Raw genomic sequence first — 144,179 nt, forward strand, 5'->3', positions numbered from 1 at the left:
CTACTTTTGGAACAGGCACATCCATAATGTGGCGTGGTTACACATGTTAGCAGGCGGTCAACCCTCCCCTCACCTTTTACACTGGTGTAACAGTACAACATAAGAACAAACTATATTAATCAGTTGAAAAAAACAAGATGCGGTATGATTGCCAATGACACAACTCTCCACAAGAGACAAACAATAACAAAGAAATTAACAACTCTATGTCACCGTACGGCCTTCAACTATGAGCAAACCCCGTACACATAGTCAGCTATAAAAGGCCCCGAAATGACAATGTTAAATAATTCAAACGAGAAAACTAACGACCTTATTTATGTTAGAAAATTCAACGAAAAACAAATATGTAACTATGTTGACTTATGTACCCGTGTTTTAGATATTATTGTCTATTTAATGTCTTTAAACGACAGCGAGAGGTCTAGCGATAAAACAATGCTTAATCCTCCATTTTCTACATAAAAATGCCTGTATCAAGTGAAAAATGTGACCGTTGTTTCCCGTCATTGTGGTATTGTGCTGTTGTAAATTTGACCTTTTATTTATCAACTGGATTATATTGAAAAAGGGAAGTAACTTTTTCTAACCAAGATATGTTTTTTAGAGCTTGATATAATGTATTTATGGATGTTTTTTGGTATGAGTAGTGATCAATTTTAAACAACTCATACCTATACTAGGAAAATATTTATTTCGACAAAAAGCAGAATTAGATAAAAAAAAAAAAAAAAAAGAAAAAAAAGAAGATCGGAATGTAGGCTGTTTTAAAATAAATCTATACTGTCTTTTAAACATCAGAAATGATTGAATTTATGGATTTTTCTTGTCGATCTTCCAAATCTTCCCGTATAATGCTCTGTAAATCTTAGGTTGTCCGAGCCTCGTTCTGATGACAAAACTACGATCAGTTCTTTCACTTCGACATACTTCATTATCCTTAGTAGTATCATCAACATAAAAAACACACAAGGTTTGGCGACCGATTCCAGTTTTGATCCTTACGTATGTGTTAGGTTCGATTTGTCGTGTATAAGTATATGCATCCTGCACAAGTGCAATCTTTATTGTGTTACCTGTTCCGTTTGCAACATGTGTGTAATGGAAAGCTGTAATAAAAAACAAATGATTAAAACAAGATGTAAAAAGTTTTTAATTTGGACAGAAGTTTCCTTCGTCTCTTCATTTCTACAGGACAAGGTTAACTAGTCATATACTTTCTTAACTATTATTTATTTGCCACATTTTGGGATCAAGCATCAATTTTGAGACATTAATTGTCGAAATGCGTATTTGGTACAGTATAATTGGTATCGTAAATGTTATCATGAAGATCATTTCGTATTTTGTATATTACAGAAATTGATATCTCATTATATTATGTACTAGTAGTTGAAAAACTATATTCCAAAACGACATGGAAATTAACAGTTACTCCTTTCGCCTTCACAAAAGAGTTAAGGGGTGCCAAATACTCGTTATTCGGGGACATTATGTATAGATATGGTGACATGTCATCTTGTTTATCATATATGGACATATGCATTATATAAAATTTTCGATAACACGACTTACCTCTCCACCAAGCCCCAACATCAACAAACATAATACAACATATCAACAGCAGAATCTGTGGTTTCTTTTGTAACATCCTTCTTGTAGGCGATATTTCCTAAAACAGTTATGATGGTTTCTTAGATATATTGTATAGTAGTTGTTTGTCACAGACTGTTTGCATTATAATGATTTTAAAATCTTTTATTTGAAATATGCTAACGAATATGCAGAAGTTCGTATCATCTTTTGTTTCAAATGTTAAAAGTGTATAGTTCGTGACTTGTCAAATGTTTTCAAACACATATTGACATAATTCCTCATCCCCAAAAAGCAGATAAAAACAAAGAATATTACAATGATAACAATTATCTGTAAGGTTCAAATGTCTTTTTAACAGGTTTGTCTTAATGAGATAAACACCAATTAAAGTGTATATAGAAATAATGCGTCAAAGTATTTACCTTCAATCAGTCTCTTGAGTATTGAAGGGTTTAATTGATACTCCATAAACTTTCCATTCATTTAAATAGTCGTAAAAAGGTGTCGTTGTCCTTTTCAAATAATTATATTTTCATCTTGTTTTGTTCATTAAAGATGTTACAGATCAATAACACAGATACTTATAACTTTTTTTTCGACAGCTTATGTTTTAATTTGCATAAAGACAGTTTATATCAATATGTGTTGTTATACGGTGTCAACATATTTCAATTTGATACTACTGTCACACAAGAGAGAGGTATAGCTAGCTTTAAACAAGGCTTAATAAACCATAAGAGCATTCTTGTACCAAGTCAGGAATATGACAGTTGTTATCCATTCATTTGATTTGTTTGAGCTTTTGATTGCTATTTGATTACAAATCCCGTTTTCAATTGTCGTCGGAGCTCCGTAATTTTGTTAATGTTTCTTTTTGAAGTCGTGTGGATAAAGAACGATAGCCCTCGAAGCATTAAATTTCAAATAATGAGTAAGAACTCAAATAAAAAGTTATAAAATTGCTATAAAAGTTAATTATTATTAAAGCGATGTAAAAAGAAACAAAGGAAACATTCTTTGAAATAAAAATTGAAATCATAAACTCAATACACTTACAAAGTTCGAATTACTGGATCGGTAATCCGAACTGTGTAAGTATATTGATTTTATGATTTAAATTTTTATTTCAAAGAATGTTTCCTTTGTTTCTTTTTACATCGCTTTAACCCCTTCCCGTTTCCATTGGTACTCTGTACCGATGGGCTATATTTTTGGGCAACTAGCTTGCGCAAAGTATTGAATCTTTGACATTTGTTGACGTACAGAAGTGGTTGATGGCTCAAATCAATCCCCTATATCACAGCTGTGTGATTCGTGGTGCCTAAAACTTCTTCCGAGTACGGTTTGGTATCAAATCGACCCTAACTGACAACGTTTTCTCCTGTAAAAACAGGGTTTTTTTTTTAATTTGAACACAATATTTCCGTAGAGTATGGGAAAATAAACTGTTGATTTTAGGGGCAATATAACTTTTTTTTATTAACTACGCCGTGTATTTTTGAGGGAAACTATTCAAAGTATGATAAAAACTTGTACTCAAGTGAAATAAGTGATTGAAAGTATACCAACGCAATCATTTACTTGAAATGCACACTCAATTTGTGGACAGTTCTTTCAAAATTAATTGGAAAAAAACACAAAAAAGACAAAAAGGTCATGAATTTTTTTTTCGAAGTTGAATTAGATGTAATAGAACATTGTTTCTGTGATTTTACTTTTTTCTGAAGTGCCTGGTTATGGAAATGTCGAAAACAATTTTGTTGAAATAAAGAAACCGGTAAAAGTTTAGAAAAAAATGCAGACTAAAGTATGATATCATCATATATTTGCTCAAAATAATGGATTTTACAACAATTATAGGTTATGTCGAGACTTAATTTCTAAACGAAAACAGAAAACAGGCTGATTATTTGATTACTCTCACTTCGTTCCTGAATGAAAGAGTTAACTACTAAAATTTCGATAATTTAAATTGGAACTCCTGTGGTGCAGTGGAAAGCTGCACTAGCCCACAGCAGAAAGATTGCATGTTCGAACCTCAAAGCCGGAGGTGAAAAAATAATTTCCTGTATTAAATGAAACTTAACTTAACTTTACTTTCAATTTCAAAAAGAGGTTCATGAATTCATACAAAACTCAACCTAAAAACAATGTTTGTATATTTTTAAAGAATGTGTGTCCTAATTACGCTCCCCCCTTTAAACTAAAACATCATAGGCCCAAAACACCAAAGTAATTATTGGTAATTCATTGAAACTTTACTTTTAAAGTCAAAATTCTATGTGCTGCTTGAATAAACATAATTTAACCTAAAATTTGTGTCAAGGATAAGATTTTTGACGAAAAAACGGCTGAAAATCATTATTTTGCATGTTGCGGGCATCAACGTTTGGAAGACATATAGCACGTATTTCCTCCAACTATACCATAATGGTAACTGTCCTGTGTCTATCAGACGCAGGACATTGCTTTGACACCAAAACTATATCCTATTAGCCATTATAAAAGTCTCCACACGACCTTTTTCGGAAGACTTTTGTATTTTTTTACTTTTTTTTCGCAAGTCACGTGACTTTTGGACAGATAACACGTAACTTCAAAAGTCAAAATTTCTGATATATTATATTTTTTGAAATATTTTATTAATTATCTCTCAAATGGACCCAAAACGACCTTTGTGTGAGCTTCAGTGCGAATGCTATATGCGATTGAACTTTGATAGTGTCTTTCCATAAGTTTATGTCCAATTTGGCGGAACGTGAAATGGTTAATAATAATTAACTTTTTTATAACTTTTTATTTGATATCTTAAACAGTTTTAAATTTTACTGCACCAGTAAACATCAAAGTATTTGTATTTTTGTTTGTTCAACCATTTACATTTTTAAATCATTTAAAAAAAATAGCGGATAAATGAGCTTCGACTAGCTCTTACTCATTATTTGAAATTTAATGCTTTGAACTTCTAGCTGTCCAAAACAATAGGTCATGGTTTAATATCCAATCCTCACAAGTAAGATAAACCAAACCAAAAGTAATATTTTAATATTTTTGGATTTTATTATCTTCTGTTTAATGTTGAAACGATTTAACAAGTTGGATTCACTTTGATTTGAGTTTCAACAGATAAAAGATGGTGAAAGATTTATATTCAGTCTCTTATTTGATTTAAAATCTAACAATTAAACAGAGAGTAGAAATAGTTGTCTTCCTCGGTTCACTAGACATCGGAACAAGAAAACCAAAATTCATGCACATTTGCATCTTATTAGTGATACAGGTATACACAATACTTTTCAAATTGTGATAATTTAAGAAAACAAATGCACATACAATCTAGCATAAACCTATATTAAATGCCATATGATCTAACTAAAAACCATAGTGATTCAAATATAAGATCCTCCATATAATATGTTGAAGCAATGCATTTGTTTTAAGGATTATGTACCTTTGTCATGCTTGTGCTGATTCAATGCTTAACATATGGAAATTTTATAAAAAAAAATCCACGGCCTTTATCCTTGTACTCTCATAATTAGCAATTCGATGACTGATATATATAAACTTATTGCATGCAATGCTAGCATTGATTTCCTTAAAACAAGTTTATTAATGTAGTTATTGGTTTAAAAAAAATGTGGACCAAATAAAGTACACTTTTAGGTGAGCTCGACTGTAGTGACTCAGCACAAGGTGTTTTGGAATTTACAGGTTGCTTAGAACTTTTTGTAAAAGATAATCACTAGCACATCATAGAAAATCATGTGAGTAATTTATGTTTCAAATTTTATAACAAAAATCTCTGTATTAAAGGCATTGGATTTTCTTTTAAAATCTTGAAATTTGCCACAAAGTCCTCTTCTTCCATTAAATGAAATGAAACAGTAAAAAATAATGTTTTGCATCAAGATTCCCTTTGGAATATGTACAAAAAGGCCTTTCTCTATTATTCATTATATCTGTAGTTTTGATTTAATTGAAGTTTGAAAATTTCGTACAAAAATGGCTACAGAAGGGGTCATAAACCTTAATGCCATAGGTGTAGCATCATATAGGGTGATGTGAGAATAGAAATATGGTCACTTGGTCTTTTTCCGACTGGAAGTACAACGCTTGCCAAAGTGGGGCGTACGTTTGGCTATGTAGGATATATCAAGTTTCTAGTAACGCCCGGTCTGAATGGGGATGTTAAATCTGATGTCTCGTGTAAAGTGCCACATCATTTGCAATTTAAAAATCCTTGCAACAACTCGTTGAGAGGTCCGTATGTGACCTGATGCAAGACAAAAATTCTGTGTAGATCAAATATACTAGTACCCTCATTTTTCAGTGGCATTCAAAATGTCTCCGACCATCATCCAGAATGACATCTATTATTGCAAGAACTTTATTGTTAACTTGTTCTCATTCTGGATATGCAAGGAAAATTTGTCAATTTGATGTTTAGATACCAACCGTGTAGTACCAGAATGATTAAGATACTATTCATTACTCGAGATTTCCGTATTTTTTTGGATAGGTCTTTTTAAAAACAATTTAAAGAAAAGTTGAGCATACGAAACTTCATTTTCCCCTGATAATCAATGCATATGTATGCATAAACTATATACCAATCGACTTAAGTATAAATACATCCAATGACATACATGATTCTTCAACCTAGACTATATGTGTGGTTCATTAGTATGACACATTTGTAAATTGACCACTTTCGAGCTCGTTGCATTTCCGTCAAAATCTGTGGTTTAAACAAACATTATCGCGTGTGTTGAGGTGTACTTAGGTCACATCCTTACCAAGTTGAGCTAGCGTTTCAAACCTATGATAATGACGATCACGACGAAGCATATTGAACCCAATTTGTAATTGCAAATTTGAAATCATTACCTATACCTGTTTTTTGGTCAAAATAAGAGAATAAAAAATACCCCATCGATGAATTTACATTTTACCAAACACATTAAAAATTGAATTGATCCAAAAAGGAGCAAACACAATCTTTCAAATAAAAAAACCCAACTACTGTACCTGTGAATCTTATTTTTAGTGTAAAATTTAAAAAAGGAACAACAGTGTAAACTTTACCTCATTAAAATAGTATTATGTTGAGATATTATTATTTCTTTCATTTTATAAAAATAGTAGAGTAAAACGCATAGTGTATTTGTTGAATTTGTTTCTACTATAGAGGAAAAACTATGTTATTAAATATTTTCTCTTGTTCTTTTTTCAGTGTTGGTATCAATGTTAAGAACTAACGTTGATCTTTCGCGAGAACCACTTACTTCCTTTTGAATTCTGCAGCAAAAAAAGTAAAAACAACTGTTATTTTCTTTTCAATCTACCAATGATTGTGAGTTTTTTTTCTCTTAATTATCACTTTTTTACAAGATATACAAAAAATGTAAAGTGATCGAACAACTCTAAATCTCAGTTTGACAACGAATATGAAACATTTTATGCGTTCATATTCATGATTGTATCCTATAGGCATTTTTGCATTAATAATTCTAAGTGACAATAATATTGTGTTCAACTGAAGGCGTAGCATCCATCATCTTGTATTGGAGATCAGTTATGCTGCTCAGGGTCTCTGTATATTTATTAATGTTTGAAATCTACAAAATTTAATCAAAACATTTAAATTTATTGTTATGTTTCTGCTGTATATTTGTTCAATGCAAGTAACACGGGTTCAAATCAGGTAACAAGGTTTTAAAGAGGGCACCACGTGTTTGAATCAGGTAACAGGGTTCAAATCAGGTAACAGGGTTCAAATCAGGTATCACCGGTTCAAATTAGGTATCACCGGTTCAAATTAAGTAACATCGGTTCAAATTCAGGTTAAAGGGAGAACATGATTGCTGTATTTTGAAGATACAAGTAGTTCATGCATATTAAAGACGAAAACAAGTTGACAATGACACTTATATAAAGATTCGGGAAAGTAAATGAACCAGTTGAAGGTTGGGAACATAATATTTGCTTGTCACTTGGAAAAAGTGTTTGTTCAATAGAGAAAGCAGAAACAGAGGGTTTAGTCTAATGCGATCGGTACAGCGTACAACAAAGTCATAATTGCGATGTCACAAAAGCATTAGTTCATATTCTCTGATAGGAACACATGCCACCCACGGACACCGTTAACAACTGCTAAAAGTGAGAAAAGAGAATAACTGCGACTATTCTCAAATCCTCAGGGGAAAACATTTTAGAACAAGTCAGGTTTAATGCCTATACAAAGTCAGGAATACAACACCTGTTTTTTTTAATTCGTTTGATGCTTTTGATCATATATTAAGAGACTCTCCGCTTGGAATTCCGTAGAACTCATGATTTTTGTTATTTTGCATTCTGACATTCTGATCCTTTTTGCACTTTACACTTTTGACATTTCAACTACAGCTTTTAAAACAATGAACGACAAGGAAATACTTATATACTAATGGTAATAACTATTATTAGAGGTTGATCAAGAATTCCTGTAATTTAATTTATTTGTAACTTTAATTTGTCAAAATCTTTGTCATTATAAAGTTATCTGTTACTTTTACTGTTTCTTAAAAACTTCCAAATCCTTCAGCCCTAGTTTGATTGTAATTCGTTCTTCGGTTTGTAGAGGAGAAGATATTTAAAAAAAAGTTTACACCAGACGATGAACTTTAAGGGGTGGTTAAATCACAAATGACACAATGCTGAATGCTGTTCCCATATTTTTTTTTACATTTATACCTATTATATGTCTTTGTTTTGTTCGCACATCGTTGTAAATAAAATGGAATTTAATACGACTGTCATTCACGTTAGAGGTTAAGCAATCTATAAAACCAGGATGAGGTAGCACAATACAACGATGTTTTCACTCTTAATCAGACAACTTTAAACTGATGTAATTCATTTCATCCTTCTTTATATTTTATAAATGAGGTACCAAAAGAAAGAAGAAAGATTATTCTTTCAAATTGTGATAGTTTCATTATTACATAATTATTACATAATTGATTATTATGTAATTAGTTGCTATATTGTGATGTCCACACTTGAATTAATTTAGCGTCTTTGTTCTTAATAGCATTCCAAAATATTTTATAGATTTTTGTACAACACAGCTTGACCTCCAAAACTATTTTTTTTTATTAAATGTTTTAAAATAGAATATAATAGATAAACTTGTTTCAACCCATATATGTAAATACTATTCTGACCAACCTTGCATCCAGTAATCTGAAATATTGTTATTTCTAAGTGTATTAGCTTTAAGATTTACTTTAAAGTATTGTACTTTCTTTCCTTTTGCATCGTTTTGATTTTGTTTATTCTTACCAACCGTGCATCCAGTAATCTGAAATATTGTTATTTCTAAGTGTATTAGCTTTAAGATTTAGTTTAAAGTATTGTTCTTTTCTTTCCTTTTGCATCGTTTTGAGATTGTTTATTTTTAGTGCAAATTAATTATTATTCATATCAAAACTTAAACGGTATCAGTTTTTACTGCATCAGTAAACTTCAAAGTATTTTGTTTTTTGTTGGTTTAACTATTTACTCCATTTCAATCATAAAATGTAATCCATTCCAGCGGAAAAATGTGCTTCGAGCAGTTGTTTCTCATTAATTGATATTTTATACTTTGAGTTTGTTATAGGTCAAAACAATAGGACAATCACTTCTTGAGAACATAATTTAGTATAAATGTACTGCAATAATCATTTTAATCATTCTAATCATTTACTCTGCTTTATTTTGTAATTCATTTGATTTATTGCTCAATTAAAGTGTAAAAAAAGCCCAGTAGTCAGCACTTCGGTGTTGACATAACTATCAATCATATAGTCATTTTTATAAATTTCCTGTTTAAAGTACAAAACGTTAAATTTTTCGAAAAACTAAGGATTTTCTTATTTCAGACATAGACCGTAATACTTAGTCGTATTTGGCACAAGCTTTTGGAATTTTGGATCCTCGGTGCTCTTCAACTTTGTAATTGTCTGGCTTTATAAGTATTTTGATATGAGCGTCACTGATGAGTCTTATGTCGACGAAAGGCGCGTCTATCGTACAAAATTATAATCATGGTACCTTTGATAACTATTAATCGTATCAGTTCAATTTCTAGCATTTCTGGAGCGCTAGCTGTACCTTCCTGGTTTGTATTTGATATGACAAAAGCTTCATTGTATGTGACATGAGGTGAACATAGTCAGAGATGACAAGTCATAACAAAATTGATATATTTATATGGTGACCAAAAAATTCGTGTAAGGTGACATGAGTTAAAAATAATCAATATCTGTTTTAAGGTGACCAGAGATACCCATAGTCAATATATGTGTGTGGTTATCAGAGCTTAAGAAACCAGTAGCTAGATGATATTGATAACTAAAAATCAACATATGTGTAAGTAAGGTGACCAGATCCTACCATGATTACCACAGTCAATATTTGTCTCAAAAGAATCATACCATAATTGTAACACGACCAGGTGTTAACATAGATAATATATGTGTAAGGAGACCAGAGTACACCAAAGTGAATATATGTAAGGTGACAACAGGGTACCAAATCAAATAATTGTATCATGTAATTAGAGTCAAACAAGTTCAATATATAGACAATAATAGTGCATTGACTTGACATATCAACAATATAAGGATTAGGCTTAGAAACGGGGAAATATGAGGCTGTGCCGAGCTATTTTCTCGTTTCAGGCCGAATCCTTATATCGCTATGTAATTCAAAGCAACCAATTTAATGAATCTTTTATATGCTATGACAAAATGGATGCCGATGAAGTAAGACATTGACGATTTCCCTTTTCATCGCCCATGAGTTTGGGTCCTACATTGATAGGATTTTCTCACAGTTGTATCAATAGATATTGCTTATGTAGATACACATGTTTTGATTAAAAGTGGGACGAAAGACACCAAAGGGACAGTCAAACTCGTAAATCTAAAACAAACTGACAACGCCATGGCTAAAAATGAAAAAGACAAACAGAAAAACAATAGTACACATGACACAACATAGAAAACTAAAGAATAAACAACACGAACCCCACCAAAAACTAGGGGTGATCGCAGGTGCTCCGGAAGGGTAAGCAGATCCTGCTCCACATGCGGCACCCGTCGTGTTGCTTATGTGATTACAAATCCGGTAAATAGTCTAATTCGGTAGGTCAAATTCATGAAAGGGAAGGGGATTGTAGTTGCGACGTAAGGAACATATCCGATATCATTTGTGAAACGGTTATTCCATAACGGTCAACCAACTCGTGATGGCGTCCGTAAAATTTACGAAGGGATGATTTCAACTTCACCATTTGGAACTCTTGGTTTAATAGCTTCCTTGTGAGCAGTAACCCTCTATCAAGAAAATCATGATAGGAAATGCAAGCACGGGAATATCGTATCAATTGGGAGATATATACCCCGTATGCAGGTGCTGCTGGAAAGTTGCTACTTAGAAATGGAAAGTTCACAATTGGAAAGCTGAAATCATCTCTTTTGTCGTAAAGTTTTGTCTTCAACCGACCCTCATTGTCAATTTCTAGATGTAAGTCAAGATATGAAGCCGACTTAACTGTATCTGTAGTATACTTTATCTCCAATTCGATGGGATAGATGCGATCCACATAGTCACCAAATTTTGAATTGTTTAGTGAAAGAACGTCATCTATATAGCGGAAAATAGAGTTAAAGGATATTGCTAACTTCTTATCTTTCTTCCTAAGAAGTTCTTGCATGAAGTCAGCCTCATAATAATAAAGAAACAAGTCAGCAAGTAGAGGGGCACAATTTGTTCCCATTGGGATGCCGACAGTCTGTTGAAAAACACGTCCTCCGAACGTAACAAATATGTTGTCAATCAAGAAATCGAGCATCTTGATAATATCGGTTTCAGAGAATTTTTTGTTTGAATCAGAATGGTTCTTTACAAAGTATGATTTATCCCTCCCTAAGACAAGATACTTGTATCTACGTTGGCCATTCTTTTTTATGAAGCAAAGTAATACCAACTCTTTTAATTTGTCTTTTAGTTTGGAATGTGGAATTCTTGTATAAAGAGTAGAAAAGTCAAATGTTTTAATACTGTTACAAGATGAAAGAGAGTTGGATTGTATGTACTCTAAAAGATCTTTGGAATTTTTAAGTATCCACATCTGATTCACGCCACCTCTAGAATAGGCAGTTTCACAATAACTTTGAAGCCCGTCTTTGATTGCTGATAAAATGGATGTTAATAATTTAGAAAGGGGTTTCGTGGAGCACTTGGAAGACCCAGCAATATACCGTTGTTTGTAAGGACACTTATGTAGTTTAGGTATCCAATACAGTGATGGAAGATCCAGTTCTTCATCTTTGGTTGAAATACCAAAGGAACAAAGAACAGACCTATGATTATCCAGGATTTCCTCTTTGGTAAGTGTCGTGAGGGTATATGTTGGGTTTCCAAGTGAATTGTCTATACCTAATTCGTTTATCAAGCAATTAATGTAATGACTTTTACAGATAAAAACGATGTTATTTGGGGCTTTGTCTGCGGGGACAACAACATATTCATCATGGAGGTCAGATAGGTGTTTAGCAACATTTGGATCTTTGAAGATTGACGTAGCATGGGCATTGATGGACCCATTCAGCTTCTTAATTCTAATTTGTATTAACGACCTCACTGCCTTAACCCATTCGGATAGAGTGTCTACGTCTTCCTTCTTCTAAGTAATGTCTTCCAAAACACCAGTTTGAAACTAAACAGGAAAGGATGGGCTGGGGTTGGGGTGATACACATCCATTTTCTAGTTATTGATAGTTTGATACACTCTACGACTAGACTTCTTTCCTTGCTAAAGTGTGATGTATGTATGACTGTGTTTTTATTTGGCCTTGCTAACTTTTTTTGATTCAATTTTACTCAATTTTGATTATTTTAAATACTAAGTCTTTTCTACCTCAGGCATTGATTACCTTAGCTGTATTTGGCAAAAAAATTTAGGAATATTGGTCCTCAATCCTCTTCAACTTCGTACATTATTTAGCCTTTTTAACTTTTTTGGATTCGAGTGTCACTAATGAGTCTATTGTAGATGAAACGCGCATCTGGTGTATATACAAATTTTAGTCATGGTATCTATGATTAGTTTATTTGCATATTTTGTAACATTCCTTTTATAGAACTAAGTAATGCATGTATCAGTAAAAGGCTTTGCTAGATGATAAACCTGTCGTTGGGTTTCTTGTCAACACAAGAAAAATGGAGGTCAAAGTTCTCCGAACTAAAAGGTGAAAGGTTTTAAACTAAACAAGATGTTTCTTTTCAATAATTGTAGTTTTAATATAAAAAAAAAAGAAGATGTGGTATGATTGCCAATGAGACAACTACCCACAAAAGACCAAAATGGCACAAATATTAACAACTATGGGTCACCGTATGGCCTTCAACAATGAGCAAAGCCCATACCGCCTAGTCAGCTATAGAAGGCCCCGATAAGACAATGTAAAACAATTCAAACGAGAAAACTAACGGCCTTATTTATGTAAAAAAATGAACGAAAAACAAATGTGTAACACATAAATAAAAGACAACCACTGAATTACAGGCTCCTGACTTGGGACAGGCACATACATAAATAATGTGTCGGGGTTAAACATGTTAGCGGGATCCCAACCCTCCCTTAACCTGGGACAGTGGTATAACAGTACAACAAAAGAATGAACTATAAAAATCAGTTGCAAAAGGCTTAACTCATCAGATTATATTTGACCTTTAGTTGGAAGCTCTGTCTTTTCTGTAGGACTGTTTGATGTTTCATTTCATGGCGTTTTAATCAATATTACTTTTATTTATACTTATAAGAAAAATATTTATTCTGAAACAAAAAGCAAAAAATTTAAGAAAAAAAAATTAGGTAAGAAATTATTTTAAAAGAATTTTAAACTGTTTTTTTTCAACATCAAAACTCATCACATTTACGGATTTTTCTTATCTATCTTCCAAATCTTCCCATATAATGCTCTGTATATCTTAGGTTGTCCGAGCCTTGTTCTGATTACAAAACTACGATCAGTTCTTTCACCTCGACAGACTTCATTGTCCCTGGTAGTATCATCGACAGCGAAAACACACAAGTTTTGGCGACCGATTCCAGTTTTGATTCTAACGTATGTGTTAGGTGCGATGTCTCGTGTATAGGTATTTGTTCCTTGCACCAATTCAATCTTTATGGTATCCCGTGTTCCGTTAGCAATATGCGTGATATGGTAAGCTGTAATGAATAAACATTAATTAAAAAAAAATGTCAAAAAACTCCTTGTTTGAGTCTTCATTATAGACAGAAATATCTGATTACTAAATCATCTTCATCTTGACTTATAATGAGTATGTAGTAAGAGACCGTATTTAAAAAAAAATGCAAGTCATTGTTATTTGTTTTTGAGACTTATACATGTTATACTAACGGTATTGAAGACTTAATCACTTTCTAGGCCACTAGTTTGAATTTCTCGTGTCGGTTAGATCAATTCGTTACATAGTGTACAAGTGACATAATACAATATATGGGGTCAGTAAATTTCAAATAGTGATTAGAGCTCCCCTCTCACCCCATTTAAATTCACTGAACCATATTTATCATATTAGGTCGCTTGTACACTTTTTTACCTCATTTTATATTCTATGTATTATAGATATTGACATTTCTTTATATAACGAAGCGGAAATGCTATATTCCTAGACTATTTAAACCAAAGACTTGAAAATAATTTGTTGCTCCATCATCGCTTAGCAAGTGAATTAAAATTGAGAATGGAAATGGGGAATGTGTCAAAGAGACAACAACCCGACCAAATAAAAAAAAAACAGCAGAAGGTCACCATCAGGTCTTCAATGTAGCGAGAAATTCCCGCACCCGGAGGCGTCCTTCAGCTGGCTCCTAAACAAATATATACTAGTTCAGTGATAATGAATAAGCATGTTATACGGAGACATACTGTCATATAAACGCTGTTTAATCTTCAATTGAATGGTTTACTGACATAAATTATCATTGAAATGGTTATATTTATAAATAAATTGTAATCATACTTTTTTTTATTTAGTTAAGTCTGCCAATTGATATTTTATCGTGTGTTTTTCTATGCTGTGATGTTATGCTATTGTTTCAGAAAAAGGGAGAAGGTTTGGATCCATTAAAATGTGTAATCCCGCTGCAAATGTTTGCACCTGTTCTAAGTCAGGAATCTGATGTACAGTAGTTGTCATTTGTTTATGTAATATTTACGTCTTTCTCGTTTCTCGTTTTGTTTATATAAATTAGATCGTTGGTTTTCCCGTTTGAATGGTTTAACACTAGTAATTTTGGGGTCCTTTATATCTTGTTGTTCGGTGTAAGCTAAGGCTCCGTGTTGAAGGCCGTACTTTAACTATAATGGTTTACTTTTTAAATTGTTATTTGGATGGAGAGTTGTCTGATTGGCACTCACACCACATCTTCCTATATCTGTTTACTAAATTTTGAATTTTGGGAAATACTAAGACTTTTTTTAACTCAAGCACATATTTGCTATATTTGGTAAAACTTTATGGAATTTTGGTCCTCAATGCTTTTCAACTTCGTACTTTATATGGCCTCTTAAACTTTTTTGGATTCGAGCGTCACTGTTGAGTCTTTTGTAGACGAAACGCGCGTCTGGTGTATATACAAATTTTAGTCCTGATATCTATGATTAGTTTATTTACTTGTCACTTTTTGTTAAACATTAATCAATAAACATTATGTCTGTAAAATAACAAAAAAAGAGAAAAGAAATGAAAAGAAATCAGGGATGTGTGGACAATTGACCATTAATATATCGATCCGATTGTGTTAGCTAGTCACTAATGCAAGGTTTAGGTAAGTCGATAATAAACATCATTATAAGGTAGCTTAAACCGATTGTCTTTTATCCCTGATTAAAATATCTGTATTATATCGCTTATCTTAAAATCTTTAAAAAAAAATGTTTACTCATTTAATACAAATTTAAAACTTGAGCCGGAAAAGATAAAATTAGATGAAATTTAAGGATGCTAGTTATATCATAGATAAATATAATGTCATTATAAAACATCCCCAATGATCATATGCTTATGTATTTCTTTATCGACATGGTTTCGTCACATATTTCAGAATAATTGACATATTGCAATACAACCATTAGAGTACTAAAAGTACATTAAATGTGGCTGATGTGGTTACCAACCGAATATTTCTGTTGACATGAAACATCACATTGTTGATAAAATGCTATGCTATTCTCAAATGTGTTCTTTATCTCAAATCTTCCTCAAGTTACAAAGAAAAACATACGCCTTTTTTCAAAGGAATGGTTGGAATATCTCTAGCTAATGTAGAAAAATAAACGCATAACAATAAGCACATTAAAATTCAGTTCAAGAGAAGTCCGAGTCCGATGTCAGAAAATGTAACAAAATAAAATAAATAAAATGACAATAATACACAAACAGACTACCAGCAGTTCACTGACAGGCCAGCTTCAGACCTCAATTAAAAGAGGGACAACAGATACCAAAGGGACAGTCAAACTCATAAATCTAAAACAAACTGACAACGCCATGGCTAAAAATGAAAAAGACAAACAGAAAATCAATAGTACACATGACACAACATAGAAAACTAAAGAATAAACAACACGAACCCCACCAAAAACTACGGGTGATCTCAGGTTCTCCGGAAGGGTAAGCAGATCCTGATTAAACTGATTGAAAGATGTCTTCCTCATATGAGGATATCACACACATGACAAAAGGTGTCGATCATCAATTCACTTCCTCAAATTTAGAAGTTATGTAAAAGTAACTTTATGCAGACACAAAACAGAGCTACATGGGTTGAAAATTGCCATATATAAGAGTAACACACATACCCGGATATACCTAAATTCTATGAAGTAAAACTTAAGGTAAAATATTCAGAAAGCTTTGGAAATTGGTTGAATAGACAAGGATTTAAAATTGGTAGTCTGAACACCAATCGCAGGTGTTAGCTTACAACATAAAGCATACAACAAAAACTAAATAGACGTCGACAATTTTTAATCGACGGAGCACGCGATCATTATGTGTATTTATCAAAACTAGAAAATCTGCAACATAAAGACTTACCTCTTCCTCTAAACCAAGCCCCAACATCAACAAACATTGAACAGCATATCAACAACAGTATCTGTGGTTTCTTTCGCAACATACTTCTTGTAGGTGGAATTTCCTATAATAGTTTTTTTTATGATCTATTGTATGGATTTTGATATAAATGTTTGTTCGAATGATATAAAATTCTTTATCCTTTACTTGCCAACGAATATGATATAGTCTGTTCAGTAAGTCTGTTCTTTCAAATAAGAATAGCTCGTCAAATTCAAAAGTTAGTTCACATACAGAAAAACATAATTCATACCCCCTCTCCCGAAAAGAAACCCATTACAAATCAGACAATATAACAATGCTAATTACAATCATTTACTAGACTGTTATGTTATCATGAGGGTCTGGATGGGGGGTCTGTTATTCTACAAACATTAAATTTTCACCCCTTTTTTCTCTAATCTTTTTAAAAAAAAAAACTTTTTTCTCTAATCTTCCAAAAATAAACCCTTTTTTCTCTACTCTTCATTTTTTTGCCCGTTATTCTCTAATCTTCATTTTTAAAGGCCATTATGCTTTAATCATTTAACCCCATCCAAACCCTCTATCATAACTTTTGTAAAAATGAGTTGAAGACCTTTTAAAGTGTTAATAGAAATAATGTTGCGAATTTTACCTTGATTCAGTCTTGTAATTTTTCTAATTTGTCTAATTGATTTTTAATGATTTTTTCGTTTACTTATATAGGCGTAAAATCGTGTCCTGTTAAATAATATTTTAAGCTTGTTTTATGCATAAAGGATTTTACAGTTTAATGATACGGATCTTTTTACTATTAACCTTTTTAATGTTAAAAAACATTTAATGTTTTAAAATAGAATATAATAGATAAACTTGTTTCAACCCATATATGTAAATACTATTCTTACCAACCTTGCATCCAGTAATCTGAAATATTGTTATTTCTAAGTGTATTAGCTTTAAGATTTACTTTAAAGTATTGTTCTTTTCTTTCCTTTTGCATCGTTTTGATTTTGTTTATTCTTACCAACCGTGCATCCAGTAATCTGAAATATTGTTATTTCTAAGTGTATTAGCTTTAAGATTTAGTTTAAAGTATTGTTCTTTTCTTTCCTTTTGCATCGTTTTGAGATTGTTTATTTTTAGTGCAAATTAATTATTATTCATATTAAAACTTAAACGGTATCAGTTTTTACTGCATCAGTAAACTTCAAAGTATTTTGATTTTTGTTGGTTTAACTATTTACTCCATTTCAATTATGAAATGTAATCCATTCCAGCGGAAAAATGTGCTCCGAGCAGTTGTTTCTCATTAATTGATATTTTATACTTTGAGTTTGTTATAGGTCAAAACAATAGGACACTCACTTCTTGAGAACATACTTTAGTATAAATGTACTGTAATAATCATTCTTATCATTCTAATCATTTACTCTGCTTTATTTTGTAATTCATTTGATTTATTGCTCAATTAAAGTGTCAAGAAAAGCCCAGTAGTCAGCGCTTCGGTGTTGACATAAATATCAATCATATGGTCATTTTTATAAATTTCCTATGTTCTGATGTTATGTTATTGTTTCAGAAAAAGGGAGAAGGTTTGATACCATTATAACATTTAATCTCTCTACAAATGTTTGCACCTGTCGTAAGTGAGGAATCTGATGTACAGTAGTTGTTTGTTTATGTAATTAAAACGTGTTTCTCGTTTCTCGTTTTTTCTATAGCTATATAGCCCTATATAGCTTGTTGTTCGGGGTGAGCCAAGGCTCCGTGTTGAAGGCCGTACATTGACCTAAGTATAATGGTTTACTTTTATAAATTGTAATTTGGATGGAGAGTTGTCTCATTGGTACTCACACCACATCATGTGATGGGAAACATTAGCTGAAAGAGCGAAGAAAAATCCAAATGTTTTATAATATCCAAAATAATAATGTTCCAGAATATTTGTCAAATTTAATTCCCCAAATAATACAAAGTATGACGGTCTATCCTCTACGCAATGGAAATGACATCATTATTCCATTCTGCAGACTAGCATTAACTAATGATTCTTTTATTTCATCAACCATTCGTCTTTGGAATAATCTTGATGATTCAACTCGTGATGTGGAATCAATTAATAAATTTAAAACTGAACTAAAAAACCGTTATCCTCAGAGTAATATATTTGTACCGAAGCAATATGAATTTGGAAATCGAAAATTGAATATAATTCTCACCCAACTTCGATGTTTTGCATCATCCTTAAACTATGAACTATTTAGGGTCAACATTATTTCTGACCCTTCCTGCCGCTGTGGTGTTAATCGTGAAGATTCCTATCATTTCTTTTTTAAATGTATATTATATTCAGACATACGAAATAAAATGTTTGAAAGTCTGCGCTGGCTTCCAAATGATTGTAAAATTAACATAGAACTACTTACCTCGGGTAGTTGTCTTCTTTCTATAGAGCAAAACCAAACCATTTTCAAAAATGTTTTTGAGTTTATAAAAAGTTCGGAAAGATTTTAAATTGTCTAAGACGAAAACCCTGATCGCACACACATAATCATCTAAGTAAGATTTCTTCTCCCTTTTTTGTCCTTTTTATTTTTTTCGTTTTTGTTTTGTTTTTTATTAATTTTGTTTTTATTTTTTTTTTTGTCTTTTTTTTTCTGTTTTCAAAATAATTTATTTATTTATGTATTTTTATTTTTATTTTTATTTATCTTTTTCTGTATTATTATTGTTTTCTTTTTCTTCAATTTTCCGTCTTTTGATCCATATTTATATATACATTTACGAAATAGATATACCATTCTTTACATAGATATAGGAAGATGTTGTGTGAGTGCCAATGAGACAACTCTCCATCCAAGTAACAATTTAAAAAGTAAACCATGCATGCTTATACATATATTTTTGTATTATATTGCTATAAATGTTAAATGGAGAAGACTTCATAAGTCCGTTTGACTCGTGTCTTCTAATTTGTACTTTAACAAATAAAATATGTTTAAACTAAAACCACGTCTGTCTATATCTATTGTTTTGTCAAAAACAGACCAAAATAGTACTTTGATCTTATATTTATAATTTTTGTATATGTAATGTTATTCTTGATTTATTTATATCTGATACGCGTCGGTTATTTCATCGTACACAGTAAGTGTTATTCAGCGAAATAGAAGGTTATTTAAAAATTGCTAATGACAAAACAGAAGATTATAAGATTAAAATTATATTATTCAAAGTATCCAATATCTGATCTTGATATCTGGACTGAAAGATCAGACATTTCATAAATATTTTATCAAGGAAGGACGGACCGTTACCTTTATTTGTCTAGAAGAACTTATGTTTTACTCATGTTGTGAAACGGAATAACTTTGCCACTTTTTTTCTGTAAAAAGCAGTTGTTTTAGATGTTAGTTATTTGGAATGCCCTGGATTATTCCGCATATACCTTCACATGGTACATGTGCGTTTGAAATACCCGGAACAAAAGAGCGCGTCATAACAGATAGTCGTCTTACCTATTGTTCTATTTACGAGTAATTTGATATTACGGTTTGACCTAACTCTCGTTGATACCCAAACACGTCTTTAAAGTTTCTAAAGACTTTATATCAGCAGTCTTTCAAGGTACTACGGAGGCATAGTGTCAACGAAATACATTTTAAGATATTCGATTTTTAAGTAAGAAAAAAAAACTGTAGGGTAAACACAAAATATCTGAACATCATCTAAGGTATTTTATCAACAAGAATAACAAAAACAAAAAGAAAATCAATCACAGGTTTTAATGACACCATAAAAATAAAAACGTTTCCTATGCAACAATTTTAGAACAAGGTACTGAATCCAGTAATAAACAAAGAGAATATGCGGGGTATATAATTTCACATGATTAACCTCGTTGTCAGTTACAGTTCTGACCATAGGTCATTCCTGCACGAGTAACCTCAGTTATTGTATATCTAAAAATTTAGATTTGCCTCTTCTGTGAGCATTTAGAATACTAAGATCATCAAATATGTAGTGCTTTTGTTGTTACTATATAACAGAAACAATATAACCTTTGTTTTTAAAACTCCCCTTTGAAGTTTCTGGTGCAAGTAAATGCGATCTGGACGTATGCAATTTATAAAGGTTTTTTTCTTTGTTTACAGGATGCAAATTATCTGTTTTTCCCCAACTTGTCACCAAAAATATAAGTTGGAGTTCTTACATTAGTCACCGAAATTTCTTCCAGCATGCTAGAGAGGAGCGGTTGTTAGATTTTTTTTTACTTTAGAAATTTGATGCACCAACATTTATTTCATCTCTCTCAATAGTTGAATTGCAATAACTCTATAGTTGTAATTTTTTTATTTGAGTTCAAAGCGTTTTTCTAAGGAGTAGGGGGTGGAGCATGAGGAAATATCCATCTTTTATTTGTTGCGAATTTATTTACCAATTTTGTTTACACATGATTTCGTCATTCTGTGTCCATCATTTATTTTACTATCGGTTTCCATGATGTCTTTTGCAATATGTTCTTATTTCTTATTACCAGAGATAATGAGCAACCTGTCACATGTGGAGCAGGATCTTTTTACCCTTCCGGAGCACCTGAGATCACCCCTAGTTTTTGGTGGGGTTTATTCTTTAGTTTTCTATGTTGTGTCATATGTGCTATTGTTTGTCTGTTTGTCTTTTTCATTTTTAGCCATCGCGTTGTCAGTTGTTTTAGATTTTTGAGTTGGACTTTGGTATATTTCGTCCCTCTTTTAATTATAACATAACATATTTATAAACTGAAGAAATTTTTTATTTCATTACAAAAAACATCATTATACAGATTGTCTTAATTTATATTCAGATATTTAATATTATAACATTGATAACACACTGACTAATTAATATACCACAAGTGGGTATTTCTAAAAACAGATAATATAGATTTTCAAATCAGCATTGTTCATTTTTTACCCTAATCTATTGAATGAATATCTCCATAGACAGATCTGAAAATCTTTAAACTTCCCCTATACTCATCGACGATAAAGCTTGTGTCGGAACCCGCATGACGACAAACAGAACCTACGCATAAAGTAATTTGCCGTACTTTTGCATATTCGATTTTGGTATATGATCCAGGCCCGATTGTTCGTCTAGTTGTATGACGACCATGACCTAACGCTACATCTATAGAATGATCTGTTCTATTAACAACGTAACTGTTATCTCTGCCTAAAACACAAAATAAAATTAATATATACATGATATAATTGAAACAAACCAGATTGTTTTTTGTGTCTACTGTTTCTGTTATATTTTTATTTGTTTGTTGTTCTCCTATTTCTGCGTTATAGTTTGATTATGTTTAACCATTATCGAGCTGCAACGATCTTCCTTATTATATTGGTAATATTGTCACATTTATCGTGCGGTCTATGGTATTTATTTTTGGTAAGTGTGGATTTTAAATCCAGCATCGTACAATATTTGGACATTTAGACGGGTAATAAACAGGTGTATTTTAATACTTAAATATTTATAACGTATGACCCTTTTGGTTGTCATGTCATTAAAAAGGGCGATATCAAAGGTCTTTTTTTATATATCACAATCATAAATTTATTATAAAAAAAAATAAGCAGTTTCACGCTTTGATTAAACTCCACAATCACAACTACAGTGAACACATTTTATACTTACGGTCATTACCGGTTCGTTATTACAAGGCAATGACAATATGTCGAGCTGAGCAATTAAACACAAGAAGTCAAATGTTTCACTAACTGACGACCGACTAAAGAGCTTACTTATTGACACCACAGAAGGACGGAAAACAAATACATCCAGATTTAGACAATATGTGAAAGACTATGGGTTTCAACATGTATGTCATGCTACGATATTTCAGATCTTAAGATAGATAAATGTTGATTATATCATTGCAACGTTTCTAATGCATATTTAAAAAAAATACCTATTTAGTCAGAATAACCAAACGAGTATATACTCCGACCATACGAGTATACATATATAGTCCAAATACTTATATGTTCCCGAACACGCAAATAGTCCCAATTACACATATAGACGATACATAGGTAGCATTTTGGGAATCAAGAATGAGAAATAAAATTATAAATTAGTTGAGAAGTGATATACTGCTATAACATTGTAGGAGGAAACGAGGATAAAGATTAGAGTTCAAGATTGGTATATTTTAAAAACAAAACCAAGGATATCATTAATGTGGAAGATGGTCGAAGATGTTAATTGAGATTGAAGTTTTCCTTATAAACCGAGAGATAACTATAAAGTACAAAAATGTGGACAAAAATGTTGGATAAAACAGGTCGGTTTTGCAAAATGATAAGGAGAAAACGCGAAGTCAAATGTCATTATGAAAACTTACCCCACCAAGCATTAGCATTCTCCAACCAGAACACACAGACTAGAACAAGTACAGTAAACAGCTTTGCCGTCATTATTTCTGTGAAGATAAAGTTCCTAATTGATGAGTAAGATGGCAAGGAAATTTATATAGTTTACTATATATAAATTACATTTTTTTCTTTATTTATCGTACTTTATCTAATATTAATTTTATCTCAATTGATGATGATTTAATTTGATATCATATCTCATATAATTGAATTTATATTAATTATGTTTTATCTAATTTTTCATTTTTTATCAGTTATATTCAAATCTTTATTAAATTATATTCAATTTTATATTAATCATATTTTATTTTATGTAATTATATTTTGTTTTCAATAAATATATTTTATTTTATGTAATTATATTTTGTTTTTAATAAATATATTTTATTTCATATTAATATTATTGACTTCAGATTAACTTTGTATTTTTTTAGAATTTCATACTTGTATTGTTATGACCTTACTTTTCTACATTGTCTAGAGATATTAAGGGGGTGCTGAGATCTCATAAACATGTTTTACCCCCGCCGCATTACTGTGCCTGTCCCAAGTCAGGAGCCTCTCGCATTTATTACTCTTGAATCCTTTTAATTTTAGTTTCTTGTGTATAATTTGGTGTAAAGTATGACGTCCATGACCAGTAAACTAGTATATATATATATTTGTTAAGGGCCACTTGAAGGACGCCTCCGGGTGTGTGAATTTCACGCTGCATTTAAGATCTATTGATGACCTTCGGGTGTTTTCTGTTCTATGGTCGGGTTGTTGTTTCTTTGACACATTCCCCATTTTATTGTATTCATCATATTTCCCTTATAATTAATTATGTTCGAATGTTATTTAATGCTGCAATAATTGGTGCATATATATGCAATTTTCGAAAACGTTTTAATTTATTTCCTATTACACTCAAATTAACAAGACAAATCTTATTTTTGAACCTATTTTTCACGAAAAAACTATTTGCATTATGAGTGCAAACTAAAAAAGGTACAAATGATGAAAAACTTACCAGAGTTCAATGATCATCAGTATCTGTAAATAAACTTATTTCACAAATACAGCAGTTTAAATAGTATAGTGAACAAGCACCTCTTCAGTTAAAAACGGAAATTGGTAGTTGAATTACATATTATTATACAAATAAGTACTTATATGTGATCATCTATTAGTGTTCTTGGAATCAAATTATGTCAAGTTGTATCTAAAGAGGTAAGAAATAGCACAGTGCCCACTATAACCAACCCTTGAAAACCACATGATAATAATTTCTGTTATTTTTCTGCAAAATACTCATTTTTACAAGTACAATTATTTTAGAATCAATTTGCGATACCTGTAGTGGTATAAAACTTAACACAATGATTGATCAACTCAGAAGACTCATATTCCTTACCTCTGATACTCAGTTAGATATTCAAATAAATCCACGTAATAAATTTGGTTTGCAAAGGCAGTTACAATTTTTAAAATTTTCAAACCCTTCACAGACACCAGAACCAAATCCTGCAATCACGCTAGACGGGCGTAAATGTTTTTTTTATATTAAGCTGATAATAGTAAGTATCGGATTCATAATTGTGTCAACCATAAACATTGAGAAGGAAGACACCTCGTATCATAATCTACACAGTGTTCCATCTAATTTAGGGCTTAAAAGCAATTAAACCGAACTCCACGGAAAATTCAAAACGGAAAGACAAAATCAAGCAAAAATGAAAGAATGGTAAAAACAACGCAATAACACAATAGCGGGATGTATAAATACCCGCTCACCCAAGCAGTCTTTTACCAAAAAAAGGAATAAACAGTTAAAAAAGTTAAAATATTGAGAAATTATTTCATACTTTTTTGAATGTTTCGAAGACTCCTATAATCATTGTTATAGTCGGTTATTAGTATTTGTCAAATACCACGCGTGTCCTTGTTTTATTGATGCATGTTATTAATATAGTTTACTTTACTATAAAGAAATGTATGTCAGTTCCAGGTATCCATTGATGAAAAATGGTATCATAAGATATATTTTTCATTAGACATAAACTTAATTGAAGTCAAGGTTGACTATTCGTACTGGAATATAAAAATAAACCCACGTTTCCAAAAAGTGTTCAGGCTATTGACATTAAGATATTTTTCTCGGAAAGTTATTGATCCACTAAAAAGATAATTTTCAAATATTATCTGTATGACATGTTCATACTTGAAACTTTTTATGTCAAGTGTATGTTAGGACGCCCTAAGGTCAATTCCGAGAGTATCTCATGATTATCCTAAAGACGAAATGATGGCGTACACAATTCCTGGTTCCTTTGATGAGTCTAATTGGATAAGTTTAAGCATATATTTTTACTTATTAGTACTAGAGCCCAGAAAACCATGATAATATAAAAAAAAACTTACGATAACAATTGATTGTATGTTATACTGAAAGGAGTCTGAAGATTTATTGTGATTTATTAAAAAAAAAGGCAGTTTGTTTTCTTCTGTAAAATATAAACAAGTAAACATTATATCACATAACAATTACAATTACATGATAAATCACACCAATATCTTTCTTTTATCATCAATTTACAAACCTCTATAGTGCAAAGTACATAGTAATAATTTATTTATCAATTCATATGATGAATATTGATATATATCAAAGATGTTCAATACACATCATCTTACAAAGTTTATTTTGCAAAGTCTTTAACGTTGTGTATGTCTACTACATCAGCATTCTACTCAACGGATAAATCCAACTAGACTTCAATTAAATTCATGACTTATGAAAACTAAATCTTATGAACCTATTTTTGATCCAAGGATATCTTGAAGTGTAAAGTGTTTAGTGAAAATAACATTATATAAATAACTTGTGGCCATTTTTGCAATGATATTCTTGCAACAATAAAAGAATATTTCTGCTATTTATATATAAGAAACAGACCAAACTAAAGACGGAAAAATGTAAATACCGATATCTATAAATCATTCTCCCACTTACTATGCTTGTTTTGTTTATGTTAGTTTATTTAGGTATTAGATAACTATTTTCATTTACTACAGTGAACAAAGTCTTTGGACTTTAACAATACTGATGATATATTATGCGGACAAGCTAAATGAATGCGTACTCACAGATAATACGGCCCAACAAAGGTCTTTCATCAGGGTCTATATAGATATTGATATAACAGCTAAAAATTAACTAAACTATTGCGTTTGCAGGTAAGCAACCATGACCAGAACAATTGCCAAACAATCTGTGAAACACTAAAACTGGTAAGAGATTTATATAAATGTGATTGGTGTCGACATTACATATTTAAAAGTTAGAATGTGTTACTCTGAATTAACCCATACATTCACGCAAGACGCACGGTGTATACACAAAACTCATCAGTGACGCTAGAATAAAAAAAAAACAAAGAAAGGACAATTAAAATATGAAGGAGAGGATCATTGATATAAGAAATTGATATTTTTACTTATGGTATAATTATTTGTTAAAATCTTTTGCGTAGCTTCATGAACATTTAATAGAGAAATATATATGAAACAAAAGAAAAGGAAGCCAGTGTTATTTGTGATAAAACCTGTCTTCCTTTTTAAGTGAAACAATTAGGAGTACCTCTCAAGTCTTGTAAGTGAAAGGAAACAATACTTACCATTAACCGTTTAATCCATTAAACAATAATTAGTCATAAAAAATCACTTTACGAAATATTTTTTTAATAAATATTTATTGAATATTTTTTTCTAAATATCCATATAATTCATATAACACAATTTAAAGAGATATGCACCTTAAGACATTGTAAGTTTAAAGTAAAAGAAAGTAACTGATTTATCCATCATGCTATTTCTTAAACACTAGTAATTGAAATTGTTTTAGCGAATAAGTATTTAGTAGAAGGTTCAGTAAGCATTTGACCTTTCTAAACAGGTATTCCCCATTCTAAACTAAACAAACAAATTGAAAGAGTTGGTATCGCTTTGTTTCATAAAAATGAATGGCCAAAGTTGAAACAAGAATCGTGTCTTAGGGAGGGATAATAGTGATCAAAGGTACCAGGATTATATTCTAATACGCCATACGCGCGTTCCGTCTACATGAGACTCATCAGTGACCTTCACATCACAATATTTATAAAGCCAAACAAGTACAAAGTTGAAGAGCATTGAGGACCCAAAATGCCAAAAAATTGTGCCAAATACGGCTTAGGTAATATATTTCTGGGATAAGATCATCCTTTGTTTTTCGAAAAATATGAAGTTTTGTCAGAGAAAATTTATAAAAATTACCATATAATTGATATTCATGTCACCACCGAAGTGCTAACTACTGACTACAGGGTTGGTGATACCCTCGGGGGATGAAACATCCACCAGCAGTGGCATCGACCCAGTGGTGTAGTTATTAAAGGTACCAGGATTATATTTTGATACGTCAGTCGAGCGTTTCGTCTACTTATCAGTGACGCTCAGATCAAAATAGTTATAAAGCCAAACAAGTACTAATACTACATTGTAAAACATCACTTTGATTCTAACAAAAAATTCTCTGAAACTGACATTATCAAGATGCTTGATTTCTTGATAATTGGTTACGTTTGGAGGGCGTGGTTTTCAACAAACAATTGACATTCCTATGTGAACCAACTATGCACTTTTCTTGTCGTCTTTTTTCTTTATTCTTAAGAGGTTGACTTTATAAAAGAACTTCTTTGGAAGAAAGAAGAAAGAATTTACTTTCCATTATTAAGTTTTCACTAAATAATTCAAAATTATATGACTATATAAAACGCATCTATCCCATTCAAGCAGAGCTTGGATGCGGCGTATATATCTCTCAATTGAGACGATATTCCCGGGCTTCCAGGAAGCTTAAAAACCCAAGAGTTACAAATGCTGAAATTGAAATCAACCGTTCGTAAACTTTACGGACTCCATCACGATTTGGTGGGTTGTTATATAATATCCGTTTCATAGATGATAACGGATATGTTTCTCATGTCATTACTATAATCCTGTTCCGTTTAAACGAATGTGTCCAATCGAAAAAGTCTTATAACCGGTTTGTACTAACATGAGCAACACGACGGGGCCACATGGAGCGCATGGTCCGCTTATCCTTCCAAAGCATCTGAGATACCCCAATTTTGGTGGGGCTTGTGTTGTTAGTCTTATGTGTTCTATGTTGTGTTGTGGGTACTTTTGTTTGTCTATTGGTCTTTTTGTATTTTTGAGCCATGGCGTTGTCTGTTTAATTTCGAAATATGAGTTTCAATGTTTCCGTGGTATCGAAATCGAATAGTAAGCTATGTAGGGTGCCAAAAATACTAGTGTAAAAACCAATCAAACTGGAAAACCAAAGGCCTTATCTATATCAAAACGAGAAACACTTATGAACCACATAATATGAATAGCACGTTATACGCGGTATATCTTAAACTGACAACAAGCATTCGACAACAAGGGAACATACAGAAGGCAACAGATAGTCTTCAACATTTATAAAACATTTCTTGTCATGTGTGGAAAAATGTGTGATTACCACATACATAACTTGAGATTTGATATGCTTAACATGTACATTGATGTACATGCATACATCTAATCATTATTCATGATTTTACTAATATTCTAACTAAAAATTGTGTATTCTTGTATCATTTTATTTAATACAGGTCTTGATAAACTGCAATAAAAGAATATCGCTTTCTGCTAAGCTAAATATTTTTTGTAATATTTCAGCTCTAAATCTAGCTACGAGATACATAAAAATATAAAACATAATTTTTTTTTCCCAAACATTTATGAAAGTGAAATTGTAGATTCTAATATGACGTGCTTCCAACAATGTAGACCGCAGAATAACGACGGACACCTCCAATGAATTTACGACATTACACCAGGACACCACCAGCGAAATATAAACCGGTGTTATATGAATGGATTAACGTCAGAAAAAGTGACGTTTATATTGATAGAGGTAAATTTATAAAAATAGAATAGATCTTTTTATCTATAGACACATGCAAGAAAATTTAATTGGGATTGAGTTTCTCATGGTTTTATGTTATGTATTTTCACACAATAACAAGAATATTTAATTGGGATTGAGTTTCTCATGGTTTTATGTTATGTATTTTCACACCATAACAAGAATATTTAATTGGGATTGAGTTTCTCATGGTTTTATGTTATGTATTTTCTTACCATAACAAGAACATTTAATTGGGATTGAGTTTCTCATGGTTTTTGGTTATGTATTTTCTAACCATAACAAGAATATTGGGATTGAGTTTCTCATGGTTTTATATTATGTATTTTCTAACCATAACAAGAAAATTTAAATGAAATTGCATTTTTATTTTTTAACCATGTCAGTTTTTTGTCATCTAAATCAAAACTATGTATAAACACGAAATATTGTGTATATAGTTGCTTTAAACTTAAAATCATATACATGAAGTTACTGCTTTTTAAAAAAAATCTTAACACTTTTATATATATAGAAAATAAAAAAAATTAACTGAAATATAAGCAAGACATGTCCAAACAGTTAACATACATGACAACAAACAACATAAAGAAAACCTTGTAGACGAACAACGAGTAACTCGACTACACTGATATCACTGTATTGGATACCTAAACTATATGCATAAGTGTCTTTACAAACAACGGTATTTTGCTGGGTCTTCCAAGTGCTCCACGAATCCCCTTTCAAATTTATTAACATCTATTTTATCAGTAATTAAAGCAGGGCTTCAAATTTATTGTGAAACTGTCTTTTCTAGAGGTGGCGTGAATCAGACGTGGATACTAAAAATTTCAAAAGATCTTATAGAGTACATACAATCGACAATTCTCTCAGCTTGCAATAGTATTAAAACATTTGACTTTTTTTACACTTTACACAAGTATTCCCCATTCCAAACTAAAAGACAAATTGAAAGAGTTGGTATTGATTTGTTTCATAAGAATGGCGAACGTAGACATAAGTATCTTGTCTTAGGGAGAGATACATCCTACTTTGTAAAGAATCACTCTGATTCAAACAAAAACTTCTTTGAACTGACATTATCAAGATAATCTTGATTTCTTGATTGACAACATATTTGTTGCGTTTGGAGGGCGTAGTTTTCAACAGACTGTCAAAATTCCAATGGGAACCGATAGTGCCCCTTTTCTTGCCGACTTGTTTCTTTATAAATATGAGGCTGAATTCATGCAGAAACTTCTAAGGAAGAAACAAAAAGAAGTTAGCAATATCCTTTAACTTTATGTTCCGCTATATAGATGATCTATTCTCACTAAGTAATACAAAATTGAAGACTATGTTGAACGAATCAATCCAATCGAATTAGAGAAAGGATGCTTCAGATACAGTTAAGATGAGTCTGCCTCATATGTTGACTTACATTTAGAAATTGACAATGAGGGTCGGTTGAAAGCAAAACTTTACGACAAAAGAAAAAATGCCAGCTTCCCAATTGTTAACTTTTCATTTCTATGTAGAAACTTTCTAGCAGCGTCTGTATACGGGGTATATATCTCCCAAATGATACTATATTCCCGGGCTTGTATTTCCTATCCTGATTACCTTGATAGAGGGTTGCTGCTCTCAGGGAAGCTATTAAGCCAAGAGTTTGTTGACCGTTATGGAATAACCGTTTTACAGATGATATCGGATATGTTTCTTATGTCGTAATTACAAAACCCCCTTTCCTTTTCACGAATAAGACCTTCCGAATAAGACTATTCACCGGATTTGTAATAACACGACGTGTGCCACATGTTGAGCAGTATCTGCTTACCATTACGGAGCTCCCGAGATCATCCCCGGTTTTTAGTTGGGTTCGTGTTGCTTAGTCATGATTTTTCTATGTTGAGTTTTGTATTCTATTATTTGTCTGTTTGTCTTTTTAATTGTTTAGCCATGATAAAAAAGACATGCGAGAAATCTACTAAAAATATAGAGTTCTAACGCCAAACGAAATAAACAAAACAAAAAATCAGCTCAAAATGACACACCGGACCCACACATACAAAAAGTAACAACAAAATGCCGGAAAGCGGGATATATAAATACCAAACCACGTCGTATCCACAGCGACCATCAGACTAAACAAAATATCCAACCATACTTAATAAACATTATAACAAACACGTGAATGCTATATATATAAATACCGAAACACGTCGGATATCAATGCGATTTCACAATCAACAAAACAGTCATTATCGAGTCACATTCGGTACTAAGCAGACTAGATAACGTAGACAGTAAACAACAATCTGAGACGTGGAAAAATTGTCATTAGTTAGTTAGACACAGACACATCGTAAAAATCAACCAATGCGTGAAGATGTCGATGAATTCTACGTAGTGTCTTTTTAATCTTTCCTCTTGATAACTCATGTTGAAGCAGACATGTTGCACACATATTGAAGCCTTCAACCTGCTTTTATCATGTCTATAGAACATTTTGAGGAATTTTTTTTCAGATTAAGACGCAAAATACATCAAAGACGGTACCAATTTTGCGTAGTGACTTTATTTACATTTTAAAACCTAGATGCTTAAAAATTCACTACATGAGGTTACACATATTGTATTTCCACAGCTGATGGAATTGTTTATAACTTTTTATTTTCAAATTTCTCAAAACTTTCAATACATCTAGACTCGACAGAAATTATCCATGAAATGACACAAAGTGAATGATTACGACTTTTCAATGCATTTAACACTGTCAGAAAAATCAAGGGTCATTTACAACAAAAGAGGAGCGAAAGATACTAGAGGGATATTCAAACTCATAGATAAAAAAAAATAAACTGCCAACGCCATGGCTAACAAAAAACCAGAAAAAAACCAGAACAAGAATGTGTCCAAAGTACACGGATGCCCCACTGGCACTATCATTTTCTATGTTCCATGGACCGTGAAATTGTGTCAAAAGTCTAATTTGGCTTAAAAATTAAAAAGATAATATCATAAGCATCAAGTGTACTAAGTTTCAAGTTGATTGGACTTCAGCTTCATCAAAAACTACCTTGACCAAAAAATTTAACCTACGGACGAACAAACGAACGAACGAACGGACGGACGGACAAACGGATGAACGGAGCCACAGACCAGAAAACATAATGCCCCTCTACTATCGTAGGTGGGGCATAAAAACCAGAACAACCAAAGACACAGCATATAAAACTACAGACTAAAAATTTTGAATACTGTCAAATGCAAGGGAATGTGTTTTTCGACTCTTTTTCGTACGAAACCAGATGTGACGTACTATGTTTTGATGGTATTACACCAAAAAGAAGACATGTTTTGATCAACTGAATGTGATTTGTTTCCCCTTGTAATACTGGTTATTTGATAAGTTTTGTCATAACCAGTTCAACAGTTTGAGAGAAATCAAGTATAATGTTAGACAACATTTACAAAATTTCTTCGAAAAAACCAAATCACTTCGCATCATGATAGAAGATAGAGTGGGCCAAAAGATGAACACATATTCTTCTCATCTGCATACAAACAGTTGAATATGATACAAAAGATGACTCTGAGATGATAAATGCTACTGATGTACTTTTTTTCCTTCATAATTTTTTTCCCTTTTGGTCCATTTATACCTTTCATATCTTTAAATTTCAACTTTTGAGGTTAATATATCAAAATGTGTGGGTAATTATCCATATTTATACAAAGTATTTAAAGTTTATACAAAGTGTTTAAACTGAATGAGCCATTCATAATAAAGTTTACTGACTCCATGGAGATTTCAATAAGTCCTAACGTAAAACTTAGGTTTACGCTGCTCCACAGAGACATAAAAAGCTTCCTCTTTAGAGAATAGAGAATAATTTGTTGTAGCTGCTCTAAAACCATTCATTTACTGTATTATTTATAAAATATTACTTAGGAAAACATTTTTTGTAATAGAAAAATATAGGAAATAAGGAGAAAGAGTCAAAAGAAGCTCTCAAAAACAGAATAGCTTGATCTGCTAACTAATATTTATGGTAGAGACAAATTTCAAGACAATTTTCTCTCCAACTTTTTTTTTATACTAAATACTTAATCCACTCAGAATATTTCATTTTAGCAATATTTAACTGAAAAAGCATAAACTTTTACCAAATGAGAGTACATACATTTTACCATTTAGAACAGAAGAATAGCTATCATTCCGAAAAGTCAATATTTGGCAAATAATCTAACGCTTATAGTGACAGGTCTAGTATGAAATTTCTATCCATTGTTTTATAATATCACTAGAAAAAAGTATTCGTTTTAAAGTTTTGAAGAGTATGAGATTACTTAATGATAACAAAACTTTTAAAAGAAACAAATATTTAATTTCAGTACAGATCTTCTAAATTGCATAAGATATTTTGAAATATGTCATAGATAACACACTCTCTTATTAAAAAAAACCATGAGTGCATATTTTAAAATACAGGTTATACAGATTTTCGAATCAGCGTTGTTAAATGTTTACCAAGCTATTGTATAGATGTCTCCATATACAGACTGGTAAAGGCTTACACCTTCTCCATTTGGTTCGACGATAAAGCTAGTGTCGGTACTCGCTCTACGACAAACATCATTCTCTACGCATAAAGTTAACGAGCCTTTTCCCGTTTCGATTTTAGTGTATGATCCAGCTCTAACTGTTCTTCTGTATGCATGGCCACCATATGCCAAAGATACTCTTATTGTATGATCCGTGTTATTGACAACATAATTGTTATCTCTACCTAATATAAAACAAAATCAAAAGATAAATAAATTAATATATGATATAAACAAACCAGAATATTCTTGTCTTCTGTTCGAGTTATATATTTGATCTTATGATCTTTGTCATTGTTCTTTTATTCTGTGTATTGATTTGCTTAAAGTCAACTAATGTCGATTTACAATAAAAAAAATCGGTTTCTATCGCTCATATTCCCATGACATAATGACATATTTACAAATGGTCCATTTTTGAATGAAATATAATTCTGTAAAAGTCAGCGAAGTTACATGCTGCTGTAGTGTTGAACGCGGAAACGAGAAACTATACCATAATTTATGAGGGGGTTAAATATAAAAAACATCAATGATTCAAATAATTCGACAGATCTTCAATTGAGATTGAAGATGCTGTAGATTTTCATTTAAATTAGAAAAATGGAGCTTTCCTTAAAAAGTTTAAATGGTTAAAAGGTTAATTTGCGCGATAAGCTAAAGTCATTATGAAAACTTACCCCACCATGCATTAGTATTCTCTAACCAGAACACACAGACTAGAACAAGTACAGTAAACAGCTTTGACGACATTCCCCCTGTGAAGATAAAGGTTTAGATAATTAAAGATGTATCTTCTGACTTTTCAGTCTCGTTCTGTCTCGTTGAAATCTCGTTCTTGAAATATTTGCAAAACATGTGATACAAGTGGAAAATATCAATGAATTTTAAAAATACTATAATAAAATATAACTGTGAAAAAAACTGTGTATTTACAATGACTGGTTTTTGGGTAATCCAGTTTTTCAAATTTTACGACCAATCAAGTCAGTATTTTTAGCCAAAATTTTGAGAAAATGGGTTAGGGATACAAAAAACGATTTTACAAGAATCATGTACATCCCATATCATTTTGATCTTTTCAAATTTCTTAGATATGTATTTTTTTCAATCATTTATGACAAAAAAGAAATAATATGCACTTTTTACTTATAACTAAGAAAAATACAAAAATACAAAATTGACAGCATGGTAAATTTTACACAAAAAAGCGTAAAATATTATAAAACCTTCTTGTATTAACACCTACCTATAGTTTTTTTGAAGTAAAATTTATTCAGATTGGTCCACTTCATTTTTATAGAAAGTATGAAAAAAGTTTAAATGTGGAACTGTGATTTATTTTCACGATAATAGCCCAAAAATAGGTAAAATTCGATGAAAATGGAAAATAATCAAAATTATGCATTTTCAAAGGGCCGTAGCAAAAAAAAGAAGTGACCCCTCCCCCCCCCCCCCCCCCCTTTATGATTTTTCTTCACCAATTATTTTGTTACAGTCTTATAAACCCAAAAATCAGGTTAACAAAAAAAGTTTAATTGTAGAAATTTTTGACTCCTCAGAGGTGTACATCGTTAAATGAATAAGATTATTATGAAATTTTATTCTACTTTTTCAATGTTTTTATTAACTCCACTTTACTTTCAATTTCTTGTATTCCAATATTTTTTACTTTTACAATGATTCAGGCATATAAAAAAGAAGATTTGGTATGCTTGCGAATGAGACAACTATTCATCAGAGATTAAATGACACATAATTAAACCATTATAGGTCACCTTCAATAATAATGAGCAAAGCCAAAACTGCATAGTCAGCTATAAAAGGTCTCGAAATGACAATTGTAAAACAATTGAAACGAGAAAACTAACGGCCTAAATTATGTACAAATAATAAACAATAAACAAACATGTAACACATTAACAGACGACAACCGCTGAATTACAGGCTCCGGACTTAGGACAGACACAAGCATACAGAATGTGGCGGGGTTAAACATGTTAGCGGGATACCAACCCTCCCCTTACCTGGGAAATAGGTGTATCGGTACAACATAAGAACACACTATTAAACTCAGTAGAAAAAGGCTTAACTCATCATGGGGATACATATAGAAATACACCTAACAAAACACAGAGTGGACGCGGCCGGATAGTTGCATAACCCAACAAAAAAAGAACACTTAGTACTTATTTGAGAGTACTGGTAGTTACTGACAGCTAGTTCAAAACCATTAATAGGTATGTATATTGGCGTTTTATTGAATCACATTTCACACTCAAACTTTTTTTTCATTTTAAACTCGAAAAGTTACTACAAATGAGAAAAAAAAGTTACCAAGGTTTTGAAGATTACCAATTACTGTAAATGTATCAAATTCACAAATACAGCAGTTTAAATAGTTAACTTAACAAGCACTTATTCGGTCAAAAACGGAAATTGGTAATTAAATTGCGTATCATCAGGCAAAAAGGTGCTTAGATATGAACTTCTATTAGTGTTCTTGGAATCAAATAATGTCAAGTCTGTATTAAAAGAAGTTTAAAATAGCACATTACCCCGCACATATGTACTAACAACCCTTGTAAACTATAATTATTTCTGTTTATTGTCTTTAGTTAAGATAGTTCTACCAAATACCTACCCATTTAAATAAAGGCAACAGTAGTATACCGCTGTTCGAAACTTACAAATCGATTGAGGAAACAAATCCGAGTTACAAACTAAAACTGAGGGAAACGCATCAAACAAATTTAAAGGTTATTTAAAGGTTATTTAAGAACAGGCATGATTGATATTAACAATTAAAGTTATGTCGCGCGTCAATTTACCTTTGTGTTTACCTAAAAATAATGCATTTATCAAATCATTTGATTCATACTAATATAGATATTAAATTAATGTCACGTGTACCGAAATTTTGTTTTTCAAAGTCATTAAAAAATTTCATGACTACTTAAGGGTGTTATATTAAAATTCGTACTTTATTTGGCCTTTTTAACTTTTTTGATTCGAGCGTCAATGGTGAGTCATTTGTAGACGAGACATACGTCGTGCGTAAATGCTTAATTTCGATTCTGGTAGATATGAAGAGTTTGATTCCTAATTGTTTCACAATTAATGAAAAGACATTCTATCATAATCAAATATGTTCTTTTTTTTTATATATGTTTTGGATTCGAGCATCACTGATGAGTTTTTTGTAGACAATACGCGCGTCTGGCGTAAATATAAAATTTAGTTCTGGTATCTTTGATGAGTGTATTTACAACCACTGGGTTGATGCCACTGCTGGTACAGATTTATTTCCCCCGAGGGTATCACAAGCCCAGTAGTCAGCACTTTTTGTGCTGACATAAATTATCATTGATATTGTTATATTTATAAATCAACTGTTTACAACTATTTTTTTCTACCTAAGGCATACATTACCTTAGCTGCATTTGGACACTTTAAGGAATTTTAAATCTAAATGCTCTTCAACTTCGTACTTTATTTGGCCTTTTTTAGACGAAACGCGCGTCTGGCGTATATCTAAATTTTATTCCTGGTATCTATGATGAGTTTATTTATCTAGAATTTATTTTATGCATGTAAAGTTTACCACAAGTTTTTCCAGCCATGATTGCAGAAAATAAAATATTTATAAATACAACACGAAACATGAAAAAAATGTAGAGTTCATATTGTGCACGTCACGTTTTGTGACATTTTTCTTTTCTTTCAGAAAATATATGAAGACTTTTGGAAACACTTAATGATTGTGTTTTCAGTATAATAAAACACCTAATGACAGGTTGAGCAATAGTTGGTATCTCAGGGACAACAAACTTGCTAGTACCGTCACACCCATTCAACAGGTGTATACTTTTACTTTCCAATTAATAGTATTGGATTAAATAGCAATTTTATGAAAAATATCATCCGTCACCAGAAATAATCCAGAATATATAACAGCGAGCATGTAAGAAACATCGATAAAGACCGTATTTCCTTTTTTCCTTTTATAAATATTTTCACTGACACGATTAACCGGGAATTCATTATAAAAGTTATAGTATATAAGAGCAACCAAACATCGTCGATAACGACGTTGTCAATGACAATTTTGTGTCGTTGTTCTCCTCTTATATTTAATGCGTTTCCCTCGGTTTTGGTTTGTTGCCCCGATTTTGTTTTTTGTCCATGGATTTATGAGTTTTGAACAGCGGTATACTACTGTTGCCTTTATTTATTACCTAACGATCGAACGTGATACCAAAAGAGTTATGGATGGTATCATTACAGTTTGTGAAAATTGAATTACTTAACTCCGAATAAACTCATCGTACATAATATGCTTATTTTGCGCCTTACGCGCATTTCATTTACTAAAGACCCAGCGATTATTAACAACAAATAAATAGGCTAAATAAAATATATTGAAGAGCATTGAGGACCCAAAATTTAAGAAATCGACAATTTTACTAATTTTATTTCAAGTTGTTTTTACCTTTTGCGTAGGCTAATGAAATTTTACATGAAGTAGTATGTATAGACAAAAAAAGAAGGCTGAAAAGGAAGTCCGTGTAAAATGTGATAAAAGCTGACATCCTTTCTGAGTTGAAACAATTAAGAATAGGGACTATCTCAAATCTTAAACGTGATAGCACATGTACTTACTTTTATACGTTTAATAAATAAAACACTTATAAGTCACATAAAGTTATACTGACTTTGCAAAACAAATGTTGATCAAATATATAACTTGTACCATTCGTTTTTATTCGTGTTTGAGCTTTTGATTTTTCCTTTTATAAAGGAATTTTGGTTTCGAATTTCTTGTGGAGTTCGGCATTTTTGTTATTTAAAAAATATAAATAAGTTTTATGACTTTAAAAATACAATGTAATTGCTATGCAACTGTAGACATTGTACATAGATAAAAAAAATTTTTTTTTGGTGAAATCAATGATGATTTTGTTTAGCAATGATTATTGTACTTGTTTAAGTAACTTAGTATTAAGTAAAACATGTTTAACAGAAGAAATATTCATGTTGCTCAATGTTGATATAATAACATACGTTACTCTAACGCAAAGATACATATTAACGGATCATTTCCGAGAGCAATAGAAAAAAAAAAATCTGAGGAGTGTTTTTGAAAAATGGATTGGGTTAGTGTTAAAAAAGATATCCCAGTTATCTATAAAGACTCAACATCTTTTTTATACATAAGTTTTAAACAAGTCAGAATGTTTATACATATAAAAATATTGTTATTCTAAACTGTTTCCCCAAAATTGATCACCCTATAGATCATAAAAAACATTTTATCAAAAAATAGTATGTCAATAAAGGTTTTGATTTTGTAAATATTGCCGGTACTTTTAACGACCTTTCTCCTAAAGGACAGATTCCTGGATATTCTTATAATACTAAGCTCCCTATTATTTGATTTATTTACAAGAAATCTACCCGGAAATTGTGTTTAAATATAGCCCATTGTGTAAAAATGTTAATATCAGTGAAAATACACCTACTTTATGTAATTGCAGTAATTCCGAATACATTTATGAACCCATTTCCCATGTTATAACAGGAGATCCTAACATTATTCAAGACCGAGAGTTAAAATCATTCCTCAGTAAAGGACCTAAATATTGTCCTCCGTCAATTATAAATTGGAAAGAGTGTCGTAATATCATTCACGACTCACTCCGTTCTTACTGTTTGAAATGGATAAAACGGAAAAAAAGCTGACAAAAAATCTTTGGACTCCTTTTTAATTCAGTAATGAACATAGTTGATATACGTATTCAACATTTTAAAGGACATTTTACTCTTAACAATAACCACAATAAACCTATTCCTCGTGTCAAACATAAACTAAAAAGAACTATCCAAGGAATTGGTTTTTGTCCCAGCAGATAAAGCTGCTAAAAATATTATTATTGTTTGACGAAAATTTTACATTGAGGTTCTGCAAAAAGAAGTCACCAATTCATCAACATTCCAACTAACTCCATTTTCAGAAAACGAAATCTGTAACAAGCATAAACTTGTAGCTACCGCAGAACCAAATACAATGAAAGTCCCAACTATGTATTGGCTTCCGAAGCTACACAAAACACCTTACAAATATAGATTTATTTCGTCTTCAAGCCATTGTTCCAGTACTAAATTGTCTGTTCTTCTTACCAGTACACTTGGTACAATCAAAAACCTGATAATAAATTGTTCAAATAAGGCATTCGAAAAATAGTGGAATTAATTACTTTTGGAGTGTCATGAACTCGTTGGAAGTACTTGATAACTTGCATGCTTATATTGGTGATTTTGAATCTGTTCAAAGATTTGATTTTTCTACCCATTGCCTCACATTCTTTTAAGGACAAATTCACACACCTAATTGAATGGGCATTGAAAAAGTCATAATGTGAATATATATGTTCAAACTCTTGTAGGTTATTTCTAATTAGCAATAAACAAACAAAACATATGTCAATTGGACATGCTTTGATACAATATCTGACACTACTTGTTAAAAGTATTTATCTTTAGAAGGTAAGTGTGAATTTATATATGTCAATAAAATTATGATATATTTCTGTTACTAAGTATTTCATTGAATATCAAATGGAAATTTGATCCATGGGACATATCATTTAATGGTAGAATACATCCGGATTGTAATCAGCAGAAATGTGCATTTTCTATTTTTTTTTAGAGTATAACTTGACAATCAGACTTGGATATAATAATATCGTACTGTTTTATAATTTTTGTTTATTTATTTTTTATAATAATACATATATAAAATTTAAGCAAAGCAAAGAAATTAATTTTTCAGATTATTCAAAACACTTGGAAAAAAGAAATATATTAACAATACCAATGATACCATCAAATTGATATAGTACGTAATAAAATGTGATTAACCAAGTATACCATGCCTTATACATACTTAAGTACGGCAATACATATATATTGTTTTTAGGGCACATACTATACCAATGTTTTACAATATACTGTATCAAATACACATCTCTTCATACTATACGCACACCCTCAGCCATTATTTCATCTAACAAGAGGTATAACGTTAGCATGTGTAAACCAATATAATAACAATATCCTTTATCAGCAATGGGAAAATATGTCTCAATTTGACACCACTTCGGCGTGGCGATTAATTCCATATCTAAGGAACGACAACAACTACTGTAAAAATATTTCGTATAATAAGACATGAGTTCTTTTTCTTTAATAACTTTCTATGAACGTTATTCTTTAAAACTTTATGTCATGCGTCACTGATGAGATAACGGATATTAATTGTCGAAATGTGCACTCCAATGATCCAACAAAATTGAAATCGTTAATACTAGCTCCAATATTCACTAAAGCTTACAAAGACAAACATATGTGCCCTAGTTCCCTGATTTTGGTTCTTTCATGAAATCGGGTTTTACTTTAAAGCACTGTAATACATTATTATTAGGCCCAACTATGGCAACTAAAATTACAAACATTTTGAGATATCTTCATTGTAGAGGTACAAACAATTATTTTATCCAATTGGTAGTAGAGCACTCTCCAGCTTTGGAAGCAGTTACTTAATTTTAATTTACAATTAGCAAACACGTACGGTTGATTCATTGGTGTTCGTTAGAGATGAATTTTCATGTTTTCGTAGGTACAGGAAAACCACGAATTTAAATGTTTAACACAATACAAATTTTCAGAAAGAATGCTTGCAGACTTTGACAAAACCACGAAATTGAATATCCACGATTATGTAAATCTTTCTTGAACCACGAAAAAAGGTACCCACGAAAATAAATAAATCCACAGTACTGTGAAAGTACTTCAATTCGTTGGTGCCTATTTTCGTGGTTTGAGCAAAAATTACATGTTTGTGGGTTTTTTAATTCTTGGATTTTAGTTTTCTAAAAAAAAAAAAGTTAAGAATTGATGACATTAGAAACAAAACTACAAATTGTCTTGATTGAAGGAAATTGCAAAGTAAACATTTAAATTGTTGCACCCATGTAATCGTCGTGGTGACACCAAATAACCCGAGATCCGTCTTAAATGAAAGTGACCGCATTCGTGTTCATTCAATATTTTGAAGTGTAAATTGTATTTGATAATATTAAATAACATATATAAAGGTAAATGATGAACTGTTATCAAAGGTTCCAGGATTATTACAAAAAACATATGAAAAGTGACGATTTTTGGCATATTTCATAGATTTTCATATTTAAGCTTGAATTGGAGCGTTTTAATGACTTAATCAATGAAAATCTTTCACATAAAGTATAAGTTAAATTGAAATAGAAACTTAGGTGTTTAAATAAAAAAAAAAAAATCTTTCGTTAGATGAACCTGAAATTGGAGGTCGAAATCGGCCCTTACCGGACCTACTCCTTTCGCCCTTTGGAAGAAATTCATAAAACAAGCAGTCAAAAACATACAAAAAGTATGTTTTTCTATTCATAATGAGAAAAGAATATGGTGAGGTAAATCATGTTTGAATGCGTGCCATCTCCTTCTATCCTGCGGGTAGAAGATTAACAGTTTTATTAAGATAAACTGCTAAAATTAGTAGAAAAGGTTATACGGTTTGACTTATGACCATGGTTGAAGAGCGTACGATGACCTATAGTTGTTAACATACTTATCCTTTGGTGGAGTTTGTCAATCATACAACATTTCCTGTTTTTTTTTATATTTTTTTAGATTATTTTTATTTCTCAAATTTCAGGTGGATTGGTCACTGATTTGTTCATTCTTTAACCACAACATAACACGTTATTTAGAGACTAGAGCCTGTGTGTGAAAAGGATAACTCTGTGAATGCAGTATATAATGAGATAAAACATATTTGAGTATACCTTGGGTAGAAGATTAACAGTTTTACTAAGATTAAGCGTTAAAATAAGTAAACTAGAGACTCTAAAGAGCTTGTGTCGCTCACCTTGGTCTATGTGCATATCATAAACGAATAACAATTTGCAAAATTTACAAAATTTATGAAAATTGTAAAAACAAAATTGACTATGAAGGACAATAACTCCTTAGGTGGTCAATTGACCATTCTGGTCATGTTGACTTATTTTTAGGTCTTACTTTGCTGTACATTTTTGCGGTTTGCAGTTTATCTCTATCTATAATAATATTCAAGATCATAACCAAAACAGCAAAATTTCATTAAAATTATCAATTCAGTGGCAGCAACCTAACAACCGGTTATCCGATTCATCTGAAAATTTAAGGGCAGATAGATCTTGACCTGATCAACAATTTCACTATCTGTTAGATTTGCTCTAAATGCTTTGGTTTTTGAGTTATAAGCCAAGAACTGCATTTTATCCCTATGTTCCATTTTTAGCCATGGCGGCCATCTTGGTTGGTTGGCCGAGTTACCGGACACGTTTTTTAACTATATACCCCAATGATGATTTTGGCCAAGTTTTGTGTAGTTTGACGCAGTAGTTTCAGAGGAGAAGATTTTTCTAAAAAGATTACTTAGATTTACGAAAAATGTTTAAAAATTGACTATAAAGGGCAATAACTCATAAAGGGGTCAACTGACCATTTTGATCATGTTGACTTATTTGTAAATTTTACTTTGCTGAACATTATTCCTATATACAGTTTATCTCTATCTATAATAATATTCAGGATAACCAAAAACAGCAAAATTTCCTTAAAATTACCAATTCAGTGGCAGCAACCTAACAACGGGTTGTCCGATTCATTTGAAAATTTAACAGCAGATAAATCTTGAACTGATAAACAATTTGACCCCATTTCAGATTTGTTCTAAAAGCTTTGGTTTTTGAGTTATAAGCCAAAAAACTGCATTTTACCCCTATGTTCTATTTTTAGCCATGACGGCCATTTTGGTTGGTTGGCCGGGTTACCGGACACTATTTTAAACGAGATACCCCAATGATGATTGTGGCCAAGTTTGGTTAAATTTGGCCCAGTAGTTTCAGAGGAGAAGATTTTTGTAAAAGTTAACGACGACGGACGCCAAGTGATGAGAAAAGCTCACGTGGCCTTTTGGGTCAGGTGAGCTAAAAAAAAAAAGGTTAAACGGTTTGACTTTTGACCATGGTTGAAGAGCGTACGATGACCTATAGTTGTTAACATACTTATCCTTTGGTGGATTTTGTCAATCATATAACATTTCCTTGTTTTTATATATTCTTTCCAGATTATTTTTATTTCCTTAATTACAGGGGGATAGCTCACTTATTTTTTACTCATATACCTTAACATAACAAGTTATTTAGAGATCAGAGTTTGTGTGTGAAAAGAATAACTCTATTAATGCAAAATATAAAGATGAAAGGACGTACGTCCAAATGTGTTTATAACTGGATAGAAACGTGTTTAGCAAGTTATGGTTGTTTTTTTTAAAGAAAATCAATTTTGATAAAAATAGCTACATTATATTCGAATATCTAACATCATTGTAAAATTGATAACATTCAAAAATAACTTTTTCTTAAGAAGTAGTTATTTCAAATGAGTGAATCTGAATTTATATTTATATTTAGGTACAGCTGAACACACTTAACAAAATAATTTTATATATATTTTAACATATATATCAAGATAAGAATCAATGAAACACAATTTTAAGGTTGTATTGCTTAGGTCAGGTAGACAATAGATATAACATTTCTTTAAATGTTCAGAGTATATTGCCCTTGAATGATGAAGACGTTATACTTTTATTCTTTAAAATCTTCGAGGTAGTACCGTATATATAGCGGGTTATTTTCGCGAGTGTAAAATTTCGCGTTTTTTATTGAATAAGGTAATAGTTTACGAAATATTTTAGCGGTCGTTATTTTGGCGCATTCAAACTTTTATCAATACCTTTGCATGTACACTTATAAATTTGAGGATTATTTGGGGGCAATTTTGTTTTATCTGCGCATCTTACATCTTACATCCCGCGTAAATAACCCGCTATAAGTAGTTACGCCATCTAGTTTTCTAGTTAGCAAAATGATTTACGATGAAGCAGGTGCTTTGGTTTGAGGCAACTGCATATAATCAAACTCCGTTAATCATTGCTGAAAATAATAACTTGTATAGATATGAACATAAGGTTAAAGGGGTTTGTAACAGTACGTTATAAATTACTTAAGATACACAATGAACCTTCGGCAACCATGAGGACACAAGCTGTTCTCCTTACCTGTTTTATTTGTGTTTGTTTATCATATACAAGTATGTTTCTATTTTATATATAATTGGCATAAGTAATATGTGATAGTAGTTCTTTTTTTGGAATAACGTTAAATAATTGGATAATTTAGTTCTAACTTAAGCACATACTGGAACAATATTTTCGTATACATTATTAGATATGTGAAGAAAAAAAATCTGTGAAGCAATAAGAATTAAAAACTATATATAGGATACAAAGAGAGTATATCGAATTAGTCTCGAACACAAGCGATGGACTGCTTCATTATTTTTTGCTTCAATAATTTTTTTACGGAAACTATTCATTTTCTAAACTTTCCATTGAACTTTTTAAAAAATAATATCAAAAGATGATTTTGAAACACACATTAAGTATTTTTCATTTATTTTTCAGGAACAGTAAAAGATTTGCCTAGCCGGGATTCATGGGAACATTTTGATTCAGAATCCTGGGAAAATTCTGATTTTGATTCATTTGACAGTTTTGACTCAAATATTTCGGAGAGGTCTGCAAATATAAATCACAGAACATCAGACTTGACCTCCAGACGAAATATCGGCTCAGATTTTTGGGAAAGATCTGATTCCGAATTATCAGATAGTTCTGATTCAAATAATTTGAAAAAATATGCACACCACAGTTATGATTCCGATGATAAATCTGATAAAGACGATTCTGATGTTTGGGATTGGGATTCATATGAGGAGTCTTATGAAGTCCGCAAAAACTCGGTAACGTCTGAATTATACGATAGTGGTAGTTGGGAAGATTCTGATTCTGATTTCAGTGATTGGAAACAAGCAACAGACGGCTCGAGACATGCAATAAAGGTAAATAAAAGAAAAGATAAAAGTTTCGATTCTGATAGCATAGACAGTGACAGGTACGATTCTGATGAAGAATTAAATGTTCTTAAAATAGGGTCTAGGAAGAGATGGAGCGGTAAAAGGTTAAGCCGGAATTCAGAGTTTGGTGAGACTGAAAGCGATGAACCACCTTTTTCGATAAAGCATACTATTATCAAACAACAGTCAAATAGGAAAAGGAAGTTTAGAGATGATGACAGATTTGACATGGATTCAGATGTTAGTGACAGACGTAACGACCGAACAGATAAATTAAACACACAAAACGTTATGAAGCGAAATCGTCAAAATAACGAAAAAGATAGATTTAACTGGAATTCAGAAAGTAGTGACGATGGCAATGATTCAAATAAATGGGGAAAACAAACCAATCTAAAACAAAGGTCTGAAAATGACGATGAAGATGATAGCTCTGATTGGGACTCAGATTCAGATTTTTGGACGAAGCCAAACAAAATAAGATGGTCTAATAAAGTAAATACTGTAGAAGGAAATAACAGATTTGATTTCAATTCTGCAAGAGGTAATACGAAAAGAGACGATTCCGTTGACCTGATTAAACAAAGCAGTCTGATTCGAATTAAGAATAACGGAAATATCAGACGAAATAATAAAAGGGTAGACATGGATTCAGACATCATTAACGACAATTCAAACAATGAGCTATACCCGATCATCAGCCAAGAATCAAATAAAAAGTATAAAGAAATAGAAGATAACAATTCGAACAATCGGTTAAATCCAATCATCAGCCAAGGACCAAATGAAGGACATAAGGCTATAGGCAATCATAATGCAAATAGAGGTATCATAAATATCGTTTTGCCTCACTTGAATATTCCGAAAAGGAATGGAGGTAATGGCATGTTTTTCAGAAATAAAAAAATAAATCTTTTTGAAAAAGAAAGTGAAGAAAGAGGAAATGACAAGCGTCAAATAATTCAAAAGCGGCCGAATTTTCTTCATTCAAGAAATAACAACTCGTTAGTTCGGGCGTCAAAGCTTGGTAAATTTATGTTTCCAAATTTGGTACGGAATGAGGGAGAGGAAAATGAGATCGAAGATGACTAACGCGATTTAGAAGACAAAGTCGTATGAAATTTTGTTTTAGCCATGACATGCATATACCATTTTGGAAACAGAAACTCCTAAATTCTGTACAAAATGAATGGAAAAATTAAGTTTATCCTTTTTCCTCAATATTAATGTCGAATATAAGCTTCACAATAATCGAAACACACAAATAAAGTTACAAATAATATTTTTTTTTCATATTGGTGCCATTTTGAAACAAGGATTGATTAGGATATCGTAATCGATGCTTGATTAAAGTTATATTCTGATAAATCACATTTGAAACCCCTCACAGAGTACTAGTATAAGTAAAATTTTGGTTAAATGCACCAAAATCAACATGATTAAGAAGTTGCAGTCAATAAAGTCACAAATAATATTTTTGTACAAAACTCTACAGATTCTAATGTCCCTCTCATTTACCGATGAGACTTGAAAAAAGTAAAACCACAAAAAATCTGAACCCCAAGGAAATTTAAAATCGGAAAGTCCCTAAATAAATGGCAAAATCAAAAGCTCAAACACTTGAAACGAATGGATGACAACTGGCATCTTTCTGACTTGATACAGGCATCTTCTATATAGAAAATGGTGTATAACCTTGTTTTTATAGCTAGCTTTGAAAAGATTGAAGAATTTCTCATTTTGACAATGTGAGGGCAATGACTGCTGTCAAATGCATCCTTTGCTATTATGTCATTTATTTTTCATGGCTTCAACAAATTGTGATGGTATAACTAAAACGGTTCTATATTTTATTTACCAGACATACTGAGTTGGAAATTAATGCCCGCTGTAGAAAATCTCAGATCTCACACGCTCCGTAAAACACAAAAAATAGATTAATTTGAACGCTGCCTGAAAACCTATATAAATGTATAAGGTTTTTTAGATAAAAAAAAAATAAAAAATTATGTACCGGCAATTATAAATTAAGGAACTATTGTATCGTTCGAAATGAGCATAGTATGCATCAACAAACGCTTTGTTGGTTCTCATGTTCAATACTCCTTCTTTACTTTTCTATGATTACAATGTAAAAAGCCTGTGGCGTCCATTTATTTGAGAATCTTTTTTATTGATTGAATTGTACTTAAATCAGTTTAAAACGCTAAATTGCGTTCTTTTTCTTTCGGATTTAACATGTTTTTACAAGTTATTAGTACAAATTCTTCTTTTTGTGTGTTTTATGCATATACTTGTGTGTGTATAAATCAGTTTTGGAGTATTTAGAATCATTTCAGTATTCATGTGACCTTATTCGCCTCTTAAATCATTAAATCAGTATCATTTCTTGTGATTAAAGTCAGTCTAGTCAAAAATGCTTTAACTTGATCCAGTGAAGCATATTTTTGTGTACTTTTTACTATATAGATATTCGACTATAGTATGTATTCATGACAGTTTGATTGATAAGCTAATCCAGAGGAGTCGTTCTTGTCCTATTTGTCCAATAAAGTCACGAGGTTTAAAATATAATGAGAACTTGCACAGACTTTATAAAAAAAAAAATTTTACAACATCAAAATGTGTATACAACGGTATTTTACACTTGTGAAACTGTCTTTGTAGCTTTTATATTCAAAACTGATTAACTATGAAAAATTAATCTAACCATACAGCCCAGCTCAAGGCAAAATAATTCATCAAATATATTTTTGGCCGTGATATCATATCTTATATCGTACATTAAACAATTTATAAAGCAATTTGACAAAGACATGAAAGAACATGAAAATGCCAGGTCTGACCCGGCTTCGCTGTGTTCTGAAGCACGACTGATGAATTTAGTTTAAAACAAACAACTCTGAAATTCACCTTGTACAATGAGTGTCGTAATTATTGACAAATACGAAGAAGCTGCAAGGCAGATTTAAAAATAGCCTTACATTCTACACCTTGATTTTATTAATATGTAGAACAAATATAAAATCATTCCATTTCAAAGAAAGTTATCTACCCAATATTTTTAAGATGACAAGACAGAATGATAGACGAAATTAGCAGTTATATTTACTGCTAATCCTGCTTTAACATTGGTCGACGTAGTTTAACAACAAGAAAACAAGAAGTCGAAACAAAAACATTAAAAACAACAGAGAAACTCAATTCTGACCTTGCAACTAACCAAGCACTTGTGTCCTATCAAACGAACTTTTATGGATCTGATTTTCTCCTGTCCAGAAAATCTGAGAAAATATGAATTAAACCTTGATTGTTTATTGTTGACAAATTAAACACCAGTATCACTTATATTTATTACCTTTGCGTTAAATATGACTGGATGATATGAAATAACATTCAAGGAGATATGATGGGGCAAGACATCCAACTAACTGCCAAAACAAAATAATGGAAAGCTGGATACGATAGAAAAAGATTGTCCTGATCATCTGCCCCTGTTAATCATTATCTTGAATACCAGGTCCTTTATAGAGAAAGGAGCATGCATTTTTTCTAGTTCATTTGTCAGTTTTGCAAAATGTGGACATGAAGCTTCTGGGAAATTTTAAATAAGACCTTTGTGCAATCTGATCAACATACAATTTAAATAATTTACATTTTAGTGTTGTGTCGTTGGTCTCCTCTTACATTTAATGCGTTTCCCTCAGTTTTAGTTTGTTACTCCGATCTTGTTTTTTGTCCATGGATTTATGAGTTTTGGACAGCGGTATACTACTGTTGCCTTTATATATTCCTTTTAAATCATCAATTCTGAAAACTTTCAAAACGTCATCCGTGTGGTTTAACAGGAGATTTTCAAATTGGCCAATCAGCATGAATGCTATATTTTTGCAGAACATTTTTTTCCAGAATCACATGATCATAGAAAAACAGTTTCATTGGTAATATGTGCAGTCAATACAGCAAGATTTTCAACACACAAAAATGAAACAAGGATTGTTTGTATAGGGTCTTAAATTATTCATCCTATAACATTTCTAAACATTTTTACTTTGCTACATTGGCTAGAGGTATAGGGGAGGGTTGAGATCTCATAAACATGTTTAACCCTGCCGCATTTTTGCGCCTTTCCCAAGTCAGGAGCCTCTGGTCTTTGTACAATTTGGAAATAAGTATGGCGTTAATTATCACTGAATGAGTATATATTTGTTTAGGGGCCAGCTGAAGAACGCCTCCGGGTGCGGGAATTTCTCGTTACATTGAAAACCTGTTGGTGACCTTCTGTTGTTGTTTTTTTCTAAGGTCGGGTTGTTGTCTCTTTGATACATTCCTCATTTCCATTCTCAATTTTATTACTTTGATCTTTTGATATTTTAGCAGTTACAGATTTCATTGTAATTACAATATATAAGATAACAACAAAACAAAGAAAAGAAAAGCAAATTCATATTCTTTTATAAAACAGACAATCATACAAAATTAAAAAATAAATAAGGGATGGTATGGAATTCTCTGATTATGAATAATCTCATAACATTGATTTCAATTATCCTAAAAAAATCTGTTAATAACATGATTCTCCTGAATTCTTCGCTTGCTATCAAACAAAAAAATAAATGTTTCTTTCTGAACACATTCTAAACAAAGCACTAATTCTTGGAACATTGTAAATGTTAAATATTTAATATCTGTGTTCTTCAATAAACCCTGATCCAAAAACAAACAAACTCACATACTTCTTTTTCACTCTTCCCAATGCATCTAGCATACACACATTCAGTCATTTGTGTCAACTTTAATCTTCATCTTGAAAAAAAAGTTTTAAGTAAGAAATAATCTACAGAATCTTTCTTAAGATATTTCTGTACATATCCTTTTCTCTAGATTATATATCAACAGTTAACCAACTCATTGTCTTACCAGCAACAACCAACGGAACTAAATAGTTAATAAATAACTAAGCAAAATGATCTTGTAAGGGAGTTAAGGAAATTTGACATTAATACCAAGACAATCATGTGTCCATTACAGTCAAATACCCCATGTTCTTTCTATAGATCTTTATAATTGCTTACAGTGGAATAGGATTGTAAAAAGGAGAAATTGTAGCTTTTTCCTAAACTTATGTTTTAATAGTCTTGCTTGTGAAAAGATAGGTCTACTGAGAACATTTTGTCCTGCTATTTAACACACTGGTATCTGAGAATATGTTGTCCTGCTTTTGAAAAGTTATGTCTTCTTAGAACGTTTTTGTTCTGATTGTTCAGAGACTGCTAGTAGAAAGACAGGTATTTTGAAGATTTCTAATGAAAAAAATGGATGTTTCCACTGATACCTGGAGAGTTGACACCTTCACACACTCATTGCATACAACTATTTTGTTTCAACAAACTATGACCTTACAGACAACAATTCAATTAACTATTTTCGTTATTGATAAGACATTTAGTGCAATATGTATGAATATAAAGTGCAAGGCAAATTACAGATTTCAATTGGTGCTAGTTACACAGATTAGGGAGGTGTGTTCTATAATATCTTTGTATGAAATTTGAGTTTTTCCACAAATCTATGAACTTATAGACAATAATTTACTTTCTGTTCATTATTGATAAGACATTTAGTGCAATATATATGAATATAAAGTGAGGAAAATTACAGATTTCAATTGGTGCTAGTTACATAGATTTGGGAGGTGTGTTCTATAATATCTTTGTATGAAATTTGAGAAATAAACTCTATTCTTTAAACTAAACAAATACAAATTACAAAACTTAAATTAAAAACTTTTCTTTTAGATGTGTTTGTTTTCAATGTCATTACCTGGAACTTTCTTTCTTTGCAATTACAAAAAGTATATGAATCTTTATCTCAGGAACTAAACAGGCCATAAAATAAAAAAGTAACCAATCAAAACATTTGTGACAAAAACTGTACAGACGGTTTAAATTGTCTTGGGACAAGAAAATGTTTGCATCCATTTTGCAATTTTTAGTAAACAATCAAAAAGTAAAGGCTCCAGGAAGCTGCTACTAATAAACTTTGCAGTATATGAAATTGATTTAAAAAGCAGTGCTTGATCCCTAAAAGGATTTTTATTATTTTATTTTTGAGAATGGTAGCAGACATGTTTGATGGTAGTGATTGGTAGTCAAGTGCAATCTTTTTCTAAGATAATAAAATTATAAATAAAATATATCATTTCAAAAATTGTTTTTTCCTTTAAGGTGAGTAGAATTAATGAAAAATGCAATGAAGGACTGCTGGATTTTTATGAACTTTTGTATCATGACCCCCCCTTTTTTATCATTTCATATGTCAATCAAGAGTAAAAGGATGGTTCACAATAGGGGAAAAATGTAAACTCATGAAAGACGTCAAAGATAACAGGTTTTCAACCTAATATGGCCACTACATTGGCCATGTCAATATTTCTGAATTGTCATGTTTAAAAATATCACAATAAGCTTTAAGATGAGTATATAGCAAAACAAATTAGTCTGTTGGCATGGCAACAGGTTTCTGCATGACAATTTTACATTTGATGGCTTTAAGCCTCTGCTTTGCAGGTTCAAATGTCGACTGTAATCCTAATGTTGATTCATAAAACATGGTGGCTTTATCCCATTGAGCCTAAAAAAGAAAAAAAACCCATTAACATATAAATAATTTACATTGAGGTTACCTAACTAATAATAGGCTGTATTATTAGTAATTTCCCCATAAATGAGGAATAACAAAATTTCATGAACTTATAAACTAAAATGTATAGCAAAATGATTGATATACGACATATACTGAAAATTCAAAGATTACTCAAATCTGCTTTTTAATGCAAAAGATATCGACATAATCAAATTTTTATAATACAAACTCACTCCATAAATTTAAGTAGTGATATACTTTCACAATTTTTTTTACAGTTTCATTAATTTCTTGACTAACAGTTTATCAAAAGTTTTGAACTGCATTTCTTTCAGTTTATAAAAAAAAACATTTGTTAAGATAACAAGCTTGAAAGATGGCACAAATAAAAAATTTAAACTACTCAGTTTTGACATAATTTTTATATTTCAGATATAATTAATGCAAAAAGATACAAAATGTATTGACTATGTATACAAGTGCTAGGATAAAATACATCCAACACAGCAATGGGGCATTTTGTTTTTTGTTGTTTCAGTCATTATTTCAAAAGTTCAATCAAAAATCAAGATAAATGACAAAGAATATGTATAATTTTTTTTACAATATTCTGTTAACATTGCTGTCCTTTGAAGTCACATTAGCATTTTTAATGCATTTAAAAGTATACAATACCTATTACATATAATATTCATATTAATAGTGATTATACCCTGTCGTTTTCTGCATGTGTTCTTAAAACAACAAATGACATTGTTGGCAGGTTTTACTACCTCTTCTCCATAAAATACATAAACACAAGTGGGAAGCTTACTCAATAAAGGCCTATTAATAAACAAAGATTTTTACTTATCTGGGTTTTTTTCCAAAGAAATTTGACCAAAAAATATCAACTTCCATTAACATTTTGAATTTGAGTTGTTGTCTCCCCTTATAGGTACTCTTAGTCTTATTAGAGTAGATCGGAAAGGAACAGGCTAAATAAATAAAAACTGCATGTCAAGATTTTGGTGATAATTACCTTTACAGCATACAAATTAGCCATGGTGAAGTGACTCACAGCTACTTTATTGGCAGTATCTAGAGCTAAGTTAGTGGTAAAAATAGCATCGTTGATGTAACCAGCTCGGTGAAAAATATTAGCAATACTGATTAATGCTGTGTCCTGAAAATATAAACATATATTTTACTAACATAAACATAAAGTGTTTTTTTTAACTAGAAATGAGACATTTTAAGCATCAAAACAACCCAGAGTATTATATTTGTTTCATGTGAATGTACAGAATTCATCAATGGAAATTACTCTTACAAAAATAAAAGTTACTTATTTAAATTATTATCTAGTTATCTGGGTGTTTACAGCTTATTCTAATATGACGTTCTTCTTCAGTTTTGGGTACAAAGCCATATTCTAATTGCAATAGAACATTGGCTTATGTGATTGACGTCACAATTGAAATCTGATGAATTTTGAACAATGCCAGATATCAAAATGGACATTTTTGTTGGTGTTGCTCACTAGGAAATTAAATAAAAACATTCTTAAAGTAAGTTTAAATGTTTCTATTCTTTTTTTATTGATAAACTTCTGATTTTCTACAACGTTTTTTGTTCATCAAATCAAAATGGCGACATTTCAAATTTCGACTATATTTATATTTGTAAACATTAAGTACCTTGTTGATTTTAACAAATATAATGCCTACCCATGATAAAATGAGCATAGCGCATGGCATGAAAACACTATTTCTTGATCAATCCATGTAGGTGATTTACTGCATCATTTAAACAATGACATTTATTAATCATAGTACTGGTACTTATCATATAAATATTATCAACAGATATGTCATTATTGTTATTGGTTTTTGACTGGTTAAAAAGACACATCTATCAATAAAATTTTCTTCAAAATATCTGAATATATATGACTTTGAATATATTTGCCCTTTTATTTCTAGGAGCTGTTGTTAACGACAGACGTAAACAATCTATAGCTTTCTTGGCATCCCCTTCTACTCTCCAATACAGGGCTGCAACATTTGTTAAAATCCAAGATGTCATATTCTGTAAAATAAAATAATCACATTTTCCAAGTGCCTTTCATTTTCCTTAAAAACTAATTACCAATAAAAGGAGATGACACAAAAAATCCAGTTAAATAAGAAGATACTTTCTAAATACATTTTCATTGTCTTTGGGAATTTTGAAAATTAAACACATTTTTCATATGAAAGCCAAATACATCATACAGCATCAAGTAAATTATAAATATTATCAATATAATCTTTTAAGATTATAACTATAAGAGTGGTACCTTTTTTAAAGCATTTGCAATCCTAGTTCCAATCACTTCCACACGTTGTGCTGGCTCCCCTCCAAGTTTTTGTAACACCTAAAAGAGAATTTTTCCATGTATCTGATGCACAAAAAGAAAATTACTATTTGGTAGGGTTAAACAATTTTTTAATTCACAATCCTCAATCTTTTGAAGGTTAACACAATTAAAACCATGGAAATATACTAATGTAAATTCAGAAATTATTGCAATTTTGTGATTTTAGACTAAAATGCGATTTTAATTTTTGCGATATTGACAAAAAAAAACTATTGAATTCATATAAAAATTTTAAATATTTAAATGTGAGTTTAAAATTATTGCAAATATTACCCTTTCGCATTTTTCGCAAAAATAAAAATTGAAATAATTTCTAAATTTACAGTAAATCATACAAGGTGTCAATATAGTATTTAGTATTTTAGAAATTTTATTTATTTCATATCTAGAAACAAACAAAATTTTATTTCTGGTAACATTGAATACTGCCGCCTGCCAGTAGTGAATATAATATGGTGCAGTAATGACAAAAATTCCTACATGTACTTGGCAAACACTGAGACTCTTCATTGGGTTTTTGACTATGTGATTACTGGGTTGTTTTTATAGTGATTATTGGATTACCAGATCAAATATTTCATGTTTATTTCCGCGTTTTGCATTTGCGTCGATCTGCATTTCATTTGCGCCGATTTTTTCTTTCATTTGCGCTGATTTTTTTTTTCATTTGCGCCGATTTTTTTACAGGTAAATTACAGGTGAAAAGATATAAGAAGAAGCGGTATGAGTGCCAATGAGACAACTCTCTATCCCAGTCATGCTCTAGTTGTTTATTCTTAAGTTTTCTATGTTGTGTCATGTGCTCTATTGTTTGTTTGTTTGTCCTTTTCATATTTAGCCATTGCGTTGTCAGTTTATTGTCGATTTATGAGTTTGACTGTCCCTCTGAAGTCTTTTGTCCCTCTTTCATTTACCATTGATCAACCTCTTCCGTTAGCCATTTGTACAAATGTTATGAATTTTCAATCATAACATGTATATAACTGTTGTCCTCTGCTCACCATGGGGTTTCAACCAAGATAAATCAATATAAAAGCTATATATTTACATACTTTAAAATCAAGAAGTTAAAACCTAAGATAAAAGCACTCTGTTAATGCTAAAATGAAGGATTCAAATCCATTAAAACGGAATACATTCAAATTATAAATCTGTTCTAATCGAGTATGTATAGGCAACACATCTTATATACTCCAATAATTGTCGATAACGAGGTCCATCTTTTATTTGTCTGGCTTACGTACTGATGAGGGCATTCCTAGAGTTTGCATTTTAACATACGTAACGGCCTGGATTTTCTTGATAAAATCTATAAAAACATAGAAGTTGGGATGCAGCTGCTCAGAAATGAGGTGGATAGCGTAACATTGTGCATATATACTTAGTCTGTAGGCTAAGAATGTAAGACATTTGTCATCAGAAGGCGCGTCAGACGTATTGTCAAACGTGAAGCAGTCATCGATTTCATTTGGGGGAAGGAAACAATGGTCACCAGAAAAAATGGGATAGCTGTTTTCCAATGTTGCTTAATTTGGCTTTATACTCTGTGCTAAGCCCATGTAAAAGTATTAACTTACCTGTAACTTACCTGTAAATCCAATTAGGAAAACAAATAAAATCGGCGCAAATGAAAGAATGAACATTTTCAAAATCGGAGCAAATGTCATACGCCCGTTTATTTGATTATTTGATTATCTTGTTTAAAAAAAACTAGAGGCTCTAAAGAGCCTGTGTCACTCACCTTGGTATATGTGAATATTTAACAAAGGACACAGATGGATTCGTGACAAAATTGTGTTTTGGTGATGGTGATGTGTTTGTAGATCTAACTTTACTGAACATTCTTGCTGCGTACATATATCCCCATCTATCATGATTGGCCCAGTAGTTTCAGTTGAAAGTGTTAGTAAAATTTACAAATTTTATGAAAATTGTTAAAAATTGACTATCGATTCGTCTGAAATTTTCAGGGAAGATAGATCTTGACCTGATAAACAATTTAACCCCATGCCAGTTTTGCTCTTAATGCTTTTGTTTTTGAGTTATAAGCCAAAAACTGCATTTTACCCCATGTTCTATTTTTAGCCATGGTGGCCATCTTGGTTGGTTGACCGGATCACGCCACACAATTTTTAAACTAGATACCCCAATGATGAATGTGGCCAAGTTTGGTTTAATTTGGCCCAGTAGTTTCAGAGGAGAAGATTTTTGTAAAAGATTACTAAGATTTATGAAAAATGGTTAAATATTGACTATAAAGGGCAATAACTCCTAAAGGGGTCATTTGACCATTTCAGTCATGTTGACTAATTTGTAAATCTTATTTTGCTGAACATTATTGCTGTTTACAGTTTATCTCTATCTATAATAATATTCAAGATAATAACCAAAAGCAGCAAAATTTCCTTAAAATTACCAATTTAGGGGTAGCAACCCAAAAACAGGTTGTTCGATTCATCTGAAATTTTCAGGGCAGAAAGATCTTGACCTGAATAAAAATTTCACCCCCATGTCAGAATTGCTCTAAATGCTTTGGTTTTTGAGTTATAAGCCAAAAACTGAATTTTACCCCTATGTTCTATTTTTAGCCATGGCCGCCATCTTGGTTGAGTGACTGGGTCACCGGACACAATTTTTAAACTAGATACCCCAATGATGATTGTGGCCAAGTTTGGTTTAATTTGGCCTAGTAGTTTCAGAGGAGAAGATTTTTGTAAAAGTTAACGCCGGACGCCGGACGCAAAGTGATGAGAAAAGCTCACTTGGCCCTTTGGGCCAGGTGAGCTAAAAATCAACGACTATGTAATAATACTGACAAAATATTTATGATTTTTTTATAACTTGGATAACCCTCTCAGAGGCCTCACAACTAAGGCTAACTAGGATTTATTTACAGTATTACCTCTCTAAGTCCTGACTCAGGCTGGTATTGAAGGTTGTCTCTGTTTATCATTCCAGGTAAGTTATCCAATTCTAAACTGCTAGAGAATTCTGTCATACAGACAGGCTCTTCATAGTATCGTCTTATAACTGTCTCAAAATCTATATGCTTCCTTAAACTTAAATTAAAAAAGAGTAAATAAACTTTCTAGATCTTTACTGTACACTATTCACTATAAAGTCAACCTTATTCAAAGGTTGCCTCAGTTAAAAAGTAACTGCTCTCTGTTCACAAGGATGAGCTTTAAGTACAGTTTTGACTATTCTTTTATAAATTTCAAATTTTTGTCATGTTTGTTTTGTTTTAACACTTCTCACGAGGGTGTCTCAATCTACAAAATCAGTACTTGTTTAAGGATTTCTTCAAGAAACAAATTTAATTCAAGTGAATTTATTAGGATACAAGGATACAGTAGCCAGAGTTAATCATCCAATTTAGGAAATATTAAGAATAAATCCCCACTGTAACAATAAAGATTTCTCAGGAATTCTTGCTTCAGAATATAATACTTACTCCACTTGTTTAGCTGTGACTGACAGGAAAGTACTGGTAAACTCACTAAACTTTATGTTTGGAAGGTTGTTACAATCCATAGTAGTGGGTGTGGCCATATGATATCTTTGTCCAATCTGATAGCTTGTATCTGAAACAGACAGATGAACTGGATGTCACAATGTAATAGAGCTGTCCATTCTGATTTAATTGTCTGTTGATTGACAGTCTTTCATTTTCTCAGTTTGTATGGACTTCCCCTTTTTGAATTTCCCTTGGAGTTACTTTCCCTTTTTGAATTTCCCTTGGAGTTGGGTATTTTGTGAAACTTTTTACAGCTTTCTATACAATAGTCATTTCTTTCACATTTTTTTAAATACAGTGAAATCTACTGTAAACCAACTTATTTTCGCGGATACTTAATTTTGCGTTTTACCCTTTTTAGACAACTTCGCAGCTATTTAATTTCGCGATTTTCTGAAGTTCAATAAGGAAAGATCCATGTATAACATATTCGCGTTATTTTTCTATTCGCGAAAGTCGCTAAAATAAATCGCTCGTGAAAATAAGTTGGTTTACAGTAGATTTCACTGTAATGAGTTCATATAATTATCATCTCTTTTTTTTTTGAAAAGGTTCATCTTGGGCTTTCTTATAAAAATTGATTAATTTATCTTCTTCTGAAGATTGAAGAAATAAACTGAACTGCTACCTGGTAGTTCTGAATCTGGTAACTGCTCTACTGGTTCCATTTTTACTTCTTTCCCATCATGAATATTTGGTTCTTGTGGGTTTTTAGATCTACTCTGTCGACGTTTAGTTTCTTTTATAACTTCAGGACCTTCAGGAGAGTTTGTAGATTTCTTTTCATCTTTTTCTTTTGCTTTTTTAGAAGCACATTTACTGTTTAAATGCTGCAGCAGAGCTGATTCTAAATTCTCAAGTCCTTCCTTGTGCTTATCAAATTCTTCCAACTAAAAATAGAAAGATACCAACATGACGCTCATATCAAACTATTTATATAGCCAAACAAGTAAAAAGTTGAAAAGCAGATGTTTTATGATTTAGTGCAATGTTCCCCAAGGTTTTCTGTTTTTTAATATAAAGTAAGAAGGTGTGATATAATTTACAATAAGAATCTAAATGAGGGAGGACTTATGCAAATATAGGTCATCAGTATAGTCGGTAAAAAAATATGAAACATATAAATTCTCTATCCTTAACAGTACAAAGTGCTTTAAGAATCTAGTTCTGGGTGTGTAAAGGGAGATAATTCATAAAAGTAATAGTAGTCAGATTCCTCAATTCTTTGTGACCTTTTATTAAAATGTTCAGTGTTACTATATAAAGAAGCTTTCAATGTATTTATTAGATTGGGTGACACAAACATACCAGTGATTTTACAGAGTTGTGTCTCGTATCCTTCAGCTCTACCTCTTTGAAATTTATTCTTTTTAAAGTATGACTTCAAAGTTGATGATAAATCATGTTTCTTGAATAATTCTAATAATTAAGACTTCTACGTTTTACTTATATGAATTTAATTTTAATTAATTTTTTAAAGCATAAATAAATTTTCTACACATTAAAAATTATGGAAAACTCATCACTGCTTAAAATTTCTCAATTTATTTTTTATCATTCAGTGTTTCAAGAACAACATGAACAAGAAATGGTATCTTATGAAATTTTATCTGCAGATTTAATCATATAAGCAGTAAAATGATGTGATTCTCTCATACATTACGTTTATAAACTCACCTTTATTCCAATGTCAGCATAAAATAAAAACATTTCAAAGCAACACAAATATAATTCACATTGCCTGATAATATCATGAATATATATGTAGAAATTATATTCTGCAGCAAGTGTCTATGTTGAACTGTTAAAAATTGAATATAAATCGTAACTAGAAGATTTTCACTTCAGTAAAGTGAAATGTTATGCAAAAAGACATCAGATACCCCTTTTGAAGTCCTTGATTTGTCTTAAACTCTGATTATATCTAAAATTGTCTCCCTGCACTATACATGCTACAGGTGAGCAAAACCTTATACTTCCTGCACTCCAGGTGAGCAAGTTTTTAAACCACTGAGATGATATTTACACTAAAGAAAGTTCAATCTATGACTGCCATAAGCGGGTGTTTTTATAATCTCAGAACTGACTGATATACAGACAGACAAGCAAATGGACCAGGTTATATGACAGCTGCAACAACATGTATCTCTTACAATCATTCAACATACCAAATATAATTGACCTATTAATCATAATAGGAAAGAGTTTTATATCCGTCACTGAACTATGGAAAATATGACAGAGAGAAACTTCATGACTTGAGAACTATATACATTTTTAAACATGTCTGAATAGTATTTATAAGCCTTGCATTCTAGAGACAAACCAAAAATCAAGAATAGCAACTCCTTCCAAAATGGCCATCTCTTTTATTTTCCAGATAGAGATAAAGAAACATAAAACATGTAATAGAAAAATATTTACTGATCATTATCTGTTTACAAAAGCAAGGAAGAACAAAATTAGTAACATGGCACATGAGTTCAACATTTGTTCAAAGGACATGACCTTTCAAAAATCACATGACTTGATATATAAATGATGAGTGACTAACAGTGCTTCCACAAATGCTAATCTTTCATCAGATGAGAACTATAAAGGTATATATCTACTTCATGTATTAGCATTACTATAGATTCATTTATTAATCCCGAGTTGATTAGATTTTGCAAAAATATAAATAAAATAAAATTTGTAAACTTTTTTGGTCAATAATTCAATATTCAAACATTTTTTTTAGTTTACAGATATATTATATGATAGCTTTAAAATCTTAAGTCTCTGAGTTGTAAAAGGTCATGACCTTCTCTGAAATCACATGGTACAAATATTTTTATTACAAATGTTATTATGATTCTTAATCTGAAAATAGATTTAACTTGATAGAAGACACTAACAGTTCTATCTGAAACACATATATCACATTTCAAGGAATAAATTAAACATTAAGTTGAAGAAAAAAAATGGAAATATCACCATTTACTTATCACTTAACTTTAGAACCAATCAATTAAGGCGGTAGAACAAGGTTAAGGGAAATAATCCTAAAATCATCAGTACGTTTGTGTCAACCATTTTCATAAGTATATTCTAAGCTTCTAGGTTACATAGATTATCTTCAATCTGTTTCAGGTAAATGCTTAAAAACATTGATGATACTTGACTTTTAAACGCGCTCAACTGATTTAAAGAGCTATCTCCCTGAACCAAGGTCTACCCCCTTAAGCCATGATTGTGAGATTACTATGTCTTTATTTCAGGCGATTGTTGGTTTCCTAATATATATATTTACTCTAAGAGTAATATTCATTTAACAAACTAACAATAAAGTGGCTCCCTTTTCAGACAATTAAGAATGATGTTTTAATAGTCAGATAATGTCTTTAAAAAGTTTTTGTTTATCATTCTTAAATCTAACATAGCTTAAATCACCATGATTGCTATAAATATCAAAATATAATCATGATAATGTTAAAAAAAAATTTAATAAAATTTCCTTTCTGACAGTGGTTTAAAGAAAGTAAGAAAGTAAGTTAGTGATTTTAATTTTTGGTTTGACATGATCCATAAATAGCTACATAGTTTGCTCATAAACATGTTGGCCTGGTATAAGTAAAATTGAAACAATTGTTTTGAACAGAATTTTGAAGATAGTAGTTTTAGTTGATTAAGAATGTTAAAGTCATTGAAAACAGGTTGACTCAACTAGGTGACAATGGTATTTCGTTTTCAAAATTTTAAAATAATTAATCCAAAAAAAATTGGTGGAAGGAGTTAACAAAATAGTTAAAATAGTAATAAAAATTTTAGTGGAACAACACAGTTAACTTGGACTTTGAAACCTTACTGTGAAATACAAAAAATATGCAGAATTTGTCAAAACCCAATTTAAATATCCACAAAAATAAGCAATTTTTCCTCAATCAACAAAAAATAGTTCCATGGAGGAAATTGAATCCACAGTAGGCATATATTCAAGGTAACAACATATGTACTCTACCATTTCATTTATAACACTTAATAATGGTACCAATTTTTAGCCCTCATTTACACATTTCTGTAAGAAATGTCACTTCAGTGATGCTTGTTGCCAAATTATTTGAAACCCAAACTTTATAAAAAATTGAAGAGTAAAAGTAACAGGCTATTGTTTGAACTTGGAATAATTATCAATTATGGAATTTACATAATTTCTTTGAATTTATTTTAATAAATTCCATGTTTATTCTATACTTTAATGTTCTATACTGTGCACAACACTTTCTATTACAAAGAAGATAGTACATTTTCAATAGAATGAACTGTGCCACGAACAACACTATCTATACAAAATACATTGTATGGAAAGTGTTATAAACAGCTCAAAACATCGAAATACCAAATAAACATGGAATCTATTAAAATTTTATCACAAAAAATTATGCAAATTCCATAATTAAAAATAATTCCAAGTTCAAATAATAGCTTGTTAAGTATACTATAGCCTAAGTAGAGCAAGTACTCAGAGATATGAATGAAGGAGATATATTCCTTAATTTCAAAAATTCTGAAAAAAAGATTTTTTTTATAAAACAATATCCACATTTTCATGCCCAAGTACCAGCTACTGGGCGGATGGTACCCTCTAAGACAAACAGTCCACCAGCAGAGGTAGTGACAGAAATAACATTAAAAATTGCAATTCAACTGCACTGTAATTAAAATTTGTCCAGATTTTTTTCTGACTTACATATTCTTGTAAAACCTACTTGTGAAAATGGCAGTACATACATTGTTCCCTCTCAATATTTTAATAAAAGAATCAGTCTTTCATGTGGAAAAAACGAATTAAAAGGGATGTAACTCTCTTAAATTTTGAAATTTGAAGAGAAGGAATTTTAATATATATAGGCACAATGCTTAGACAAAAGTTACATTTATTTGAATTATTAATCATAGTAAAATTGTCATTCTGAAATTCTTCTGCTAAAAATACATATGAAATCAATTTACAAAACCAGTCTTAGAAGTTTTTTAGAAGACTTTGCAAAACTGAAGTCTTAAAAGATTTTAGAAGAATTTAAGAAACTGAAGTCCAGAAATATTTAAAGAACTTATTGAGAATGAATAGCTTAAAACATCATACAAGCATGTGACATATCCCATAATTCATAGCCAAACATGGCATCTAGTTGAAAACAAAGACAATAAAAAAGTAATAATAATAAAAAATAAATCTAAACAATCTCACATTACAACAGTAGTTCATACCTGTCAATCAAAAATATCAAACGTTTCAGTTCAAATGTTAAAGTTTCCTTAATAATTTTGAGACTTTTTGGTTTTGAATTTTCTTGACACTTTTTTACCTTTCTGATTTTTTTACTTTTTAAATTACTGAAATACATTTAAAATTGCAAGCTCATGTGATTAAAATTTAAGGCCAAGACCAGTTCCGGCTTGCATAATTTAAAAAAAAAGACAATGGAGAATAAAATCAATTGGAAAAAAAAAATCTTTTTGTATATAACTTTTAATATGTAAATTTTCTGGCCTCTGTGTAATGGTTCAAGTTAGACTACTCATGTTCTATTACAAATCATTTTAAATTGACCTATACACTATTTCTATCATTAATCTTTCTGATTTTCCTTCAAGAAATCTATTCAATCAAACTTATTTTAAATCTTCATTAATTTAGATTGATCAGTTTTATTTTTGAAGTAAAATGTTACTTGTGTGCTATGTATATAATGCAAAAATATCAGCAAAACTATTCCATTTATCAGTAATTTCTTATACATATACAATCGATTCCTCTTGGGTTTATAATGTCAGAATGATTAGTATTTTGCCTATCTTTTGTCAACATAAAAACGTTATTTCATAATAAGCTTTTATAAAATTTTATAAATTGATTAGATTCAAGGTTTATAGATGAAAACATAATTAGTAGATATAAGTAATTTTCTGTAGACAGCCATCTGCAACTTGCATTGACAGGTATGGTGAAATTATAGATAAAACATCAAAATTACCGACCCCTTTCCTATTGTTGAGGCCGCTATGAAATAAAAGTGAATTAAATGCATTAAATATTTCTTTAAACTACTCATTGGCTCAATTTCTAATAATGGTATCTCTAATGTTTTAAATACAAAATTTCTAAATCTACACAACATGTTTTCATTTTTTTATGTTTAATATAACAAATTCATAATTCTGCAGTTGGATCTTTGAACCTTGCTCAATGAACCATTGAACTATGACCTTAAGATAAAGGGTGATATAAAATAAAAGGAATAATTTGTTGAAAAAAAATACTAGTGTCTAAAATCTATATATATCCCTCCATCTAGACTATATACCAAACCATTAAATAATCTAAAGTTAAATACTTACATAAGTTTTGAATTCAGGTTTATCACAACCTGGTGTTTTTGTTCCGTCATTAAAAATGACACAAACATCTAAATCTACATTGACCTCATCCTTAGTCTGCATGAAGATGAACTTTTGATGTAGAACTCCATCAATGAATTCCAACTTGATGTGTGGTCTTTGGTTTCCTTGCTGCTAATAGGTAACAAAAAATTAAAAATAAAAAAATGGTGCATTAATACAACGTTACACCCCAATATTAAAAAGTTTTGTCCTCAAAATTAGTCCCATAAGTTATATTTTTTTTAATAATAATATGCAACATGATACAGAAGACTAAATTAATCTACAGTTATAGTATGCAGTGTTAACTATTTGCTTTTAAAAAAGCTGACATTATTACCTTAGATAAATATAACAAACCTATGTGATGAATATGTAAGTTTTGCAGTGCCCTTTCATATTGCCTAGAAGTATTAATATCTGCATGCATTCAGTGTATTGACAACAAACATGAATGTATTTAGATATGTTTTAAACTATGAAATTTTGAATTTTTGTTTTACATCTAATAGCAAATTAATTGCATATTGAATCATGTTCAATATGAACTTGTTTTGGTATGGTTATAAATCCTGCTTTCTAAAAGACCAGCATGCTGAGCCCAATTTTGAATATGCTAGTTCACAAAGTAAGTCTAAAAGGTATGTCACTCTTTTACTTCTCATTCAATCAGTCTCTTTAAAAGCTGTATGCTATGCAAAGACTAGTCCACTTTAGTTTGAAAAAAATCTAATTTAATGTGACATATATATCAGCTTGTAAATTAGAAATTAAACTGTATGTGTTTTACAAGGCAGTGTTCAGAATCATATCACAATAAGTGAATATTGTTTGAATATGAATATAATATTTGCCACTGGACATTAATAAATTTTAAATTAATGGATCAATCCTAGACAGACCAATAATCAGCAGCTGACAAAGTTAAAAGTAGTTTTGTTTTATTTTCTGTATTTTGTGTTATATTAGTGTCTTCTAAAATTTATCAATAAACAGACCTTTAATAATAAAATAAGTACAATCAAAATTAAATAATGTTAAGTACCACATTCATATACAAGCTCCCCTTGAAGTTTTTTTTAGCAATTACTTGATCAATTAAAAAATTTGAAAAAGAAATTCATGCAAAAAAATTAATAGCAACTGTAAAATTTCTGGTATAATATATGACCAATCACCCATTCAAATAAGGCCTTCCTTTAATTTCATCCAAAGGTAGTACAGAAGGTATAGAAATAAAAAATTACAAATATTATTTGCTAGAGACTTTGCCAAAAATTACATTTCATGGTGAAATTGCTATGAGTTATTCCCCCTGATAAATGTTAATTTTTCTGAATACATTCTGTACACATGGTACAAGAAAAGTGTATCTTGATTTGTAAATATACAAATAAAGATAAATTTAAGTTAATATGATACAACTATCTTTGTAAGAATGAAATTCTAATTCTCACAAAGAAATAAATTTCTGCTTCAAAGTTTGCTTACATTTGTTCAAATTTATACAAATCATTTGCTGTGAAAAAATCAATAACACTCTGTACTTCCTTCAACTCAAAATCATTAAAAAGATTAATCATACATGTACTAGAAAATACAATGAGTATTTTCTAAGACCTGTAAACATAAAGTAATCCCTCAGAAACATTAAAACATGATGCTGGATTTATTGCAAATAACTTTCTGTCGCACTCTGAGTATTTAATTTTGTTAACCCTGATACCATAAATTAGAGCAACATTTTTTTTGTTTTAAATTTCTCTATACCTGTATACTGTTTATAAAAATTCAGAAAACATGCAAATAAAATGAATAAAAATGAAAATTACATTACGCCATATATTCTGTTTGAGGAAATCTCTTATATTGAACTTTTTCTGAAAACAACAGTATTTATCTTAGACTCTTAGTTGTTTACGATTATTCAACACTATCATAACCATATACAGTAATTTTCAATTTCATATTTGGTACTTAAGGAGCGGTCAAAATTCCTTCAGCAGGTGGATCACATTTTTAGAGCCCTGCATGTCCCATTACCCCCTCCTGAGATACATCATTCAAAATATGTAAACAGATACATTTTTGCAAAAATTCCACTCAAATGGATGCTAGGACCAATCTTAAACCGGTAGTATATAAAAAAAAAGAAGATGTGGTATGATTGCAAATGAGACAACTATCCACAAAAGACCAAAATGACACAAAATTAAGTTTTTTTTAACTCCATGTTGAAGGAGTTACTGTATCTTTGATATGAAAAACAGTAATATAAGTGCTGTTCCTTTGCTTTTGGGGTCTTTTTTGCTGTGCATGTACTGATTTTGTGCCACAATCCTTTGTTTTTCCCTGATATATGGAGACAAATTTATTTGATGTTTTGAACTCATTTAAATATTGTATTATTCAAAAAGAAATTTAAACATTCTAACACATGTAATATATATATATATATATATTTAAACTATACACTATCACTGAAAAACACATGCTTCCTCTATTCAGAACAAAACAAACTGTACCTTCATAAATATATGTCAAAATGTACAGTTAGACCTCTAGAAAGCAAATGAGTACAAAATTGAACCAGATGCTCCGCAGGGCGTAGCTTTATACGACCGCAGAGGTTGAACCCTGAACAGTTGGGGCAAGTATGGACACAACATTCAAGCTGGATTCCGCTCTAAATTTGGATTGTGATTAAATAGTTGACACAGCATAGGTTTCTGACACAGAATGAATGTATTCAAATGAACTTAAAATTTTTGTTTTCTCTTAGAGCAATTCACTATGCTGTTGAATATTAATCCTCTCAAAAAAATGTTTGAAGAAATTTTCTTTTTATTTATGAAATTTCAAATGAGAAAAATTGAACCCACTTTTTTAATCACATCCCCCTTTCCCTTATTCCAAAACTAATTTCAATTAAAATATTCTAATGGAGTTTGCAACAATTAATACTCATTTAAATACATCATAAAATATTAATATGTAAAAAAACTGCTTGTTATCACTGAATGGTAAAGATTATTTAAATTTATCAGTTGGTAGTAAAAAGTGAATATACATTGTATATTGTATATAACAAAGATTTAAGTTGATTCTGGACAAAGAAAGATAACTCCAATTATAAAAATTCTTGCAGATATTTCTTGCTTACTATACTGGACAAAGAAAGATAACTCTTAATTAAAAAAAAATTTGCTATTTCACAATATTGTGAAATTAGATATTTCTTGCCATTGCACAATACTGTGCAATTGAAAAGACTTGCTATTGCACAATACTTAATATAATAATTTTAGATCCTGATTTGGACCAACTTGAAAACTGGGCCCATAATAAAAAATCTAAGTACATGTTTAGATTCAGCATATCAAAGAGGCCCAAGAATTTAATTTTTGTTAAAATCAAACTTAGTTAATTTTGGACCCTTTGCACTTTAATTTAGACCAATTTTAAAACTGGACCAAAAATTAAGAATCTACATACACAGTTAGATTTGGCATATCAAAGAACCCCAATTATTCAATTTTTGATGAAATCAAACAATGTTTAATTTTGGACCTGGATTTGGGCCAACTTGAAAACTGGGCCAATAATCAAAAATCTAAGTACATTTTTAGATTCAGCATATCAAAGAACCCAAAGGTTTCAATTTTTGTTAAAATCAAACTAAGTTTAATTTTGGACCCTTTGGACCTTAATGTAGACCAATTTGAAAACGGGACCAAAAATTAAGAATCTACATACACAGTTAGATTCGGCATATTAAAGAACCCCAATTATTCAATTTTGATGAAATCAAACAAAATTTAATTTTGGACCCTTTGGGCCCCTTTTTCCTTAACTGTTGGGACCAAAACTCCCAAAATCAATACCAACCTTCCTTTAATAGTCATAAACCTTGTGTTTAAATTTCATAGATTTCTATTTACTTATACTAACACTATGGTGCGAAAACCAAGAAAAATGCTTATTTGGGTCCCTTTTTGGCCCCTAATTCCTAAACTGTTGGGACCGAAACTCCCAAAATCAATACCAACCTTCCTTTTGTGGTCATAAACATTGTGTTTAAATTTCATTGATTTCTATTTACTTTAACTAAAGTTATTGTGCGAAAACCAAGAATAATGCTTATTTTGGCCCTTTTTTGGCCCCTAATTCCTAAACTGTTGAAACCAAAACTCCCAAAATCAATCCCAACCTTTCTTTTGTGGTCATAAACCTTGTGTCAAAATTTCATAGATTTCTATTGACTTAAACTAAATTTATAGTGCGAAAACCAAGAAAATGCTTATTTGGGCCCTTTTTGGCCCCTCATTCCTAAAATGTTGGGACCAAAACTCCCAAAATCAATACCAGCCTTCCTTTTATGGTCATAAACCTTGTGTTAAAATTTCATAGATTTCTATTCACTTTTACTAAAGTTAGAGTGCGAAAACTAAAAGTATTCGGACGACGACGACGACGACGACGCCAACGTGATAGCAATATACGACAAAATTTTTTTCAAAATTTGCGGTCGTATAAAAAAGCCATTGAACCTAGGGGAATTTCGTTTCTTAAAATTTCTGAAATATCACCCATGTAAAATATCAAAATAGGTTGATCACAAAGTGAATAATAAACCCTTCCTCATTAATAACTGAACAGGTAACTCTGTAAACTCTACATAGTACTTCCTCTCAGTGGGCAGGACATTCAAATAAGCCTTGGATTTTGGAAAAAAATCCAACAAAATATGTAGAATACAAAAGCTTATTTCATTTGTAAGGTCTTCTTCTACAAAGGGTGCATCATTTAAAGAATTTCCCACTTTTTCCCCTATCCTGCTATGGGCAGGTTGAAAATTAAAGTATTATTGGGCAACAGTGTAAGAAGTGCAAACAAATCTTTGGCAAAACATGGCCAAAGTAACCTACTTCTATAAAGAAAATAACACTCACTTCAACAGATGAATATATAAACAGATATATATAGATATAGTGAAAAAGACAGACATAAGTAAACACATCTAAAAAGAAAAACAACAACAGAACAACAACAGTTTGTTTACCATGCACTGTGATGTGTGCAGCGAGACCGGGCGAATAAAAAGTTTAGGAGGAGTTACTATGTGGGCTACCAAACCAGTGTGGGTCTTCATTGGAATTAAACACTGAAATAATTTTTGTTAGAATAGTAACACACATATTATTAAGATTTTAAGATACAAAATTTTATCAGAATTGTCAAACAATTATTAGCAATATTCATAGATATAATTGTTTGTTAGAATTGGCATACAGATATTAGTGAGATTCTTAATAAGAAAATTTTTGTTAGAAATATTACACAAATACTTAAGCATGGAGTCAGAGTCGTATATAATACTTGCTAAAATTGTAACATTCATATTCAAATAGATGCAATGCAAAGATGATTTATGGAATAACTGACACAGAATTCTTTTATAATTCAGAAATTCATTCTAGAATAATTTCAATACACATTTTAATGATTTCTATGAAGAGTGTAACGAGTGTAACTCATATCTGAGCATTACCTAGAATAATTGTGTAAAATCTTTTCCACTAATAATTAAATCATAGACAAACATGAATAAAGTAATGACATTATTCTAGAATCTTATAGAATACAAAAGAATTACATGATAAAGTCAGCATATGTATAGATAATTTACTCTAAAATGAAGTACAAGCATCTATAAGGGGAAATAACTCTCAACAAAAAGGGAGTTAATTCATAAAATTATCAAAGTAATTCTTAAGAGTCAGAACAAAAATAAGTGAGAAAAAAATCAACATGATTGATGATTTAAACTTGATGTATCCTCAAAAATGTGAAATTGTACATTAACAAACTTTTTTCTTCCACTTCTAAATGAGATCCTGTGCTTAGTGAAGTATATAGATTCAAAATTAAAGGAAATTACAAACCAGTGTTCATACAAATTACTGCCAGGAAACAAACATTTAACTTCATACAGAAATATCAAAAGCTGTCAAAGGTCACAAAGTTCAATGTTATTACCTGAACTCTCAACTGACTACATTCCTCTCCTTCACAAAGACCTTGCTTCATATAGTGATCACTGACTTCATCAAGTTTACTGCTGAAATCCGCTGAAACTAAAAGATAAAAATTCAGTGAGATGATTTGGGTTATCTGAGCTCATTCCCTTATGCCAATATTTACAAACTCTGTATCATGAAAATTTAGAATAGTATATAATGCTTGAAATAAATATTTCATCAAGATAAACTGATCTGAATTTCTCAATCACTCTTTATTATTCAATAAAAAAAAAAGTACTGGCATTTTACACATTATTATACATTCAATTATTTTTCAGATATTTTCATGCCATGAATCTATTTTTAAAAACTAATTTTGACAAATGTAAATTTCTTAATTCAAATCTAAACAGGACTTAATGTAATTTCACAATTACCATGATTATACAAATAATATGACTATTAAATTAACAAGATTACATAATTAAAAAGATTATGTAATTCATAGCATTATGCAATAAACAGGATTATGCAAATGACAAGATAATACAAGTAACAGCTATGCTGAGCAATGCTGAGTCCACTGCATAATAGAAAAACATTGACACATACAAACAGGCTCCTCTGAATTAGGGTATGGTTGGTTTGGTCCTTTCTGGGAACATTGGGTATCTGAAACTGAAGAAAATAAACATTGTTAAATACAAAACTCTGTAGAAAATTATTATAAGCAACTAACAATCGATCATTCATCTAAATCCAATGGTTTTTAAATTTAAGGTCAAATTACAGTAAGTGGGCTATTTCCAGCTTATTTCTGCGTCACTAGGTCTCTTGTGGAAAGTTCCCTCATTAGCAATCATACCACATCTTATTATTGTAAGTCACAGATTTTGGTAAAATTTTGCATACAACTGTAGCTCATAAAAATGTAACTGAAAATTGAAGAAGAAAAAATGTATTCCTCTTGATTCATTTGAAATATTCAGAAATATCTGTACAAGTTTTTGTACCTACTTACCTGACGGTTGGTCAATAGTTATATCTCCTGTACAACTATCTAGTTTGATTGGTGTAACTGTACATGTTTGAGTACAATGGCCATTACAGTCAGACTTGCTACGGCTCCGTGTTTCAATAACACATTTTTCTTCACCATTCTCCTGAAAAAATCAATATCTTTCTATATAGAGATGGATGTGTTATCTTTTGATAGACCTGCATACAATTTGACCATTAAAAATCAGCAAGGGTTTCAGCACCACAGTTAAGCCTGCATGACACATTAATATGGAAAACTTTCACCAGTTTGGAACTTGGAAGACAAGATCATATTTCTAAAAACAGATTTCCTAAGGAAAAATCCCAGGGTAAAGCTATTGGCAACCAGGAACATCCATTACATCTGGAAAGCTAAATACATGATATATATCATAAGCTAATCCCACAATAAGCAAGTACTCTATACTTCAATTCAATCAACAAATAATATTCATCAGAAAGAAATATTCCTATGGTTTTTTTTTAATTTCACAGAAAAAAATATTTAAGTAATCTATAGGCTACTGACAATCTCAACTTTAGATAATCTGCAGATTAAATCAGCATAGGTATTGTGGCCTTACACTGCTTACATCTATGTCATTTGCTATCTGGTAAATAGTTGTTACATTGGCAATCCTATCATATATCTGTTCTATTTTGATATTAGTGTCAACAATACAAACTATAGGGTATGGGCTTTGTTCATTGTTGAAGGCCGTATGGTGACCTATAGTTGTTAATTTCTGTGTCATTTAGTCTCGTGTGGAGAGTTTTCTCATTGGCAATCATACCACATCTTCTTTTATATATATAGATCCTTGTGATAAGGAAACTTTTTCTTTTAAATGTAAAGATCAGCAAATCTATGTTTTAGCGCCAAAATATAAACAAAAGTTATGAAAAAGCTATTTTTCTCCCACTATAGCACTTTTCAATAAGTCATGTCCCCTTCTATTTAAGATGCAGACAATGACTTATTGGAAAGTACATAAATGCTTAGATATTTGATGTGTAATTTTTACCTGAACCTTTTCAGGTCTTGTGTGAACCTGAAAAGCAAGCACATGAACTGTGAACCCTGTCAAGAGTTATGCACAGGCAAAATGTTCTATTATGAACTCCGTCTTTAATGAATTTTTTGTCAGTTTTCCTGGGAATCTATCTGATGTGAAAGGATAATTCAAGAAAAATTTCAAACACTTCATTTAAATCAAAAATTACTTGCACATACAATTTTAATGTTATGTTTAAATGATGATATTCATCAACTCTTTTCTACAGGCAACTTTATAAATCTCATGTATGGCCATTTTGTTAAAAGGGGGTTCTAATCCAGGATAAAAGGGAGGGGGATTCCAACTATATACCCTATCCAATCATAAAAAAAGGTGGGGTTTCAACATATGAATACAACACAAATAGTAATTTATTAATATTTTAGGAAAATATTGAGTGAAATAAAAAAAATTAAATCATGTTAGTTTCATCTTAACTTAAATTTACATGTAGAATATTAGGCCTGACTTTGGAGGGAAAAAATCTGTTTGCCTGATTTCAGTCTTCAAATACTATTCAACATAACAATATTGAAATATCTATAATTTTCAATTGGTTAACTGAACTATTCATTTACACCAAATCTAAAAATGCCATTGAGATTTGTATAAAGACCTTCATAGCTAGTTTTTACTTTGAACTACTCATTCTCAAAGCAAGATTGTACAAGCTGGCTCTATAATCAAATACTGACTCATAAATGGCAGCTATTTTGATTTGATGAAGCCAAAACGTTATAGAAAATGAACTGTTTCATGATAAAATATATACAGATACATGTAAACTTACTTTTAAAATGATTTGATTTCATTTAGAAGCAAGCAATACCAACACAAATGTCAATTTTTATCTCCAGTGTTGATTAAAATACAATTGACGTTGCAATTTCAATTGTAACCTTAATCAAAAGCAGCCCGTTTAATTCTAAATGAAATCATGTCTTAATTGTTTCCAAAGCGAGGAAAGAACATCATATTGGAATCGTTTATATAAAAATTTTGACACTGCAAATGGTATCTTTTATATTCATAATTTTCCGTTTGATTTCAGCCTGACCAATGACAGTATAATGACCTGAAGATAATTTTTTGTTGGTTTGCTGTCGAGTTGGGTTGGTGTCTCTTTGGTTTATACCTGATAGTTAATAACAAGGAAACCACTTCAATCTTACTCTGAAAATGAGGTGTGAAAAACAAATCTATGCACTGTTCTGTGATCAGATAATCACTTGTCAATGGTATATTTAAACACAGTGTAAAAGAAGCGACTTCTTGAGTACAGAAAAAGCTGATCCTCAAACTGTTGCCAATTACTATAACAAACTTACACTCTCAACGCCTGTAATCATCTAAGAAAAAAATGGATCCTTTTATTTGATAGTTATATTATAATATTCCAAACAGTTCTTAAAATATGTAACAAATTTCTTTTAAAGATAATAATAACATAATGCAGCAACTCTTCAAATAAAAATCTGGAGTCAGATTTATTAAAAAAAAAACTAAAGACTAAGAACGATTGTAAGTCATGAACAATTCAGTATTCTAACTTATGACCAATCTTAGTCGTCAGTTTTTCAGTGAAAACTACTCCTTACCGTTTTTAAATATAGAGTTGGTGAAAAATACCAGTCTTGAAATGAAATTTCTTCCAAAAAAGATATATTTTGCAAATAATTTGTTGACAATATTAAAGATATATATCTTTGCCTGTTCAACACCTGAATATTGACCTCCATGATAAATGGGAAGTAAACTGTTCTTTCCTTGTAGACATTTTTAATAAGACAATAAAATAAATGAGGTCATATGTGTGTGTTTATACATGTGTGTACTCCGATTCGTATATTAATTTAGTTCATATATTTTCAGCTGACAAAAAGATTGTTTATTTGTCAAAGTAATTTCTCCTTTAGAATCAAAAAGGGAGTATGAGAAAGTTCTGATGCTTTCTCTTCCTAGTAACTTTGGTCTTAGTTTCAGTGATATTTTTGTAGTGATTTTGACATTTTTTATTAGTTTTGTTTAAAAATTTTGTGTTTTTTTTATACTTTTGATGTTATACATGTTATATTTGATGTGCAATTTTTTGTTCTAATTTTGTAGATACTTTGATCTAATTGTCCTACAATTCTTTTTTTTTTTACATTAAATGATGATTAATGAGTCTGATTAAGAAGATTGAAACATACATTGTGTTTGTGAAATAGAGCAGAACCAAAGTTAAACATAAGACACACAGTTTGTGCTCGGCCCCACTTACATTTTTACAGATAACTCTACTTTCCGTATCCTGGCCTTTGTTCTGAGCCCTCTGTGGACAGTTTGGTAGGTTGGGTTGAGACATCTCAGCAGGGGCGGCACTCTGGGCGGAATGATGATATTTGAGGTAACATTTGATAGCTCTGAGAGCATTGAAAGCCTCCTGGTGCTCAGGTTCTATGTCTATTGTCTTCTCATAATGTTTGACAGCGCCTGTGTAATTCTTTGTCACCCATAATAAATTTCCGTACAAAAAGTGAGAATCAGGCTGAAATATAGAAGAATTGATTAATTGATGTAGCATGAATCAAATTTTGATTATATCCCTCGTATAAACTTGATCTAAAAGAATGATCAAAACGGTGGACCAGAAAAAGGCCAAATTAAAACTGTTTTCACAGGTTTGAGTTTACAAATTGTAAAATTTACTCTACACAAAAGCAATTCACTTCACTTCACTTCATGGGCAGAGACGAACATTATCAAATTTAAACAGATGGTAACAAGCACAGATCTAGGATTTGATAAAGAAGTGTGGAACGGGGAAAACTCCTGAGAATTAGGGATCAATGAAACTAAATTTTTCCCTTTTTTACATTTTTTCATGACTGGAGATGGTGACATCCACTTCATTTTGAAATTAGAATGTGCTTATCCTCTTATTGCCAATCTATTTATTTTCATAGCTACCAATTTTCATTGATTGAATAAAACTTTCAGTTCTGTGGATTTCAAATGTTTCAAGGCAATATAAATTTTTTGATACTCTTAAAATGCAGAAGTTGGCAAAACCAAGATATCAAATATCCACAAAATGGAAAAAATTTATACCAAGGAAAATTTTATTCAGAGTATAACACTGTAAATATTTTGTAGCATATTATAGATTCATCCTTATTCATTGGATAGCAATTTTCGTGGTTTTTGTTGGTACAGGTTAACTATGAATTCAAATGTTCAACGAATTACAAATTGTCTATAAGGTTGTATACAGTCTTTGGCAAAACCACAAAATTACATATCCACGAATAGGCAAATATTCTGCAATCCACAAAAATTGGTACCCACGAAAATAAATGAATCCACAGTATTGTATTATTACCTCCAGATCATTAATTGCCAAAGCATCTTTCATAATTTTGACACCATCTTCAAACTTTCCCCACATGTATAGAATATTAGCCAGGTTAACGAGTGGGACATCTTTGTACTGTGGCTGTACAAAATACAACGATCGTCTAAAACATTCTATCCCGTGGTAATTGTTACCAATAACACGCCAATACAACCCAGCAACATTGTAAAGGATCCATTCTGGCCCAATTTTCTGTTGAAAAAAAACAATATACATTTTATAAATGTCTTAATAAATAATTCTAGATCAAATTCCGTACGAGTAAACTGCACTTCTGTTTTTTAAATTATGTCTCATTGGTGTATACCCCACATCTCTTTCAAGTAATTTTCCATAAAACATCTATTGATACTTAACCAACTTTAAAATTCATTCAGAGAAAAATTGTCCCTAAATACAATAAAAGTGCATGCATTTGTGTAGTAGGTATTTCTCACCTCAAACTCTTATTAAGCTGCTAAAATGTTACTTTTCAAACCAATGTTTGGGGACCATTGCTTGTCTTATCTTTTATTTTTTTTTATATTTTTACTCAGGTTCACAGCTGGGCTGTACTTTTAATAAATCAATAAAACTGTTATTCCTTCACCCCACCCCCACCCTAATTCAATGAAATGAACTAGCCTTTGCTATTGCACATTACTGAAATTGATAACATCTATTCACACAATTGAGGCTCCACAATCACTATAGTTTCATATTAATTTACCTCTTTCAATGCAGTCAGTAATCTTTGTCCAACTTCCTCTGCTGTTAAAATTCTGTCAGGAACATGGTTAATTAACCTCTGAAAAAATAAAAAGAAGATCTGTGATTAAACATATTTATAATGTGACCTTTTTATGAAATACGTGTAAAAAAAAATTATTTTAACATTTTTTGAAGAGAAAAGCATGTTAAGCATGACCATGAACTTATACAGTAAATAGTGATGATGTAGCTAGCATTGTGAACTAGAGCATGTTCATTCTATAAAACCCTTAGTGCTATATTTTGACCTCAATATTGGCATTTTATTTAAACTGCATTTAGTAATAAATTCAGTTGAACCATATGCTTCAACTTTCAACAAAGAAATCATATTTGTAAATTTCATCCATGCCAGAATGCTAAATCTATACCTCTGCATACCTCTGAGAGCTTAGCCTACTCAGTGTAAAAGGAATTTAATGAAATAAATTGATGTGGAGCAAAAACTTCACCATTTTAAAGACACTGAGTTCACCCCACTGGTATTCGGTGGGGTTCAGTTGTTTGGCTTTTTGTTTTTATCTTTTGCCATGGTTTTGTCTGTTTCTATTAGACTAAGTATTTATGATTGCCCCCTTGGTATGTTTTCTCTTTTTATAACAGATAATGCAAAGGTACAACTATTTTAAAACCATTTAATTTTCGCACTTATTGTCTTATACATACCTAATTTACAAGTAATTTTTGCTAAAAAGCTGCAAAACTTAACAAAATAACCAAATACTAAATTTTGGCCTGGTATCTATGATGAGTTTATTTCCTACCTTTTTTTGGAACTTGTCAAATAATTTGAGAGGCATTTTAACTCTTTGTTCTCTGCTGACAGCTGGGATGTGATCGTAAGTGGTGATTGATCCCTCAGGAATCTCCAATAAAGGAACACACACAGGTGGATACCATGGCAAGGGGTGCTCCTCTCCTGGAGGAATATTTTGTGCTTCAGATAAAAGTGCATTCACCCTATAAAAACAAAGAATAATATAATATAGAATTCAGTTTTTTTTTTTAACTTTTTATTATGCATATATATCTACATATAATTTTTCAGCAAACTTAGCAGTCACATATTTTTAGATTTTTAAGATAATTTAATGTCAATTGCAGGTCTTAACCTAATGATATGGAAGTGTGCTATGCTTGAGATATATTGTATATTTGTACTCGTTTTTTAAAAAATGTAAAACGTATTTTGACCTCTACATGCCTTTATTTTGCATTTTTTTAATTGCAACCTCATTGATACATACCTCACACCATTTTGTTATGTTTGTTTGTTTGTTTGGTTTTTATTTCATGAAGGAACATTGTTATCTTGAAATACATTTTCATTAATCAGGTTCACAACACTAGAATTCTTAAAAACTGAACTGCAAATTCATAAGTTTTTTATGGTATACTAATTTCGTGTTTTATATAGGTGATGTTGAACCAAAAAAAAATTTAAAAAGTGTTTTCCTGAGATTTTTTATTTCAAATTGTCTCATCAGTTATCATATTACTATTTCTATATTGTTCTATCATATGCTGATTATAAGTTAACCACAATTCAATGATCATCTGTCCTTAAAAATAAATGTCATTGAAAATAAACCAATCAAACTGTATAAGTATTTCTTTCTAGAACAAAGACATTTGTTCCAAAGAAATCAGAGACCAAACTCTTCCATTCATACATACTCAAATCCTTTATTTTCTGGTGATAAATATACAGTGCTAAGATTTCTAGGATCAGGGACTTTCTGTACATATGTATCACATTCTTCTCTAGACGGCCATTCATTCTCAGCGTCAGGATCACCAAACTGGAACTGAAAATAAAGGACATTTTTATTAATAAACAAATTTTATAGTGCTTACTATTCTTTTTTCTGTATTTTATTCATTTAGCCATTTTAACAGCTTCAGGATTTTAACCAAATTATCAGTTTTTATGAATTTGTAAGTTCTTTTTCCTTTCCAGAAAACATAGGATATGCCATTCAACCAAAATAAATTAGTTATTTTAAATATATGTTAATGGGTTATTAGATACACATTCTAACATAATATTATATTGGTCCATGCATAAATTTGTCAAATAATTTTCATATTTTGATATCAATTGATCACTTTTTTTGCTGAATCAAATTTCACAAAATTTAATAATCAATTTCCACCAACACCTCTGTTGCATCAGAAGTTCAATACTCTCATCAGGAATGTTCAAATCCCAAATTATACCAATATTCCTGTGTTTTAAAATACAAATTATGTGTAGCAAGTTGGTTTTTTTTTTAACTCAGATACAATATAATCTTTTGTACCATGTATGAATTTATGAAATGAAAATTTAAATGTGTGATTTAAATCATGTCAGTGCTGAAAGCATACTGTATGCATAGCTGTTTCCCCTTAGGGCAACTCCAAATCCAGATGTCAGTGCTCTAACCTCTGGTAAATTTTTATGGTTACTGCACTTAAATACCCATCATACCTTTGGTTTCTCAATCATTTTCTCCTTGGTGTAAAATGGTTCCCTGATGGGTTTAGAATAGTCTACTTTCTTTTTCTCTGATGCAGGCATATCTGCTGTCTAAAAATAAAGTCAATAACAAAGTCAGATTACATACATGAGAACTGTTTAAAGGTGGGTGATTTTTCAGACATTTTTGGCGAAGCTTTAATAAATACTGAAATACTGCAAAATCCAAAATTGATGCTACAAATGTATGTTTTAATTTTTTATACATTGTACTATTTTTCATGCAGCATTTCCTATAATTTTAAAATCAATCATTGACTTTTGTTCTTTGTTCAAACAGCACAGTAACCATTGCACACAAAAATATCTGAATTTATAGTATTCAGATTTGTGTTTCGTCTATTAAGTCTATTGTTATGAATCAAGTCAATATGCAAGTAATTTAAAGTGTGACAGTAACAAAATGGTTTGTTCCTATTCCAGAACCCTCAACATAGAACTTTTTTAATTAATTTTTTTGGGGGAGTCAAATATTATAATTTAGCCACTTTGTGACAGAAAGATTTTGGCCAAACTCATTACTCTCAAATTTCAGAAGAAATTTCAACTGTTATGTTTGTCCATTTTTACAACCGTTCTATAAACAATGATAAACAGTTCTTCAGATTTATTTTAAATATTTGCCCATTATCAATTTTCAGTCGAAATGTTGGCCATGATTAACAACAGATAATGTTTAATGTATGTTCAAATGGCTTTTTAATATACTATGTCAGTCTAATGGGGTTTTTTTCATTCAGGGCAATGTTAGAACACATTGTTTTCCTATTTTTTCTGTTAATGTGTGAAATGCAAATTAGCTAGAAATCAGTGTTGTCTATTATCAAATACATGTCAACACATTACAGAAAAATACAGACTATAAAGACAAAGAAACAGAACTTTATAGGTGTACATGATGCCATATATACAATCAGTTATATGTTTGTTTTCTTAAAACTTTTGAAATATATATCTATATATGATAGGAAAAGAAGATTTTTCAAGTCAAAAAGGAGCAAATATAGCAAAAAATTGAGAACAGGAAATTTGAATGTGACAAAGAGACAGCAATCCAACCAAAAAGCAGAAAAAAACCAAGTCCACAAATGGGTCTTAAACCTAGCAAAAACACCACAGCCAATGGTGGGTTTTAGTTAGCCCCCAAATAATAATGTATACTAGTTCTGAGAAAATGGATGGCATGTTACAATAACATTTCATAATCACAGAAAGAATTTAAGAAATATACGGTTTTTTTTAAATTGATTATGTTATAATAAATATATATTGAATGTTTAACATATATGAAGACTTAGTTGTCTTGCAGTCAGATAACTTGATGTTTTCATCCAGAGTTGTCCTAAATTATAATGACCATCCAAGCATAAATCTGATATAACACAAGAAAATAATATATTTGAGTTCTTCAAGCAGGGAATATAGGTCATATTTACCCAAATGTCTAAAAGAGGAGCTGAAAAGTGATACTAGAAAAAGAGTAAAAAATGTTTTGTACAAAATATTTAAATTACAACACTTAGGTTGAAAGTAGGTTACAGTGATCCAACACAATATGCACAAATAGAATGCAGTAGTTAATTCTTTACATAGTTCATAAAGTAACCTTTTTTACTTATTATACTCAGCAACTCCCAAAAATTGATTGTTCCTTTTCCACATAAATTAAACTCTAGTTTTTAGGGAAATTCAACATTTCAGCATTTCAACCACTCAGCCCTACCACTTTAAATCTTGTTCAGCGGAATGGCAAAAGATTGATAAAACAAAATACAGTTCACAAAAGGTGTTTAACTCTACTATAAATAACTGTATCCTGCAAAGCAAACACTAACATGTCCATCAAGCAACATCCTTATTCAAAGCATTTAATACAAACCTGATTTTTTTCCTCTTTTTTGGAATCGTCAAAGAAAGGGGCAAAATCTAATTCTACCGTGGAGGTATCTTTCTTCCCCCATGTACACATTAGTACCTGTTTACCATCTCTGTCAACCATCCGACAGTATTCTCCTGAAAAATGTAGTTAAAATTGAAAATCAGATGCCTTAAAAAAAGATGAGCAACACAACAGGTGCCAAATGTGGAAAAAGATCTGCTTACCCTCAAGGAGCACCAGATTTTTGGTGAGGTTCATAAAAAAATAAACTGTTATCACAGAGATATGTCTTGCCTTTTTGTAATTTTGATTATGCAGATGTTGAAATCCAAATAGCATTACTCTAACATCTTACACAAGTTATGCAAATATTCAAAGTCAATGAATCATGACGGAGTTATATGGCCAAACAATCTCCATGTAAATGAAATGTGCCAATGCTAATACAACTGCATACCAAATACCATTGACTTATTATAAGTCGTTCCCAAATCTAAATACAAACATTAACTTGTAAACTATGTAAAAATTTCAAAGTCAATGAACCATGAAGAGGGGGTGGGGCTATATAATCTCCATGGAAACAATACTTGCAAAAGCCAATAAATTTGCATAACAAATATCAAATTGACTAACATAAACAGTTCATCTTAAACTGATCTAATCACAAACTAATACATGTAAACTAGGATAAGTTTCAAAGTCATTAGACTGTGACTGAGAGGCAAGGCCAAATATTCTCCATGGAAATGAGATGTGCCAAAGCTTATACAACTGAATACCAATGAACATTGGCCTACCACTAATGGTTCCCCTTGAACTAGCCTAATCACAAACTAATACATGATAACTTAGAAAAAATTCAAAGTCAATAGACCATGACCAAGGAGCGGAGCCAAATTATCTCCATGGAAACGAGATATGCCAATGCTTATACAACTGCATATCAAATATCATTCACCTAACACTAGTGGTTCCCCATAAACTGACCTAATCACACAAACTATTACATGTAAAAGAAGCAAATGTTTTGAAGTCAATAGACCATGACTGAGGGGGCAGAGCCAAATAATCTTCATGGAAATGAGATGTTCCAATGCTTATACAAATGCATACCAAATATTGTTGACCTACCACTTGCCATTCACCATAAACTAGACCTAATCACAAACTTTTTAGTGTGGTTTATTGAATTATCCAATATTTTGGGTAACCATCATTAATCAATATATTTTTTTTTTGACTCATTTATGTATTTTGTAAAAAAAAAAGTATCAATCTACACATGCATTTGTTCATGAACTATTTAAAAATCTATGATTTAACTTATACCTATCTCCACTGCTGACTCCCTAAGTTTCATGTTCTCATAAGAGATATGTTGGTCTAACTTAACATCATTGGTAACCTGTTCAGATATTAGCTTCTCAGTCTGACTCTGGAATATATCATGTTTTCTCTGGTATTCTTTTAAATCATTCAGTGTTTGCTGCAATGATCTGAAAACAGATAAAATTATTTCATTACATGATTCAAAGAAGCAGAGAATGGAAGAGCAAAGAGGGTCCATTATTAGCAGATGAAAACTGTATAAATGTATATGTACCTGTATGTGTGATAAGAAGTTCTAGCACATATAACCATCTATCACTCAATCAGTATTTATATTGATATTATATTGACAGACAGAACTGCTAAATAGTAATTAATGAATAAAAGTTTCCCATGTGTAAACTCTGCCTTCAATGCTCCCCTTAGTTTTACTGGTGTATATTTCTTAGGGTTATTTGAAGATATCAATAGATTAAACTGTAGGGCCTTTCATTTTCATCTAGTTTAAATTATTGAACCTCTTAAGCTTCCTCTAGTTTCCTGTGATAAAACTCTTAAGTTTTGGCTAGTAACCCATGCATTCTAACTCTGAAATTTTCAATAGTTTCCCCTATGTTGATCCTCTAATCTTCCTCGTAGTTTACCTGTGTTGAGCCTCTAAAGCTTCCTCTAGCTTTGCATGACACAAAACAGCATGTTTTCTTTTAGCTGCAGCATCAAAATCTGGTTGTATTCTCAGGGTATTCTCAAAACATATTATGGATTTATTGTATTCTGCTAATACCTGAAACAAAACAGATGTTTTAAAAGGTAGAACTTTTTCAGTATCTCTTTCTTCATCTATAATTGTCATTCCAGTTAACTAAAGTCACAATAAGTTAATTCCAGCACTCTAAATTTATAAGATCAGGAGAGAGGGTAAAATTGACCAGCACTAGATTCTCTTTTGCTTTGTTGAGGCTGTTCAAATTTACTCCAGGATTGATGTTTAAGCTCTTATCACCATATCATGTTTAAACTTTGATATAAATGACATGTTGTAGGGTGTAAACAAGCGTCTTAACATTTAGTTGAAGCATAGTAAATCAACAGTACAGAAACAACAAATTCTTAAAAAAAAAAAACATAAATAAAGGGACATAACTCAACATCTATGAAAGTCAGTAAAATCTAAATCTTTATTAATCTTTGTTTCAGAGCATTTGATTGTGGCAAAGTAAATTAGAGTGTGGAAACAGCAAATTCAGTAATATTTTTCCATTTTATAAAGTAACATAACTCAAAAATTGTTAAAGTGATGCCATCCAAGTATGAATTTGATATGTTTATTGGCATGGTGTATTAGTTTTCTTATATTTGATCAAGACATACTGAAGTTAAAAGAACAGAAGCTTATTTCAGAACATTTGTACAGATGTACTATAAGGGTAAACCTTAAAGTTCTCTGTCGCAAGGGGGGGGGGGGATGAAAATAATTGTTTCTCAAACCTCAAAATTTAGAAGCCATACAAATAAATAAATCCACAGCATTTGGATTTTAAATTAAACACCATACCTATTTTTCCATTCAAAAATTGGAAACTAAAGAATCATAGAGCATGCTGGGGTCTTCATTGTAAGAATAAATCTATGATCCCCAGCTACATTTCTAATAATCATTCAATATCATTAACTTACAGCATAAATATTTCCCAGAGTAAAGTGATTGACATTAAGTTCTTTAGAGACGTCCAGGGCAGCATGTACAACAACAGCAGCCTCATTGGAATATCTGGCTCGATGGAGAATGTTGGCTAAACTTATCAAGGCAACATCTTTCTGATACCTGGAACAAAATTGATAAAAAATGTTAAAAAAAAGTATGCAAGAATAAAATATATCTGCTTGTATAAATACGCTTCATTTTACTTATCAAATTCATTTTCCCCTTCATTTGAACTAGTTAGTTAAAACTAACTTGTAAATGTAATACAAGTATTTGGAAACTCTGTCAACAATTTTGTATTTTTAATTGACTGCTTTAAAACAAATGAAGCTGGTGATATATGTGTTTTAATACATTTTTGGACTAAAAATACATTTATATATAAGAGTTGGTGACCCTGACTACTAAAAACATATTTTTAGTTGTGATTATTAATTGGAATATAAGGATAACTAATACTAAAAGTTCATTTGTTTGGTTGGAGTTCTTTTAAAAGGAATATTGGTGTTCCAGTTCCAAGAAATTACACATTGTAGTTTCAATTATGTGTTGAATTGACACAATTTACAATTTAGAATTACTTATTCATAATGGAGAAATGACTCAAATTAGAATTACAGCTCTAAGGTTACATTTGGTGATCATGTTTAATTTTTCAACAAGTGAGATGAATTAGGACTTGAGTGGATATATATCTTTTTTATTCAAAGAACAAACCTTGGTGAAAAATGTAAAGCTCTCCTGACACATTCTATAGCATGATACGGATCTCCTTTAATTCTCCAGTAAAACGCTGCCATATTATATAATATCCATGATGTCCGATTCTGAAGAAGAAAATATGATAATTGTTTAACCCAAGATGTCCTATTCTGAAATTGAAAATATGATTTTTGTTGAATCAAGATGCCCTATTTTAAAAATTTTAATATTATTTATTCATTGTTTATAGATCCATGGAAAGAATAAATTTCAAAGACTGACAGGTAAAATTTACAGAAATGTAAAATCTGTAACCAGCTATTTGAAAAATTAAAATAAAAAATTACATCAACTTGGTAAAAAGAGAAAATCAATGATGAACGAAAAGAAAATAACAAAAATACAGAACTCTGAGGAAAATTCAAAATAGAAAGTCCATTAGTAAATGGCAAAATCAAAGGTATATACACATCAGACGAATGGACAACTGTCACACTTACAACTAGCACAAGTATTTTCTTATTTAAAAAATGGTGGATCAAACCTGGCTCAATAGCTAGCCAAACCTCTCACTTTTGTGACAGTCACATACAATTCCATTATATTGACAATGATGTATTAAAACACTAGATAATGCTTTTGACAATCTGAAACAGTATAGTGATGGATGAGAAAAACACTATTTTCCCTATTTGCACAATTGCCCATATAAAGCATAAGCCTTGTAGATCAAAAATTGTATTTATCTTTAAAACTTATGATATGTGACCTAGTCCCAACCTTTTGCAAAGCCTCATATATTCTGTGACCATATTCATCAACACTGTCTTGGTATGTAATAGCATTTTTCAGTCCAAGTTCAGGAGTTCCTTGCAATGTCTCTCTGTCTTTCATACCCTACAAATGTACAAAATATACACACACAAAATAAATATCATGTACGAAAAGTATAAAACACAATATGTTTTATTCTATAAAATACATTATTTTACTTGGTGAGATCCTAGGTTTCCTTCTCAAATTAACACTTGTCACCAAAGAGTATAATGCCATTACAAAAACAAGAATTTTCTTGGCTGCATGTTATAACAGTGTACAAATCTACTTTTTTCAGTTTTCCTGAGGGGAACATAAAAAACCTTTAAAGCAGCAAGACTTTGAATAAAAGCATCTGACCATTAATAGGGGAGAATGCATATACTAACATAACAACATGAGCAATTCCACCCAGGAATTTTTGAAAAAGTAAAACCTTATATTGAAAAATAGTTTCATAACAATAAATTATTTGTAAGATTTCATAAAAGATTATATCAACCCAGCAATATGTGACTGGGTATATTTAAAAAATGTAAAAAAAATCAATATGATTATCGTTCATTTATAAAACAAATATATATGCAATTTTAAAAGTACATTGTTACAAGCTTCCAATATGTATATGGAAATACAAAATAACATATATATTTATGTGTATAACTAAAATCTGATATAAATAATTATGTTTAAAAGTATTTAATATCAAACCAAAATTCTATGTTCAAGAAAAATATACCAACCAAGGGAATAATATAACACGGGAATTCCATGGTGCAAATATTAATAAAATTCATAACATTTTGAAATTGAATAAAACAAACAGATTCATAAAATTTCTAATGCAAAAATAAAAGAAGACGAAAATGTAATATCGTATATTGAATTGGGATGTATAAATACAGTTACTTCTATGCTAATTCTTTTATATTTCAAAATTCACAAACCAAGATTGAAAGCTTAAGGGGAAGAGTAAATAATTGTAAATGTTAGTGCACTCACAATGCAATCTTCCATGAAATTTTATGTTTCCGATTGGTATAGCTCTACGAATAAAGTTAATCTGCACTGATTTTCAAACTTTCATGTATCTGAGACATGACTGATATAAACCTCTGATATAAATTTAACAGACTAGATGTCTTTTGTGTCAATGACAATAGGTTGTTGTCTAATGGTAGGCTATCTCCCATTTTCTTATTTTCAAATTACACAAACATTTTACAGTATCTATATAAACTTTGTATTATGTTACCTCAAGGTGTTCAAAGGCATGAAAACTGTATTCCAGTTCTGAGAACAGCCTACAATCTGGTTGGTGTAAATTATCTCTTGGTGTTATACTCAAATCTATATGTTCCTCTGGTCTGAAAAAGAATAAAATAAATTGAAAGCTTGAAGATAAGAAATAAATGGGAAAAGTATCCATTGGACACAGATGATGCCCCCACTTGCATTCAACGTTATGTTGATACATAACTCAAAAATGGTAAAAGCGACGCTACCCAAATTCAAACTTGATTTGAGTTTTGTGATAAACCTCTTTGTGCATAAGATTTTAAAATCAAAGCGCGATAGCGCTGTAAAGGCAGTTAATTACAGGTTGTGTGTATTTCTAGTCCAGTTATATCATTATCTTCCATAGAACAGAGGTGGTTTGTAGAATTAAAGTTTTAGAGTTCTTTTGTACCTTAGTTCACCTATATCTATAGTCTACTGTTTACAGTATATTTTCTGTGCCTCGCCATGGAATGCATTTTTAGCCATGGCCTTGTCAGTTTGCTTTAAATTTATGAGTTTGACTGTCCCTTTGGTGTCTTTCGTCCCTCTTCTTTAGACATATAAGAACTTTTCCTTTTCAATATAAATAGACTATTTTTAATTATTGATTGTATACGCATATTCTATGACTCCCATAAAAAAATAGTTCACAAAGATTGACTAGTCTCTGTACTGTGTGTATAGCAAGAACATCAAGTATTAGTAACATAATGGTAAATGTACATAGTAACATGTCAACTTTTTTGATGACCATACCTGCCAACTGTCAGTATTTGCAGAGTATTTCCCCCATCGAGCTCGAGGCTCCCAAATGGAAATTTTGTAAGAGCAATTTTGTCGACTATTTAAAGAAAACAATTAATTCAACAATGGCTATAAGCTTGTTAATGCAAGAAGAAGCCAAAAACCACATTAGAATATATTTGAAGGGAATCCATGACAATCGCCCCATTAGCAAATAGCCCCACTTTTTCACTAACTTGGAAAAAGATGTTATCCCATTGAATATAAGTTCAATTCCTTATATTGCATTATGATACAATTAACAGGTTTCTTTTCAATTGTTATGCAAATAACTAAGCTTCAAAACTTACATTTATTCTTCAGTATATATCAATAATAGTAATTAAATTAATTTTCGGTTTGTTTGTATTCTGTGTAGATTAGTTTTCATTAAAGTGGTGCGAGTTTTTATTTTTAATTATATATATATATATATTAATCTAAAAATTACCGTTTTTTTATAAGTAGGGCGAGTTGGCAGGAGTAATATTAAACAGGGTTCTCGCTAAGGCAAGTCCATGAGTCCTGGACTCAACAAAATCTGTCTGGACTCACCATTTTCAAAACTGGTGAGTCCACAAATACATGAATATTGAAATATTTTGTATAAACTGAACACAGTTACCATGACTCACCGTGGCCAAAAATGACCGAATAAACTGAACACAGTTACCATGACTCACCGTGGCCAAAAATGACCAGTCCCTGGACTCGCCTTCAAAAATCCTTAGCGAGAACCCTGATTTAAAATGATTTAACCAATTTCACATGTGGAGCGAGTTGGCAGGAGTAATATTAAACATGATTTAACCAATTTCACATGTGGGGTGATTTGATAAATCAGTTTGTGGTGTTTTTTTAAAAAGTGGGCCGATTAGCCAGTGGGGCGACTTGTCCTGCTTCCATTTGAAGGCCCCCTTGAAGGTTTTGTATGACTATATGAACCATCTTTCACGTAAAACCCCCATGTGCATTTTGAAAAGTTGGCAGATATGTTTCTAACTCCAGGCAAAATCTACCGGTATGAATGAAAAAGAAGTTTTCAATTAAGGCTCTGTGGCCATATAACAGCTGTCTCATTAGCATTTTAACCACTTCCCATATTTGCAATTAAAACAATAGAAGAAAATTATTCAACGCAAAAACAAAACTTACTTGTAAATATGAAATTCTCTTTACGGTATGAGTTTTTCTCCTTGTTTGAGATTGTACAGTAGTACCTGTAACTGCATATACCTATTTCTTATTCACTTTTGCTTGATAAACTCACTATAATATCATATACATTGTACCACATCTCCTTATTTTTATATGCATTCCAATAACATGAACAATTGTAATTCAATTCTATATACCAAAGCAAAATGAACTGCACCACTTTCATTCTCTAGTATGCATCTTTTGGCAAAATACAAGACTTTGTTCTTAGATGACACAATTATATAATATATATTTATTGATAAAAAAAAAAAAAATTTAGTATACAACTCTTTAACGGTATAAGAAAAAGCACAGCTGTGTCATAAATTGTGAAATCTGTGCTGAAAACATAGACATTGATGGTATTTGAGTAATTCCATATGTGAAGCTCAACATTAGCTCGTCAGTTGGTGGTGGACAGTTATAGTTCCTTTCTGCAGGCTAGGATGAATGACTTTTCAGGAAAACCAATTTCACAAATCAAAACTTTCCTCTAGTATGTCTAGATTTCTCCTACAATATTCATCCAGTTTAGTTCTTTTGTTTTAATTGGACACCGTCCTGATTTTTAATTTTGCAAACCATTCAGTCTCTTGCTTGCAAATGGTGCATGAAAATAGGATGGGTATGGCAGTAGCCAAGTCTCTTTAAAGTGGGTTTGTGCCCTGAAAAAAAGTTTTATAACTTAAGTTTAATTGAAACTTGTGCAACACATATACCTAAATAACTATATTACATAGAAGAGAGCATCATTTGTGTCAATGTTTTGTTCCTGTTTACATTGTCATTGATATTTTTTCAGAAAGCCTGAGGCATAGCTCATGAATTCCTGTCATTAGACATTACATCCTAAATTAACATAATTACTGCTAGAATGATTATCAGTATGATATACGTACACTATCATTGTACAGCCCAAGTCTTCAGTATATATATTGTTGCATTCATTCACTTCTGTGTTCAGTCGTTCAAAAATTTCTAAACATCAACAAATGAACTTTAATAACAACAAGAAAACACTAGCATGACTAGAAAAGATACGTACATACAACCCGTGTTTAAGTGTATTTGAAAGAGAAATAAATCTGGTTAAACGATGTAAAAAGGAGAAATATATCTGGTAAAAAAGGAAAAATTGTAGATATTGCATTACGATGCGTTCTACCTAATAACGTGGATATGTTTACATATTTAGACTTGACCCAGTATGTCACCGCCGTCGTTTAAACACTTGACTACAGTCGTGTGTAAGCTAGACAATAAAAAGCTTAAGCCTGTACTATTTGTGTGAAGTAAATGTGTTTGTTCTGTACATTTATATTGTTTTACCTGATAGCAAGAACGTATATCTATCCGTTTCCTTCTCAATTCACTTTGTCAAATTCTTCGAGCTTCTTCAAAACATACGTATTACTGCGCCGGAAGTGAAAAAAATATGAGAAATCCTCGTAAAATAATGCTATTTTCAATTTTGTGGAATCCATTTTGTTATATTAATTATACAAAGATAAAAAAAGTTACGATTAATTATGAATTTGCATATAATTATACGGAACGTTTATGGACTATTTTTTAAGTCGGTCATTTTGGCGGTAAATCATATACACATACACACGTAGATTGGCTGGTACCCGATTGTAATGTTACACATCAAATATATCAAATAGCTAATACCCGGAACGTAGTACCGGGAACCAGGATAATACGTAGATAACATACATAACTAATACCGAAATTGAAAACGCTTTACGGTTTCTCGTTCATAAACCGAATTCCGCTTTGAATTATAGAAGATGCAATATTAATCATGTTCAGTCGACTTTTCATTGTTATATCAACGTCTGAACTAATTAAAGAATCTTTAGATGTCGGATAACACTTGAAATTGACCCGACCTCTTTCCACACGGAATATACAAATAATGATAGTTTGTAGTCAGGTTGACTGCTTATAATGCAAAATACACACTTATAACAAGATCTATAAAACGAACAATACACACTGATCGTTTCTTTAGTCCCCAATGTAAATGAAAGAAACAATAACCATATCATACCATAAAAAGAAGAGGAGAAATTCGAACATTTCCGGATCTATTTCTGGCCAAAAGACCCCCAGCATGGATTGCGTATGAAAAGATGAACCTCATGACTTAAAAGTCAGGCCTTAAAGCACTGCCTTTAAAAATGGAATGTAGAGCTAAAAACAGTGTAAGATTATGATTGTAGCCTTTGCTTGTTTGTTTGGTTTCTAAGTATTTATAAAGTGTTCTCTCCAGTTTTGAAATTGCACCATTAAAGCATAGCGAAAGTTCAACAATACATGATGAACATAATTTGTGTCCTGTATTGTTGTATCACAATGTCTTTTCAAAACTGTGAAATACTATGCATGTCCCAATAGTTTCAAATTTGATAAAGTCCCTTCTGTTTTAGATTATAAAATATAGTGACCAGGTGCTTAAGGTTGGTAAAAAAAATGTTCAGCAAATGAAGGCATAAAAGCAATGTACTATTAGAATAAATGCATATTGGCTAGTTATATTTTTTATATGTTCTGGTATTCTAGTATTTTTTTATACAAATGATACATCTATGATCTTGTGCATTTCAAGATTTTTAAGACTTAAGAAAATCTAATCCCATTCAATTTAAATATACAGATATAGATGAATGCTAATATAATCAACGTCTATAAACATAAAAAAAATTACATGTAGATGAGAACAAGATGTGACCAAAAACAATCATAAGAGAAACATTTAAAATAGGATTGGTATGATTTATTCAAGTAACATGTTGCAATTCATGTACTGTGGATTCATTAATATTCCTTGTCTACCACTTTTCATAGATTATCGAAAGGGTGTAAATGAACCACAAATTCAAATGTTCAACAAGGTATAATTTTTCTATAAGCTTGTGTGCAGTTTTTTGGCACAACTAAAAAACTAAATACATGTATCCATGAAATTGATATTTCCTCTCAACACATGAAAATAAATGATTTTATGTCATTTCGCAGAATAACAACTTCAGCTTTTCGGTCTCTATTTATAAAATGTTTGAGTCTTTGGTTTAACCTGGCCAGGGATAAAGAAGAAATCCTCCCTCAATTGCTTGTCCAACCCTTTTTTGGTGCAATTAGTAAAAAAAAAAAAAGCAACGCTGTCCTGTTATCCATCTGTACTTAAAAACTTGCTTAACATATTATGGACTCTACAACACAGCCATGTATGCAACCCCTACTATATCCATCTTATGACTTCTATTACCTTATTATATGACCTGTTGTAGTACTTTATTCTTTAAACCTAATTCCTTTATTCTTGTATAACCTTATTCCCGAATTCTTTGACTCAATTTACCTTATTCTCTTATCAGAAGCAGATTTTTGGGGGTCGGGGCAGGCAAGGGTGCCCCCAACCCCCTTTTAATGAGAACATTTTGTTGATTAAATAGGGAATTACTGAAGCATGACTGGAGAGGGCCCTCTGTTAGACAGTCAGTTGGCCCCATTTATGAAAATTTTTGGATCCATCACTGATTATTCAATGACTTGTGTTACCTTATTTTATGACTCTATTACTTGTATTACCTTATTCCTTTATTTTCTAATGGTAGTACTGTACTGATGTATAAATCAAACTCTGGCAATGGTTTCCCAGCAGCCACACAGTCTATATCTGTTTTGTAAAATCTTTGTTCAAGACCTACAAAAAAGTACATCAGTTGTCATAATTCAAATGAACACAAAAAATAATAGGACTTGAAAATATCTTCATGATCTTAGAGGGATACAATCTGAGGTTTTCTAATAAGACTGAAATTTCCTTTTAAACGTAGTATACCTACATGTTTTCCCGTTTCAATGGTTTTACACTAGTAATTTTGGGGCCCTTAATAGCTAGTTGTTCGTTGTGAGCCAAGACTGCGTGTTGAAGGCCATATATTGACCTATAATGGTTTACTTTTTTAAAATTATTATTTGGATGGAGAGTTGTCTCATTGGCACTCACACCACATCTTCCTATATCTATGTACATATAATGTCTGTGAACTGTATCTTTGAAGTCAATGTGTTGATCACACGACGTCTTTTTTTGCTGTTTCTGGAATGGTGTCTCATTGATATCTTAAAGACAAAATGAAAGATTTGATTTATATTGTATAAATATTTGTACATCAATTAGCTTGTTAGTTTTCTTGTTTGAATATATTGTTTTACAAAAAAAATGTCAATACAGCGCTTTTTTTGTCATAGCTGACTATGCGGTATGGGTTTTGCTCATTGTTGAAGGCTGTAAGGTGACCTATAGTTTCTAATTTTTGTGAAATTTGGTTGCTTGTGGACAGTTGTCTCATTGGCAATCATACCACATCATGTTACATCTTCTTTTTTATATATAATTTCCTAAATAATTTTTATATTTTATTTTAATATAGTTCTACAATTTTGTTAAAGATGATTTCCTAATCTAACAAACCTGTATCCCTATCTTCATTTTTATCTATTTCTTCTTTCCTTTGTAATAACTCTCTTTTAAGCTGTAGTATTGTCCCTCCTCTGTCTTCTTGTTTCATAAAAGCTACAAGGTCATAAGGTCGTCGCAAATTAAAGACGGTGTCCAACTAAAAACAGGAAAAAATAAACAAACATTAAACTGCTGCCGGATAACTATATATATTACGTTTATATATTTATGTGACTTTCCTGAAAATCTGAGATTCATAATACCAATGCATATTGAAATCCTCTTTGTTAAAGGATTATTTTTCACTAGAGGCTCAAAGGAGTTTATCTGATAAATATATATATATATATATAAACAGAGAACTCACTCTTTCACAAAAAATATTCAGTTAATTGTCCCCTGTAATCATATATAATGAGTCCTTTCCTGAATTTTGGTAGTCCCATTACAAAAGCAAGGGTCCCATTCTGAATTTCTTTTGCTTTACGATGTTTTAGTTTATTGTGTTTTGTCAGATATTAAAAATCCTCTGGTGTTAATATGGTTAAAATAATAAATTTCTGTTTGTAAACAGTTAGTTTATAAATATGACCTTACCAATGATATAATTGGTATCAGAAGTGATGCCCTCACTGTCCCTCAGTGACGAAACATTCATCACTTCTGTGTCTACATGGTTTGGGTTTTTTCATTACTGAAAGCTGTAAGGTCAACTTTAATTGCTTATATTATTCAAATCATTTGAACTCTATTGGATAGTTCACCTCATGAATGTTTTCTCTTAGAAAATCTTGACTGTCTAGTGATAACAGTACATGTATTAGAACTACTTAGACCACTTGGCCACCTAAGCCCTTATGTAAGTCCAAATCATTATGACTCTTGAAATATATATAGGAAGATGTGGTGTGAGTGCCAATGAGACAACTCTCCATCCAAATAACAATTTAAAAAGTAAACCATTATAAGTTAAAGTACGGCCTTCAACACGGAGCCTTGGCTCACACTTGAAAGGCTATTTTATCTTTTTAAATTTGTCGCCTTACTGCAACAGTAAACATGGTAAAAAAATAAAATAGCCTTTTGTGACATCATTATTTGGACTACGTTAATCCTGATAAGGAGTGTACATGGGTGCCACTGTACCCTTGCAGCTTTCGAGGGGTTACTTGGATATCTGAGGCATTTACCAGTACATACATACGGTATCGGGAACGTTGGCCCTGAGTTCATTCGCCCAGAGAGTCCGTTCGCCCTACTAAAAAATATTTATTTTCAGGGCATTGAATTTGAATAAACTATTCAGATATTTCTATAGTATATATTCTTGAAATTTATGAAAACAGGGAAATATTTAAAAGTTTATGGCGTGTTTAGGATCGTTAATTGTTCAATGACAAAATAATTCAGATCACTGATTATTGTGATACTTGTCTTTTGATAAATTATTAATAAAAATTTGTAAGGGTTCCGCGGAAACCAGTGTCTCGCCTACTTTTGCTGTAAATTGTGGGCTCAACAACAATGAGGAAAAAAATCAATACAAATTCTCTTGATACCATCTTATGATTGTAAGAAGCTTATGTCTAAGTTTGGTAAAAATCTAGGAAAATTAATAAATCTAATGAATGTTTTGAAAACTTTAACTGCCAACTGTATGTAATGTAAACTTAAAGAAAATCTAAGTCCATTTAAAAATCAAATACAGAAAAAATAGAGTTATCTTTTTACAAAATTTACTTCTGGATACTATTTTATGATCATAAATAAGCTTCTGTCCAAGTTTGGTACACACCCAGGATAGTTTAAGAAAGTTATTAAAATTTTTAAAACTTTAACCACAGATTGAATGTAATGATTCCACGCAGAAAAACTAAGTCTATTTAAAAGTAAAATACAGAAAAAAATAGAGTTATCTTTTTACAAAATTTACTTCTGGATACTATTTTATGATCATAAATAAGCTTCTGTCCAAGTTTGGTACACACCCAGGATAGTTTAAGAAAGTTATTAAAATTTTTAAAACTTTAACCACAGATTGAATGTATTAAATGTTTCCCCGCAGAAAAACTAAGTCCATTTAAAAGTAAAATATGGAAAAATGGAATTTTATTTTTACAAAATTTACTTCTGGGTACTATCTTATGATCATGAACAAGCTTCTATCCAAGTTTGGAAGAAATCCAGTATAGTTTAAGAAAGTTATTAAAATTTCAAAAACTTTAACCACAGAGTGAATATTTGTTGACGCCGCCGACGACGGAATGTAGGATCGCTTAGTCTCGCTTTTTCGACTAAAGTCAAAAGCTCGACAAAAATCAAACGTTTTGTTTTGATAAAATATTCAGCTTGAAACACAATGATGTACGAACTGTTAATCATGAAACGGATTTACAAGTTCATTTATCATTATACCATTGTATACTCGATACTAGTCTCATACTGCATACATTCATGATTGACTGAATGAAATTAGTTTGTTAACAAATATCAATAAAGAGAAATATGATTGTATACCAGACAGTATTCTACTCTGTAAATCAAAGGGAAAATGACAAAATGATTACGGTAATATAAATATTCTGTCATTTTTTTTTTTAAACTTTAGCATATTTTGTTCAAAAACTTAAAATTATGCGACTGGACAACAAATAGAAAGAAAAAAAAAATCTAGGCGAATGGACCCTGGGCGAACAGGTATCAGAACAAACAGGTAGTATGGCGAACGCAAATCAGGGCGAACGGACACGGAGTCCATACATACATACTACATGTACTACATATCCATTGATATCATACATTGTTTGTAACTAAGATATTCTTTACAGCATGCAGATGTAGAGTTTATTCTACACTGTGTTCATCGAATGAACTGAATTCCTTAACCCCAAATTCCCAAAATGAAATCTGACCACAAAATTCAAGAAGTAGAAATCTGAAACTTTTAGCTACATGTACCGTACCTGTAAATGTCATAAAAGGCTTTTAACAAGTTATTTTTAGCTTAGGAGTGAATAGAATTGTCTGTAGAGCACATATTTTATAAACTCGTCAACATCAGTGTATAGCAACATGATGTAAGGTTAAATTCAACACAAGCTTCGAACGTTTAGCTAAGTGCAATGTCCAAGTTTCGTGTTTGTTTTAGATGTCTGTAAATGATTGGAGTAAGCTGAAAGATGTCTGGTCGGTATTCTAAATTACCTGAGCCTGGACTCTTCCATTTTCAGTGACAACCCAGTGCGAGGACCCATCAGAGAGATGTAAACAGCGAACGACTGCCAGCAAAATCACCAAAACATTGGCAGCCACCATATTTTAATAACATGAATATTCATTAGCGGAAGTTGATACTAAAAACCTAAACAAACCCACGTGGCATTAATCTGTTTGATGCAGAACCGATCGATTATCCGTCAGGAAATCTATCAGTAATTTATGTATTAAAATAAATTGTTTCATTTTTCCAGGAACTTCCCGATGATTTTTCTGTACAAATCCTTGGAAACACTAAATTCCTTCTTTTTTTCTTTTTCTCTCAGTTCCAATGAATGATCAATATGCTAATGTCTTTAATCTGTGAACATTATATATCTTTATATTTGTGTCTCTGCTTAAATCAATATTATTTCAAAATTTATTTTAATTGACTGTGTCAATATATGTCACTCATAGATTAGTAGTGTTAAAGGGGCACTACCCCGCTACGAGATACATTAAAAATATAAAACAATCTTTTTTTTGTTGAAGTAAAATAGTGAAACAGTAATTCGCTTTAGCGGCCGTATGGTTCAATTTTGTCAAAATAAGCTCAGCCGAAATAATGATGATGGATTATTATTAACTTGCAAGTGCATAATTCTTGTCTTATCAGTGAATCCGTATTCATGTGAAGTCCAATTGAACCCCTTATCAAGATATGGATAACGCAAGTATTGTGCGTGTTGAGTTATTACTGAAAGAAAAATAATGTCTTAAAGAAAAAGAATGTCAACATTTAAGATCGTTGAAAGTGAAACAAAGCTATATATATATAGTAAATCATTTGATTGACTATAATACGATCCAATAAATATCATTCTTTAATAAACAGGTAAATAATGGTTATCATATATTTTAATCTATAATATGAAATTAAACAGACATAGGTCTCCGGATGTCAACTCGACTTGCGTCTAAACTAAAATACACACGAAACGAAGTTATATATTATCGAGCCCATGCCCTGTAAATTGTTTATTTTAGACCTTTTATTATATGGATAAATGTTTTAACATAGATGTAAGTTAAATGTGAGATATCGATTCAAATCGGTGAACACGAATTTCACAGCGAGTAGTACCCCTTTAATAAAACTGCATGAATGATGTTAACGATTTAGGACTGATGATTACTTCCACGGGGGTGGGGAGAAACATATGATTTCCCTTATTTCTTCCAGCCCACACATTGAAGAGGAAAATAAGTTTAACACGTAATGGTCATTTATTGCTACTCTCATAATTTTTCATTTTTACAATCCAAGTTCAAACTTTGAAATTTTATCTGCAGTATTGACCGATCCGATCGGAAAGCCTCAAACGAATATTCCTTCTTTTTTTTAGGAAAAGGGGAGGCATTTAGTGTGGGTGACCAGACTCCACATCTCCTCGGCATGTCCAGGTGATAAAAGAAAATTATTCATAAAAATTGAGATATGTTAATTTTTTTTACACTTTACTCCTGCATATATCAACTGATCTAAAATCAAATGTTATAAAATAATTCTACTGAATAGTCAGATATACAATTATATACTACATAGATATAGTAGTTATAACATATTTATGCTAATACATATCATATTATTTAGGCGGAAGTTTCCTTATGAATCAAAAATATAGATCAATTCTATCGTGTCCACTCCCGACGCACTCAAAATACATTCAATATTTTACATGTAAAAAAATGAAGATTTTCAGATGAGGAAAACCTTATTATAAAATCCCGTAGGTGGACATAAATAATGCTATTTGATTAAAGACAACACAGTGATATATAGGATTATACGGATACGGACTCAAAAAAAGAGAAATCAGAAACTTCCAAAATTATTTAATTTCACTACACGTAAATTATTATGGCCTGTCACTTAGCAAACCACAATTCGGTAAGTGGTTTCATTTCGTATAACCCAGTGGACTTTTAGATCCAGGACAATGCAAACACTAGAAGGTTTAATTCATGTCTTGATTTGTTCCTTGATATTGACAGATGGAAGACCTAAAACTATAATCTTTAACAACCGTGATGATTTCAACTTTCCAATTGTCAATTTTTTTCAATCAATATCATTATGTTACTGTTATGCATATTCATACTATACAGACTTGCTTGGTCAACAACTATAACTTGTGTGCGCTTCTTACACAAAAACTGTTCTAACCGAGCTATTCATCGAGGATCATTCAGGAGACCTTTATTGTTACCACATGATCTGTTGGTGGACTGTACCTTCCAATGGGTACAACCTTGGTATTGGCACATACAAAAACCCCGGATATTGTGTTATTAAAACTTGCTGCTATTACATTTCTTGAAATTATTTTAGATAAGGAACATATCCTCCACAATTAAATCTCAGATTCATTGAGACCGACATTGGCTATACACCCATTTTTCCAATTTGGGGTATAAGCTGCTCTCCTATTCTTTCTTTTTAAAATAAGTTTATGATCTTCAAATATTTTGGACTCAATCGTCACTGACGAAACATTTATTGTGTGCATAGAACTTATCTTGTAAAGATTTTAAGACAGAACGACTAAAATTGAGTCCACATATAAAAAAAAAGTAAAATCACAAAAATACTGAACTCAGAGGAAAATCAATTTGGAAAGTCCATAATCACATGGCAAAATCAAAAAACAAAACAAAACGCATCAAAAACGAATGGACAAGAACTGTCATATTCCTGACTTGGTACAGGCATTTTCAAATGTAGAAAATGGTGGATTAAACCTGGTTCTATAGCGCTAACCCTCTCACTTTAATAACAGTCTCATCAAATTCCGTTATAATGGTTACTGTCACAATCAAGAATTGGTTGGTTGGTACCACGTGGAACCTCATCATTGGGTTTTTGATTATGTGATTACTTGGCCGTTTTATAATGCCGATTATTTGATTACAACACCAAATATTTCATAATTATTTGATTACAACACCAAATATTTCATAATCATTTGATTATTTGATAATCTAGGACTGGTTTTTTATTAGCTTGTTTGAAAAAATAGTTAATGATTACGTGATTATATTAGCTTAAAAATAGTGATTATGTGATTACTTGCATACCCCCATGACTGGCCTCAATGTGTTTGTTTCTGAACTCACAAGTGATAAGCATCTACCGCTCTATATTAGAACTTTAGAAACAAGAGTAGCAGTCTGATCTGTCCTTTTCCCGATTGTGATATTTTAATGGATTGATGATTGGTGCAGGAGACTTTCACCCTGTTTGCGCATCCGGTCACTCTGCCTTTATAGCTTATTTGGTTTCAACAGTTTTTGTTGTTTTACCTTTGTTTGAAACCTTTTAACCTATTCATGATTAAAAAAAATTGAGACCTTATAACATTTTTTTTAATTTTTTTTCTGCAGAGTCGTGCCTTAATCTTTTCTAGATTCTTTTATGGAGTATTTTTCGTTTTTGCTGGCCTGTTGTTGTTTTTTGGTACCTCTTATCTAAATATACACATTCCAGCGTGTTTTTTTTTTATATACATCGATATATATAACCCCTAAAGCAAGCTCTTGTGGTGCGATATTCTCTCGTGACATGTGTTGAGACCAATTGGTGGCCTTTTACTTTTTTCTGCTTTATCGTGTCTGTGGTCGGGTTGTCTCTTTGACAAATTACCCGTTTCCATTCTCAATTTTATATAAACATAGCAAAAATATTATTGTTATCTTAATCCAGAGACATATAATACTATAATACATTATTATATGTCTCTGCTAAATCTTAAAAGAAAGTTTTTTTGAGATGTGGTCAAAAAGAATGACCTGCCAGAGAAAAGTGTTCAGTTTGGCTTTTCTGGTGTGACATAGTTTCATTAATCAATATGGAGATGATGCATATGTTCCTGAGATATAAGTAAGACAAAGGGTATATACAAATATTCGTATATTTCCAGATGATGGAATAGCTTATAAAAATGGAAGTTCACATTTTCCACACGAGACGACGACAACGATAAAAGATTGATAGTCGTACAAATAGTTTTATAGTTATATTGGTGCAATGCTGGTCAAAGTGCAAATCAGAATTGACTATTGAGGGCCTCAAACTACATTTGCTGGTGGTCTTAAATGATTCCAATGGAGAAGGGACTATTAGAATTATATCAAACAACATCAATGCTGATAATCAAAGGTTGACTGATAAGTTTGTTAAAGAGAAAAGTGTATTATACACTGTGATGCTATCTTATTGTTTTGTTATCTTATATTTTTTTCCCGTGTATATATTAATTTGTGTTTTAATGCTTTCTTGTTTTAACCTTATTTTTTAATATAATTTTTCTGGCCTTTTTACAACTGGACTCTTTGTTTTTCAATTATGGATGTTCTTCCCGTTTTGTATGTGTAAGCTAATTGTCCAGAGTCTTTTCTCTTAAGTTTATGATTCGTTTAGAGAATTGGCGGTTTCTGGTCCTGGATATGCATGAAATAATTCCCATTGTAAAATCTTTTTTAGCGTCAATTTTCACAATATTTTTGCGGCTAATTTTAAATTTTAAATGTATTTCTTTTGCATTTACTAAAAAACTAAAAGAAAAATGTGTCCAAGGACACGAGTCCCCCCGCTCCAGCTTTTTAATTTTCCAAGTTAAAATGGGGCATAACTCTAGAATGGTTTAAATGACGTACTGCCCAAATCCAAACGTGTTGTTAAGCATTGTTTAGTTTCATAAAATTTGGATGAGTAAATTGTAGAGTGCGGAAAGGAAAATGGGACGGACGGACGGACGACAGAACGGTCAAGGGTATCACTTAATGCCCTCATTGCTTACGACGGGGTATACAAATGATTGATATTTTGATAATTTCAGTGTAACAAAAAAAACCACAGAAGACTAGTTTACGTGACGAAGCTGCTTTAGCCTTATATATTTATTTTGTTTAATATCCTCTGTTTTCTTGTTAACAATAATCACAACCTGAAACACAAATATATCGAACATTATTCATCAAAGTGTAAAAAAACCACCATATACTACAAATTCAGTTCACCTTGCAAATACTTTTCATCATTATCGTCCGTGAATGTTATCAACTTCTGATATAAATATAAGGAGATATGACTGCCAATGAGACAACTATCCACCAACGTTCAAGGAAAGTGTAAGCAATATTGTGTAAGTTCTTTAAAACGAATTAAGAAGTATATGCTAACCCTTATATGAAATCAATTTAATGAAAAAGGTGTTTGTCTTCGCTGTTCGATTATATGATATATCATTGCTCTACCTCGATTTTTATTTTCATTATTCCATTTTATGATTTGGTAACTTGACAAAATAAAACTTCAAACACATGCACATGGATTGAAAACTTAAGAAAAATACCTTGAAGTTCATGCATGGAGTTATTTCCCATCCATAACGAGCATCATCTCAGTATGACAAAACGCACAGCACTTGGTAGCATACTTCAAGTCGTAGCACATGAGAGCAGTGACACCACCAAAGTCGTTTATTCGAACGTTATAACACCATTCCATCGATTCAACGTTCTGACATGCAGACCTGGATATTTCTAAGAAGAAATAGATATGTATTTTATATTATTTGTATAAAATGATTTATATAAGGTTAGAAATAATTAAGCTGACAAAAATTAAAAACAATGTTGTACAAATTTACACGTTAATTTATATGTACATTCTGTTTTTATTTGTATTTTGAAGTTTTACTCACATTAAAAATATAGTTTTGAAACAGTGAAAAAATTATGGTTAATTGTAAACAAATTATTATTTACCAAAACTTGCAGTTTTAATTCTTGCAATGATTTATTATAGTATTATCCCATCTTTGTTAGCATATTTGTTTTGTTGTACTAGTATTTTCCAAGCATTGTCTTTTTTGTATTTTTGGCTACAATAAACTCATCATAGATACCAGGACTACATTTTGTATGTACGCCAGACGCGCGTTTCGTCTTCAAAAGACTCATCAGTGACGCTCGAATAAAAAGGTCAAAAAGGCCAAATAAAGTACGAAGTTGAAGATCATTGAGGACCAACATTCCTAAAAGTTTTGCCAAATCCAGCTAAGGTAATCTATGCCTGAGGTAGAAAAGCCTAAGTATTTCAAAAGTTCTAAATATTGTAAACAATCCAGCTTACGGATTTGAAACCAATAAATGATTTCATGTATTCTGTAATGTTCTAAAAGAGGAGTGATGAGTTTTCGAAAAAAAACCATTTATAAAACCTTCCATATGCTCCAAAATACGAAATATTATATTTCCATGCCTTTGTCATATAATACAACGCACCCGTATGTGTTCTCCACTGCACACCATGTTTAACATGTGAAAAGGGATCTGCTTACCCTTCCGTATCCCATGAGATCTCTCCCAGTAGTTTGTTGTGTTAGAGTTGTATTTCTGCTGTTTTTTTATGTGTGTTGTGTTTATTGAAAATTTACATGTCTTTTTTTTCTTTTTTAGCCATGTTGTTGTCAGTTCATTTCGACTATTGAGTTTGAATGTCCCTTTGGTATCGTTCGCCTCTCTTTTATCGACAGCTGTAAGGTGTTATAATTAACGCGTCTTTAAAAGAGGGACGAAAGATACCAAAGGGACAGTCAAACTCATATTTATCTAAAACAAACTGACAACGCCATGGCTAATATATAGAAAAACTAAAGAATAAACAAAAACTAGGGGTGATCTCAGGTGCTCCGGAAGGGTAAGCAGATCCTGCTCGACATGTGGCACCCGTCGTGTTGCTTATGTGATAACAAATCCGGTAAATAATTTTATTCGGTAGGTCATATTCATGAAAGGGAAAGGGATGGATTGTAGTTACGACGCAAGGAGCATATCCGATATCATTTGTGAAACGGTTATTCCATAACGGTCGACCAACTCGTGATGGCGTCCGTAAAATTTACGAAGGGATGATTTCAATTTCACCATTTGGAACTCTTGGTTTAATAGCTTCCTTGTGAGCAGCAACCCTCTATCAAGATATATATATATGTGGTTGGTCGTTTGCTCCGGCTATGCGGGATGTATCAAGTTTGCAGCCACGTCGTCCGGTCAGAATGGGGGCGTTAAATCCGATGCCTCATGTAAAGAAAGTGCCACGCTCTTCGCACGGAAAGAACCCTTACAACAACTGTGTAAGCGGTCCGTATGTGACCTGTTGTAAATCAAAATTCCTGTCCCTATCCAATATACCGTCTGTTTCCAGTGGCAGCCCAAATTTCATCGACCGTCATCCAGGATGTCTTCTATTACAAGACCTACCTATTGCATTTATTGTTAACTTGTTCTCGTCCTGAACATGCATGAAATATTTGCCACTGGACGTTATGCAACCAACAAACAAACAAACAAACAATCAACCGTTTGAAATGCTGCATCATGATAGTGTAACCGCTATGCGGTATTCTTTGCTTTTGGCTTTGTATTTTGTGGATACCTTCAGTTCTATCATATGCAGATAAATGTTAATTTCAAGCTAAAATACGGTATATATATATATATAAAGCTGTTAAATATTTTTCGGAAGATATAAAGTGCGAAGTTCGAATTCAACTTACCTAATCGCCGGTGGTGTGGCTTTGCTGAAACCACGCAGAAAAACAAGAAAAATATCGCTAGTTGTAAACAGACACGCATATTCATCCAGTAAATATTGAAGAATGACCACTATATTCGAATGACAACAGTGTTTTATGTATAACATGTAAAGATTTATGTCTATTAAGTAAGCGGAAAGTTGCTAATAGCTTCACAGTTTTTCTCCCATTACCAATCTTCCCCACGGTTTTTCTCATGAGTATTTTTTAATCATTAATAAGATCTTACAAAGTAAAAAAAAAAGTGAAAGTATAATCATTGTGTTTTAAGTAGGGTTATGTGTAGTCCCACGTACTGTTATATTGTGATCATTTGACTAGTTGATTGCTTGGTGTTCAGTGGCAAATATTGCGTGCTTACTCAAGACGGGAACATATCTACATTAAAACATCACAGTTGGTAGATACTCATAAGAGGGCTGAAAATAAATTAATAAAAGAAACGATGTTATTACTTATTCGTGCATCACCAAACTCAGTGATACAGCGTTATTGTTCTATAAGTCCATATTTCTCTACAAAAAAAAAAGCGCGTATCATTATTTCATTATTGTTAAGGAGTCATATATAAAACGTTGCAAAGATAATGTAAACATGGACTTCTGTAATGAAACCGGTTCCAATAAATATCTTTCTATGTGAGAAAAGAAATTTCTAATATCGAAAAGGTTTTCTGAATTCAAAGTTTTTTGGATGTGGTGTATTCATGATTCAAGCGCTTAAACTTTTGAAGTGATTGAATTTTAGAATACATGCATTTTCTCAAATTTTGAGATTGTGTGTACAAAAATTTAACAAAATGTTTCCCATGACAAGTGCATAAATATATATCATATGAACACATTTTTTTTAATTTGAATTTATCATATTTTAAATTCCCTGAAAAATATTTCTAATTGCTTTTCAGACGGACAAAGATTGATTTCATTTTCAAAATTTGTTTATAATATTTCCTTTAAGTCAATTCTGAAAATAAAAAAAAACAGGTTTGAAAAACACGAACAAAAACGATTTGGATTATTTCCCTTTGATCTAACATTGGACTATCATACCAAATTTGAGGTTAAATGTGTACTATTCAATTGTTTTTCAACCTTTGAAAATTTAAAGTGATATATAAATATATCAAATATTTGTAAGAGTACGTACGTTGTAATTTGTTTTATATTACATAAAACAAAAGTTATAAAAATCATTTCCATCATTGATCAAGTTTTTCCTGAAAAAATATATGATATTTCATTGGTTTCTAATACATAATTATAGCATGCAACCAAAATTTCACACAAAAAAATGAGATACAGTGACCCTGTTTAGTCGAAATCTTTTAATTGTAAGAGTTATCTCCCCGAACAATGTGTTCTTTGTGGTGAGATCTCCTCCGTAACCGTAAAAGAAAGCAACACAATGACACAGAAATTAACAACTATATGTGACAGTACGGTCTTCAACAATGATCAAAGCCCATGCTTCATATGCAAAAACTTTAGAAATAATTTATATATAAGAAATTTGTAAATCTTATCTAACGTATTCAAATAAATTGCGATCTGAAACTTCTTGCGTTTATTGAAAAGGTGCAGATCAAAACTGGAAAAGTTATATAAAAATGCTATAAAATACGATCTGAAGTTCCATAAAGATGTTACCGAAGTTTCTCAGATATACCAATAGGGAAAATGTCGATTCCATATATACAATCGATTAATATGTTGGTTTTTTTTTCACTTGCATTATTATTTTTTATCGTGTTCAATATGTCTTGCTGTCAGCTGTACATTCAGTGTTAACAGGGCACCAGTATATGTTTTTATTCAAGAAAACCTAGAGGTATTGACAATTACTGGAACTTCTATCTAAGATGTTCGCTACTCTGCTTCAAAATAACAAGATTTTCAAAAGACTGTTGTAAATTGATAGTATATAAATAAAGGAACTGAAAAAGCCAAAAATATGAAGGGTCCGTGTGCTTGTTTTCGAGATTTGTTTAAGCCTTTTAAAAAATATGCATAAAAGTGAAAGAAAACAAAAATAATAAATTTCACAGATAAAATCCGTTTCCCACATTTTAATTGAAACATTTACGACAAATTAAATTTCATATTCGTGTAACTTAATCGGCATTCTAAACAAAAAGCTGATGAAGTTTTGAAAAAATGGCAGACGACATGCATCTGTGTCATTATGCCAGTCTCGTGCCAAGTGCCCTTTGATGTGATTGGGGCAGATGGGTCACGTGTCAGAAATTGCAAATGTTATGTGTCCATTTGATTTTTTTTCACGACATCGCATTAATTGGAAGCAGAACAATGCTGACTTTATCCAGTCTATTAATAATGTTTAAAAGATGAACTAAAATGATAACAGATGAACTCAGAAAGAGGGTAACCAACGCTATGCCAAACATCTGCTTGTGGTCTCTGCATGGCTTCATCATGAAAAAATAATAAGCACAATTCTTGATGAAGTTATTAATCCAAATGCTTTTTAAAGACGCGGGTTTTTTTTCCGTGACTGGAGCTATGATATACATTATTGTATACTGTAATTTGTGATAAATTTTACACTGTTAATTTTGAATAGGTTCTATTTCTGTAGGTAAAATCTATAGTCACTTTTAACATTTGGTACTATTTCCTAACTATAAATTATTGTAATATTTATGTATTTTTCAGTACTTAATGTTTACAAAAAACTTTGAGACAGAAACAATTCCAATAGTGATCACAATACTCTATATTTGAAAATGATAACTTTAAAAGATTTGAAATAGTCAAACTTAAATGTTGAAAATGAAACGGTATAACAAAAATATGTAGTACTTACATTTGAAGTACAAATCAAGTACTGTAAAATATAGGTTTTCAAATATTAAAAGTAGCTGTGCACATGTCAAAATAATCGAATAATTTTCATACTTTTTGCACAAAAGTCATAATGTTGACTCATTCAAAGCTATATATATTGGTTAGCATACAAGAACAAATGGAAGTTTTGTTACACGACGTCACCTTGACTGGCTATACAGCCCTTGCACGGTTGGTAGTCACCGTAGCAAAATGTTTATAACAGTGCGTTCAGTTGCAAATGTTTCATGCAAATTCAAGATAAGAACAAAATTCGATCCATCGTATAGTACGTGTACGAAGAAGCTGAGATTAGTAGGTCGACTTACAGTTTATGTATTTTGCAGATGGAAGGATGGCGCTGAATCTCTTATAAAATAGCCAGCTGAAGGACGACTCCGGTGCGGGAATTTCTCGCTGCATTGAAGACCTCTTGGTGACCTTCTGCTGTTGTCTGTTCTATTGTCGGGTTGCTGTCTCTTTGACACATTCCCTATTTCCACTCGCAATTTTATTTGTATTATGTCAATACATTTTAACTGGACAATAATAATTAAAACATATGAAATTATGTTTTAAACTATTATAGATTTCCGTCTAAATTCCATATGGAGACTTAAAAAAAAGCGCTGCCATCAGCATACGCTCTATATGTGCATGGCAAATAAAACATGTAATTTGTTGAAGTTGAAGAGAAAAAACCCGAAGATAAACCAAAAATAGCAGTGTCCATCTTACATTTTACACAAGCTGGGGATTTAGCCTATATTCTAATTAGAATATCCTAATTTATTTAATAAGAAACTGAATTATTGATTGTCGAAAAGAAAGGTTAAACGACAACAGTACATACAACACTATTTGTTTGAAAATAAGAATTATATTCAGCATCATGAAGATTATTGTAACTGGTTGAATTGTTCTGATCCATTCTGGAATCTCGTCTGGAATAAAATGAACATGATTTACACAGACAAAAATAAATTTAAATAGTCTTTCAATTATTTCAAGAACATTTGTTATATAATCATAGTATATTTGTGTGTGAATGTGAATGCCATGCGGACCATCAAGGACCAGTAATTGAGGCAATACATAATCTTGTTCATGCACGTTGGTGCTCTTTTTTTATGTGTGTACGTGTTGAACTATACAACATGAAACTTTTAAGATTTACTAGATAAGTTTACTCATCATTTGTTCTAGCCTAGGCGTACGAGCGAGAGACGAAAATACACGCCCACACACAAACTCGTCGTGGGAAATACAGTTTTACTTTTTCATAATTCATTCATCATTTTTTTTTAAATCGGCGATAGTTAATCATAGTATCCATTATTCGTTTTTCTTCTATTTTAGTAAAAATATAATGTACTTTGAATTTTGATGAATGGAGTTTCAACATCACGTGATGCTCCGTCTGTCGTCTGCCCCTCCTACTCCACACCTGCCGTACAAGTGATGAATGAACCACTTCATTGATGAACTTTCAGATTATGTCATTTGTCGCCTGAGGATGTAATTCTTCCTTTCCATCCTGTTGTCTGAAAGTTTAAGAAAGGTGTGTCCTATGTATTCAGTTAAAAAAACTATTAAATGTTAAAAATCTAGAGATACACAGTCACATGTACCAGATGTTATGAAATTCTTGCCAGCTGCAACTATATATATGAACCGAAATTCAATGTTTCACTTTTTCGCGCTCTCCTGTATTCGATTAAGTTTCAAGAACCAACCATTCTTCTTTTTATCTAGGGGACATACAATTCTTTTTCGACAATAATAATAATAAAAAAAATGTTTCCCCCTTCGCCGGTTTCATTTTCCTTATATGTAACAAGTGTTAAAAAAACATTCCCTTTTCCACCATACTCAAAAGATATATAAAGTGTCGTTTCCTTATGTACGTACATATACTACAGCAAACCCCTTTCAAGTGAAATAATTTGACGACATTTAAAGATATTGCAGATATTGAACTTATAGTAGCAGCTGAAATCCTTCACGAGGGGCTATATGTCTATTTTTTTGTCTATTCTATATTTTTTTTGTCCTTTGTAATTATAACTCTTTATTTTTTTTTTCAAATTATTGTCTATTCTGTATGCGTTAATATCCGATTATATGTGACTGCTCCCTATATTTTCGGTCCATCCATTTCTAATTTCCAGTCAATATCTAATGTGTATAAGTGCATCTTTCAAGCTTATACGTATATACTATTTTAGAGGTATAGCTACAAAAACCAAAACTGCTCTGTTAGTATACCTGATGTAGTAAATCCAGAGAGGGCTTCAGACGCATGAATTTATAACGTGATGTTTTCACTTCTTTACTGCACTGGGTCGATACCTCCTCTGCTTACAAGAATTACTAGTGATATGTACTGCAATTCTGAATGTGGTTAACTTTCGTTAAATGCAACCGTTTGTGAACATGCAGAAGAAATTCCATTTCATACAACAAGCAACACAAATTAAGCATAAGCCATATTTTCAGATTATATACATGGCCTAGCTTCAGACCATTTGCAATCGGTAATATCTCCTTGGAAGTAAAAGTGTGACCCTGTCCTCATAGGGACAGTAGTGCAAAAAGGGGCGAAAGATACCAGAGGGACATTAAATTGATTGAAAATACCGACAACGCCATGGCTAAAAAAGAAAAAGACCAATATAAATACATTTGTAGTACACGACACATAACATAGAGAACATAAAGACTAAGCAACACGAACTCCACCAAAAACTGGTGATGATCTCATGTGCTCCGTAAGTGAAAGCAGATCATGCTCCACATTTGGCACCCGTTGTGTTGCTCATGTTATTACAAATCCGGTAAACAGACTAATTCGGTAAGTCACATTTATGAAATGGAACAGAACTGTAGTGCAAGCATGACTTTTGAATATTAATTATGATCTTTTTTAAGTGCTTAAAACATTTATGGGTAAATGTAGTCCGAGATTACTCTGACTAGGTAAATGGGAATAACAAATTTAGTTGTTTCAGAATTTTAATTTTTGACATCTTAAGTGCACAAAGTCAACCTCATTTTGAACACCTCAGGAAATCTTTCGTATACAGGGTAGCGGAATCTGTCGAGGTTTGCCGATTGAAACATGTAACTGTTCTTAATATTGATATCTACCCTACTTAAGATGTCCCGTCTTGCCAAATTTTCAATCAGTGAAAATAGGAAACAAAGTCCTTAGTTCGGAATTTACATGTCCAGGTACAAAATTCGGTATTTCATATTCTTGGACAAGAAATCACTTAACAGTTAGTGAAAGCACCCAGAAAATTTGTTATGAATCACAGCATAAAAGAACAATGGACTCCAACAAATAAAATTGACTTGTGGAATGCTTTATCCTTTTGTGCACCAAAATTGAATCATTCAAAAATTGGATAACAGCTTGTTGATGAAGGTAAATCATTGTGTCGATTTTTCGTTGATGGCTTTATTTGGAAACATCACATTATTTGTAAATTTTAATGAATGAAAAATTAACATCACGTGACGCTCCGTCTGTCATCTGCCCCACCCACAGCACACCTGCCTTTAAGTTAGAAGTTGTGAATGAATAAATTCATTGATGAAATTTCAAATTACCTCGTTCCGCCTTAGGTAACCTTGTAGTGTAAAAGTGAAGAAAGTGTCCAGTAGTTAGTTATGGCCTTGCATTTCAAAACTTTTACGGGTAGCTCAGTATTATGATTGTAGCGTTATGTTGCGTAAATATAAGGGTCAAGCAATACAAACAAACAATGATACGAATAAAAATGATAAAATGTAATACCGTACAATACATTAGAGCATATTTTAAAGGGGCACTAGCTGTCAAATTCACGTTGAACTTCACTGAATTGACTAAAATACTCATATTTGATTTATAACATATAAAAACGTTTATCAAATTACAATAAGTTTGAAATAAACAGTTAGCAATGCATGCACTCAATAAAATATATCATAGAATATATCATAGTAAAGTTGCGTAAGTATTTAAAGTCTAGACTACATCTAATTTGTAACTATCGAGATGATCTCCGATGACTGCCAATGCTCACATAACCCTATATAAACATAAATATAAAAAGGTAGCGAACTCGCGCAATCGAATTTGTCTATGTCTGTTTTATTTCGTATTTATGTTTATCAACGGATTACCTGTATAAGAATATGTATCTGAGGATCGAATCATTTATTGAACGGTCTACCCTTGTTCCACTCTCAATGAAAACATTATTTTCCTTTAAATAACTTAACATGCATAATTCATGCGTAACAATCTCTAAATATGGGGTTACATTAAAGTTCACATGAATACGAAGACATAGTATTTACTTGCAAGTGAATAATTAATCAACGATGTATCTTATTCTAACAAAATCAAACTAAACTGACTTCTAAAAGCGAATATTATTTCACCTTTTTACTTTCATTAAATGTTGAACAAAAAGAAATTATATTATATTTAATTTATATCTCGTAGCCAATGTCCCTTTGAGGAAGAGTTCACTCTACAAATTTATGTAAAAACATAATCATAAACTTGTCTGACATTGGTATGACCCCCTTAGTTCTAAAGACTGCTTAATGAAGTCTCATGCAATACGACAAATAATTTCAGGGGATGGGGTATTCTTACATTTTTATATCAGGTTAATTGTTTTTGTTGTATGTATGTACTTTGATTGCCAATGCCCTGCCATTATGGTTATAATAAAGCAGTTAAAGCAATAGTTTAAAGTATAGTACATGGAACTGTGTATAGGTTGCATTTCTGTAAATATTGACAATGCAATTTCCCATAGGAACTCATTTTACGGCTAAAACTGTTCCACTTTTACTATGAAGTTTTGAAACAAATCTTATCCTGGAATTGAAAGTTCATATGCACCACAATTTTTTCAAAGGTCAAAATATAGGGCTGTGCGGCATATTTTCAAAGTTTATATGCCCTGAACTTCTCAGAGTTTAAACTACACTAATTTTCTTAACTACCCCTACCTCGAATGAAAGGTTACCACAGAATTAAATGTAAACAATATTCACATGTATTTACTGGTCCCAAGTTATGTTTCTGTGAGATGGAACACATCTAGAGCATAACAGGGAACTAGTATGTAATCAAAATTAATTTTCTATGAATATTCAAGATCTCACAAAAAGAGGCGTATTTTGGGAAACAGCTGTATTTACAAAGTGCAGCCTTAAAAATATGACGAAAGCTGAAACATAAAAAGACGTTATTTTTTCTTAGTTTTAGTTTGCCGTTGAATGATAAAGGTACAACCGTCCTCCTTTTCCAGTTGTTTTATGTCTTTTATTTTGAACCGCAATTTTAATATGGTATGATTTATTTCCTTTTTTTCATTCAAATATAGAATGAGACGATCTATTTGAACTAAATTGTCTGGGTGTCCTAATTATCACGAAATCGCAAAGCCCTATAGGATGGCAATTATATTATTAATTTATAAATATGCTTAGGAACAGACTTAAACGCCAAGATCCATTCTAAAATTGGATGAATCTGTTTCCGGTCAGAACTTCTATTTCCGCTTTGCGTAGTACACGTGTCGCGTGCACGGCCTTTCGAGGTGAACGGAAATCAAACCAGAATTACTTTTTTGAACTGAATAAAGTAAAAGGCAATAGCAACTAATGAGAAAGTGAGGAAATTAATATAATCTAAATTAATTTAATTGTTATCAAAACTACGTCGCATTTCAATTCAATATGATCGCTATATATGAGGGGTCTGATTGGGGGGAAAGGGGGACCGGGGGGGGGGGGGGGGGTGTCTCATCACAATTCACGAGTTGATATTTGTGTGAAACTACAAACGGGAATCATTCTTAAGAAAGTTTCGGTAGATGTTCTCAAATATTTATATGTGACATATGGTTTTTTTTTATTATAATTTAGATTATAAAATATTATGAATACTATCAGAATTTCATTACTGTAACCTCATTACTAGGACTCTAGTAATGGACTTCTGGTACTACTTCATATTCTGTATAGTCTAAGAGCAAAATATGTTAATGTAAGTTCAAGACTCTAAATCATTTACTTGAGAAAAAGACACATGCAGCCTCCTAAGTAATCAAAGACGACAATCAAAATAATACTAGTAATTATAGTCTCTAATATCATAGTCACGTGACCGGATATTTAATGATGTGACAGCTGTAACCGTTTTTCCTCGTGGGAAATTCTAAGAATCCTCAGATCACATATAAAATAAGCATAAACAATATATTTATTTTATCTCTAAAACTCATGACTCATATAACTACTTTTAATCGGGAGTTGAAACACAGACAGATTTGACAATATTCAGGGAAACACTTACAAGTGAAACATACGGGGAGTTCAACGAATTCGAACCGGAAGGAACAGTGCTGTGTGAACAGAGTAAAGGGGAAATAACTCAGACAAAAAGTGATGATTGGGGTAATAACGATCTGATCCTACTGCCAGTGATCAGTTTTGAAAATTGATTAGACGTTTGTTACAATTTCCTCAATTTATTTTTGATAATTTATCAACTTCAACTCCATCAAAAGAATGTGTTGTCAGCTGCCAAGTGTTCATTTGGGTTTAGACCTAAGTAATATTGAAAAATAATAAGATTTTATTGTCCTACCTGACCTTTAAAACAAGTAGTAGGTACTTTGGCTTCTTGCTTTAAATTGTTTTATAGTATGCCTGTTCCCCCCCCCCCCCCTAATTTGTCAATATAACATTAACGGCATAGTATATGTTTGATATTGTTAGGTTTTATTTTGTATCACAAGTGAAGTTTGTATTTTGTTGATACTTTTTTTCCCCCGTACATACCTCAAAAAGTCGCCGGCCTGGTTGGATAGTACTAAAAGATCTAGCAAGAAAAAGTCTCTTCTTTTCAGGCTGAACTATTCAAAACCACCCTACTATATGGTGAGATCCTAAAGGTCAGGAATCAAACAAATGTGAAGAGCTAGATTTGAAATAAGCGAGTTGAAAAAAGCTAATTCAGCAGTTTTGATTGTACCAATATACTCGAACCGTTTCGACGTTTAACGTAACCTAAAATTGCTCTAGCTATAGTTTCTGTTGTTTATGCATAAATGATAGATTTACTATAGCAAAAACAGGGTTTTAGACTAAAGACTTTGTCAATCAATAACCAACAAGAACAAATTGCTGGATTGTTAGTTTACTTCGTTTACATCTCTGTACTATGGTGTTTAGTTTGAATTGCGATTGGTTCAAATAGTTGTCTCATATTACACATACTTAACATTCAAGTTTAATTTACAGATGGTGCATATAACTTGATATAACCTTTTTATAATGTACGTATCTACAAGATCATCTTGTCTTTAAACATGTAACTAATTTTAATTTCTCGATTGTAAATAGATTAGACCTTATTCTAATGTTGATGGATACGGAAGCGTATTAGCGCCACACATTTTTTTTTTCTTCCTATGTTTGCGTTATAACGCAAAACTTTGCGTTACAACGCAAACCTTTGCGTTATAACGCAAACCTTTTGCGTTGTAACGCAAACCTTTTGCGTTTAACGCAAACCTTTGCGTTACAACCTTTGCGTTGTAACGCAAACATTTGCGTTACAACGCAAACATTTTGCTTACAACGCAAACCTTTGCGTTATAACGCAAATCTTTGCGTTATAACACAAACATTTGCGTTTAACGCAAACATTTGCGTTATAACGCAAACATTTTGATTTCAATTATTCATTAAGTTTTGTATATATGTCCGTCAGTCATTCATTTCGGATGTGATTTACTAGTAGATAAAAAAAGAAACATACATACAAGGCCAATCATTATAATAAATATGCATAGGAATAATGGAATACTTGAAGTGCAATTATACACAAATTAAGACAGATTTGTGCATCAGAAAAGTATAGAATTTAACAAGAAAATAGATATAGTTTAGTATACAGTCATATTTAAATTGAAAGATCAAAAATAATGTCATACAATTGTGAAACCTCCAAGTCAAATAGACAAAATGATCTTTCTGCTTTAAAATGAATTATTAATAAGGAAACATTTTTTTTAAATCTCAGAATATGATCAAGATTCTTTGATAGAAAGTCATTGAATTTTCATTTCAATATAATGTAGTATTTTTAAGATGCTTGGGTAGCAATGTGAATAGAGAGAACATATTTGATTTATAAAACATCTTCATTCTATACATTTATTGCCAAAGGGTAGCTTATTGGAATATAACCTACTTTACACATTTCTCAAACGAGAGCTTACTTTGGAAGTATATTTATATTCGGTTATAGCTATATTAGCAGGTTTTTTTTCTTAGGTATAATAAACCTCAATTTACTCAATTTTCTTTGTAATATATATACTAGTAGTAACATGAATATCGTTTTTGGGGACTTTATAGTTTGTTGTTTTGTGTGAGCCAATGCTCCGTGTTGAAGACCGTAATTCGGCCTATGATGGTTTACTTTTACGAATAGTGACTTAGATGGGGAGTTTTCTAATTGGCACTCATGTAACCGGGAAACTGGCTACTGATTTGAAGTTGATAACGAGCTGCAACCCACGACCGATTGCAGATGTTGGTGATGCCAACATAGACGATAATGACTAGGATCTAGTCACTTGACTGAGAATACTCGCTTTAACTCCACTTGTAGAATTAGACACAAGTCCTATGCAGTAGTTAACAGTTTAATAATTCAGGATGGAATACATGTAGTTTCACAAATTGTTACAAATTGATGTACTTTTACATATTGACAAATCGATACAAACTGAGCGGATGTTGCCAGTACGAATGCCTGACTCTCACTGAAGTTTTGAACTTCAGAAAACATATTTAAATCAAGAATTTACATGGTGACAATTAAATAATAGAAACGAGATTACAAAATGACAATGAAATAATACGATAAGAATTAACAAAAGATTATTACAAAAATCTGTCGATTGAGCTTTTAGGCTAAATAGCGGCGTAATTGAAATGACTAGAGGATTAATTATTCTTTACGTTAGAAAACTTAAGAACTCTGTAAAGCTGTGACTTTATCTATTATTTACAAAAAGAATTATCTTGAAACAAATTTCTGACTTTGTGAAAATATACTTGACACTTAATTATTACTTATAATACAAAAAGCTTTACAAAGAAAAATCGTTACATCATAATGAAATTATTTTGACGGACAAATATTGCAAATAAAATGATTTCGATAAAACAATGAATAGTTTAACAATGAAATGACATTTTATGACCGTACAGTTTGTCAACGAAAGTTCAAAAGTATCATATTTCTGAAGAATACCCTTTTCACACAGTTCCAAATGAAGATGCATAATTTACACAAATTATCCCTATCACACTCATACCACACCTTCTTATATTATTCTGCTGATTATTAGTCATTGATATGATCTAATTATTCAAGCATTTTACTTTGCAATGACTACAAAGGTGATAAATTTTAATATATACAGCCACCTCCATTAATAACTACTGTTTCCTTTGAATCTTAACTAAGAAATAAGATAAAACAAATGTTTGCGTTAAAACGCAAATGTTTGCGTTAAACGCAAAGGTTTGCGTTTAACGCAAAAGGTTTGCATTATAACGCAATGTTTGCGTCATAACGCAAATGTTTGCGTTTTAACGCAAAGGTTTGCGTTATTACGCAAAAGGTTTGCGTTTAACGCAAATGTTTGCGTTATAACGCAAAGGTTTGCGTTGTAACGCAAAGGTTTGCGTTATAACGCAAAGGTTTGCGTTAAAACGCAAACATCAAATTCAAATTCAAATATTTTATTGGACAAAGCACATATGATACAATGCGTATTCCAAGATATAAACACATTAAACATGACAATTTATGCAAATACAACATAAAGAAAACATTTGAAGTACCAATTATATATATAATATCACAGTATTACATAGTATTATACTTATGGTAGACCAACTGACATTAGATTATTATTACGAGCTTCAAAAGCTTGACTTAAATAACTACATATTTGTCTGGTGTTAACTAGATTTACTGGATTAAGTAAATAGATCGTTGATTTAATATCATCATCATTATTTAGGTTTTTGAAAATATCAAACTTCTCTCGAAGGTCTTTATATAGAGGACAATGTAAAAGAAAATGAACTTCATCTTCCACTTTATCTTTACAAAGTTTGCAGTATCTTTCACTTGCTAAAATTTTTGGTTTGCTATACCTCCCAGTTTCAATTGCAAGTGAATGTGCACTTATTCTAATTTTTGTAAGCAGTGACCTATCATATTTTTTAATATCAAATCTTAAGTAAGCTTTCAAGTCAAATGATGAGCACATTTTACTATAAAATCTTAGTATACCTGTGTTATTAGATTTAATATTCTCAAGTTGACCCAAAATCTTGCATTTATAAAAGTTTTTCAGTGAGTCCTCAAACATATTATGTGATATTTGAAGTGAATCAAAGTTGATTAACTTTTTTAGTTTATGTAAGGACTGTACCCAGCAAGCCCTCTTTTGTGTATACAATTTTTTATCTTCAATGAATGCATATTTTAATAGGTCAAATTTTGGGTTGTTTCCAACTTCAATGTCAGTTAATCTAGCATAGTATTTAAACATTAGTATATATGATATAAAACACACTGGATATAGCTCAAGTTCTGTACGTAAAGCTAAATTGGAAGCCTTACCATGAACACCAAGAACATTTTTCATAATCATATTCTGAACCTTTTCAAATGGTAGTTTATCAGCAGTGTCAAGATTTATATTAAAATCTGAGATCCAAATTTCAGATCCATAAGTCATAATTGGTGAAATTAATGAGTTGAAAAGTCTTACCCATTTTTCCACTGCAATACAATTAGAATATGGTAATTTTGATTTCAAGGCGAAATATGCCTTACGTGCTTTATCAGCAAGATTTTCAGCTGATATATTAAGTTTACCTCTATTGTTGAAGACTATACCTAAGTATTTATATTCTGTAGCAGATTCTAATGGTTGGGGACCAAAATAAAAATAATGTTTATCTAATAAAGATCTATTTTTACTATTTGATAAAATCATAGTTTGTGTTTTCTTGGTGTTCACATTTAGGCCCCAATCAATACAAAAGGATTGTAAGGCATCCACACAGTGTTGCAAGCCATTAGGTGTTTCTGAAATTAAGATTAAATCATCTGCATAAAGTCAAGAAGATGACTAAAGTTATTCTGATTTAAATTAACTGGATCAGACAAAACAGGGTTGAAATAGGAATCTATGTCATCGACAAAAATATTAAAAAGGGTGGGGCTAAGACTGTCCCCCTGTTTCACCCCTAAATTAGCATGGAATGATTCACTAATAAATCCATCTGTTTTACAACAATATAATGTATTACTATACATATGTTTTAACAAGTCATAAAATTTCCCACCTATTCCCTTTTTGAGCAATTTATGTAGTAATGCCTTTCTTACAACACTGTCGAATGCCTTTTTAAAGTCCACAAAACAAATGTAAAGATTTTTCTTACACTTATTTAGATATTTATTAATTAAAGTTTTCATTATGAATATATGGTCACTTGTTCTATATCCTTCACGAAAGCCACCCTGATTGGCACTCAACAAGTCTTTAGACTCTATGAACACGGTTAATCTGTTTTGCAGTAATGAAGTAAACAATTTACCTAAACAGCTAGAGACACATATACCTCTATAGTTATTGCAATCACTAGGATCACCTGATTTAAAAATTGAAGAAATATATGACAGATTCCATGATTTTGGAAATTTTCCACATTGAAGTATTTTATTAAAAAGTTTTACCATAACTAGTACCATGGATGAGGCACTACATTTAATGAACTCATTCAATATCAAATCAGGACCACCAGACTTACCAGATTTAAGTCTAGTGATACCCTTTTTAACTTCATTACAAGTAAATGGGTAAAACATAGGAAGAAAAATAAAAAAAAAAAATGTGTGGCGCTAATACGCTTCCGTAGATGGAAGTTTCAGGCACAAAGTTTTTTTCCGACGTTGTCGGTATAGTTTCGGTTTGTGCCTTTTGAACTTAACGACGCTTAACTATGGCAACAGAATACGCATGCTCGAAAATCTTTTCTGTGATTGGACAAAATGCTGTCATTGTGGGTGATTTGGTTGTGTTTGAAAAAACGTCTCGAAAATTATATCGTGATGGAAAGCAAGTGAAAAATATAAATATTTGAACTAGATGTTACAAATATTTATATTTTTATTAAAATAATTCTTTCTCCAATAGCTCTTTGCATCCATGACAGCTGTTTATTCGGGACAATTATATAATTTTTAATGTAAACTTTGTTGTACGAATTTTGAACGCACCTACGCATGTGAGATTTACGCGGGGTTTTGGTCAATGTAAACAGAAAGATACTACTTATACTACCAATAGTTTCTAGTTAAACAGTAGTAAATGTATATTTGTTTCTTGTTATTTGCACTGGATTTTTTGACAAATAATTTTTTTAGGTGTCATCACAATATTCTTATATATTATTGCCTTAATATAACCAGACTTAGTAAAGAATTTCTTGTAGTTACATTCAGATGGAGATTTTGTTAAAGAGGTCCTGCATCATTAAGTCATTGTGCTTCTGAAGGTTATCGAAATGATAGTTTTAAACATATACTCAAATTTAAATACGTCGGATATCTTTTTTAAAGATAGTTCTTGTTTAAATAAGCATCTTGCCACATAATTTTATGTTTATGTCGATGGAAGTTTTAGGCGCGATGTGTTTTAAAATAAGCATTCATTAATTTTAACAGAATAATTATAGCTTTTGAAAACATTCATTTCTCGTGTTGACCATTATTTTTAATGTCTAAAAAATAAAGGAGGCGCGTGGTCGTAATTGGAACATGCACGTGACCCGCACGTGCTTGTCTTTAGTGTATCTTCTTCATTAAGGAATGCAATTTTTCTTGATGATTTCTTTGTTCTGTTTTAATAATTTGATGGTGTCGCGTCTTTTTACATAAAACATAGACAAAGGAAAAGAAGAAAGGGAATCTCAATAAAAGAAAAATGACTTAAATGTGTTGAATCAGTATTATTAATGCCTCAAACATATTTAAAATCAATAATTGCTGCAAACACCACGTAAAGACCACCAGAAAGTTCAAATTTTCACGATTTTTGTCGTTGCTGGCCATAGTCCAATCATAAATTCAAATAAAAAAGCTTCCTAGCCAATACACAAATATGTTGACTCTATGGTATGGATGTGGCGGATACGGAAATGGTTAGTTTTCGGGATAACCAAATTTCAAATTTATTTTTTAAATATAACAAGTGTGGACACAGATGAATGTGGATAGTATGTATGGATGTTTGACAGTGTCTTATGACAAAATGAGTTCTATGTTTTTTCTATATGGTGTTATTAACTATGTAGCACGATGACAACCAATCTGAGCATTATGAGTGTTATTTATTAAATTTTTTATGCCCCCACCTACAATAGTAGATAGGCATTATGTTTTCTGTTCTGTGGGTCCGTTCGTTCGTTTGTCCCGCTTTAGGTTAAAGTTTTTGGTCAAGGTAGTTTTTGATGAAGCTGAAGTCCAATCAACTCGAAACTTAGTACACATGTTCATTATGATATGATCTTTCTAATTTTAAAGCCAAATTAGACTTTTGACCCCAATTTCACGGTCCATTGAACATAGAAAATGAAAGTGGGAGTTTCAGGTTAAAGTTTTTGGTCAAAGTAGTTTTTGATGAAGCTGAAGTCCAATCAACTTGAAACTTAGTACACTTGTTGCATATGATATGATCTTTCTAATTTTAAAACTCATAACTGCTCCAAAAGTAATCTGATAGAATTTCAAGCATTTTAAGCCAATATTATCAACATCTACTAATGAGTCTTAATATGTCTACATATCTAAAAAAGTCATAGTATTCAAAAGGTAATGCAAAATTATTCCTTTTCATTTTTTTTGTTATATGGATACACATTTGAGTGATACATGTACCAATACAATATTTGTTGTGGTATGAAAGTGCAGTAATTAGCATTTACTGTAACTATGTTAATTCACACAAATTGAACCAGATGCTCCGCAGGGCGTAGCTTTATACGACCGCAGAGGTTGAACCCTGAACAGTTGGGGCAAGTATGGACACAACATTCAAGCTGGATTCAGCTCTAAATTTGGATTGTGATTAAATAGTTGACACAGCATAGGTTTCTGACACAGAATGAATGTGTTCTAATGAACTTAAAATTTTTGTTTTCTCTTAGAGCAATTCACTATGCTGTTGAATATTAATCCTCTCAAAAAAATGTTTGAAGAAATTTTCTTTTTATTTATGAAATTTCAAATGAGAAAAATTGAACCCAATTTTTTAATCACATCCCCCTTTCCCTTATTCCAAAACTAATCTCAATTAAAATATTCTAATGGAGTTTGCAACAATAACTACTCATTTAAATACATCATAAAATATTAAGATGTAAAAAAACTGCTTGTTATCACTGAATGGTAAAGATTATTTAAATTTATCAGTTGGTGGTAAAAAGTGAATATACATTGTATATTGTATATAACAAAGATTTAAGTTGATTCTGGACAAAGAAAGATAACTCCAATTAATAAAAATCTTGCAATAAGATATTTCTTGTTTACTATTCTGGACAAAGAAAGATAACTCTAATTAAAAAAAAATTTTGCTATTTCACAATAATGTGAAATTAGATATTTCTTGCCATTGCACAATACTGTGCAATTAAAAAGACTTGCTATTGCACAATTCTTAATATAATAATTTCAGATCCTGATTTGGACCAACTTGAAAACTGGGCCCATAATCAAAAATCTAAGTACATGTTTAGATTCAGCATATCAAAGAGGCCCAAGAATTAAATTTTTGTTAAAATCAAACTTAGTTTCATTTTGGACCCTTTGGACCTTAATGTAGGCCAATTTGAAAACGGGACCAAAAATGAAGAATCTACATATACAGTTAGATTTGGCATATCAAAGAACCCCATTTATTCAATTTTTGATGAAATCAAATAAAGTTTAATTTTGGACCCAGATTTGGACCAACTTGAAAACTGGGCCAATAATCAAGAATCTAAGTACATTTTTAGATTCAACATATCAAAGAACCCAACAGATTCATTTTTTGTCAAAATCTGACAAACTAAGTTTAATTTTGGACCCTTTGGACCTTAATGTAGACCAATTTGAAAACATGACCAAAAGTTAAGAATCTACATACACAGTTAGATTCGGCATATCAAAGAACCCCAATTATTCAATTTTTGATGAAATCAAACAATGTTTAATTTTGGACCTCGATTTGGGCCAACTTGAAAACTGGGCCAATAATCAAAAATCTAAGTACATTTTTAGATTCAGCATATCAAAGAAACCCAAGGTTTCAATTTTTGTTAAAATCAAACTAAGTTTAATTTTGGACCCTTTGGACCTTAATGTAGACCAATTTGAAAACGGGACCAAAAATTAAGAATCTGCATACACAGTTAGATTCCGCATATTAAAGAACCCCAATTATTCAATTTTGATGAAATCAAACAAAGTTTAATTTTGGACCCTTTGGGCCCTTTTTTCCTTAACTGTTGGGACCAAAACTCCCAAAATCAATACCAACCTTCCTTTTATAGTCATAAACCTTGTGTTTAAATTTCATAGATTTCTATTTACTTATACTAACGCTATGGTGCGAAAACCAAGAAAAATGCTTATTTGGGTCCCTTTTTGGCCCCTAATTCCTAAACTGTTGGGACCGAAACTCCCAAAATCAATACCAACCTTCCTTTTGTGGTCATAAACATTGTGTTTAAATTTCATTGATTTCTATTTACTCTAACTAAAGTTATTGTGCGAAAACCAAGAATAATGCTTATTTGGGCCCTTATTTGGCCCCTAATTCCTAAACTGTTGAAACCAAAACTCCCAAAATCAATCCCAACCTTTCTTTTGTGGTCATAAACCTTGTGTCAAAATTTCATAGATTTCTATTAACTTAAACTAAAGTTATAGTGCGAAAACCAAGAAAATGCTTATTTGGGCCCTTTTTGGCCCTTAATTCCTAAAATATTGGGACCAAAACTCCCAAAATCAATACCAGCCTTCCTTTTATGGTCATAAACCTTGTGTTAAAATTTCATAGATATCTATTCACTTTTACTAAAGTTAGAGTGCGAAAACTAAAAGTATTCGGACGACGACGACGACGACGCCAACGTGATAGCAATATACGACGAAAATTTTTTAATTTTTTTTCGTATAAAAATAAACAAATGAATGGACCAGATGCTCCGCAGAGCCCAGCTTTATACGACTGCAGAGGTCGAAGCCTGAACAGTTGGGGCTAGCATTGACACAACATTCAAGCTGGAAACAGCTCTGAGTTTGGATTGTGATTAAATAGATGACACAGCTTAGGTTTCTGACACAGAATGAATGTGGTCTAATGAACTTAAAATATTTATTTTGCTTTTGGGTTAGGAGCAAATCACTATGCTGTTGAATATTAATCCTTTCAAACAAAAATATCTGAAGAAATTTTCTTTTTAATTTCTGAAATGAGAAACATTTAGAGGAGACCAACTTCAGTTAAGAGATCAGAAACTAAAAAAATGTATAATTTTTCCATTTGTAAAAGGGCATACCCTAGAAAGTGCTTGCAATCACTGAATGGTTATTAATGACTGCTTTAATTTATCAGTTGGTAATAAAGTGAATATTGCATTGTATATTGTATGATTGATTTAAGTTGACTGAACAAAGAAAGATAACTCCAATTTTCAAAGAAGATTTCATAAAGCATTGGTATTAGGTAATTCAAGAACCATTCTGGACAAACTCCAATTAAGGGTCTTGAATTTACAAAAATGTTTGTTTTTGGTCCGTAATTATTAGACTGTTTGTCCCATAACCCACACAATATATCCGAACCTTCTACTTATGGTATTAAACATTGTGGTACAATTTCAGAACAATTGAAATACTTATACACAACTTTTTAAACCGACACTACATTAAGGCTTGTTTTGGGCACCTTTGTACCCCTTATTCCTAAACCTTAGGGACCATAACCCCCAAAATCAATCCCAAGCTTCCTTTTGTGGTTATAAACGTTGTGTTATAATTTTGTTGATTTCTGTTTACTTATAATAAAGTTATTATCCAGAAACCATCCATCTTTCAGACAGGATACCAATTTACGACCCCAAATTTTTTGTGGTTGTATAAAAATGTTGAACATGTGCAATGAAGTATAGTCTTAGAAATCGATTAGGGAGCTACCATTTGATTTTTATTGGGGGGGGGGCTAGGATGAAAAATTTTGTCCTGCCTTTTTTTTTTAGTTGTAATCTCTGTCCTGTTATTTATTTTTCAGACTATTCGATCCTGCCTTTTTTTTTCTTAGCTTATCCTGACTTTTTTACAACAATTGTCATCCTGCCTTTTTTTTTTGCCAAGTTACTCATCCTGCCTTTTTTTTTTACTCAAAATCCTGTCCTGCCTTTTTTTTCAAATTTCATCCTAGCCCCCTCCCCCATAAAAATCAAATGGTAGCTCCCTTAGACTGGATAGGCCTTTGCTTATAATTTTTTTCCCTCCTAATTGAAGGACCATTTACACTCAGGGCCGAGTCATCAGCAGGCAATACAGATGTATTAAAACAACCTAGCATCATATTGCTAGTAGTGGGAGTAGCATTGTCCGGTAAACTTGTTCCCACTTTTTTTTATAAAATGTATGGTTCAAATCAAAATAGAATGCTTTTATCTCCTGAATACTTACATTGTACATAGAGATGATACTACTTTGACAAATCCTTGTCCATTATAGTTGTCTGTCAAATCTTAATTTCACAAAGAATGAATTGCATAACAATGAACTGAGCTCAAAGCAAAGTACTTTAATAATACACTTAGACAAAGAGCTAAATCCAGTGATATACTTTGTACTACAGGTCCTTCATGACCATCCATCCACCCAAACCATATCTCAATAACATTCCATACTACATGATTGGATTCAGAAGTCCTGAAAAAGACATGACTTTTTTTTATCTTGTTTTAAGTATATATGCACAGGTTAAACCTTTATTGTGGATATAATCATTCAGTATCTAGCAACTATCAATTTGCTTCATGCACATATTGATATAGGTTGATTGCTCCTCTGTTGGAAATTAGAACACACCTCCATCTAATTTTAGTCAACTGACGAAGAAAAATTCAAAACTATATAAAATGTTATCTTAGACTTGTCAGTGTCTATTTCCTTTGCCACTGAATAAGATTCCATATTTACAACCAATGAAAATCAAATATCCCTCTAATAGACTTAGCATTGAAATTGTTTTCTAAAATGGTAGTTATGTGGAACCTGAAACTAAAAAAATTGAAACAATATATCTTAAATTTTTCAAATGCATGTACATTTAATAATTCTCCAAAATTCACTTTATTTTTCCTTTTTTGGTTTTCTGTTGGAGACTGTATATTGACCTCTATGTAGCCTTTTCAACTTATAAAAGGGGGGGATACATTTCCATAGAATTAAACTTTTCTGAAAGAATTGATTCCATTTATTTTCAATAAACAATAAATATTAAAGTCTATAACAGGCATCTAGGAACAGGCTCAACATTATTTCTAAACATGTATTAATATATACCAAAATGTGGACAAACCTATATTAAATATTCTACTTCAACGACTTTAATTAGTGGAGTAGATCAAATTAAAAAGTCACCATGGTTAAAAACTCCAATGGCAGTCTTTCCTGCTAAAATCTTGATGTGTAGAATGTGATATACCATTTTTGGGTCTATATACTGTCCTTTAAATTTAGGTCATTTTGACACGGCAAAATATGAAAAAAAATGTAAACTATGGTCTGGAAAGCACACAGTTTGTGATATTTTAAGGTATCTTTACTAAGAAAACCTGCAAATCTCAGTGGCAGATCCAGAACTTTTCAAAAAGGTGTGGGGGCTCTGATGGACCAGAGGGTTGCCCACTCCCATCAACCTTCAATGATTTCTTACATATATGTCATCAGCTAAATTTCCCCCACCCCCTTGGTCTGTCTATGCATCTGTTTATCATTCTGCGAAATAGTACTAATACTAATTTTTCCCCTCCCTTACCTGGCCCTAGACAGTTGCTTACCTTTGTAAACATTTTATAATTATAGTCAGGTATATATTGATTGAGAGTAACTTACATAGTAGTTAATGGGACTCTATTTCACACGGTTCTGTGAAATATAATACGGCAAGTATATACCCGTACATACTATCCGCATAACACAGAAATCTGATAGATTTTCACTCCTCTGGGAAAAATCAACCTGTGAAATGAAATACCATGCCTGGAAAAAAATTACCGGGACAAATTATCCTCAGGATAAAATATCACAGAGGACGAAATAAACCGTTACATTACATGAGAAGCCGGTTTGGTTACAAATAATTATGTCACGTGAAGGCGCACTGACGTCACAATTTGCATTAATTTTGCAATACACTACAGTTCACTCATACAGAACCCATTATCATGCAAACATGCAACGTGAATGTGATTGGTAATCAAATAATACAGAATTTATGCACGTACAGTTAATATAGAAGAAATTAGTTCATCAAATGTGAGTTCGTGATCTTGTGGTTAAGACCGATGGCTACAGTGCTGAAAGTCCTGAGTTAGATTCTCACTTGGGGTGCTAAAAATATCAGTACATCAGAAGGGTAATTTTCACCCTCTCACACACATCTTTGTTAATGTTCCGGGATTGTTGAAAACTTGCATATTCATCAATATTTGATTTTGTGGTTTTAACAATCCAGACAGACAAATAGCAATAAGGTGTTTAGGAAAACATGACCTAAAACCTCCTTCATATATATATGACAAAAATACATGGGAACTCATATTGAATGGTCAAATGTGTTCAATATGAAAATTGAAATTAAGATGGTAAAATCAAATATTAGCCGTTACTGTAAATGGACTTAAAGTATTGACTTTTCAGCAAATTTAAAGGGAAATGACATGGAAGGGGCCAAATAGTGTTCAAGGGGAGCAAATGCTGTTTAAATTAGTATGCAGGTTTTAAATATAGAGGGAAGTTGAGTCATCTTTTTGGGAGAAGTTAAATTCTGACTAGTGTGTGGGTCTCATTGGGTCTAAGCGTGACCAATATTGACTATTTTTCGTAAGCGTGAAACGTGAAAGTCAAATTATTGTGTCATGAAAACGGGAAATGAGGTCTGTCGTGAAAACGGGAAATGGGGTTCTGCAGGACCACGGAAATGACAAAAAAATGAAAATTGCTCATGTACATAGTGTAAGCGGGATATGGGAATCTGACAAAACAGTAAGTGGGATCTGGGATCAGAACCCCCCCAATGAGACCCCCTTATGTAGATTTACCTTCTAATTCTATATAAAAAAAAACACAACTAAGAACTACGTTTAAATGTCACTTTGACTACTGATATGCAAACCTAGAAATATTTCATAAAATAGTGATTGAAAGATTCATAACACTTTGAAAGGATAATTCAGACACGTGTTACGTGGGGAGCATGTTTTAAATTTGTTTACAAATAATAATGTCACGTGATCGCGCATTGACCTCAAGTTGCATCGCCCTTACAATTCACTAATACATGACCATTTTCATGCAAACATGCAACGTGAATGTGATTGGTTATCATATAATACAGAAATAATGCATGCACAGTTTAAGAAGAAATTAGTTCAATAAATCGATGCGATTTTCACTTTTGACACGAATAGGTCACGAATAGGTCGGGTTGACATTACTGTCATCGGAGATAATATTGAGATAAATGGGATAAAACGGACCGTCAAAAAGGTCTAGAGAAGCACATCAGTAGAACCTTAACATTAATAAGTAATACTTACCAAAATTTCTCTAATTAAAGAACTATATAACTGAAATTTCACAAAGATAACGGTAAACATTTTGTTGATGGTGATGATGCTATTATCGATCCGTTGAATTCAGGGTCAACGGAATTTTTTGCGTTGCGTCTAAATCATTGAGGGAGGCCATCTATTTTTATTACGGGTTCCACATATATAAATAGGAATTAAAGACAAAATGGAATGTTGTTAGCAAAATCAAAACAGAAATGATGAACATTGCAACATTTTCAGCAAAATATAAATAGGATGGAGGATCTGTGTATTCACATTATTTGTAAAACTCTCCTTATTCATGTGAAGCGTGTGCTTTACATCGAGGCTTGCTATGCTTATCATTGACGCCACAGTACTTCAACCAATCAGACAATGTTTATTTTGGGCATTTGACTTTTTTTAACTCAGATTTTGGAATATTTTAATCGAAATTATAGAAAAATGGAATGTTGTTAGTACATATAAAATAGAAAATGATGAATACTTTTAGCTAAAGATAATTTGGATGGGGGTTCTGTGTATTCACATTATTTGCACAACTCTCCTTACTGATGCCATATTTTGGAATTTCCGTGACCTAAATGGTTTGCGAAAATTAATATTTTTATATATAGTATAGTAACATTCTTTTTTTGTGTTAAATGAACATCAGTGGCATACACAGATCTTAAAAGAACACATTTATATGGTGTATTTGTCTTCGCCTAGCAGAGAAAAAAGTTTTCATGGGGTTTTAATATACCTTATATGTCTTTATTGCAAAATTACACCCATAAGGGTCAAGCAATACAAACAAACAATTATACATTTTAAATACAATGCCGTGCAGTATTCAATTTAAAGTAAACTCATCTCATCATCAGAAATTTAAATGCAGCACTTTCAAAAACCATGTATACAACATGGATACAACATGGCTAGCCATGTTAAATTTCTCATTTTTTTTTAATTTTTGCTTAGGGACGACATCAAAAGATCAATGTATTGGTCAAATATTGTTTCCTAAATTAATTTAAGAGGACGGGTGGGGGATCAGTGTAAAAACTTTGTGAATAAAGTTGTTTTCCTACATTGAACTTTTGATGTCGTTCCTTAGTGCCTGAGAATTCCGAATAGCTCACGTATATCAGAGACTTTCTGTACTAGTATATAAAGTCATTGCGTATATATACGGTTTTTATCAGTGTAAATCTCTCGAAAGGACATTATATAAACATAAGTCAGCTGTGTGCACAAATTAGTTAAGATGTTTAATATTTATAACGTTTGAAATAATATTTTCAAATTAAGTTTTCTGAAGTATATGTGTTAAAACGTTTTATACTTATATATCTATTCAAACACCATATGGCAAATAGCTACCTTTCATACCTATATAAAGACATCTATTATCAAATTTAAAATTTAAACTGAAAGGTAAGAAAAATAATGTATAATTTGATATTCAAATCTTATAATTAAAGTGAATACACGAAATAAATTTAAACTCTGGAAGCTTTTTCTCACGATAGGTATACAAAGGAATTTGGCAGCAGGTGCGATGAATCATTTATACCTACCTATGCTTACCTATGCCTACCTTGTGTGTCCTGGTGTTTGACACGCGACAGATGCTGTTGATCTTCTACGATCTAAAATATTCCCCATAAAAATAATATATGTTGTTTATTTTACATACTTCAGACGAAAGACAGCTGTTGGCATGCAGATGTACCCTCTTGGCACGTTTTTATGGACCATATTTACTTCTTTGTCATCTTTTGATTTACTTTTTGGCCTTTAGTTATATCTATATCAGTTTGCATATAAATGTATATATACTAGAATGGACTTGTTACACAAATTTCGACTCTATGAAACTTTTTATCTTGGTAAACTTTTGAACATTTAAAGGATAAGACGTGTTTGGTATACCCAAGTTAAACTAATATGGATTCCCTACGTTCAGGAGAAAACGTTTGAAATTCGAAATGTCATAACCATATGCTTAATACGTGATAGTACAGCCTAATTTTAAAATCAAAATGAATCAACGATGTTGACTTTTATTTTAATTATGGAACTGAATACGGTATACCCCTACCAGATCTCGTAAAATTATCACAAGAGTTAACCGTATAAGACAAAATAAGAATAAAGCATTAAAAAAAATGCACACGCATACCCACACACTTCGCATAGGCGCATATGGACAGACATGTTTGGGTGAGACTTCAAAAACTATCATGCAAAAATTTCCGACGAAGGGTCACATAAATAATTTAACCTTAAACCCTGGATCGGCCCATGCAAAAGATGAGTTAGTGTATTAAAGAACAATTCTGAAAACTTTATACCGATCGAGTCATATTTAATATTTATAAAGCAAAGTGAACTTCAAATGTAATGTTATGTATTTAGGCAAAATAAATACAAATAAGTAAATAAACAAGCAGATAAATAAATGATGTGGTTTTCACAATGTGACAACTATTTATTTTGTGAGGGCGTATATAAGTTGAATGTTTATATGTTTTACTTTTTAATAATAAAAAAAAGAGATGTGGTAGACCGTACAATTACCAAAGAGACAACTGTCCATCAGTGAAAACCCAAAGGACGAAGGATGTAAAAGACTACATACGTCTCCGTATGACCTTCAACGATGAACAAAATAATATATGTCTATCGCACATTATTTAATTGATAGTATAAATAGCGTATTGCTTTCCAGTCATCGAGAATGTTATGATAGAAAATACAAGAAAAAAAAAAATTTTTTAAGCCACTGTGTTTATACCGATGCTAGTTTGACAGTAGGTCAAGTCCAAGTAAATCTTCTTAAGACTTATAATAACATAAAATTCAACATTATATAAAAACTAACTTTTTGCTTGCAGTCAATTCAGTGTTGTCAAGACTATAGAAAACCAACTGTCTGTTTGTTTAAGGTCAGAAATGAGGATATAGAAAGAAAAAAAGAAATATGCATGTTTCGTTTTGGGTCAGAAATAAGGATATAGAAAAGAAAAGATATATATATGTTTCGTTTTATAGAAGATATCGATTCATCTGCTTATTAGAAGAGAAGAAAAAAAAGGAGAATTAAAGGCAAATCCAACGCTATTATACCTAAGCAAAACAAAATGAAAAAGGCACATGAAAAATATACAGTAAAGGTTGAGGTACTATGGAATTCCACTAAAAATATATATTAAATAACCAGGTTTTTTGTGAATTGCAATTCTAGTATTGTGTGTTCAATATATATTGTGGAAAAATACAAGATGAAGAAAAATACATATAAACTCCTCAATGAAACCATGATGATGTTTGAAAAGTTTCTCTTTTTATGCTTGGCCTTTATAAACAACACATTTTGCTCCTTTTCAGCGTATGGCCAATAAAACCATGATGTTTCGACCGATTTTAGAACATCTTATGACTGATGAATAAAGAAAATAATCGTTTATATAGTTATACTTCACAGAAGCGCTGACTACCAGACTGACGGAGACCCAACCAGAATACGTATTTGATAACTAAAATAAAATATCAATCATTCTTAAAAAAACAAACTTGCTATAGTTGCTAGCTGGATAATCATTTCAAACAGTTCTCGCTGACCTACATATCCACATATCTAAATCATTAAATCATATAAAGATTACCACAAGCACAAGATTAATACAAGCAATACAGCTTTAAACGGTGATGTTCATAGGCGACCTTAACGTTAAGCTATAAATTATTCAACATGTCATTTTAATAAATGGGTGTTGAATATCTACAGGTTGCTGAGGACAAGTTTTTAAGTCTTTAAAACTTAACAGACTATTTTATGGTGTGTCATTACTATAAATCAACTTAATATCGCAATTTAAAAAGCAGTTTGGGTGTTTTATTTAAAAGACATCATCGCAAAGATTTTAACTAAAAAATGTAAAAACGACAAAAAGATCATTCAGTTTGCTAAGTGATCGTTTATTCTATTTTTATTGATATCGTTTTATACAACAAATGGTCATTTCAAATAGCTAAATGAGTTTTAGCACCTGAGTCAGAAGACGACTATGAAATACTGAAGGAAATGGGGAAAAAATAAAACCCAACATATCATAAATTGCTGCATTACCTATCACACAGATAAAATAGATAACAGCATGAAGGAAATTAGCGCATTGATATTGACCTTGAATAATTGTTCATTCTTGAAAAACCACGGTAGCTTTTTGAAAAATTAATCGACCCTTTCAAAAGCTGGAGCCCTCAGATATATAATTGATAAAGGTTACCAACAAATTGGTATTAAATATAAAAAAATATGTATGCTATTCATTTATACAGTTTCGTTTTCTTTTTTAATTTATTTAATGTTTGTTGAGATGAAGTTGTATTTTTAAAATTTCTCTGCACAATGAATGTTGAAACAATTTTTTTTTGGAAATTGTATGACTTAACTGAAAGTGTAACACGTGACATGCTTTTATTATATTAATTATTGACATTTTGCATTTTTGTCGCATGATTTCAAAATTACAAATAGGATGATCGAAAAAGATGTTACAGAGTATATATGATAGTACTCAAAGACACATTTTCCCACCTCCGCTCACCTCTCTAATATATCAGTTGATAATTAAAATCTGCTGCCCTCTGGTGTCTTTCCCCATTGCGTCACCGCTTTTCAGTATGTTTTCATTTTGTCACCAATTTTATGTTAACTTTGTCACCTATTTCATATCGGTTAATTTGTCACCATTTTCATCACAGTGTGTGCTACTGTGAAGTTAAACGATAAATCAATCAATCAATTAATCAATTAATCAATCAATTAATCAATCAATCAATCAATCAATCAATCAATCAATCAATTCGTCCATTTTAATCAAATTCTTTCTTATTATGTGTATAACTGTTATTTGATTGACTCTTGCATTTTTATAACGTTATTTGATTTTCTCACCCACCTTTACAAGCAGGATGTATAACATGTATTTGTTGTGTTATCTGCCCTTGAGGCTTAAACCATTAGTCATCTGATCGTATCGGGGATGACTTATTACCGCCGATAATATCTGTGTCATCTGTGATTATTAAGTCATTTTAATTCCATTTAAATACATTAAAATATATATTTTAACACGTTTTAATATTTTTACCAACGCTAAGTGCCTTTTGAAATTATTAACATTCTAAATATTTAATCAAATTGTGATATTTTGACCATAATTAAAGCCATATGCTGTTGAAAAGTGAGAAATAAAGGCTGTTTTGTCGTGGTATTACCAACAGATTGAAATAAAGGTGTATAATTATCTATCTGCCGGTTTTCTTAACGTTATCTCGTGTCGTTGCATAAATCATTTTGATATTATTTATCTTTTAATTTATAAATTCTTCTACAGTATTGGCGGAGGTTCAACTTAAGTTCATTTGTCCCACACAAAGCCGCTTAAGAAAGACATAAAATTGTTTGAAAAAAATGCACTTATTAATTATACGTTAGATAACGTATTTAAGTATACAGATTTTTGTGAAAAAAAATAAGATATTCATGACTAATGTCATAAACAAATTTCTAAGGAAATGTTACTATCGAGTTGTTGCATGCATGCTTGCTAGTTTAGTTTAAACATATTTTATTTGTTAAAGTACAAATTGGATAAGACACAAGTCAAACAGACTTATGAAGTCTTCTCCATTTAACATTTATAGCAATATAATACAAAAATATATGTATGAGCATGCATATAAAAAATGGTATATCTATTTAGTAAATATAAACGAGTCTAAATTGAAAACTACGTTCAAACCTATGACTGCGTTGGATAAAAACCGCAGTTTTTATACGTGTGCATGTCAAACAAATTTCGTTGTAGAAGGGTCTAAAAACAGCACAAACAACATTTTCCAAAAGACCAAAAGTGTGAAAAAGTGTATTTAAACAAAACGCATTTGACTAACAGGTCGAACAACTGATGTTCTTTAACCCTGCTGACTGCCATTGACGATTGCCAATATATATATAAATATACAGAAAATTGAAGTAAAAGAAAACAATAATAATACAGAAAAAATAAATAAAAATAAAAATAAAAATATATAAATGAATAAATTATTTTGAAAACAGAAAAAAACAAAAAGAACAAATAATAAAAAAACAAATAATAAAAAAACAAAACCAAAATGAAAAAAAATAAAAAGGACAAAAAAAAAAGGGAGAAGAAATCTTACTTAGATGATGATGTGTCACTGTGTGCGATCATGGTTTGCTACCTAGACAATTTGAAATCTTTCCGAACTTTTAATAAACTCATAGACATTTTTGAAAATGGTTTGGTTTTTCTCTAAAGTAAGAAGACAACTACCCGAGGTAAGTAGTTCTATGTTAATTTTACAATCATTTGGAAGCCAGCGCAGACTTTCAAACATTTTATTTCGTATTTCTGAATATAATATACATTTAAAAAAGAAATGATAGGAATCTTCACGATTAACACCACAGCGGCAGGAAGGGTCAGTAATAGCATGCTTGCTATATATGGGGGATGTTTTTTTCGCTTTTTTTTTAAACCGTATGTTAAGGTATATAAGCTGTTCTAGCAAGTGGTTCTAGTAGTTTACGTGTATTTTCAAGGATATTTACGAAACCCCAGACTTATTTTCTTGTCTATATATTGAATCATATTAAGATGCACTTTATCAAACGTTTCTATTACTTTATATCGATGGATCGGTTTTTCAGTTGGTTCAAGGAACACCAATTTCAATTTTCAAGTATATATAAAAAAACAAATTCAAACGTTAAAACACTTCTATTAAAAAAACCAACGGTATATATATTTTAAATGTACTGAAGAAATACACAAACAATCGTCACAATTAAAGCTTTGATTTTGCGTTTTTTAATGATACATGTATCTTAATAGAGATTTTAATGGGATAGTGTATATGAAGTCATAAGCTACAATTGTCTGATCATTTCTATACATGTATATGCTGTAGATTTCTTTCAATAAACTTGTTTTGAAAACAATATATGGAATATATTATACACATATTTTTTCTCTCTGTTTCTTGCATTGATTTTGAAGATATGAATTACGAAAATTTCAAAAAGTAAAATATCGATCATATAAAAAAGAAGATGTGATATGATTGCCAATGAGACAACTATCCACAAAAGACCAAAATGACACAGACATTAACAACTATGGGTCACCGTACGGACTTCAACAATGAGCAAAGCTCATACCGCATAGTCAGCTTTAAAAGGCCCATATAAGACAATGTAAAACAATTCAAACGAGAAAACTAACGGCCTTATTTATTTAAAAAAAATGAACGAAAAACATAGTTGGTTTTTATTGAGCACAGTCACTCCATTGCATAGGATTTTGGCATACAGTATCGAGTAGCTCAGCTTTACGTGTTGTTTATATCTAGTGTTCTGCTTTACGTGTTGTTTATATCTAGTGTTCTGCTTTACGTGTTGTTTATATCTAGTGTTCTGCTTTACGTGTTGTTTATATCTAGTGTTCTGCTTTACGTGTTGTTTATATCTAGTGTTCTGCTTTACGTGTTGTTATATCTAGTGTTCTGCTTACTGTTGTTTGTCTGCTCACGAGCTCCTTTCTTCTTCTTTTTCAATGGTGCTGTTTGTCCTTTGGCTTATGGTCTCAGTTGATATATCGCTTTGATGGTCTTTAAAGTTGACATTTATTCATAGCAATTGCCGTTTGGACAAAATATTTAAAAAGTATGTTACAATATTTCCATATGCTGTTGTCCATTTAGAAATCCTTTGTCGGAAACATATCTCGTTTCTACCGTCGTTTGACCATGAAATTATATAGCGCTGGGGTTTTGTTAAGAAAATAATGACCCTATTAAAAATGCCTTAAAAAGTTATTGATGATACAAAACCATGATAGTGCCCCAATTTAAAAAGCATTGCTGATAAATTAACGTTAAATATTGGTAACAAAGACTTTTTTAAAATTTCTTTGTACATGAGGCGAAATATTCATGCCAAGTCATGTTTTGCCCCCAGTGATAAAATTAAGAAAAATGCATATTAAATCGACACCAAATATTTAGCAGAAATGAATATTTTTTATTTACCAAAAAATATGGATACCAAAAAGCACAATGTGAAAAAAATAAATTAATGTACATATAAAAACATTCTAGATGACGCTTTTTATTTGCAAACAACAAAAACAAATATGATTATCCATATTAACAAATAAATGGTATGTCACCTTTTGTACAATAAAATTAAAATTCTCATATTAATCAAATAATTTGATGGAAAAAATATCGGGCGTGTTTGTTTAACGATTTTCAATTACGCCGGATGGTTATTTTGAAAACGGAAATTAATTGTAATTTTGGGAACTTTCCATCTGGAATTTACAGCTGCACGAGAATGATTAGGTAATGTTTGATTTATCGGCCTTGTTTAGGGATACTTAATAAAATAAAGTTGGATTTTACGGAAGCAACATATTTTTTATAATTGCGTCTCTTTTACGGTTTTATTTCTAACCGAAACACACAAAACAAAGTACAATGAAATAAATTGTCCTTTTTTTACCATCCTTCTATTCAATATTCTATTCTTCACGGTTTTAATTTTTAATCTATGTTTAAAAAGAGCTTGAATTAAGGTAACAAATGAATATTCAAACTCATAAGTAGAAAACAAATTGACTATTTACACGACTGAAAGGCATACAACAGTCTACAAAACACAAGTGAAACGCAGAAAACTAAAGACTGAGCAACACGAACCCGACCAAGAACAGACTGCTCCGGAAGGGTAAGCAAAAATTGAGTAAAAAAAGTAGTTAATTGCTACAAAAGTACAGTACGAAATCTGAATATAATCACGTGAAATTAAACACTAAGAACCATAAAAGGAGAGACGATAAGGCAAAAGTTACCAATCATGGTGGGAAATATAAATATGCAGCCACGTTTCTTTCGAAACGTTCAATTAATCTTATGTCTTTTGCGCTACCCTCATTTTCTAGTGAAAGTCTACATTCAAGCCCACCTTTCTGGATGACCTTTCTCGTCAAACATACCCAAATGGTTGAATTGTTTAAGTTCTTTCGGCATGAATATGCATGCCATATTTGCCACTGAACAGTAATCAGTATGAAACACTTTATTTTCACGAAATGCATGATTATCTTTAGCACATACTTACAATAATTGTTCGTCCAATCAAAAAATATGTGCTAAATTAGATAGTCTATAGACAGGTACTAAGTAGTATATACTTGTTTATAGAAAAAACTTACACATAAAATAAAAATAGAACGACAGTGTCTAAGACTCTTTATTGGAAAATGAAAAAGGAAAACTGAAGATTTGGTTTTCATAAAAGATTAAAAAAATCACTTCAAGATATGTCAGCGTTACAAGCTGACACCACTGTTAAATTTTCCAAGACGTGTTGATGTAAAAATGAACAAGTGTTTGTTATTTGAATTCAAATATGTTTCACGTGACTTGGGGCTGACCCGAAGAATAAAACTTCCATTAGAACGCTTTTATGGTCAACGTATTTAGTAAACTTTATTGTAAAGAAACCTCGTCATTATAGTTTGGTAACATATTTAGCTGTAAAGAATAAAAGAAAATGACTCTTAATGTGAATTTTGAACACGGGTCACCGTTCCGTCAAGTGCATTTGTTAAATGGACGAGGACTATTAAGTCGGAGTACATTAAATGAAGCAGAAAGTCATATTTTTATGAAATTGCTGATATGACCACTCAATCATAAAATACAATAATAATAAAATTCCGTTGTATTTTCTATATTAGTATTTTACGACAATTCGGCTAATTTACTCCTGATGGACGGCAGATGGAACATCACATGTCCGGAGCGCGCCAAATTCAATGCGAGAAATCAGTAGCAGACGACCACTAATTCGAAAGTTTTTCTTTGTTCACGTTATGGCATATGTCACCAGGTTTAGACAAGAATATCTCACAATGATAGAGTCCATGCTGTCGCAAATTTATATCGCCTTATGGACACCAGATATCTCCAATAAAAGAAGTTCGACAGTTGTGTCCTTTTCCCTCCAAATCCCTGGACAGATTGTCTTTTTGACGATTTTTCTATAAAATTTTTTCAAATTTCATCCTAGCCCCCCCCCCCCCCCCCATAAAAATCAAATGGTAGCTCCCTTATACGATAACGAACAGATGGTTCTGTGTATGACAGTTGCCTCGGGGTAACCTTGCTGCAACCTTAAACCCGGTATGGCATGCTTCAAGCGTACAGAATGGTCGAATTAATGCAATGCTAATTATATTTTAATTCCTTCATTTATTGCAAGAACTTGTTCGTGTACAATAAAACCGCAATTCGGAAAATTGCAATATGCTCCAAATAATTGTACTAATGAAATTAAACTCTTTTTCATAGGGGTCATGAGGAGACACGTGTGTAAGGTTGTGGGGATCAGAATATACATACATGTAATTTCTTCATTTGAAATCGAATTGACGTCATTTCTTGTATACTACATCTTTGCTATAGAAACCATTTTATATGGACTACAGTCGCTGCAATGGCATTCTTCATGACATGAAGATTCTGTTTTACTTTCTACGAAAGCAGAATTGTACCAGACATTACAATAGATCATAATAGGCTTGGTAACACAATACTTTAAAATTACCGGATTATAACGTAGTTATTGTAAGACGTATTTCCCTAGTATACTTCCCTGTGTTCTCAATATCATATTTAAGGAAGTAAATGATTATATTGTTTAAATCTGTAAAACTATACATCATTTCTATGTTTAAAACACTAGTATTGCAAATAACATTAACCGGATAGGTGAGGATCCCATATTTCATTGTAGTTGATGCAAGGGGCGATTCTGAGAAGTAGTAGTTAGAGAAGTTATTCTTCAGTGATTCCCTACATGATCAACCAATTTTTCCCACGAAAAATACCCCCCCCCCCCTTTTCCTTGATCCGCCTTTAGAAGGAACATCAGTGCTGCTCTTACGTTATAATTGGTACATGTTAGTAGAACAACACCATGTAAACAAGGGAAGCTCGTATAAAATGGCAATGTTATCCAAAATAACTCAAAGGCAGAAAAGATAAAATGAAGTACAAAAAAGTCACTTCACAGAAATCAATACAGCAAAACCAAACACCAGAGTGAAATAGCATGCTCCAGAAGGTTTCCAATAGTCAATTTCTGCTGGTTTTTTTTTGTGCTAAGATCCGATTCAACAAATATTGAGATAGCACTTAACGATGGCTAATTTATATTTTATCAGGCACTCCCTGTACATTACCACATTTTAAACAATAGAAAAGACAGAAGTATGATCAATAAAAATGAAACAACCATTTGTAAATAAAATAGCCCAGAAAAGAACAAAGATAAATTAGGAAAACGCAAAACGAAACCAGTTTAAAAAAAAGTTAAGGCTGAACATGGGTCTCCGGAACGGTCATCAGTTTCTGCTTCACTATAATTCGGTTTTTGTAAATAGTTTTTAATGACTAGTTTATCCACCGAAAACTCTACAACAGAACAGATGATGGTTTTGGACGCATGTAATTTATATCTTGTTGATTTCATCAGAGACATGTACCTATGTCTCTGATTTCATATGTTTTCCAAACATTGTCAAAGAGGATGTTTAGTAGCAAGCAACTTTATATCTAGATCATAAGAACAATTATTTCAGAACGGACGTTCTGGATGTACATGTAACTGTACCTGCATAAACACGTGTGTGTCCCAATTCATTTTGTTTACATCCAACCCGTTAAAATCTACTAAGGCAAGAATATACAGACATGACCTTCATGTACGTTACTTAACATAAGTTATTTTGTTTGTTTTACAATGTATATAATACGGCATATATTGAAAAGGATAGGCGAAATATTCAAACCGTCACAAGTCGAAAATAAGTTGAATAGTTTTTGATTCATGTTTAATTTGATGTCTGAACGAGACTGTTGGATGAACTTTATTTATGGTTCGAATAGCGTCCGTACCAAATAGACTCAAACAGTCTTCAATGACCTTTCCGAAATACATGTAGAAGGTGGCTGCCTGAAAAGAGATACCTAATGACCATAAGATTTCAAATATTAACGCACCATCATGGACATGACATGCAAAAACAAATCCAAGGGCAGTTTTCGATGTGTCGATGTGATATAAAAATGCAATGCAACAATATAAGTTCATATGTTTTATATAATAAAATTCGTGTAAATAATTTGGCACAATTTAATTACATTAATTCACCATAAATCTAAGTCTCCAATGTAATGTTTGTCACGTGGTCTTTTAATGCAACCAAGTATCCAAATGTTGAATTGTCTGTAACGGTCCTTAAAAATTCTCATTTAGGACAACAAGTTTTCTAGTCATACAATCCATTAGAATATATTCCATGAAGTTTTAAACTTGTAATGTCCAATTAAAATAGTTTCATCTGGCAAATGTTCATTCACTTGAAAAATTCCATATCTTTGAAATTAACATCTGAAAAATAAAATGTCGATAAATATTAATTTGATTATGACAACATAACAACTCGACTAATGAAAAGGGCATTTACTTTATAAGGGATAACATATTCGAAATATTTGACATGGTTACTTTGATAAATTAGACAAAGATATTTTGACAGCATTGCACAGGCGTCTGTTTTTCATCTCGGTTCGCTCGGGGATAATTTTGCCTCGGCTGAAATTTCTTGATGTCATCTGGTTAACATCAATATGTGCATTATAGTTTGAAGACATCAAAAGTTCAATGTAGGATAAAAAACTTAATTCACATAGTTTTTTCACTGACCCCCACCTCCTCTTATCTTAATTTGGGAAACATTTATTGACCAATATGGATACATGTAAAAATCAATGTAGGATAAACATAACTTGCAGCAATTTTATCCCCCACCCCCAAACTTCTGAAATAAGTTTTTTTTTTATCCTACATCGATCTTTTGTATCGTCCCTGTCCCTAACTCAGTAGTTTAACGCTTACATTGTTCAGTCATATTAAAATATAGCTTCTCCATTATAATTCAAAACATTAAATTTCAACTTACCGAAATGTTGACTAAGTTCCTGTTATTTTCATCGAAATTGTTTTTATCTTTCGATGTCTGCATTACTTTAACATTCATTGGAGCCATATCACATTGCCCGTCTTTATCACAGTGACGCTTTTATCACATGGTATCTCATAGTTTTCCTGTAAATAGAAAACAAAATTTAAATATTTGCACATATTGTTACAAAGTTTACAAGTTACGTGTCGCATAAAGACCTTTTTTGCGTCATTTATTATAAATTTAAGTAATTATGCATACAATGACGACAACATAGTCTAGATTGATGGATCTAGCATATGTCAGATAGATTTAAAAGGTTTGAATGACCGCTTTACAGCTTAGCGTTAAAAAGATAGAAGTATTCACTATTTATCTCGTCAGTTGAAATGCCCATGAATGATTCCTATAAACTAAGTTGAAGTAGCCTCTTCCATATTAAATAGATATATATGGTAGGGCATGATTGGGAATGAGACAAATATCAACAAGAGACCAGATGATATAGTCAGAATATTTAGACTGCCGTACGACCTTGAACATGATTGACCAAAACCCACACTGCATAAACCCGACAAGTGAATTTGGATTTAAGCACAGGTATACCATAATAAAATCGTACTTGAAAAATAAAGATACATACCTTTAACTACAAGTGTTTTCTGTCTTTGTTGAGGCGTAAAAGGAAGGACGGCACTTTCTGTTGTTTTTCATATAACACTGGTGACGGTGCTGGTTCACGTCGTAAAAAGTTGGCGGGAAACATCGTGTGGATAAAATCTTGTATATTATGAGTTTGTACGCCCTCTGAATTTGGAAAACCTGAAAACAAAAGAGAAATAGTTATGAATTTCTTTTTTTGGAAGTTGTTTTATATCAAAGCAATTCAAACCAGAAAATGTATTACGTTTTCAGAATACAAGTGTTGATGTAAGAAGATACGTTTTAAAATAGTTAGGCTTTGAAAAATAATATTTTTGTTTGTTTGAAAACAGGTTCAATTATAAAATGTTGATCAGTTAAACGTTGTCCAGTGCTCGCAAGTAAGAGTTAGACCTTGCACGTGTTACATTAAAAATATTTCTAAAATTGATCTCTGACATCAAAATAATGCAAGTTGTATACTTAAGAATGTTTTGAAGTATTTGACGTAGAACTGTAAAGAACAAGTCTTTCCACACTCTAAAAGCACCTATGCTATAAAATAATTGACGTCAAACATATAACATTGTACTTTATAAAAAAACAACTATTTACCTTTATTTTGCATTCTTTCCATCAAAGCCTGGTGTAGTTCGTCAATGTACTTTACAGCCTCTTCAATTACAGTTACCTGGAAAAATAAAATGACAGGTGTAAATAATTAGGTTAATCATAGCTTGTTTTCTAATATGTCAAAAATGTAATTAAAATCGCCTGTTACGATAGCATCAAATTAGTCAACAAATTTGTCATACGAGTTACACTACACCTGTTAAGATTAAACATTTTTATAACAGTTCAGGTGTGTTCCATTATGCTATTTTACGCTGTTTTTATTTCAATACCGGAACATATAACGGGTTTTCACCGCATTACGAATCAAAAATTTATGGGTTTTTCATATTACATGAGATAACTAACAGATTAGGCTGTTCAAGAAATTCATCATATTATCAGAACCAATATTGCTGCACTACATTTGGCCAATGTGCTCGAAGCAACAACAATATAATTAAAACTTTGAAAAAAAAAGAACCACAAGTTCCAAGCGAAAAAAATCAGCAAGAGTCAACACAATTCTCAGTTAACCACAATAAATAAAAAAAAAGTTCATTCATATCTTACCTTTGACACCTTTTCCTTTTCGGCAATTGAAGGTACCATTTGACGGAGTCTTGAATACTCTCGGTCTCTCAGACGTTTGACATGACGTTTCAGGTGCTTCTTGGCAACTTGCTGTGTTGATGACGGCTTTTTTGGTGTAAACTGTTTGACGTTCTGGAATTGGAAAAAATAGTAAATTAGAAAATGATATTACATTTTAAATGAAAAATTTACTGTAACTGATGTAAACCTTTAATTTTCATAAAAAAAAAGTGGAGGCTCATTTTTTTGAAAATGCTGTCTTATTTCTTCTTTTTTTTTAAATACTTCTAATATTTTAATTTGAAAGTTTGTTCTATACAATTAGTTAAAATTATTTTGTTCAACTTACCTTCATATTGTTAAAAGTTATATTTCCGACAAGTAAATAATACTTTAATATTGGATCGTTGTAAATTGTATTCCTTTCCTTCAAAGACACTGATTTAATTTAATTTTTCGTCAATGACATTTTGTATTTAAGAGAATCTTTGGATGTGATTTGGTTTAAACCTTCCACGCCTAATGAAAAATAGTCCGATATAACTTTCTTCTAAATAATAAAACTTTGTCAATAGTAATATTATAATTTGATTCTATCAAATTAAACAAATAATCAGATATTGTTTTATTGAAGAAAATTGTGGCAATTTATATTGTTTGAATTAAGTATTACTATAATTTACTGAACAGATGTAAAAAGTAGTTCTG

The 144,179-nt window shown here is 31.4% G+C and overlaps 5 protein-coding genes and 1 long non-coding RNA gene across 9 annotated transcripts; 1 reads left to right on the forward strand and 5 right to left on the reverse strand.

The window, feature by feature from the left end:
* Positions 1-13,565: 13,565 nt before the first annotated feature.
* Positions 13,566-17,493, reverse strand: LOC134684201 (uncharacterized). The gene is made up of 3 exons (XM_063543476.1): positions 17,414-17,493; positions 16,759-16,861; positions 13,566-13,861 (listed from the first exon to the last, which is right to left on the reverse strand). Exons 2-3 carry the CDS (start codon positions 16,838-16,840, stop codon positions 13,566-13,568), a joined length of 378 nt encoding a protein of 125 aa, XP_063399546.1. The 5' UTR covers positions 16,841-16,861; positions 17,414-17,493.
* Positions 17,494-21,607: 4,114 nt separating this feature from the next.
* Positions 21,608-24,292, reverse strand: LOC134684202 (uncharacterized). The gene is made up of 3 exons (XR_010101200.1): positions 24,199-24,292; positions 23,156-23,233; positions 21,608-21,978 (listed from the first exon to the last, which is right to left on the reverse strand). It is a non-coding gene; the product is annotated as an uncharacterized LOC134684202 (long non-coding RNA).
* Positions 24,293-33,535: 9,243 nt separating this feature from the next.
* LOC134684203 (uncharacterized) lies at positions 33,536-36,152 on the reverse strand. Its single transcript, XM_063543477.1, has 3 exons — positions 36,112-36,152; positions 34,455-34,532; positions 33,536-33,959 (listed from the first exon to the last, which is right to left on the reverse strand). The coding sequence occupies exons 2-3, from the start codon at positions 34,525-34,527 to the stop codon at positions 33,697-33,699; spliced, it is 336 nt and encodes a 111-aa protein (XP_063399547.1). The 5' UTR covers positions 34,528-34,532; positions 36,112-36,152; the 3' UTR covers positions 33,536-33,696.
* A 9,913-nt stretch (positions 36,153-46,065) lies between these two features.
* On the forward strand, positions 46,066-46,929 carry LOC134684926 (putative uncharacterized protein DDB_G0286901). The gene has a single exon (XM_063544243.1). The coding sequence runs from the start codon at positions 46,066-46,068 to the stop codon at positions 46,927-46,929; it is 864 nt and encodes a 287-aa protein (XP_063400313.1).
* A 3,347-nt stretch (positions 46,930-50,276) lies between these two features.
* LOC134683404 (tetratricopeptide repeat protein 17-like) lies at positions 50,277-97,126 on the reverse strand. Of its 3 annotated transcripts, XM_063542685.1 has the most exons (30): positions 96,990-97,126; positions 93,798-93,942; positions 92,909-93,023; positions 87,303-87,414; positions 86,012-86,128; positions 85,247-85,356; positions 84,502-84,649; positions 83,469-83,608; positions 82,825-82,991; positions 81,493-81,626; positions 81,050-81,082; positions 79,566-79,664; positions 78,770-78,900; positions 77,857-78,052; positions 77,052-77,129; positions 76,310-76,534; positions 75,209-75,475; positions 74,274-74,294; positions 71,868-72,009; positions 71,459-71,524; positions 70,863-70,960; positions 69,886-69,987; positions 64,782-64,955; positions 59,029-59,290; positions 58,338-58,467; positions 57,786-57,942; positions 54,803-54,880; positions 54,433-54,552; positions 53,504-53,647; positions 50,277-52,470 (listed from the first exon to the last, which is right to left on the reverse strand). In XM_063542685.1, the coding sequence occupies exons 1-30, from the start codon at positions 97,098-97,100 to the stop codon at positions 52,333-52,335; spliced, it is 3,960 nt and encodes a 1,319-aa protein (XP_063398755.1). In that variant the 5' UTR covers positions 97,101-97,126; the 3' UTR covers positions 50,277-52,332. The 3 variants fall into 3 exon arrangements, with proteins under 3 accessions (XP_063398755.1, XP_063398756.1, XP_063398757.1); XM_063542686.1 differs by lacking the exon at positions 74,274-74,294; XM_063542687.1 differs by lacking the exons at positions 69,886-69,987; positions 74,274-74,294 and having other exon boundaries at positions 64,782-64,952.
* Positions 97,127-140,734: 43,608 nt separating this feature from the next.
* On the reverse strand, positions 140,735-143,957 carry LOC134683406 (uncharacterized). 2 transcript variants are annotated; one of them, XR_010101012.1, is made up of 6 exons: positions 143,821-143,957; positions 143,451-143,603; positions 142,881-142,956; positions 142,267-142,445; positions 141,621-141,766; positions 140,735-141,049 (listed from the first exon to the last, which is right to left on the reverse strand). XR_010101012.1 is itself a non-coding variant. In XM_063542688.1 (4 exons), exons 1-4 carry the CDS (start codon positions 143,824-143,826, stop codon positions 142,273-142,275), a joined length of 408 nt encoding a protein of 135 aa, XP_063398758.1. In that variant the 5' UTR covers positions 143,827-143,957; the 3' UTR covers positions 142,266-142,272. The 2 variants fall into 2 exon arrangements, 1 of the variants encoding a protein (XP_063398758.1); XM_063542688.1 differs by lacking the exons at positions 140,735-141,049; positions 141,621-141,766 and having other exon boundaries at positions 142,266-142,445.
* Between the last annotated feature and the right edge of the window lie 222 nt (positions 143,958-144,179).

The sequence above is a fragment of the Mytilus trossulus genome, chromosome 9 (assembly GCF_036588685.1).
Source record: "Mytilus trossulus isolate FHL-02 chromosome 9, PNRI_Mtr1.1.1.hap1, whole genome shotgun sequence".
NCBI classification, from domain to species: domain Eukaryota; kingdom Metazoa; phylum Mollusca; class Bivalvia; order Mytilida; family Mytilidae; genus Mytilus; species Mytilus trossulus.

Bases quoted from the DNA above. Each gene is read 5' to 3' on its own strand.
- LOC134684201 (XM_063543476.1), bottom strand. From the start codon at position 16,840: ATGTTGCGAAAGAAACCACAGATACTGTTGTTGATATGCTGTTCAATG. The intron at 13,862-16,758 runs GTAAGTCTTTAT...TATTCATTACAG, and splicing joins GGCTTGGTTTAGAGGAAGAG to CTTACCATATCACGCATATT.
- LOC134684203 (XM_063543477.1), bottom strand. From the start codon at position 34,527: ATGTCGTCAAAGCTGTTTACTGTACTTGTTCTAGTCTGTGTGTTCTGG. The intron at 33,960-34,454 runs GTAAGTTTTCAT...GTTTTATATTAG, and splicing joins GAATACTAATGCATGGTGGG to GTAGAGATAACAATTATGTT.
- LOC134684926 (XM_063544243.1), top strand. From the start codon at position 46,066: ATGGATTCAGATGTTAGTGACAGACGTAACGACCGAACAGATAAATTA.
- LOC134683404 (XM_063542685.1), bottom strand. From the start codon at position 97,100: ATGGTGGCTGCCAATGTTTTGGTGATTTTGCTGGCAGTCGTTCGCTGT. The intron at 87,415-92,908 runs GTAATACAAGTA...ATTCTTTTTCAG, and splicing joins TTAGAAAATAAAGGAATAAG to ACCAGAGGAACATATAGATT. The intron at 86,129-87,302 runs GTAACATAATAC...GTACATTTGTAG, and splicing joins ATGCCTTTGAACACCTTGAG to GGTATGAAAGACAGAGAGAC.
- LOC134683406 (XM_063542688.1), bottom strand. The intron at 142,957-143,450 runs GTAAGATATGAA...TTATTTTTCCAG, and splicing joins AAAAGGAAAAGGTGTCAAAG to GTAACTGTAATTGAAGAGGC. The intron at 142,446-142,880 runs GTAAATAGTTGT...TTTTGTTTTCAG, and splicing joins GGAAAGAATGCAAAATAAAG to GTTTTCCAAATTCAGAGGGC.